This window comes from Bufo bufo, chromosome 2 (assembly GCF_905171765.1).
Source record: "Bufo bufo chromosome 2, aBufBuf1.1, whole genome shotgun sequence".
NCBI classification, from domain to species: Eukaryota; Metazoa; Chordata; class Amphibia; order Anura; family Bufonidae; genus Bufo; species Bufo bufo.
The window spans coordinates 152,166,329-152,310,507 of record NC_053390.1 but is presented as its reverse complement, the minus strand read 5'-3'; positions in this window follow the sequence as shown (position 1 = coordinate 152,310,507).

Here is a 144,179-nt window from a genome sequence, read left to right as displayed (position 1 = left end):
GAATGCAGTGAAACCTAAGCACAGAGATGCCAATTACCTTGCAGGTCTACTGCTGTTCAGTAGCTCCTAATTACTTACATGGGCTAGCTGAGCAGATAATCACTGGGAAAAATGTTCATTCCCAATAATGGCCTGCTCATCAGTGAAGGCAATGGCCACAATCACCCTCCACTGCATGGGAATAAGCAATAGCTATTGCAATCTCTTATCCCCATAGAGAGTCATTGTGATCGATTTACTAAGAATACTAATCAGAAGCCCAATTCACACTTACAGTGGAATCCAGACATTTTCTGGAGTTTACCCGGAGGGGCTGTATGTATGAATGCACACATCCGCAATATCTGTCCTGGACTTTACCAAGACTTTTTCTCCCCAGAGCCCTAGTACTAACTCTGGGTTATTTCTGAGTGAGTGCATCTGTGAAAACAGCAGTAAATGTTCCAGAAAATCACTGTGGCCATGCCTAAAGTTACCGCCCCATGTCTAGACACCTGGAACATTTCCTCTGTAGTGAGAACGCACCTGACATGGAACACCTCAGGGGTGATAGCTCCATGTGTGAAAGGCCAACTCTGGTAAATCTCCGGACCTGATAATCTGGAAATAGTCCGGAGTTTAGGTGTGGAAACAGCAACAGTCTTAATACGAATACGAATCACAGTCTTAATAGTATACAAATTTACTACTCTGGGACATGAACTTTTGTAAATTTGAAGTATCATATATCCCATTTGTGCTCCAAAAATTTGTCCATTGGACAAAATTTTGTCTGTGGATCAAAAAATTTGTCTGTGCCAAAATAAAAGTGTCTGTGCCCCTGAAAAACTGTCTAGTTTAAGTTGACATTACCTATGTTTAGCATAGTCTCACCTCAAAACTGGAGCATTTTTGGAACATGGTGCTGCATTTAGGCTATGCATTTTTTGTAGTGAACCCACACCCCTTTCCCATGAAGCCACGCCCTGCTATCGAGTGAGGCGTAAAATGTTTAGCAAAGAGTCAAAAACATTTAATGAATGAAATGCAAGGCATACACAACAGTTTTGTGGCACAAAATGTGCCAAATAACTGGCACATTTTAAATATTAAATCTGCCCCATTGCTGTCTAAAAATTGTGATTTAGGTGTCTGCATCAGTGATGTTTTCACCCAAAGAATGAACATGTGGAAAACACAAAAAAGAAAAATATGGTAGTGTACATGACCGTATAAAGGGATCCGCATCCGTTCTGCAATTTTGTGGAATGGGTGCGGACCTATTCATTTCAATGGGGCCGCAAAAGATGCGGACAGCACACCGCATCCATTGTTCCGCTACACCGCAAAAAATATAGAGCATGTCCTATTCTTCTTGCGAGCAAGAATGGGCATTCTCTATATATCACCGGCCATGTGCGGTGCCATATAGAGTTCCAAAATGCGGAAAGCACACAGCCGGTATCCGTGTTTTGTGGATCCACAATTTGCAGACCGCAAAACACTTATGGTCGTGTGATTGTTGCCTAATGGGCAGTGGGTGTGGACCCACTGTGCCAAATAACCAGTTTGACTTTGGGATAAACCTAAGTTGTCCTGGTGTTGTCCTGAAAGTTCCCTGGTATTCACCCTTTAACCCCTGTACAAGGATCTGGACTTCACCTCAGGGAATAAAACCAGATAGCTACCTTCTGGAGTAGTCCTGGTGTAGTTGACGGCTAACCCACAGGGTCGGAGACACAGATGCAAAATAACAAGAGCGAAGCACAGTTCAAAGTCGGGGCAGGCTAAGTAATTTGTATTCCAAATAGCAATTCCTAGGTTGGAGAGGCAGAGTACATGCGCAGTCCAGGTCACAGTTCCAAGATCAGGGCAGGCGGCAAGGAGCATTGGTAGACAGGCAGGGAAGGGTACACAGATATTTAGACAAAAGATCACCTTTGCGGGTTAATAGAGACTAGAAAACCTCAATGCTCAGAAAAGGGAGATGGAACAACAGCTCAGCTAGATAGGAAGTCTGATCAGCTGGACAGGGAGCAAAATGGAATTATCAACATCACGATGTGCTGAAAGGAAGTTCCCGGAGCGCTAGTCCCAATACACACAGACACACTGGAGCGACGCATCTGCCCGAGACAGCAGGACAGCAGCGGACATGGGCCACCAGCCTAACAGGTCGTTTGCATGAGACCACCTGTTATTCAAAGTGTATAGCAATGTGTGCAATTATATAATAAGCTAAGTGATAGTACACATCCATACATCTCTCCCATCTTCACAGTAGATTAGCCATTACAGATAGATTTTTTTCCCTGCTTGTCAAGAAAGAAGCAGAGTCTCTAAAGTAGATTTGCAGGATAGCAGAGCAACCAGACCGCTACTTACTGGGATGGTCCCAAAACATTTGGCAGCTGAACTAAATGGAAACAGACATAAGAACATAATCAGACAGCATTGATAATTTGCCTGGAACCTATGCAGAACTGATGCATGGTGCACACAGACAGATCGGGACATAAAGATGACATTGATGCACTGCCTAGAACCCATGTGGAACTAATTTATGGCGTACACAGACAGATCTGGACATACAAAGGCATAGTAACATAAAACATACTGAGACATTGTAACATAGGACAGCTGAGGCAAAGCAACATAGAAACGTAAATAGCCTGGAACCCATGCGGAATGGGGGGCATGGTTTTTCCAGACAGACTAGGACATGAAGATATTGATTAATAACCAGGCTGACCACACAGTCTGGGTACAGTCCCAAACACATTGGTCAGGAGTAAGCACCCTTACACAGCATTCCTAGAGAAGACTGAACTCCTAGGCATTCAGAACACAGGTCTAAATAGCAGGGTGATGAGAGCACCTGACCACCTGGTAATAAAAGACTCAGGGGAGAATTAACTCTACAAGACACAGGGAGCAGACAGTGCCCAGGACACAATTCACACACTATAAAAGGCCGCAGCTGGTCACCACCCAAGCAACCAGCATACATGGGTTACAACCCGCAGCCAGTACGCAAAAGCGGAGGCAGCCAGCCTAAACAGTACCACAGATTAACAGCTGCTGGGGGGAGGGGCACATAGTAAAAAAATTGATCTAAATGTTTTTTTATGCTGTAAATATTGCAAATTACTGTAAAACTGCTTGTAACATCATTTCTGGACTTTCAGTTAGAAAATGGTTCATAGATGACTCCTTTGAACGCTTGCTAAAAAAAGAGGGAAATCACCAAACTGTGTGCTGTACATATACAGGGCAGTCTGAAAAGATTATGGAGAAACATTATTCATATGATAGTAAGGAGTCAATATTAACTTACTGAAAATGATTAATAGAAGAATATTGCAGGGAGACTGCAAGGAGAGTCCAGAGAGAACCAGGGAGACTTATTCTGCATCAGTTTTATTTACTTATTCCTACATCAGCCGTAAATATAATTCAATACAAATAAGATGGAAGCCTTTAATATTCCACTGCTAGTGTGCCAACCAATACCATCCAGTCTTTACCCCTTTGGGGGGGCAGATCTTAATGATAAACTTCCTCAGCAGATGGCAGAAGAATTGCTCCCACCTGTAGGGCAGGAGAGTGCTGAGGTTGGAGAAGTGGGTATGCCAGAGCTGATTAACCACTTGCCAACCGCCGCACGACTTTCTACGTCGTGGTAGTAGGCTCTTATCTGTAACCTGACATATAAAAGTGTTGGGTTACATTGCGATCTGCCGGCGGCCGTGCTGCCGAAGATCACTGTGACTGCGCTGTCATTAGACAACTGAGGTCACAGGGAGATGTGCCGTGGCCAGCTGGAGCAGTCTGGTTGTTATACACACTTGTAGCACTCTGCTACAAGCGTGTATTACATTGAAGAAGTTGAATGCCGCCAGGGAGCGATTTTTCTTATGTAAGAGCGCCATCTGCTGGCTTTAAACTGAAATGTCAGCCTGCAGGCTGGGAATTAACCTCTTCCTGCCTTGACTGTGGCAGAAAGGGGTTAATTCACTTTAAAAAAAAAGGAAATAAATAAATAAATTAAATAATTAAAAAATGTAATTAAAAAATAAATAAAAATATGTAAAAGATATAGCAATAGTTACTAGTATGAGCAATAGTAATTAGAGTATGTACACACATACAAACATCCTGCCCTTTGTTTATTCACAAAAAAATAAAATAAAAAATATATATTTATTATATTAATATATATTTATTAGTTTTAGCAATAGTATAGTGGAATTTGTATGTGTAAAATATATAAACACTTTTTAAAAAAAAATCTAGTTATTTGCTATAGCTATATTTTGTATAGCAGGGACTTCCGTAGCTGTTTTACAGAGTTCCCTCATCACCTTGGACATAAAAGGGGTCCCTTGGTCGGTCAGAACCTCTTTAGGTAGTCCTACTCGGGAAAACATCTCCATTAACTCTTTAGCTATGAGTTTGGCCGAGGTATGTCGCTGTGGCACCGCCTCCGGGTACCGAGTGGCGTAGTCTAGAATGACTAAAATGTGTTGATGCCCTCTGGCGGATTTTGGTACTGGGCCTATGAGATCCATAGCTATTCGGTCAAACAGTACTTCAATAATCCGGAGAGGTACTAGGGGACTGCGGAAATGTTGCTGGGGACTAGTTATCTTGCAGGTTGGGCAAGACTTACAAAACTTTTCCACTTCTTTGAATATGCTGGGCAAGTAAAACCGCTGTAGAATACGATCCTGAGTTTTCTGCAGCCCCAGGTGACCCCCGAGAACATGTTGGTGGGCTAGATCTAACACAAGCTTGCGATAAGCCTTAGGGACCACCAACTGTTCAATAGGCTCACCCCGTGGTTGGTTTACCCAATACAACATATTCTGATGAACCACAAAACGGGGAAACACTGACTCTGCCCCAGGTTGTTGTGGTTCACCATCTACTATTAACACATTTTCCCTGGTGCGGAATAGGGTTGGGTTCCGATGTTGGGCGGTACCAAAATTATTCCCAGAGACATTGAGGTCTGCCAATTCAGGACCCGGCAGCAAGTCCTCCACGTCTCCCACCATCACACTTAGCAGGGTTGTCTCCCCCTCTTCCACCGAAGTGACGGTCACCCCTACCACTGGCCCTTTGGTCTCAGGTTCCCAGGGTTCTGGTCTCCCCCCTGAGCCGGGCCACTCTGCTAGGGTTACCCCTGTCTCATGGGTATCAGTCACTCTCATAGCAGGCCACAGTGCCAGGAAGTCTCTCCCTATTATGAGTTCATAATGTAGATTTGTGGCGACAGCCACCTCGTGGGTCCATCTACCGGCCACCGTAGTTAGAGACACCAGCGCGGAGGGATAGTCTTTTAAGTCTCCATGGATGCACATCACCCCGACCTTCTGGCCAGTATACTCAGTGGAACGCACCAGGGTAACCCTTACTAGGGTCACCAGACTCTGAGTCCAGCAGGGCCTCTGACGGAGTGTCTCCCACTTCCACCTGGCACAAGTGATCTAGAGACTCTGGGGTACCTGTTACACACAGCCTCCTGGCATATAGCGATTGACGGTAGCCATAGTTGGTGTCCATGTGCTAAACCCAATGGAGACAGTCAGCTCTTACATGGCCAGGCTCCTGACACCGCCAGCAGACTATCGGAGCCAGGGTACATCCCGGGCGGGTTTTATCATCTCAAATCTCCGGGCCTGGGGTGGAGATTTCCAGGGTTTGCCGACCCCCCCTCCTGACAGAATCCTCCTTTATATTCCTGGTAGCTTCCACCAGGTCAACCATCTCAAGGGCATTGCCAGGAGACACCTGGCAAAGCTCTCCAGAACATATCGGCTAACAGACATTCCAGCATAGCAGTGGGACTCAGCACGTTAGGCTGTAGCTATTTTTGCAAGAGATGAAGTAACTTATAATAATGGGGTCTTGCAGGCTCAGCCATGTTGAACCCCCAATGATGCACCAGCTGGGCCCGGACCAACACATTCACCCCCAGTCCTGCCAGAATCTCACCCTTGACTTTCTGGTAGGCGGCCGCTTGATCGTCCGGCAAGTCAAAATACACCCGCTGGGAATCGGATGCCAGGTACGGAGGGACGATCTCAGCCCACTGGTCAATGGGTAGTTTTTCGGTGATGGCCACTTTCTCGTACATCGCCAGGTAGGTTTCGATGGTGTCTGCGGGGGTTATCTTAGGAATCTCGGCACAGACTGCTTTCTGGGCATCTTGGACGCTCGGGTTGCTCCTGCTGTCTGCAAAGCCATCATGTGTTGTAGCAGCAACTGGTTAGTCTCCTGCTGCTGCTTATTAGCCTTGCATTGCTGCAGGTTTGTCTCTCGCTGCTGCAGATTAGCCTCCATGAGGGCCTTCACAACAGCCTCCATTTTGTCGTGGGGCACTGGTTGCAATACAGCTGGTTTAATGTACGAAATACAACCGTGCTGGAAAAATGCAGAAACCAAAAATATCGGCGTTCACGCCAGCCTCACTGCTCTTGCCCGCATCCTCCACCAATTGTGGGGTTTCGCTCTAGTATACAGGATTAGTGGACGCAGTATAGAGGCAACAACAAGTTCTTTGGATCAAACAGTTCAGTGTTTTATTCACACTTTAGGCAAGTGACAAAGCAAGCAGTCATAATCAAGCAAAAAGTCACATTGTGCTGTTGGTGGTAATTCACACCATGCAGTAATTCTGCCTCAAAGAGTCCTTGACCATAGCAGCACCAATCTGTTTTCATGCCAAACAGGTAGCAAGCCTTCATCCAGACACAGGACTCCCAGATCCCAACACAGAGACCTGGCTTCTGAGCCCAGCTGCCTATTTAAAGACAGCCATGTGCTGCCAAAACCTAGACCGGCACTTAAAATCCAGTCCAGTATTTGACCCCACCTGGCTCTAATTCAGCCCAGCAGCACATGCTAGGAGGAAATACCTGTTTTCCCAGACCAAACCTCTCACTGTGTCACAATATATATCTAAAAAAAATGGAAAAAAGGCAGCACTGACGAAAAAGGTAGTAACAACGGAGCCTAGGTGAGAACAGGAAAGGCTGGGAAAAAAGTTTTTTCCCACTGTCTGCAGCAGCTAGCCTGGTAATTAAGAGAATTAGCAGCCAGCTGAGGAGCTCAGGTAAATGTGGGCTAAGCTCCTCAATCAGGGCTCCCTGTCTGGGGAAGGAGCAGGCTGGGCCAACCCCTGTGGGAGCCGAGACCCTCTAACCCTGTGTGGGGTAAGCACTGCTGTGTTTTGGGGAGCTGGGTGGTAGACCCAGTTCCCTATAGAGAGGAAAAATACTGTATAGTCAGTGGCCAGACAGCCTAGGATTTATGTTTATGATTTATGTTTGGTTTGCTGTAAAAGTGACAATAAAGCAGGTTGTGGCCAGTTTGCACCCAAATCTGCAGTGTTGGAGTAGCTTCTTGAGGTGTGCCAACCATCTAAGGTGAGAAGACGGCAATCCTGGAGAGCTAAGTGACCCCCAAGTTGTCACAATATATATATCTATAAGTAGAAGAAATCCACGGCACTCCTCTGTAAAACGTGAAAAAAAATTGTCCTTTATTTACACATGTCACAGAGCGACGTTTCGGTTCTCTCACAGAACCTTTCTCAAGCCAAGTGAATTACAAAGTGCAAAAATTTATACATCACATAATTAATTAATCACCAATTGATGCATGTTTAAAAGTGCACAACCCTCTGTCATTTCCAATCACAGTGTTGTCTTGCAGCCTGTTCAGACTAGACGTTAGGTCTATGTCAGCCAGATCGCCATTACAGCATGATTGAATCCTGTGATATATCTGTGTCAATGATTACATATAATAGTTACATACTTGTGCATCACTACATATGTACAATATTTCATGTGTTAACATAAAGTGCTAAGTGCTATTCATATTAAAAACGCTTGGCCACAACATATATACAGACTCACAAGGGCATATCGCAGGCTGAACACTCCACCCAGGGGTGTAGAATGGGCATATATGCGGCGCGCACCAGCTAGACATGCTAAAACCTGCGCGTCTTCCTGCTCGCAATGCGCATGCGCCACCGTCCCATGTGTCCGCTCACAGCCAGCGCCATCTTAAATAAGGGCAAACTAATGGGCAAATGAACTAAATTACATAATTAAAGGAGAACATCAGACTCCACAAATAGACTGAGTAGATCGCATACTGGTCATTACCTCCACTGCCATGGTGCACGTTGCAGCACCCCCTAGGTTGGTGGGATCACAGCGCGCACACCGCAGTGGACGGATCCAATTCTACATTTAACCCCTCGCGGGCATCCATCGCTACGCGAACTATTCAGTCAAATTTGCCCCAATAATAATACAATATGTTCAGCCATGGTATGTCCATGTAGTCCATCTTCTGTGACAGTTATCTTCACAACTACAAAACAATAATCATTACAGATATACTTTTTTTACCTAATAGTAATATAAATATCAGTATATAAAATATAGCTAATTCACTTGTCATAATAGCTGGAATATGTAAAAGGCATGGTAATGGAATGGAACACCCTAACTCATCATCCCCCCGGTCAATCTAAAATCAATATTTTGACTCTTTGGTTTTAATGAGTCCAGGAGAAAAATCCATCTCAACTCATTTTTCTTTAATAGAGATAATCTGTCTCCACCTCTTTTTGATATTTTAATATGGTCCAAAATCATGAATCTCAATTCACTTTCCTTATGGGTTTTTTCTGCAAAGTGTTCTGACAATGGTAAATCCGTTCTCTTGTTTCTAATGATCTGTCTATGGTTATTCAATCTGGTTTTCATATTACAAGTAGTCTCTCCTTCATACAGAATTTTACAAGGACACCATAATACATAGATTGGCAAGGATAAATCACATGTAAGATAATGTTTAATATCGAACCTCTCATTTGTTATAGGGTGTATAAAGACAGAGCCCTTATTCATTAACTTACAATTTACACATCCTGGAAAGGGAAAACACCCTGTACATCTGGGTCGAAGAAATGTCTGTCTCATGCCTCCACTCTCAGGTACCACAGAACTCACTACCCTGTCCCTAATGCTGCGAGATCTCTTGTACGCCATCATTGGTGGATCTCTAAAAGCAGCTGAAGGATAGCTGTGCTTCAAGATATCCCAATGCTTCCTAACTATGCATTCAATAGAGGGACTTAACTCATTGTATGTGGATACCAATGGCAACCTATCCTTTTTATGTTTTACATTTGGTTTCAAAAGTTCCTCTCTCGGTATTGCTTTGGCCCTCAGTGCATGTCTGGGCACTAGGTTCCTGGGGTAACCTTCTAGCTGTAAATTAATTTTCCATATTCTGTAATGCTCGATCTGCATGTTCTTCTACATCCACTATTCTCCTCACCCTTAACATTTGACTGTATGGTAAAGAGTTCACCATTTTCCTAGGGTGACCACTGGTGTAGTGTAACAATGTATTCCTGTCTGTTTGCTTGATGTTAAGATCTGTATGCAACTGGTCCTGGTCAATATACACCTGAGTATCTGAGAATTGTACTCTTTCTTTAGATGCTGTCACTGTGAATCAGATCTGATCATCAATGGAATTCAAGTACTGATGAAATTCCATTAATGTCTCCATAGATCCAGTCTAAATGAGGAAAATGTCGTCAATGTAGCTCCACCACGACAAAACTTGGTTGAAGTAGGGAAATACATAGACAAAACATTCCTCAAATGAATGTACATCGATATTTGCATAAGTGGGTGCGGCATTTGAGCCCATTGCAGAGCCCACCTTCTGTAAATAGAACTTGCCTTGAAATGAAAAATAATTGCCCGTTAAAGACATTTTCAAAAGATCCAAAATAAATTTCCTTGTTTCATTTGTATAGACTGAATTGTCCAATACTCTCTCAACTGCTAGTAAGCCCCTAGCATGACTGATGGAAGTATATAGTGATACAATGTCGAATGAGGCCAATATTGCCCCCTTGGGAATCCGTATAGCGTTCAGTTTGCTTATAAAATCACCAGTGTCTCTGATATATGACCTTGCCCCAACCGCATATTCTCTCAATACTCTATCCAAAAAATAGTAATATTAGAAAAAATTGAATTCTGGCCAGAAATAATTGGACGCCTCTTATGGTAGTACATATATCATGGGGGTCACTGGAGATGTTATTGTCAAAAATTCTTTAAGCTGTTTATTTATATTACATTCCTCAGCTTTTGTCAATAATCCCAAAATTTCTCTAGCGATATCAAATCTAGGATCACTATTCAATTGTTCAGAAGTACCTGGTGTATTCAACTGTCTGTAAACTTCTTGTATATATATGGAGGTGTCCATAACCACGATCCCACCTCCCTTGTCAGTGGGTTTAATGGTGAGATCGGGGTTATTTGACAAACCCTCCAAAGCCATCATTTCTCTAGAAGTAATATTGGGTTTAGACAATACACCTTGTTGTTCATGTTGTCTCAAGACCGTTATATCATTCTTAACTGCTCCAATAAAAGCTTCCATAGCATGTGAATTTACCATAGGAACAAAATCACTTTTCATATGCAGATCGAACTGTTTCAATGTTAATTGGGCACGCTGCGAAAGCAAAATTGCCCCACTCTGTGTTCAGTGGAGTTGCAGTCAAACCACACCCTCAGTCTAAAGCTCCTGAAGAAGCAGCTCAAGTCCAACTCCAACTGAAACCAGCCCATCCTATCTTGCGGACAGAAGGAAAGGCCCTTATTCAACACTTTTACTTCATATTCATCTAATACATGAGAGAAAATATTTACCACCACATTAGAACTAATTTTTTCTTGGTAGCATTCATTATTTTGGAGATGTTGGATCTCAAAATTTTCTGGGATCTGGTTTTTCCTGGATCTTCCATGCCGATGGACCCCTCTCCTTGTGGGTCGTTTTTGTGTAAAGTTCTGGTCCTCTAAAAAAAAGTCTAGAAGTGGATGCACTGTTGTTGTCAGTTGTCTTCTTATCTTTCATAGCTCTGCTGTGATCTTTGTTTTTCTTAGGCATCTGGCATTTTGCTGGTAACTTGTCAGCTATCCGTGTATTCTCCCATGTGTATACATGGCCCGATGTATAATCGTATTTATCTCTGTGCCATTTTAACACAGGCACCCGCCGCAACATAGAATGAGTGCTGCCCCATTTCCACGTTTTTATATATATATATATATATATATATATATATTAGCCTAATAAGTTTCTGAGTGTGTTAGCCCTTCAGGGAAAATGTATTTGTTCATTTTTCTGTTAATTGAATTTCCATTAGTTCCAGAATTTTACTGCAAGCACAGTTATGGTCAAATGACACTTAGCTTGACTGTCCCTATCATTCTCTTCGTGTAAAGTCAACATGTTCCATTCCCCCAGCATGATGCAGAGAATTCCTTTATAAACAGTATGCTTTACTCGATTTGAATCAATACATGATTTGCTGGATAGTTATTTGTGAGTGGTATAAGTATTTTTACCATTTTAAATAAATAGAAGAAAGAAAATGCAGAAAAACATAGCACTTGAACTCTCATGTCTTATGACTGAGATACAGAGTTTTTTTTTAAGTTCAGCTTTGCCATAAAGGACAATAGAAGCAAAATTATGTAACATTGATATATATTTTTAAAATATCTTTAACCATTAGCTACTATGTTCCATGCTATTACGTTGCTGCAAGTAGATAGTTAATACTCAGAACTTTGTCTGCGCTATATTTGCGGGTACCGGCTGTGTTACACAGCCAGCATCCCACCCTAATGGCCAAGATTATATATAACTCATATAGTCATTGACTTAGATGTCGCAGTCGATGTTTACCGCAAAATCTAAGCAGTCAAAGAGATGCAATTGTAATGTGCTGAGAGGCTGCTATGGTAACCAGGGACAACAGGTTGCCATGCCAGAAGCCTGTTTAATCAAGACTTTGGCAGGGCACTTCCTCCTCCAATGACACATTCCCGTCCCCAACAGCCGTTGGGCACAGGGTCGCTCGTACTACCCCTCCTTCCTACCACATGTGTCAGGTCAAGCGTTGCTACATTGGCGAGTAGTTGCTGAAGTACACCAAGCAGAAAACATCCCACTGGCTGTCAACCCACCGACTCCAACTGGGCAAGGTGGTCAGTAACAATGGGCACAACATCCACCCTGAACCTGAGTGAAATAACACATGCTCCCTGCATGATGCATATCCTCAACCTAGGGGTGCAGCGCTTTCTAAACAAGTACACTGACTTGCACAAGGTGCTGGCAAAGTCCAGAAGACTGTCCAAGCACTTCAACCACTCTTACATAGTGAGGAATGCTCTCCTGGACCTGCAGCAACAGAACTGCCAGCCGCTACATCGTTTAATCTGTGACGTGCCAACTCGCTGGATTTCGACTTTGGACATGCTCCAGCATCTGTATGAGCAGCGGAAAGCCGTGAATGTTTTTGTTACGCACTAGACAGCTTCAGCAGCAGGGAGCATGTGTTGCTTCGAGGTCAATGTGGTGGCAGCTCATCTGAGATGCTTGTCGGGTGCTGAAGGTCTTCAAAGTAGCCACAAAATTGGTCAGCAGGGACAACTGCGGCTTTAACTACATCATCCTTCTCATATTCATCTACTGACACATGCAGCATGGGAACACGGCAGAAGAAAATCAGCTGACGCATCTTGCTGTCTGCCCTATAGCTGTTGGAGACAAACAAAGGGAATCTGCCATGGAGGAGGGTGATGACAAAGATGAGGATGAGGAAGACGAGGAGCTGCCACTGCAAGAGGAGAAGTGAGAGGTGAAGGAACAAGAAGACGATGATGAGGATGGCACCAGCCAAGACCCCCTGTCTCAGTGGAGGGCGGGGCCGAAAGAAGTGGCTTCTCAGGAACGCTGGCCAGAATGGCCACCTGTATGCTGGCTTGTTTAGGCAGTGACAGGAGTATTGTTAACATCAAGCAGTCTGATGACTACTGGATAGCCATGCTTTTAGACCCTTGCTACCTAGCAGTGATGAGCGGCAGGGGCACTATTCAAATTCATGATATTTTGCGAATATTTGGATGAATATTTGTCATATATTCACGAATTTGCGAATTCATGATCTCCAGTCATTATTTTCCTGATTGCGAAAATCGGCAATCGGAAAATCCGCGATACAAAAATTTGCGATCAACAGTACTCCTAAAGTCAAAGATATTGCAGCCTTCTCATTGGCTTACAAGCAAGAAGCAGTGAGGGATCATGGGAACTGATGAAAAAATCTAGAATATTCGCGATTACTAAGATATAGCACTATATTCTAGATATTCGCAAATTCTCAAAGTGGCAATATTCGCGAGAAAAATTTCCGATTAGAGCATTCTCGATCAACACTACTACCTAGGCAAAATGGGGGAATGTTTTCATCTCACAGAAATGGAGGATAAATTATGTTACTACCAGGAAACACTGTGTATGCACCTTGCTGCAGCTTATGGCGAGCAGACACCTGCCGCAAGCATGTCTGAAAGGGAAGCCCCCTCCAGCCCCTGCAGAGTCACCCTCGTCCTGCTGCCACGAGCAGCAGAAGCCGCAGCAGCAGTAGCAGCCATTTCAGTCAGCAAGCCAACAGCTCCCGACTTATCACCCTGCCTAAACTATGGCCAGTTTCTGTTGCATACCCAGTTCCCTGATCCCATGGATTTCTGGGCAGACAGACTGAAACAGGGGCCTGAACTTGCACAGCACACTCTCTATTTTCTTTCATGCCCTGCTTCCAGTGTCATCTTGGAGAGAGTTCTCAGCACTGCGGGGGATATGGTGACACACAAACCGACCAAGTTGTCCTCCACCATTGTCCAAAACATCAATTTTATCAAAGTGAACCAAGCATGCATCATTCTACTAATGCCTCTCAATCGTCAATTTATGTGTATTTACTTTCCACATGGTTGAAATGTAAAAATTATTTGGGAGGTTAAAGTGGTTGAAATTTAAAAAAAATTTTTTGGGGGGGATGTAAATTTCTTTATTGCTCAGCATAGATGCATGTGATCAACAGTGACATTTTTTCAAATCCAGGCAAAGCTGGAGCCTGCAGTGCAAAATGCCTGGGGGTAAGTTCCGTGTACTCACTTTACACATGGTTGAAATTTTAAAATTTTCTTGAAGGAGGGGTTAAATTCATTTAAGACGCAGCATAAATGTACTGTACAAGATTACGGCATCAATACCAGCGGTTTTTCAATGCCCAGGCAAAGCTGGGGCCTGCACCATGCCACTTAAATCTCAGTTTTCTTGTACTCACTTTCCACACGGTTAAAATTAAAAAATTTGTTTGTGGCGGGGGGAGGTTGAATTAGTTTAAGGCGCAGCATAAATGTCTGTGATTACTGCATCAATACAGAAATTTTCTCACAGTCCATAAAAAATAAACAAAAAGAGAGAACTTTTTCTAAAAGCAACTTCTGTTCAGCCTGAACCAATTTGGGTCCATGCCGAACCTTTTCAAAAATTCAGTCAACCGGACCTGAAATGAATCTCGACTGGCTCGCTCATCGCTAATATATATATATATATATATATATATATATATATATTATACACACATGAGTTTATTAAAATTTTACATTTTCCTTTCTCATGCAAATGGAATAAAATTGTTCATTGCAAAAAAAAATATTCAGACCAAGTACAGACTATAGCAGAAAAATATATAAATAAACCAAGCTGGAACAAACAAAATGCTCTAACTGTCTACACTTTAACCTCTTCAATATATCTTAAATGTGAGATGTCCCAAAACAGTCATAAAAATGCCAAACAACAAAAAGACAGTTTTCTAAAAATATATTTTCAAAATCTCATGCATTTATGCTAGCGGTTGCTGTGGTTATTGTTTGAATATAGATTATTTTTAAAAAGGTGAGTCACATAAATAGGCTATTGACATTTCCATTTGTGACAATAAGAAGAATTTAAGTTGAAATAGTTTTTATGTGATGGATCTCAAGGTCGAGGTCAGAAAAAATAGGCATAGTCTTTTTTCCATTGTTATTATTTTGGGAGGAGCTGGGAAATAATATAGAAACAAACTTAGAAATCTGTCTTATTTCATGAATATAAAATATTCATTTATTCTAGACTGTAGCACCTGTAGTGACATTTTCAAAAAGCAATGTTTCTTAAACAAATTGACCACTCCATGACTATAAAAATGGAAAAAAATAAATATAAGCATTCAGTAAAATTCCTAGCCATACATACATTGCAATGCATTAACATTTAGAGCAACAACTTGACAGTTGTTTTTAAAATAAGGGTATATATTTTCATGAATCAAATAGATATTTAACCCCTTCAGTACAGAGCCATTTTTCACCTTAAAGGGACACTGACAGGCCAAAACAGCATATATAGTTAGATATATCACATTACAGGTCTTATACAGTCTTTTAAAAGCATATAACTATCCCCCCTGTCCACCTTATAAAGAGCGAAATATAAAGTTTTATAACCTGCTTCTCCTGTCAGCAATCTGCCCAAGGGGCGGCGTTTCATGTGAAAATGCGCCCAGCCAGCCTTCCCAACTGCCGTTCTTAAGCCCCGCCCAGCTCATCATTATTCACTTCGCTGGGCGGCGGCTAGAACTCTCCCCAGTCCCGATCCTGCGCCTGCGCAATTCAATCCTCCGGGCATCGTTCATGCCCAATCTTCTGCGCCTGCGCCCCGCCGTGCCGTTAGATCGCGCCTGCGTACACACACCAGCCTGCATCTTCGAGGCAGCTGCAGCTGTTTTTGTGTCTCCATTTTCTGAAAGCCACATTTTTTTTAGCTTTTGCTTGATTGTGTCATGTAGGGCCTCATATTTTGCGGGATGAGGTGACGGGTTGATTTGTACTATTTTGCTTTATATTGGACATTTTTATTGCTTGGCATTATGCTTTTTATTTTATTTAAGGTGGCTTATCAGGATATCTGTCAGCCTCTGAGCCAATCAGGGCAAGGCTTCCTCCTTCCCAGTGTCATGTGATCCTTTATCTTCTTCTTCTTTCCCGTCATCTTTACCAAATTTTTGCGTGATTCCTCCGGTGTGAATCGCCAAAACTTCAAATTCATTTGGTGGACAAATTTTTATGAAATTTGCAACCAATCCGTTTTGTTTAGAATCGCTTTGCTCATCTCTATTATTTTCCTTACCAGCCAGTCAGCAAGGAATCAAATATTAGACATTGTGTGTGTGACATAATACTTACACTAAAGGGTTTAAAACCCTAGCAAACGACATTTCAACTTTATCTCCCTGCCTGCTGGCAATAAATGATTAAGTCACAGCTGAAGCCAACACAGTAAAAGACCCGTTATGAATGTTAAGAGCCAAGATGCCATTTCTAATGATCCTTAATATGCTTTGGTAAAATATTTGCAGATTTCAACAGTGACTTTACACTTTACTTTGTGTGTACTGTGCTGAGGCAGAGAGCTGGAGATGATACTGCAATTAAAGGAATGAATCAACACATACAATTACGTTGACATAAAATCATAAGAAAATGTGGAATAAGATAGTAATAAAACATTCAGGTTATATCTTGTTATTGAAAGTTAAAAGGAGATGTCCGATATAAATGAAACTCCAGGAGCAAGCAGGACTGTGTTAAAAATATGAAAGAAAACACTAATCTTTTAAAACACACTCCACTATAGCACCTCAGTAGTGATGTGCAGTTCTTGCACACATGACAGCTAAGGCCATTGATGGACTGCAACAGTATCATTTGCAGTCTGGCCGGGACCTCCTGGAACCTTGGCTCTGGAACAGGGTGCATTTTAAATAGTTTTTAATAGTTTATTTTTTTTTATTTTTTTTTAACATACAAATCTTCGTAAAGCATTAAAACGAAGTTTTGAGCAAAGTGACTTTGGATCTAGGATCTGAAGATTGCTTCGCTCATCCATAATCATAAACTTACTTTACCAGAAAAACTCAAAATGAATACTCACCATAATAACATAATAAAATAATGATAATAATCACAATATATATGAGTTCAGCCGTAAGCTCGAGTTCCACCAAAAGTTTCAAATATAAAGCAATTTACCCCGCCAGCCAGGCAGCCAGACTTAACAAGGTGCCGCAGGCCCCACCCAACCAAAGGCTAGTTCAACCATTGCATGCAAATTGAGATTGAAGATCCAATCCAATATCAGATGCATAGCATCTGAAAAATAAAGGCTGGACACTCCACCTTCCAAATCAGCATGATAAAAAGAAAGGCCCCACAGCATAAACTTAGACATTAACCTGGAAACAATCTCAGAAAATACAATACAAATCTCTAGAAATTGCATCAAAGGGGATCCATCCAGATACACCCAAAAATGAGAAAAATCGGAAGGACAAGAAGACAAATAAGGACCAGAGAAACTCACTGAACACACCGAACATGATAGTACCAAGCCCAAATAAATCCAAGTACCTTTATTCTTCTGGTCAGTCCTGAACTTGGGAAGAAATAACTTTACACAGTCATCAAACAAATGAACAGGGGAAAACAATAAGCCAGACTGATCAACCCGGGACATGGGAAGAAGTTCACTAATCTGCAAGGTCCCAAAGAACTTAAAAGGTATAAGCCATAGAAAACAAACAAGATTAATACAATGAAGAACGAATACAATGATGGATAAACCGACTGACAAGATTGTAAAAAATGGAAGGAGTAATAGGAATGACCATTCAAAGTCAAATTGCATGTCAGGACCAGAGTATGTGGATCTTCTGAATCAGCTGATAGTGGACTAGGAATTAGCCCAATATTGCTGACTCCAAGAGTCAGGACACCAGTGTTAACACCAGTCACTCATAAAGCAGCTAACTGCAGGAGCAGCTAACTGAAGGAGTGTGTACAGAGTCCAAAAGAGGCAGAGTAATGGAACAGATTATCTTTACTGGCTGAAGGTTGACAAAAGTCACTTGATACAAAGGCAAAACAAAGTTTAGAGTAATATGGTATACTGGGTCAGGCGAGCTCGTAGTCAGGTAGTGCAAGGTCAGAGGTCCAAACGAACTTACAGATGATGGCAGGCAGAATCGAAGTCGGCAATGCAGGGGTCTGGAGGCAGACAGGCAGGGAAGATCAGGGTTAATTGGCAAAAGTCACGTACACAGCAGGGAAGAGCAGCAGGAAGCTTCTTCAAAGGTTCACAGATATAACAGCCACGCTTGGGCGCTTCATGGTCAGTGAAGCCTCCCTACATACCAGTAACCCCGCATCTGGATGGGGGCAGTAATCAGGAAGCATGCTCTCTTCACCTATAACTAAGGGAGAGGTGCACGAACGTGCGCTATAGCGCACAAGACGAGACCTGGCAGTGAGGGCAGATGCAGAAGTATGCTGGAAGGTAGCAAACAAATTTGAAAAAGGATTCTGGAAGCAAATAGAGGTCCTCTTTTCAGCTCTTCTTTATTAAATATTTCTTAAAACCGACATAGTCACTGTCCCCACGGCATGGTCGCTGACGCGTTTCGGGTAGGTACCCTTAGTCGTAGCACCATTCTAGATGTGACCCCACATTATATAGGAGTCGGAGTGCGCCTCTTCAGAAATCCAAAGAGAAACCTCCGATCCCATAGGCTGCCACAACAGAGGCACACCTCTTCCCCAATTGCTCATACAATTGAAAACACACTGTGTGGATAATCCTGGGGCAAATTAACCCCTACTCTCCATGTTCTTAATTACTATAGGAATAAACCGCACAGTGTGAATACTTAGTCCTCTCCACTTATTAAAATAACATTCACTTGCATCGATATACAGGACTTGGCTCTGACCATATAGACTTTATTTGTGAAGTCACGAAATTTTTGTTGACACATAATTATTTTGTGTTTGATGGTGTGCATTACTTGCAGACCCGCGGAGTGTCAATGGGGGCCAAGTTCTCACCGTCCTTGGCCAACCTGACTATGTCCTATTGGGAAGAAAAATTTATATATAGTCAAGATAACCCCTTTGGGCCTGGTTTGGTCTGTTACGGCAGATACATCGACGACATACTTATGGTGTGGGCAGGCGGTGTGTCTGCCGTCCCAGACCTCCAGGCCTATCTAAACAACAATGACTACAATTTGCGATTCATTTGTTCAGCTCATGAGTCCCATACCAGCTTTTTGGATTTGACACTCCGCGGGTGTCCAGGAGAAATAGTGCACACCATCACATACAGAAAAGAAGTGTCTGGTAATTCAATTCTCCATGCAAAAAGTCACCATCCAATGCATACTATTAGAGCAATCCCCGTGGGAGAATTCATGCGCACAGCAAGAAATTGTAGTGATAGGGATAAGTTAGAGGAGGAGTTTGACAAGGTAGCTTTAAGACTAAAGGAAAGAAACTATCCAACCTGGATGACCAAAAGGGGTAGAACAGTAGCATCACTCAAAGACAGAGAGGAAATGTTATTTGGCAAGCCTAAGCATATGAGAACTGGAAAGGCTTCAATAGGCGGTGTGGGAGCTTGCGGGGAGAAAGAGCGGGACAGTATTCCCACCTTATCCTTGACGTATAGTAGTGAATTCAATGCAATTAGTGCATCCATAAAAAAATGTTTGCCTATACTGTTTGACGATAATATTTTATATCAAGCATTGAAAACAGGTTGCAGAATAGTCTCTAGAAGAGCTGCTACCCTGTCCTGCTCTTTGTCCCCGTCTCTCTACACCGCTAGCCGTACCAAAAAAGATGTTAAAAGTAGCTGGTTAGGTTATCAAGGCTTTACAAAATGTGGTAGCAACCGTTGTAAGACCTGCAACTATGTTCTACCCACACAAACTTTTGACAACTCAACACATACAGTCAAATTTCCCATTCGCAGTTATTTAAACTGCAATACGGAGGGTGTTGTCTATGTCGTCAGATGTACTCATTGCGATCTGATGTACATAGGCAGCACGGCACGCAAGCTTAAGAGCCGTATCCTTGAACACTTGAATTATATTAGCAACCCAAATATTCTCAACATCTCTAATATAGCGAGGCACTTTATTCAAAAACATGTTCGCAAAGTGACATTTTTTCAAGCATTTGCCATTGAAAGAGTTTTGGCACCCAAAAGGGGCGGTGACCATCGAAAGAAAATTCTTCTCAGAGAGGCATACTGGATCTTTAGACTAGGGTCTAGGATTCCAGCGGGTCTCAACCTGAGAAAAGAGCTTATGTATATCTACCACTGATTAATATTAATCCAAGTGGAAGTATGTATTTACCAATAGTTCAATGGGAAATTTTTGACGACTATAATGATTCATTCTTGTTGTAATACCCAGGATAAGTGGGATTTCAAATGTCGCATAGGATGGTGCATGCAGGCTGAACACTGCTCAGGACACTGATCACACAGAGCGGCTTATTTCTCTACAAAATGATCCATACATAATATGAATCGGCTTGATGAAAATAATGGGGATAAGATTGTACTAAACCAGGTGTGTTGTTCTTTCTTGTTGCTCCCCTTATATGGAGTAATTAAGCTCACAACACTGGCTATGTGGACTTGTTCATTTATAGCTAATATTTTGTATCACTCATTGCTACAATAATGTGTCTTTCCATATTGTTTGCTACTGTTTCAATTTTCAGTTGTGTATCTATTGTCGGCTTACAACTGATTGTAACATTCTGCAGTTGTCAGGCCATTCTGGTTGTTTATAATGTTATTTTAATAAGTGGAGAGGACTAAGTATTCACACTGTGCGGTTTATTCCTATAGTAATTAAGAACATGGAGAGTAGGGGTTAATTTGCCCCAGGATTATCCACACAGTGTGTTTTCAATTGTATGAGCAATTGGGGAAGAGGTGTGCCTCTGTTGTGGCAGCCTATGGGATCGGAGGTTTCTCTTTGGATTTCTGAAGAGGCGCACTCCGACTCCTATATAATGTGGGGTCACATCTAGAATGGTGCTACGACTAAGGGTACCTACCCGAAACGCGTCAGCGACCATGCCGTGGGGACAGTGACTATGTCGGTTTTAAGAAATATTTAATAAAGAAGAGCTGAAAAGAGGACCTCTATTTGCTTCCAGAATCCTTTTTCAAATTTGTTTGCTGCCTGCTACGGGAACACTCCCCTAGGGCCTCTGGAGCCGGGACTATATACCATACCAAGGTGAGCTGGACAAAAGTTTTTCTATGCTGGAAGGTGCCTGCCCCACCCGAGAGGTAGGCCAGAGCTGGGCCCATACTGACATTGCATTTCTAATAAGCTTTAGGCAATTGGTACACAATACAGAAATTATTGAGTGCACAATGGACTCTGATGCCCCACGTGGTCTTGGCGTCTCACGTAATGTGTGATCGGCGTCCCACGTGGTCTGAGACGAGCTGCGTCCCACGTGATTCAGGACCGTTGTAAGTGAATCCTGTAGTGAGGGATATGACGGCTGGAAAGATGATAGGGAAGCGCTTCCTAATGGTGGTCGGTGTCCTCTGTAAGCGGGTCTTTCAGACCACGTGGGACGCCGATCACACATCACGTGAGACGCCAAGACCACGTGGGGCGTCAGAGTCCATTGTGCACTCCGCCCACAAGCCGGATACAAGGAGAACCCACATACAGCACACAGACAAGGATCGGCAACACTGACGGGACGCCGCAAAGGCACCAAAGGTAACAGCAGGCAGAGCAAGGCTTCTGTGTGGGACGCCACCGGAGACCTGTACACTTGACCAGCCTGCCACATAACTTTTTTACAAACTCTCACCACATGCGATCTTATGCATTAATCTTTGCTATTTTAACGCATCAACCTATTTTGTATGCAGCAACCGCTATTGACATTATGCATTAATTTATGCACTATATATTGTCCCTGCTGCACCACAAAGAGTACCTCACACTGTGCACCACAACTACCACTCCAACACACTATACAGTGGATTATTCTCGGACATACAGGCACAGACCACTGACCACCAAACACGGCTGATGCACTAAGACTGTCTCTTCTTCCCCCCTTTCCGGAATACTATACATTTTTCCTGGACTACTATAAGACTATCCGAAATTCTGTACTATTTTGCAACATTTTTGTACTATTTTGTACTATTTTTATACGATTTTTATATGATTTTTATAAGATATATATATATATTTTTTTATTATTCAATTGTATACCCACTCTTATCGCTACCCCTGGCATTTTACCCCTAAATGCCATTTTAGGTTAATAAATTAGTTTTTGATACACTGATTCTCTCCGCCTCTCATTCTTCTTCCTTAACTGGATCCCAGATATTGAGTGTGCCGGTCCGTCCTTCAAACCTATCACTCTGTAACTCTGTCACTGGCTGGGTGAGCCAGTTAGACCTAGAGCACCTTGCATGATATTAAGATTGGTGAGCACCCACACAACCTATTCTCCTATTTTGGTCAATGGTGGGATCAAGCTTTCTCAAAGCGCCATCATTGGAAACTGTTTGGCCTTAGCTTAGGTAGTCTATTTCTTTAGCATAACATTCACGTTGTATTGTGCGAATTATTATGTTCTTGGACCTTTCCAGATTAGGAGTGGTAAAGGCGTGTTTGCAGTAATGCCAACCTTTGCAGGGCTTCTGGCTCACAGGTAGTGTCAACTTGTAAGACTGATCTATATGAACTACACAGGGTATAGCGCAAACAAGCAACATCCAGGTGTAGAACCTGTTGAAACGAGATTTGAGTTGGTGGTCCAAAGTCACTGTACATAGAACAGATACTTCAAGTCAGATTTCTTCATCGACATCTGGGTCTACCAATTCAAATGTGTCAGCTCTGGTACTGCAAGTTGTTGAACGATACAGAAATGCAGGACCCTTAAACCATGTTGTGTCCTTAAGGTGGCTTGTTGTGACGGATCTAGTTACGTGGTCCGCAGAATTATGGTGTTTAGGCATGTAGTGCCACTTTATAGCACAAGTGAGTCTCCTGATCCTCATAGACATAAAAGCGTCTGGTTTAGTTGCAAATATATTCTAGGACTACCTTGCTGTCCGTGTAAAACTCAACTTCCTCGATTTCCAGGTTCATTCCTGTTGTTATAAATTCAGCCAACTCAGCCAATTCAGCGCAAAGCTCCAGTCTGGGAATCGTGTGTTTGCGGAGTGGCGCCACTTTGGCCCGGCTCATGACAAATCACATGTGGCATTGTTCTTTGACATCAATGGTCTTTAGGTATGCTATGGCAGCAATTGCCTTGACTGAAGCATCGCAGAAGATATATAGTCTTTGCATCTTTACTTCAGTAGATGACACGTAAGCATAAGGTCATGCCACATGAAGGCTGGTCAAAGCTTCGAGATACTTCTTCCAACCTGTCCACAGGTCCTTTTTCTCCATGGGAAGCTGATCATCCCAAACAGACGTCTCTGTGGTAAAGTCTCTTAACATCATTTTACCTTGGATGGTAACAGGCGCTACAAATCCCAGAGGATCATATAAGATGTTTATGGTGGACAGGACTCTTCAGCATGTGAAGGGCTTTTTTTCTTGCTAATTTGGAAGGTGAATGTGTCTGCCTTGAAATGCCAGAGCAAACCGAGGCTCCGCTGCATGGGATGGGGGTCGCTGCTAAGGTCCAAGTCCTTTAGATCATTTAAATGGTCTTGGGGTGGGAAGGCCTCCATTAAATCACAGCTGTTGGAGGCGAATTTGTGCAACCTCAAATTAGATAAAGCGAGCATCTGTTGAGCCCTTTTCCTTAGACTGATTGCAGTCTTGTTTGTGAGTGTGGATTTCAGGCAGTCATCCACATAGAAATCTTTTTCCACAAAGGATCTGACATCTGACCCATACTTTGCTTCATCCTCCCGGGCTGAATGTCTGAGACCATAGATAGCGACTGCAGGGGAAGGACTGTTTTGGAAGATGTGCACTTTCATTCGGTGCTCTACAATGTCTTCATTGGGGTCGTTGTTGCAGTACCAGAAGAACCCTCAAGTAGTTTCTCTGTTCTTCCTTGACAAGGAAGCAGTGGAACATCTGTTGTATGTCGGCCATAAATGCTACGAAATCTCTGCGGAAGCGGAGGAGTAACTCTAAAAGTCTGCTGTTGAGGTCTGGACCAGACAGTAAGACATCGTTTAGCGAGGCGCCTTCGCACCTGGCGCTGGAGTCGAATACTACTCATATCTGCCCTGGTTTTTTAGGATGATACACTCTGAATATGGGTAAGTACCAACAGTCCTCGGAGTCTTGGAGCGTGGGTGCCATTTCTGCATGGTTGTTCTAGAATATTCTTTCCATGAAGGTAAAGAAATGTTCTCTCATCTCTGGTGTGCTCTGAAGTTTATGTTTGAGGGAGATGAATCGACTTTAGACAAGTTCTTTGTTGTTAGGTAAGCACTGTCTCCGGGATTTAAATGGTAAAGGTTTTAGCTTTTTGACGTGTCTTTTACTGTTCCTTGATCCATGATATCCATGGATAGCCTGTCTTCTATGGACATTACAACCCTGTTGACTTCTCTTGTCCTGTGAAAGACTGTGCACCCTAAGGGATCTTGCTCACAATCGCAGGCGTGGTCTTCACAGGAGGTATCTGCGAAAGGACAAGGCACAGGAGCGCTGTGTGGCAATTCTTTTATTAGGAAACTGCTGTGACATGACTGGAATAGGGAAGGCGGTGTCGCGGAATACTAGCCCTGGCAGATCTTCTTCTGCCTGAGCAACCTGTAACTCTATTAAGCCACTAAAGTCACTGAGTTCCCTGAGCTTCTAGTAACTCCTACACACTATTCTGGGAAAATTATCAATTCTTTTATAAAAAAGCTTCTATAGCTTCTATTGACCCATAACACTCATCAAGTCTTTCCTACACCATCTTTAGGCCTTTGCCCAGATCGTTTATGTTAATGTCTCTGATTCTTTTGGCGTGTTCAGCAGACTCGCTTCCAAGCCACTTTACCAAGGGATCTAACTCACTACAGAAAAGATCTAAGTCCCTTTTGGCGTTCTGGAAGGAGGCTCGCCATGCCCTGTAGTTCTCGAGGCGATCTGTGAACTTTATAAGTTCTTTGGTAACCAGCTCCCGTTTAGCAAAGAACTTAACGTAATCCATGGCGGCCTGGTCAGCGCCCATGCTTTCTGGTGTGTTGTTGTTATGCTGCATGTGTGGTGTTTCACCATACCTTTTACGGGTTTCTGGCTTAGGGAAGTCTGTATAATACCATTCTGACGCGAAGGTTGTCCCTTTAAGTTGAAGCGAAGGTTGTAGCTTCTGTTCTGTAGGGCTGTAGTTATGGCTGGCATCGATTTGTCGCATACTGTCCTGCTCGAGGTACTGTGGTTCAAAATAGGATCTTTGACACTCTGTGTAGGCTGGATGATATACTGGATCATAGTTGTCATCTGTCTTGGGATGCTGATGGACATATTCTGAGATGCGCTGTCCTGCATCTTATTGATATAGGTCTGGCCCAAGTACTTGGCTGTGTTTCTCGGATTCGGGAAAATCCAAGGCTTTTAGGAACTCTGTTTTGGCCACTGCGGCTGCCGCTTCTTTCTCTGCAGTGAGTTTTTCCAGTGATGCTTGCAGGCATGTCATCTCTTATTCCAGTAACGCCTTCTATTTATGCTTTGACGCTTGCAGGCATGCTCTCTCTTATTCCAGTAACACTCTCTCTTTTTCCTTTGACGCTCTGTCTTTCTTTAGTTGCATCTCTTGTGCAGCAAAGGAAAACCTTACTTTTGAAGCCTCAGCTTCTGCACAGGCTAGAGCAGCCTTTTCTTTTATTAAGGACTTGCTAGAGCAGCTTGCTCGTGACCTGGTCCTGTATGGTGATGCCTGGCTCGTGTGCCTTTCGCTGGCTGCTTAATGTCTCTGTGGGATTCAGTCTATGTAGAAACAGACTTCAGAGTGGTCTGGATCATGCTGCACTTGCTGGGAGCTGCACTGTCACTTCTTATGACTGTATGGCAACTTCTGCAATCTTGTACACAGGACTGCATGTGTGATGGCGCTCCGTATAGTCAGATTTACTATCGCTGGTGACTAGCATCTGTTTTACTGTTCTTTCTTCATACACGTTCACACAGTGTGCAGTCTGACATTCCTCATAAACCATTCCTGTCTTCCAAATAAGAGGACTGCTTTTTGTAGTCTGACTTGTTTATTGGTAAAACAGGATTGTTTGATTGGTAAAACTATAAGGATACAAATAGCAAGTATAAGTATAGATAGCATATACTGTAAAATTTGCATTAACGCTGAAAGCACATGGTAAAATGGCTGCCTGTACATAGGATTACATGTTTAGCTAATAGTAGTAACAGCTCCCTGAGTAACAATTACAACTAGCTGAACAGCTTTGCATAAAACAATATCCCTGAAACAAAGGTAGATCTCTCACCAGATATGCTTATGCAAGAATGGTGGAGTTTAAGAAGGAGATAAGCAAAAGGACAGCTCTGCTGATGTGTCCTGGAGACTGGAGGCTTCTCTTTTCCAGGATGCTTTTCACTCCCACAATGCAGTGCACCACCTACAATGTAGTAGTCTTTGTAACAGAAAAACAAAGTGTAATACAACTTAACACCGCTAGATGGTGCTATAACCACACTAACCACTTGAGAAATACCAATACTCTGGCAGAATGAACTAGAATCATTTTCTAACCCTGCTGGACAGAACAATGGTAAGAAAATGGTAAAAAAAAAACAAATAAATAATACACGCCTTATCGATTTGAGAATGAAGAGGATGCCATGGCCATCTTGATTGGAGATCTAGCGTAGAGGTGAGTATGTTGTTTTTTCCCTCCACCATTTCAGGGAAAATTGATTCATTACCATAAAAAATGCAAGGAAATAAGGCTTTGCAGTGAATCGAAACTGGCTGAACCCTAATTACCATGCAAGGAAATCTTTGTCGCTTAATGCCTCGTATGCCACTATCCAATCTGATCACAGCATACAAAAGGAAAGCCAAGGGGGGGATTCTCTTTGATCACATCACAGAAATGCCCTCTATACATTTAACATGTATGGGTGGATAGGCCTGTGTCCATTAAAGAACCCTAAGGCTGTATTTTTATGATATCTGTTGTTAAAGCATACCCAAGTTATTAATATGCAGGATAATGTACAGTACTCGCATATATGTATATATGCAAGGTCATTATTATATAAAATCATAAATAATTTATTAAATGGGTTCTCTGGGATTTTTATATAGCACACTGCGGGGGTGCCGGGTGTCAGATCTGATATTGATGACCTATCCTGAGGATATTATACAAAATCCAGATTGACGGGCAGCATATCCATACAAAAAAGCTTCTTTATTCACAGTGGGTCCATGAAAAGCATGTGTGCTAACGCACCAGTTAAAAATGCAACGTTTCGGCTACATGGTAACCTTTCTCAGGCATAACATGAAGTGAAATACAGGGGTTTAAATTGTGATCATACTCCCCCTCAACTAATTATTTCAATTAATTATGTTAATATAGATTTTAAAAAATCACTGCCTCCAAACAGACATAAACCAATGCCAGTGTATCTTATCCTATCCACTTACCAATAGGGACTAAAAATCAGACCACATGGCACACAGCCTTAGGCTTCACACCATGTTGCACATCTCGGCGTTCCCCTAACGTTAATGCGCATGTCTAAGTGCTTTCTCCACCCCTTTCGGACATGTGACCAGTTCCGATCACGTGACGCACCACGTGAGCGCAATTATGTCACGTGAGCACCCGTATACACCATTCCTAACCTGACACGCCTCCCTTCGCGTCAACACACTCCTTCCTGTAAAAGAAGCGTCCTGTATCCAAGGAAACGCCCCACCATGCGGCACAAACACAGACCGATTACATTAGTCATTGCGTTGTATAATAGTGAAATGAGAGCACAAGGGGATAGTGTTATTATAGGAAAAAGGTCAAAAGTGGAGACTTCTATGTTACCTTATCCCAGACATATTTCAATATAACTTCATTGATCATGATATAAATCGCCTATGGCGGTATCCCACCTGTCATAAAAAACAGAATCTCAATTAAACTAAAAATTAAATCAACTTCATCATACTGGCACAAGAGTTAGATTAAATTCAATATTTAATCCATGGGGTTGTAACGATCTCAAATTATAAATCAATCTTAATTCTTTCTTCCTCAATATCATATCTTTGTTCCCTCCTCTCCTCGGTGGACCCACAGAGTCAATCACCCTATATCTTAACTGATTAATCGAATGGCCTTTCTCAATAAAATGTTTAGCAACTGGTTAATCCAACATGTTTTTTCTGATCGTACTCTTATGTTTATTTATATTTTCTCTTATTTCCATAGTCGTCTCACCCACATATACTACACGGGCACTGTAACATGTACAGTACAGACCAAAAGTTTGGACACACCTTCTCATTCAAAGAGTTTTCTTTATTTTTATGACTATGAAGGCATCAAAACTATGAATTAACACATGTGGAAATATACATAACAAACAAGTGTGAAACAACTGATAATATGTCATATTCTAGGTTCTTCAAAGTAGCCACCTTTTGCTTTGATTACTGCTTTGCTCACTCTTGGCATTCTCTTGATGAGCTTCAAGAGGTAGTCCCCTGAAATGGTCTTCCAACAGTCTTGAAGGAGTTCCCAGAGATGCTTAGCACTTGTTGGCCCTTTTGCCTTCACTCTGCGGTCCAGCTCACCCCAAACCATCTCGATTGGGTTCAGGTCCGGTGACTGTGGAGGCCAGGTCATCTGGCGCAGCACCCCATCACTCTTCTTCATGGTCAAATAGCCCTTACTTTCAAAGTTTTCCCAATTTTTCGGCTGACTGACTGACCTTCATTTCTTAAAGTAATGATGGCCACTCGTTTTTCTTTACTTAGCTGCTTTTTTCTTGCCATAATACAAATTCTAACAGTCTATTCAGTAGGACTATCAGCTGTGCATCCACCTGACTTCTCCTCAACGCCACTGATGGACCCAACCCCATTTCTAAGGCAAGAAATCCCACTTATTAAACCTGACAGGGCACACCTGTGAAGTGAAAACCATTTCAGGGGACTACCTCTTGAAGCTCATCAAGAGAATGCCAAGAGTGTGCAAAGCAGTAATAAAAGCAAAAGGTGGCTACTTTGAAGAACCTAGAATATGACATTTTTTCAGTTGTTTCACACTTGTTTGTTTTGTATATAATTCCACATGTGTTAATTCATAGTTTTGATGCCTTCAGTGTGAATCTACAATTTTCATAGTCATGAAAATAAAGAAAACTCTTTGAATGAGAAGGTGTGTCCAAACTTTTGGTCTGTACTGTAAATGACATCACGTGACCTGAATGTATAATAGTTCTTAATTTTATTTACATACCATGTGTAAGGATGGTTGAAAGAGTCGCCTTTGATCATGTTACTGCAGTTACAACAACTCAAACAGGGGAAGTTCCCCATCTTCCTGGGGGCTAAGTACTTCTGTCTCTCTACCTGTTTACCCACAATATCCGCTTTAACCAGCCTATCATGCAAGTTGGTATTTCTCCTATATGCCATCAATGGAGGTATTCTAAACTCACCTATTGAGGGCAAGCCCTTCTGTAGAATACTCCAGTCTCTCTTCAAAATTTTGGATATGCAGGCGCTATGTTTACCAAACGTGGATACAAATGGGAACCTCCGTATATCCTGTTTGATTATTTGTTTAGTCTGCAGTGTGGTTTTTCTTTCAACATCCTTAATCTTGTGTTGAGGAAGGGTTGAGATGCATGCATATATATACATATAACAAACAACTGCATGCATGCATGCATGTATGATATATATACATGCATTAATGGTCACTTCATAGGATGATGTGCGCGGATGTGCCCAGCATCTGCGCACATCTGCCCTTAGTGGCCCACAGGGGCTCATGGTGGCCCCTGTGGGAAATATGTGGCCCCTGTGGGGAAAATGTGCCCCCTTTATGTCCCTTTCATATATATATATGTGCCCCCTTATATGTGTCCCATTATAGTTAGTATATATTTCCTGTATGACCGTGTATATATTGGCCCTGTATGGCAAGTGGGGACATATGTATGTCCCCTGTATGTGATGCCCCAGATATATGCGAGGGTGTGTGTATATATAGATATGTGTGTATGTATTTGCACATGTGTCTATGTATATACACTTATGTCAGCATGACAGTATGTATGTGGGCTTATTGCTGCCCACTCATACCCCCGGTTTTGTATGTGTATGTGTTTATAGATGTGCCCCAAGCATCTGTGGATATATATATGTAATATGTACTATGTATATATGCAATTCCAACTCTTATCAACAGAGTTGTTTAGAGAAAAACTTGTGCTGATAGCCTGTAGGATAACAGCTGATTACAGGGAGTGCAGAATTATTAGGCAAGTTGTATTTTTGAGGATTAATTTTATTATTGAACAACAACCATGTTCTCAATGAACTTAAAAAAAACTCATTAATATCAAAGCTGAATATTTTTGGAAGTAGTTTTTAGTTTGTTTTTAGTTTTAGCTATTTTAGGGGGATATCTGTGTGTGCAGGTGACTATTACTGTGCATAATTATTAGGCAACTTAACAAAAAACTAATATATACCCATTTCAATTATTTATTTTTACCAGTGAAACCAATATAACATCTCAACATTCACAAATATACATTTCTGACATTCAAAAACAAAAACAAATCAGTGACCAATATAGCCACCTTTCTTTGCAAGGACACTCAACAGCCTGCAATCCATGGATTCTGTCAGTGTTTTCATCTGTTCACCATCAACATTGCTTGCAGCAGCAACCACAGCCTCCCAGACACTGTTCAGAGAGGTGTACTGTTTTCCCTCCTTGTAAATCTCACATTTGATGATGGACCACAGGTTCTCAATGGGGTTCAGATCAGGTGAACAAGGAGGCCATGTCATTAGATTTTCTTCTTTTATACCCTTTCTTGCCAGCCACGCTGTGGAGTACTTGGACGCGTGTGATGGAGCATTGTCCTGCATGAAAATCATGTTTTTCTTGAAGGATGCAGACTTCTTCCTGTACCACTGCTTGAAGAAGGTGTCTTCCAGAAACTGGCAGTAGGACTGGGAGTTGAGCTTGACTCCATCCTCAACCCGAAAAGGCCCCACAAGCTCATCTTTGATGATACCAGCCCAAACCAGTACTCCACCTCCACCTTGCTGGTGTCTGAGTCGGACTGGAGCTCTCTGCCCTTTACCAATCCAGCCACGGGCCCATCCATCTGGCCTATCAAGACTCACTCTCATTTCATCAGTCCATAAAACCTTAGAAAAATCAGTCTTGAGATATTTCTTGGCCCAGTCTTGACGTTTCAGCTTGTGTGTCTTGTTCAGTGGTGGTCGTCTTTCAGCCTTTCTTACCTTGGCCATGTCTCTGAGTATTGCACACCTTGTGCTTTTGGGCACTCCAGTGATGTTGCAGCTCTGAAATATGGCCAAACTGGTGGCAAGTGGCATCTTGGCAGCTGCACGCTTGACTTTTCTCAGTTCATGGGCAGTTATTTTGCGCCTTGGTTTTTCCACACGCTTCTTGCGACCCTGTTGACTATTTTGAATGAAACGCTTGATTGTTCGATGATCACGCTTTAGAAGCTTTGCAATTTTAAGAGTGCTGCATCCCTCTGCAAGATATCTCACTATTTTTGACTTTTCTGAGCCTGTCAAGTCCTTCTTTTGACCCATTTTGCCAAAGGAAAGGAAGTTGCCTAATAATTATGCACACCTAATATAGGGTGTTGATGTCATTTATATATAACTATCTGTGTAATGTGTGGTTATTAGCGATAGTTAGTTTAGTAAGGCGCATGCAGCTAGCTTAGTGATTAGCGTAAGGTAAAGGCAAAGTATTGTATTATTGTTATATAAAGGTATAAATGGGCAGAGTTATCAATAGACAGCTCCTCCCATTTATGAATATTAATTATTGATATTTGCATAAATATTGGTGACTAATATTCCCCCTTTGCATCTTGTTGCACGAGCTCCGCAACAACCTCCGAGGATAACCTCTAACAATAAATTTATGACACATTTCATCAACTCGAGTATCAAAAATACGATCATCTGAGACCACTCTCCTAACTCTAAGGAGTTCGCTCCAAGGGAGTGATTCTAACATTCGTCGTAAATGTGCACTGTCATACCTCAACAGATTATTCCTATCTGTAGGTTTTTGGAACAAATCTGTTTTAATTTCACCATCCTCCACAAAAATCCTCACATCCAAAAACTGTAATTCATTAGTGGATGCAGTCATAGTAAATTGTAGGCCTGGGATAGCACTATTTAGATGTTGATAAAAATAGCTCCACTTCGACATTTGTACCTGCCCAAATCAAAAAAATTTCATCGATACAGCGCCACCAGCACAGGGTCCTCGCCATGAATTCTGACTGCTACACCAGCCTGTCCTCCACTCCCGCCATATAGATGTTAGCATAAGTTGGGGCCACATGTGACTCCATCGCGGTTCCGCACTTCTGTTGGTAAAAGGAGTCCCCAAACAGGAAATAATTCCTCCTGAGGACCACCTCTAGGAGCTGGAGGACAAACCGTGCACCAGTCAGAGAGAACCCAGTGCCGTCTAGCGCCACACCGACTGCCCTCAATCCATCCTCATGTTCAATAGATGTTTATAAATAAATAACATCAAAAGAAACTTGTTCTGGTAACACTATACCTCTCAATTTCAACAAAAAATTACTTGTGTCCCTAATATATGAAGGTACTTAAATGGCATATTTTCGGAGTAACCTGTCAAGGAATATTGCTATGGTGCTGAAGACAGATCCCCTCCCAGAGACAATTGGTTTCCCCGGGGGATCCTTATGCCCCTTATGGATCTTATGGACCCAATTCCCTTTTCATCCAAAGATTTCTCTACAATCCCTGTTATAAGACCCATAATCTCAGGCTTGGGATCCGTCCTCAGCACTAGTGATGGACGAACATCGGCCAGGATGATTTGCGATCAAATGTTCGCGAACCGCCAGTTCGCGGCGGGCCCCATTCACTTTAATGGCAGGCGAACCTGAAAAACCTTCAGGTCATATTTGCAGCAGCAAACACTGACTAGAAGTACACAAATAGTCCCACAACATGGACAGTGATATACCAGAGGGGGATCATTGGCAAAAATTCCCACAAAAAATATGTATTTTAATCAGGGGCCATTGTTATGCGTCTTAAAGGAAACTCTCAAAAATGTTCCCTGCTGGAGCCTAGAAATTTTTTATTTCCTATCGGTTTGATGTATACAAATGTGCAGCACTCCACGTTTTTGAATCCTGCAGAGTCCATTAAAAAATGCATACGTTAACGTAAAAAAAAATTCTACCATGGAACTGTAAGGTGAACAGACACCACTGTACGGCATCAGTCTGAGGCATCTGTTAACGCATACATTTTTGGTATACATTAAATGGATGGCAAAAATATGATGAGAACCCAGCCCTAGTGTAAGCACCAGTACAAAGCGGAGCAGCGTGGCGGAGAGGGGAGGCCGCCATGTACTGACAGAGCTCTACCTGGTCCTGGTTGTCAGGGATGAGGACTGTGCTTCCCAAGGATCATTTTCTACTGGGAAATACAGGGCACAGTATAATACACTAGAATCTATAATATTAAGATATTAGCTCTACCCTCAAATAATAATACAATTAGGTGGTCATTTATTATATAGAAATACATTTATATTAGGTGTATTTCTGACACAGATTGTGGCGCAAATGTTCTTAGCACGGCAATCTGCATACTTTTCCCGCTCATGCCAGGTCTAAAAAAGGATCGCGATGGCAGGGAAAGGTATACAGGTATAGCCATCCAGTTATTGGATACCAGCACCATACATCGACCGGATAACACCGCCATACAGTGACCGGATAAAAGGGTATAAGAGGGCACAGTACAGGGAATGACTAAGGCCTCTTAACAGGGTGTGGTAAGAGGGAGGGCACAGTACGAAATGGGGGGCACAGTCACATGACCCTGTGACATTATAAGGTCCTTATGGTGAATGCGGTTCATACGCCACCATAACGAAAGGCAGAGGAGTGAGACAGGGGTGTGATTATGTGGCTAGAGATAAAAAATGTAACTATCGGCCAGTACAGGCCCCAAAAATTAGGCAATAGGCATTCACCTGACAGCAAAGAACTTTGGATTCTATGGCTGGAGGTACATTAGGCGGTCACAGGATAAATATGCAAGTGTCGGTCAGTATAGGCCCCAAAAATTAGGCATTCACCTGACATAAAAGGCCTTTTATGCTGCTGTATATACATAAGCAAGGACCATTCTTTGTTCTGTGTGGTGGCAGATATGGGTGGGCTGACATGAGGAAATTCAATTACACGTGGTCATCACAGGTGTTGAATTTCTCCGAAATCCATGCCTTATTCATTCTTAAAAATGTGAGGTAGTCCACACTGTCGTGAGCTAGGCGAGTGCGCTTATCGGTCACGATCCCCCCTGCTGCGCTAAACGTCCTTTTGGACAGGAAACTCAACGAGGGGCAAGCCAAGAGTTCCATGGCAAATTCCACCAGCTCTGACCACAGGTCAAGTCTGCACATCCAGTAGTCAAGGGGTTCCTCGTTTCTCAGAGCATCCACATCGGCCGTTAACCCGATGTAGTTGGACACCTGTCGGTCTAGGTGTTCCCTGAGGCTGGATCCAGAGGGCGGCTGTTGATGGGTTGCCAGCAAGAATGATCCAAAGTGACCAACACATCTTTAAACCACCCTCTTTTTGCAGGCGCGTTAGGATTGGTACCCACACCTGTTTCACTGTGGGTGGAAATTCCTCTGCCAGTGCTAACAACGGCAGAATACAGCATCTCTCACAGCAAGGCCTGGAAATGCTGCATTCTGAAAGCCCTCTGTGATGCTGGTAACATGTCCGCCATTTTGTACCGGGGGTCTGAATAGGTTGCCACCCAGTACAGGTCCTTGACCTTAATGCTTTTTATACAGGGGTCCCTCTTCAAACACTGGAGCATGAAGGCCCCCATTTGCACTAAATTGGAAGCGTTGGAGCGCACTGGCCCCTGCTCATCGCCCAGGAGAATGTCATCCTCAGTCTCCTCCCCCCAGCCACGGACAACACCAGGGATCCCCGAAAAGTTTAAAGCCTGCTCTTCTTGCTCCTCCTCCTCCTCCCCCCAGCCACCATCCTCCTCTGACTCCTCTTCAGACTTCTGCTGACTTGTTGCAGATGGAGTAGTCCCCCCATGGAATTTATTCAGCATTGCGACTTCCTCATCTTCCTGCTCCTGCTCTTTGACGACTTGATCAATGAAACGACGCAATGCATGCTCCAGAAAGAAGGCATAAGTTACGATGTCACTGATGGTGCCCTGGCTGCGACTGACCAGTTTGGTGATCTTATCAAATGGCTGCAGAAGTCTGCATGAGTTGTGTATGAGCAGCCACTGGCGCAGTGAAAAGAAACCAGCTCCCCAGAACCTGTCCTGCCGCAGAGTTCATACAGGTAGTCGTTAACAGCATGTTTCTGCTGGAGCAGCCTATCAAGCATATACAAGGTGACGTTCCAGTGCATTGGGCAGTCACAAATCAGACGTCTGACGGGCAAGTAGTGTCGCTGCTGAACGTCAGCAAGGCGAGCCATGGCCGTGTAAGACCTTCTAAAATGGCCAGAGATTTACCCGGCCTTCTGCAAGACATCCTGGACCCCGAGATATTTGGCAACAAATTGCTGCACGACTAAGTTCAGGACGTGTGCCATTTTGCCCTGTTTCAGCGCGCTCAGCAGATTGGCACTGTTGTCGCACACCACTTTACCAACTGTTAAATTGAGCGTGGTTAGCCTCTGATCGGCCTGTGGCTTCCAGGCACAACAGCCAACGTCTCACCTGGCACGTCGAACAGGTTCTGGGGAGCTTGGGGGGTGCAGCGGAAGAGGTGGTAGCAATGGAAAAGAAGGAGTCAGCCGAGGAGGAGACGGAGGATGGAGTAGGAGGAGGAGAAGAAGAAAGAGAGAAGAATAGGCAGACCTGCATGCAATCCATGGCGGTAACACCAAATCCACACGGGTGCCATGCTTGATGACCATCAGAAGGTTTACCCAGTGGGTAGTAAAAGTTATGTACCTTCCCTGTCCGTGTTTGCTAGACCACATGTCTGTGGTCAGATGTATCTTGGGACCGAAACTGTGTGCCAGAGATTATATTAATTTACCGCTGAATGTGACCATATTGCTGCGGAATGCCCTTCTGGGAGAAATATTATCGTTCAGGGACCTTCCATTGTGGTGTGGCAGTGGCCACAAATTTTCTAAAGGCCTCAGAGTTCACCAATTTATATGGCAGTAGTTGGCGGGCTAGCAGTTCCGACAATCCAGTGGTCAGCCGTTGGGCAAGAGGATTATCCGGAGTCATAATTTTTTTACGCGCTAACATTTGGGCCACAGAAGCCTGCCTTGACTTATGTGTTGACTTATGCATGACAGCACAGGCTGCAGATGGCAACACTATTGTCAGCAGCTGACACGTTATAAAAACCCCACTCTGCGGAGCCATGTGCCGGCATCCTGGGAGAGGAAGATGTGACCGTGCATGGTGTATGGCTCGCTCCAGATACATTTGCAGTCGGCTTTTTGCCTCCTGTGCACTGCGAGTTCTGCCTGCTTCTCCTCGTTCTTCTCCCTATCTGCTGTTCCGTCTCTCCCTCTGAACTCCCCTCCTCTTCCTCTCTTGTGGGCACCCACGTGACATCCATCGACACATCATCATTGTCACTTTCACCACCAATGACATTAGAGATCTCAGAGTAGGCAGCAACAGCGGGGACCACCCTCCTTGGGCTGATCTGGGTACTGTCATCAGACAACTGGGTGGCAGCCGTTGCTACCTCCTCTTCCTCATCCGATGCTAAGAATGGCTGTGCCTCAGTAAGGTCTTTTAATGGATGGGAAAATAATTCCTCTGACTCGAGTGGAGAGGCTATGGTGGTGGTGGTGTTGTCTTTGCCAGTGCACACAGCAGAGAGTGAGGAGGGTGCAGATACAGAGGATGAGGAGGGTGCAAAAGCGGAAGGCTGAGTGAGCCACTCAACCAACTCTGGTGCTTCCTTTGACACAATCGCACACACCTTCTCCAACTTCCCACTTAGACTCCGGCGTGGTGCACCTGCCCGACCCCTATCATCCCTGCGGAATGGCCTGCCTCTTCCTCCGCCTGTCATTTTTAAAATGACCCCTTGCCAAAGTCCCTAGAGAAGAGCAGTATTTGTGGAAGATGGTATATGGCAGGCCTCAATCAGTTGTTAGTTGAAGCTGGTATATCACCCTCAAGCAGTAATTTTGTGAACGCAGGTATATGGAAAACCTCTATCACTATTTTGTGGAAGCTGATATATAGCAGGCCTCAATCAGTTGTTAGTTGAAGCTGGTATATCACCCTAAAGCAGTAATTTTGTGGACGCAGGTATATGGAAATTCTCAGTCACTATATTGTGGAAGCTGATAGATCGCAGCCCTCAATCAGTATTTTCTGGAAGCATACAAATGCACTATAATATACTTTCTATGTTAGAAAGTATATTATAAGTATATCACACCCCTCTGTGCATCACACCTATCGATAGCACAATGTTACCAGTCCTTAAAAGGACTTTTGTGGCCCTATTAGCTAGTGTTTGGTGTCCCTAAGTTCCTAACCGCCTGTCCCTGTTCCAAAATGCAACCACTCCCTACACTAGCAAAACACATAATGTAAAATGGCTGCCAGATTGGATTCTGTTATAGGGTTGGGGATGTGTCCATGTGCTGAAACGTCTCAATTGACTGTCCTGTCCCACCTGATGGATGTTTAATGGGTCAAAGTTCGGCACAATGCAAAAGAATATGGCGCGCGCAGACATCGCCATATGTTCGCATGTTCGGCAGATCGCGAACATGCAAAGTTCGCCGCCAACTGACCGCCGAGCGAACCGCAAGGCCATCACTACTCAGCACCTCATACACCTCAACATCCTCTAACTATCTAAGCACTTTATTTGTATACTTTATAGTGCAGGGATGGCCAACCTGAGGCTCTTCAGATGTTGCAAAACTACAACTCCCAGCATACCCAGACTGCCAACAGCTATCAGCCTACAGCCTTTGTCGGCCGGTTTAATAGTTATATTCTTATTACTCTCTAGATTCCTAAAGGCCTCATTCTCTCGCCTGGTCATATTATATGAGCTACTTCTCAATTCATTTTCTTTCACTATTTTATTTGTTTAGTAACAATTTCAATGTAAAACTCTATAGTGTGGTTATTCTGAGGAGGAGAAAAAGAACTTTTTTTCTTCAGATATTTCTGAATATTTCATCAGCAAAATACCCCTTCAGATGTAATCGTCTAAAGAATCTCTGAAGGTCAAGTTCTATTTCAAACCAGTCGCTGTTAGCAACCGGACTAAAAGAGAGTCCACGACTCAAAACTTTGATCTCCTCAGATGTTAATTCCACTGAGGATATATTAGCTACAAAATAGTTTATTTCTGTGTGTTCTGTCTCGTTGTACGCTTTGAGTCTCCTTCTTCCGTGATTGCTGTCCTTGTGGAGGTACATTTCTTCTGGGGCCTACGATGTTTCCTTCCGCCCCTCCTGTATTTCCTCCTTTTCTTTGCTTGTCTAAAAAAACTTATTGGGCCGATTCATCAGTAGATTCGGAATCAGAGGTGGTAAATCCAAAGTGGCCCTGCTCAAATTTTCTACCTTTTTTTCTCCTGGGTTTCCCATAAGTTTGAATGCTCTGCCAATTGTACAGCTTCCCAGACTGATAATCCTCTAGGTCACGGTGCCATTTATCTCTTTTTGCTCTCTCCACCTCTACTCTGTGGCGTTGTACATATTGTGCAATCTTCTCTTTATGGGTCGTGAACTCATCAGCCCCTAATAGATCTTGCATCTGGGTTGTCAGAGTTAGGAGGATTTTCTTAATATTCTCTACCTCCTTCTGTAAATATTCAATGTTAAGCAACATAATTTCAAAAGAATATTTATTGCTGACCAACTCAAACTTTTTGCAAAAGTCACTGTTATTAGTAAACAGATTAGGATGTAAATGAGATCTCAATCCCCCTGGTATTCTCTGCATTTTATAGTAATACCGTAAAGTATTCAAATGTAACTCAATAGTGGTTAGTCTCTTAGACTCTTGTTCATATTTCCTTTTTAGGAGATCAATGGAAGGTGTGCTCAAAAAAGATACATCACTTTTTTCCTCATTAATAAGTCTATGTATGTCCTCTTCAGTGTACAAACACATATTCATGCCCAAAGTGTCTTTAGTCTTACCCAGTCCTGGGATATCCTCCATTCTCATCAGAAGAGAGGTTCCCCTGTGCACGCTCACCAGGTCCAAAAGTAGAGTATCTTGAGGATAGGTCATCAATATTAAAAGCCCAGAGAACTCCTTCTAAAGGGGTATCCATGATTATTGTAAAAAATTTAAATCAGAATCTAGTACATGACAACTTCTTTCTAACAAAGCTAGAACCAGCCCTGTACCTCTACATGGATCCAGAGATCTCCATATTCATTGCTTCAATTGTTCCCCTAGCTACAGGGGCGTAGCTAAAGGCTTATGGGCCCTGGTGCAAGAATTCATTTTGGGCCCCCCTTCCCTCAGTGCTTTGGGGCCAGGGGCAGGGAAGCACATAGCCTTTGTTGTACCTGAGGCAAAAATTGAAACGGAACCCCCCCTCATGCCAAATTCTTAACCTAACCCCTTCCCTCCAGCCAGAGTTGAGACCTGCATGCACTTTCTATAATACCAGTGTCTTCTTATGCACCACAAGGATCTTTGGGCCCCCTCAGACTCCTGGGCCCGGTAGCAAATGCTACCTCTGCACCCCCTATAGCTACGCCCCTGCCTAGCTATATTTCAGGCTACTTTCACACTAGCTGCACGGACCTCCGGACGGCTGTTCTGTCGGGTGAACAGCCTGCCGGATCCATCATGCCGCTATTGACTATGTGCCCCCGGACCTCCATTCCGTCCCCATTGACTATAATGAGGGTGGGGGTGGAGTTCCGGAGGAGACACGGCAGTGCACGGCAAGAGGCTGCCGGAGTAAAACTTTGACATGTCCGACATTTATTCCGGCAGCCTCTAGCCGTGCCTCCGCCGGAACTCTGCACCGCCCCCATTATAGTCAATGGGGACGGAGCGGCAGTCCGGGGGCATTTGGTCACTAGCGGCAGGACGGATCCGGCAGGCTGTTCACCGGATGGAACAGCCTGCCGGAGGTCCGTGCCGCTAGTGTGAAAGTAGCCTTAGGGAGTGTGTCCTTTCTCAGAGTGTATATTCTGTCTGGTGGTAGAATCTGATTGGTTGCTATGGGCAACTAAGCCAGATCTACTTAACACCACTTTGATACCCCCAATATCTTTTGATCCTTAAAATGGTATTCCGGTAATATTGATGACCTATACTCAAGATAGGTGATCAATATCCGACGATGGAGGTCTGACTCTGTGCAACCTCACCATACAGGTGCTTGGTGGGGCCTCAGTGTTTGTACGAGCGCTGCTTCCTATTCAATGTTTTCCTGCACATGTCTACATTGTAGTGGTGGTGCAGGGTAATTGCAGCTTTTTGTCACCTTCATCAGAGGACAGGTCATCAATTGCATGAAACTGGTTTCCAAGGGATTAATAAATAAAAGCATATATTATTTCCACAGGCAATTCAGCCTACAAAACAATGCAAAGTTATCCAAAAAAGAGCAATTCAGCTCATTAAGAAATTTCTTGGCCACTAGATGGCAAAATATAAGTTAAATGTTTATGCAAGTATGAGTAATCATAAAGAGGTAGCCAGGGAGTAAATTTGCTTTGCAAGGTTAAAATAAATGTTTTGCCAATAGGAGGAAAATGTAGCGTTTCTACATTCATCCAGTTTGCACACATTGCTCAGGGTTACAAATGTAACAAAGTAAATTAGGTTTAGACATTTAAATAATGCATAATAACATTTTAGATCCTGTTGGCATTAATAATAAAACACATTAGTGTGAAATTTTCAATTGAAATAATGTTTTATTTACGGTGTTCTCGATAACGATACATTTTACTCTACACTAGCAAACACCCGAATATCTTTACTTCTCAATATTCTGCTTTAAATATATCTGCCACATAAATTTCATACACTTTATTTTAATTTTAATAATTCCTTGTATTGAGTAACATGTATTTTAATTTCATAAGAAAACATATTGGGGAAAAATTATGAAAACTGGTGCAAAGGAAAACTGGATTAGTTGCCCACAGCAACAAATCAGATTCCATCTTTTATTTTTCAGAGCACGTTTGGAAAATGAAAGAATCAATTTGATTGGTTGCTATGGGCAACTAAAGACCCCTTTACACTGATCGACAATTTTAGCTAAGGAAACACTCAGTCCTGGTAATCGCCTGCTTGTCAGAGAAGGAGAACACTGCATTTACATGCAGCCATCTCCTCCACAGAATAGGGTGCAATCGCTAATGTCAATGCTCGTCCCCATACAGAATCATTGTTTACCAGCAGAAGAGTGTTGTTTAGTTGACACGATCTGATGCCGGCAAATGATGATTTAGGTGACCACATGAACGATCCAATTACCCAATGAACGGGTTCGTTCCTATGAACACTTGTTAGAGATGATCTGCTTTGGCAGTGTAAAGGTGCCTTAAGCCAGTTTCCCTTTGCACCAGTTTTGATATATCTCCCCCTTGTTTTCTGATAGAAAAGATCAGGGTAACAGGCAAAGTTCAGGTCAGACAGCAGACAGGCAGACTCAGGAGTCAGGCAGATCACTGTCCACAGACAGACAAATGGATTATAGCTCCTTCACAGGACCCAGCAGACTACAAAGATCAGACATAACCTATTGTTCAGCACCAGGGGAGCAACAAACACAGGTATAAAGGAGGGCAGCAGTTGCCATGAACAGCCATTGCAACAGAAATTATACCGTTTTCTAATAAACATACATTTAAAGAGGTTATTCCATGATTATTGTAACAAATGAATATCAGACATTATATGACGATTCTTTTCTAACAAAACAAGAACCAGACCTGTACCTTACAGGGATCAAGTGGTCACCACATTCAAGGTTCAGCCTCAGATTGCTGTCACAGATTTCACCCAAATTGTTCCTCATTTGCATAAAGGCTATATACAACTTTGGGGGCATTTTTTTTATCAGTGTGGTGTACTCATTTTTTATCGAAAAATCTTTTTTTCAATTCTTTTTTATAAAAGAAATTCAGAGCCATTTTCTTTGTACATAGCTGAGTTTCTATAGTATCTGAATTTTCTCCTCTCCTCCTTCCCCACAGTGTAACCCATAATATGCCAGTAAAAAAATGCCCCTTCTTAGTGCCCCCAGCAGATGCCCCTATAGTGCTCCTCTCCCCATAATGTGCCAGTAAAAAATGCCCCTTCTTAGTGCCATCAGATGCCTCAATAGTGCTCCACTCCCCCATAGTGCCCCCAAATAATGCACCATAGTGCCGATCTCCCCTATAGTGCCTCCCATAATATGCCAGTAAAAAATGCCCCCTTAGTGCCATCAGATGTCACAGTGCCCCACATAATGTGCCAATAAGAAAAAAGGCCCCTTTAGAGCCCCCACTTCCCCATGTTGCCCCCAAATAATGGCCTATAGTGCCTCCAGATGCTCCATAGTGCCACTCTCCTCTATAGTGCCCCCTATAATGTGCCAATATAAAAAAAAGCCCCTTTAGAGCCCCCAGATGCCCCCATAGTGCTCCTCTCCCCCATGGTGCCCCCCATAATGTGCCAGTAAGAAATGCCCCCATAGTGCCCCCCCAAAATGGGCAAAAAAAATGCCCCCAGAGTGCCACCCCCAAAAAAATGGGGCTGTAAGAAATGCCAGATGCCCCCATAGTGCAAGCTCCCCACCCCCCTCAAAAAAAACAAAAAAAAAAACCCACTAATACTTACCTTCATCAGCAGTGATGCGATGCAGGCCTCTTCCGGCCTGTGTCCCTGCTGTGTGCTACCCGGCTCATGCGGCGCAATGATAATGACGTCATCGCGCCGCCCGAGTCGGCCTCTGATAGGCCGCAGGCATTAGTGCCTGCGGCCTATCAGAAGAACAGGGAAGGAAGACGCCTCTCCCTCCCCTGCCCCGCCGGGCCGCCGTTGCACAGTTATCTGTATCACTTTGCCGAGGACGGCGATACAAATGAATATGGAGACCCACTGGACCCCCCCTGTAGGTGTGCCACTGCTTGTAGTAACATGCATATGGAGTCTGCTGTGGTAGTGAAACAATACTGTGAGTCAATATGACACGCACATGACAGGCGTCGCTCTTAGAATCACTGCACACTTCACTTATTTGGGCAGTTATGGGGCCAAAACTGACCAAATAACTCAAGTGTGAACTTTACAAGTCAATGTTAGCACCAGGTATAAAAAAAACATGCAAAGGCCATGTTTCTACTAGAGTGTGAAAGAACGCACTCCTTTTAGACCGTCGTCAGCTGATTTCACATAAATGTCTACAGAACCTGTTCTATTAAACGCTTATACAAGTAGATCCCCCCCGACAGAGTGCCCTTCCTCTGATCCTTCAGAACAATAACCCAAAAAAAACAGATCCTGCCTGTTGAGCATCCGTCATCATTCGGTCAGTAATCCATCAGTATTGCTAAAGCCCCAAAAAAACAGGAGTGGATCCAAAACATAGATGACAATGGAATATTTGCATGTCTTCTGTGTTTTGTACCCACTCCTGCTTTTGGCAGCATGAGGAGACCACAGAGTGGTGATTTGGCAGCAGCATGAGGAGACCACAGAGTGGTGATTTGGCAGCAGCATGAGGAGACCACAGAGTTGCACAATGACAGAGTGTGGAGGTGGCAGCAGCAGCATGAGGAGGCCACAGACTAGCAAGGTGACATAATGTGGAGGTGGCAGCAGCAGAATGAGGAGACCACAGAGTGGCACAATGACATAGTGTGGAGGTGGCAGCAGCAGAATGAGGAGACCACAGAGGGACCCAGAGACAGAGTTGTGAGTTGGCAGCAGCATGAGGAGACCACAGAGTGGCAAGGTGACATAGTTTGGAGGTGGCAGGAGCAGCATGAGGAGACCACAGAGTTACCCAGAGACAGAGTTGTGAGTTGGCAGCAGCATGAGGAGACCACAGAGTGGTAAGGGGACATGATGTGGAGGTGGCAACAGCAGCATGAGACGACCTGAGTGGTGAGGTGACAGCTGCATCAGGAGACCACAGAGTGACCTGGGGACAGAGTGGGGAGGTGGGTGGCAATAACAGTACTGCTAAACGATCTGCTGGACTACTGGGAAGCCAAACTAGATTTGTGGTCGCAACTAGCAGAGTTTGCCCTGGAAAAGCTGTCCTGCCCGCCCAGTAGTGTGGCATCAGAGCAGATGTTTAGTGCAGTGGGGGCCATACTTACCCCAAGGAGTACTCGCCTGTCCACCCAAAATGTGGAGAGACTGACCATTTTCAAGATGAATCAGGAGTGGATCAGCAAGGATTTCCACCCATAAAATGCCTGATGCATCTGATTAGATAATCCATGCCGCCTCACCCAAACCTTGAAAAAAGAGACCGGTTTCTTCTGGCTACCTGCCTAAGCTACTACTCTGATACTGCCACCTGCCTGATGCCACACATCAAATGCCAAGAGCTCCTTCTTTCACCCACCTTCGTCAGCGGGTAATGTAATTGCCACCCACCGCCCCACTCTGTCACCGGGGCACTTTGTGGTTTCCTGATGCTGCTGCTGCCATCTCCACACTATGTCACCTTGCCACTCTGTGGTATCCTGCTACTGCCATCTCCCCGCTATGTCACCTTGCCACTCTGTGGTATCCTGATGCTGCTGCTGCCATCTCCACACTATGTCACCTTGCCACTCTGTGGTATCCTGATGCTGCTGCTACCATATTCACACTATGTCACCTTGCCACTCTGTGGTATCCTGATCCTGCTGCTGCCATCTCCACACTATGTCACCTTGCCACTCTGTGATATCCTGATGCTGCTGCTGCCATATCCACACTATGTCACCTTGTCACTCTGTGGTATCCTGCTGCTGCTGCCATCTCCACACTACATCACATTCACAAACTATGGTATCCTGATGCTGCTGCCATATCCACACTATGTCACCTTGCCACTGTGTGGTATCTTGCTGCTGCCATATACACACTATGTCACCTTGCGACTCTTTGGTATCCTGATACTGCTGATGCCATATCCACACCATGTACCTTTCCACTCTGTGGTATCCTCCTGATGCTGCTGTTGTCGTCACCTGCAGACTCTGTCATTGTGCCACTCAGTGGCCTTCTCCTGATGCTGCTGCTGTCGCCACCTCCAGACTCTGTCATTGTGCCACTTGGTGGCCTCCTCATACTGCTACCACCTTCAGACTCTATCATTGTGCCACTTGGTGGCCTCCTCATACTGCTGCCACCTCAAGATTCTGTCATTGTGCCACTCAGTGGCCTTCTCCTGATGCTGCCAAATCCACTGAACTTCTTTTAACTACAAACAACGCAATCTCTCTTTTGAGGACCAAGCAAACAATAACCTATAGAATTGTTTTTATACTTTACATATTACATGTTTATATTAAGTATTATATCACCCTGAGCCTTCTATTCTCTAGGGTGAATGTACTTTTGCATCCTTCCATTGTAACTGAGATCTTTCATACATCATATTAATATGGTTGCCTTTTTTAATTCTAAACACAGAAGACGTGCAAATATTCCATTCACGTTACATTTCTCTTTTAGATCCACTCCTGTTTTTTTTTGGGCATTAGCAATACTGATGGATTATTGAGCAAATGCTGACCGAGTGAAGGCGTATTCTCCACAGACAGGATCCGTTTTTTGTAGGTTATTGTTCTGACGGATCAGAGGAAAGGCAAATTAATTAGTGAAGTCAACACAAACTTACTGCTGACACCCTCTCAACTCTGTCAGGAGGGCTCTACTTGTATAAGTGTTTAATAGAACAGGTTCTGTTGACATCTATGTGAAATCAGCTGACGACGGTGTAAAAGGAGTGCGCTTCTTCTTGTCACTAACATCGACCTGTAAGGCTGAGTTCATACTTGAGTTATTTGGTCAGTTTTGGCCCCGTGACTGCCCAAATAAGTGAAGGGTGCAGTGAGTCTAAGAGCGATGTCTGTCATCTACATGTCATACGGACAGTATTATTTCACTACCAAAGCAGACTCCCTATGCGTGTTAGTGCAACGCACAGTGTTCTTCACCACTATAAAGGCTTTCTGCAGCCAGGAAATAGCTGTTTTTTAACGTAATTCGCCGCAAAATAATTTGTATGAAACCGATTTTTTTCCCAAAAAATTTGGCGAACCAGCAAATCTAATTTTTTTAAAATTCTCTCATATCTAGTTACTATGTTACTGGAAACTGGACAGATCCGTGAATCAGCATTGATTTTTCAAGGATTATATGCCACTTTTTCTTGAAGCTTACCTGTCATTTTAGGTGACTTTTCAAAATAAATTCTACAGGCTCCATGTCTAACTCCCAGAGCTAGTGGGTGGAGATTAGCTACTATAATGTCTTCCATACACAGCACACAGAAACTAGAGGAGTTTCTCCTCCTCTATCTCTCATATACAGAAAAGTAGGAGCAGCATGGAAGACATTCTAGAGAAGTGCTGAGCAGAGTAAATATGAATCCAATACCTGTATATACTATATATACTAAATATACTGGATATACTAAATCACTTACAATAAGCTGCAGCATCATGCCTGTGTCTCTCCCTCTCTGCTTTTCTCTCACTTAACTACTCCTTACCCCTGTACTCTCCATAGACCTCCATGTTCTGCAAGAAATGTTATCCTTTAGAGAGTTGAAAGTCAGACTCGTCTTCTAAGATGGATTTAGCAGTAAATCCAGAGTTAGCGAGCACTTTAAGAGGGAATCGGGAACAGAAAGTAAGCATGATAAATGGGAAAATCTTTTCACATTTTGAGCCATTACCAAATCCTGTGGAAGCATGTTCTATAAGTTTGCTGTTTGGTAGGTAAATTACTGCTTTCAAACTGATAAAACTGAACTTCTTTTAACTACAAACAACGCAATCTCTCTTTTGAGGACCAAGCAAACAATAACATATAGCATTGTTTTTATACTTTACATACTACATGTTTATATTAAGTATTATATCACCCTGAGCCTTCTATTCTCTAGGGTGAATGTACTTTTGCATCCTTCCATTGTAACTGAGATCTTTCATACATCATATTAATATGGTTGCCTTTTTTAATTCTATCCAGCTATGTGATATATTTTTATTGGGGAAAAAACATTAACAAACATAGCCACGTTATCTATTGTTGAGTCAAAAAACTGTAAAAAAAAAATGCTCATAATATTTCAAGTTGAACACAGCAGTGAGCCTATATAACTGGATTTCTGAGAGATCTTTCATAACCCAGTTGGAAACTGGTTAATTGGGTTTCATTTTTTTGAGTTTGACAAACAGATAATTTCCATGCCATATTGTTTATTGTATTACAAATGACTCATGTTCTTTTCATCTGCAGAGTTCTACAGCTCCATTATCTCTCAAGATGTTCAGAATTATTTTGTAATTAATAAGTAACATTCTTCTGATCCATATTTATTATACTTATCTTGGTAGGTTTGTGCTAATAATTAGTTTCACATTGCTATTTTTACGGGATGAATAAATTTTTTCATATACATTAGGACTGTTGCAAGGTATGTTCTCAAGAAAAGAATGCAGAAAAAGCATTACAATAGAACACAAGACATTAAATAGCATGTTCAGTCAGTGCTCTTAGTGTGATATAAACTTTTATATAAGAAACAAAAAGTTTGACAGTGGTTGTGGAACCACTGTGCCAAACAACAAAATTGGCATAGTGCTAAACCTAGGGGTGCTATCCTGGCAGTTCGATGGTTTTCACCCTTTAGCCCCCTACAAGTATCTGGTCTTCGCTGCAGGGAATACACCAGGCCACTACATCTTGGAGTAGGCTCCAAGTGGTTTTCTGCTGACCCACAGCAGTCAGAAACACCAGAGCAAAGCACTAAGGAATCAGGTAAAACTCCTAGTAGTCACAGGCAGGGATCAGGGCAAGCAGAGTTTGTGCAAATCCATGAAATAGCCGATAGCAGATAGCACAGGGTCAACATGCTGAACAGGCAGCAGTGGTTCAGAATTCAGGTACCAGGCAGAAGTAGGATTAGAGCACCTTTGCCGGCTCTAGCAAGATAGTGAAACATTTTGCTCAGGGAACGGTTGGGACAAACAGCACAGAAAATAGCACATCATATACAGGTGAAACTCGAAAAATTTGAATATCGTGCAAAAGTCCATTTATTTCAGTAATGCAAATTAAAAGGAATTGCATTAATGCAGCTTAAAATTTGAATTTTATGAAAAGGTTCAATATTCTAGGGTCAAAGTGTCACGCACTAGTCAGCTAATTAATCCATACCCCCTGAGCAAAGGGTACCTCAAAATTGTGACTTTGGGGTTTCATAAGCTATAAGCCATAATCATCCAAATTATAACAAATAAAGGCTTGAAATATCTCGCTTTGCATGTAATGAGTCTATCTCATATGTTAGTTTCACCTTTTAAGTTGCATTACTGAAATAAATTAACTTTGCACAATATTCTAATTTTTTGAGTTTCACCTGTATAGTAGAACTTATTAGGAAATTATGTGGGGGATACAGTCAGCACAACCCTATATGCAGGTGCACATCGCTATGGCGAAATACATATACAAAGAAAAAGACACAAATGCAATAGCACTCTGCAACCAGCACTCCGCCCTGCCTCCATGCTGGATGTTGAATGAGGCATTGGTGTACATTTTGGCCAAAGCGTAATAATCCACTCACCACGTCAAGGTCGCCTCTATGAGTGGTCCCTAACACTAGTTCCTACCTGTTTATGGGCCATGACAGCCACACAAAGTCCAGGGAGCGCAGGTACAGCATGGACGCCAGGCACACTCTGCTTTTAACCCCGTCCGGTGCCGTTACAGCTTTCATCGGATCCAGGGATGCAAGTACCAACATGCATGCTCCAGGAGAAGTATATAGTGGGCTCAGCATGCATGTTGGTACTTGCATCCCTGGATCCGATGAAAGCTGTAACGGCACCGGACGGGGTTAAAAGCAGAGTGTGCCTGGCATTCATGCTGTACCTGCGCTCCCTGGACTTTGTGTGGCTGTCATGGCCCATAAACAAGTAGGAACTAGTGTTAGGGACCACTCATAGAGGCGACCTTGACGTGGTGAGTGGCTTATTACGCTTTGGCCAAAATGTACACCAATGCCTCATTCAACATCCAGCATGGAGGCAGGGCGGAGTTCTGGTTGCAGAGTGCTATTGCATTTGTGTCTTTTTATTAGGAAATTAGTCACAGAGCAAAAGGGGAATTAACCCTTGCCATACTGCAGAGTGAGGTGAGGTTTATTGAATAGTATACCTAATACAAACACCGAAAACCAACACCTGGGCATGCTGCTGGAGGGCTGGAACTGTGACAGACACAGCGTGAGTGGAGAGGCACCAGTGGCAGCCACAAACCACCATTGTAACTGGATACTTACAGGAATTTCTTCAATAAGTCAGGAGCATAAATATTCACAGCAGGCTCCCAATATTTCTGTCTTTGTCCAAAGAGCTTCCAGTCCATGACATAAAAAGTCTTGCCTCTGATATTCTTAATTTATACTCTTAACTGGCAGGAACAGATGTGAAAACACTGGACTTAGGTTAAAGGTTCAGTAAAAGAGGTTTGAAGAGGTACATGTGGAGGGAGTTAGGAATACCAAGAGATGGAGGCAAACGGAGCTTGTAACAGACTGGGTTAATCCAACTGAGAACTTGAAAAGGTCCCAGGAACCAAGACACTTATAAGATGGAAACTTCAGATAAATATGTCTAGATGACAACCAGACCCTATCTCCAGGATAAAACTGGGGAGGGACTCTGTGTCTCTTTTCTGCAGATCTCTTAATGGTTGCAAATGCCAGAGTCAGGGAAGCCTTGGTCTCCTGCCAGATCTTAAAAAAATTCCTGGGGACCGCATCCGCAGCTGGCACATCAGAGGATAAATTATTGGGTGTGGGAAGACAGGGATGCTGTCCATAAACAATAAAGAACAGAGACTTGTCAATAGACTCATTGGAATGGTTATTGTGACAGAACTTGGCCCACAGGAACGGAGGCACCTAGCCATCTTGTTTAGAGGAAACAAAGAATCACATATAGTTTGCCTAGTTGATTCTTTCCACCTGTCCATTGGACTGTAGGTGGTAGGAACAGAATAAATCCAGGTTGATCTCCAAGAGCCTACAGAGCACTCTCCAGAACTGTAGATGAATTGTAACACTCTATCCGAAACAATAATGGAAATGGAGGATGAGCCATTTGTACAGAAGAGGGTAGTCCAGGCAGACAAATGATATGTGTAATTTTTGAGAAACAGTCCACAACCACCCAAATCAAAGTGCATCCATAGGAGGGAGGAAGACCAGTTATGAAATCCATCTGGATTAGTATCATTTGAGGGCAAAGTAACTCAGCTGGCCTCTGCCTGGAAGGTTTGTTCTAGGTGCAGTTCACATAGGTGGAGACAAAACCCCACACATAGGTGGAGAGCAGGCCATCAATAGTTACTAGAGATAAGCTGAAAGGTTTTACAAATCCCTGGATGACCATCCATCTTAGACTTATGTCCCCAGATGAGAACACATTTTCATCTGGCCAGAGGAACATACGTTTTCCCTGGATGGATGTCCTAGATCTGTACGGGGGTAATGAAAACAATGTGAGTCAAGTCTATGATGTAATGAGACCTCTCCTCCTAGTCAGCCAGGTGAAATGAGCGAGTTAGAGCATCAGCCTAGTATTCTTCTAAGCCAGACGAAACTGCTAAACCAGGTCAAACCAGGTCAACAGCTCCCTGTCATCAATCAAGTAGTTGCATTCAGTAGGGGAGAAGGCCTTAAAAAAGAAATTGCAAGTGTAAGACTTCACAGAATCCCCTCTTTGGGTAAGAACGGTCCCAGGACCTATGGAGGATTCATCCAACTGTTTAGCAACATCCACACAACAAAAAACATATGCTGAAGGGAAGGCTTGCTTAAGAGTCTGGAATTCAGACTCGGCTTCTGAGGAAAATTTCTTAGTATCTATGCCTTTCTAAGTGAAATCAGAGATAGGAGCGGTCAAGAAATGTGGTATAAACTGTAATAGTTGTCAAACCTGAGGAATTACTGAATACTGTTGCTCACAGGACAGTAGGATAGGGCCACTCCAAAACCACTGTCAACTTCTCAGGCTCCATAGAAATGCCCTTGTCCAAAATAATGTAGCCCAGGAAGGGTAAGGGTGTTTTCTCACACATTTTTTAAATTTAGCATACAGCTTGTTTTCGTGTAAATGCTGGAGGACTGTGCAGACATGTCTGTGATGTGTGGACAATTCAGGGGAGAAGACCAGAATGTAATCCAGGTAGATCACAAAACGAACACATAAAAAAAATTCTGGAAGACAGTGGAAGCATTACATAGGCCAAAGGGCTAAAATGCTCTGGAGTCCAGCCTTATGGGGACAGTACATACACAGGTCATTGATGTGCTTGTGCAGACACTTCTCTTTATATAGCCTGGCCCGATTTACTTGCCTGGGTTTCTCCACAGGAGTCGGAGCTGGAGGAGTTAAGGATCTCTAGAAGGATGATGCCAGTCTAGCAGTTCTCCACTCATATGGTAGTCCCTTGGCATGCTCCCTCAACCATAGGTCTATGCTGGTAGCAAGGGAGATCAGGTCATCTAATGCATCCGGTGCATCACAACCCGCCAGTTCATCCTTGATACAACAAGCCAGACTCTCTCAAAACGCCACCGCCGGGGCCTCAATGTATCAGACCAGTTTCAAAGCCAGGGTGCAAAGCAGAATAGCATATTCACTGACCATGAGGTTTCCCTGGCGAATGTATATCAGTGCTGAAGCTGCAGAAGATTAGTGATGTTCGAGCACCATAGTATTCAAGGGTTCAGGTGTTCGGGCAGAAAACACATTGCTATATTCGTGTGCTTGGCCGAGCACCCGAGTATAATGGAAGTCAATGGGAGACAGCCAGGCACCCTCTGCTCTGAAGAGGGGAGGGTGCCTGGTCCATTGGAAAAGATCAGAAAGTGACAGAAACACCACCGAAATGGATCGGGAACAGCATGGGGACAATGTCTAGATGCATCTTGGATTCCCAGGTCGCTGCTGGGAACCATGTTGTCTGAGTTGTAAGCCACTTTTACAGACTGACAAAAATACGCACAAAACCCCCCAAAAATCAATTTCACAGGATAAATTTTTAGGAAACATTCTTTTCTGTATATTCAATTGTATATAAAGTGCAAGTGCTGCAGAAAAATTACAATCAAGAGGCACTCAGAAACAGCCTGTATATCACATAAAGGAGGGCCTCATTCACATTGTTGTACAATTGTTCAGGTACTGGGACTCCTACACTCATAAAGCATAAGCACTGAGTGAAAGGGCTGCCAAAAATTACAAGGAACCGGCACTCCAAAACACTCTTTGTTACACATAAAGGAGGGCATCATACACACCCTTGAAAAATTATGATTGATGGCCTGCTGGTGACCCTCAAAAACATTTGGAGCAAGGGCCTGCGGATCTGACCATCTAAAACCTTAGGGGAGAGGGCCTGCTGCCACATTGGTGACTCTAGATAACCCCTGGGCGATTGCACGTCCCTGTGACGTCCATGATCCATTTGGATATCTTCCCTATCAACTTTCAATGTTCTTTTCTGTGCCTACCATGGTGATCACGGGTAACGGGGAATCAGGGTTCGATGCCGGAGAGGGAAAGGGATACTACATCCAAGGGAGGTCAATGGCTGAAATCTGATTGGCTGTTGTTGCCTTGCCCCTTTTTTTTCCTAATTGTGAACCACCCAGAGAGGGTGGGTCAAGTTATTGAAGCAGAAGCATCCAAGGACGGCAGCAGGCGCGTGGCAATTACCCACTCCCGATTCGGGGAGGTAGTGATGATAAATAACAATACAGGACTCTTAAGATGCCCTGTTATTGGAATGAGTACTAAAAAATTACAGGGAATGTCACTGCGGTATTTTGGATGACGAAACGTTATACAGTAGAGACCCTGCTGCCGCTTTGTTGACTCTAGATAACTTCTGCCTGATCCCACGTATTTGTGACGTCCACAATCCATTTTGATATCTTCCCTATCAACTTTCGATGTTCTTTTATGCGCCTAACATGGTGACCACCGGTAACGGGGAATCAGTGTTTGATTTCGGAGAGGGAGCCTGATAAATAGCTACGTCTACTACTTCTTTTCTTTTTTTTTTTCTTTTTTTATTCCTTTCGTAATACAAACTTAAAATTCAATTTGACAATACAAAATCAAAGTTCATCAATATACACTCTGCAAAAACAGTCATCATAATAAATTATAAATCACTATAAACAGAGACAGTACCAAAGTAAATAATCTATTCTATTTTGGTAGACTCCCCTCTAAGCTCTATATTGCTTATACTCAGACCTCTCATTGTCTATTCAGATTATCCCCCACCTTAGATCAGCCACCCCCCAATCCCCCCACCCCATGATGGTTGTCTCGGTGAGCACCGTAAACAGTCCCCCCTAAGGGGTATACATTATTTTTTCATCTCTCTCTTTCCTCCCCCCACCCCCCATCAGTGACTATTCATACTTCTTATTGCATATTCCTCAAACCTCTCGATCTTTACCAAAAGGTTTTTCCACTCAATAATATAGGGCGCTCTTTTAGACCTCTTTTAGCGCCATAAGACCTCTTATCCATATCCTTTTTTTATTTTCTTCTTGATGATGGTATACTGCCCAGGACAGCCACTTCCGGTTTCAATGAGAGGGAAACTAGGGACTCTGCACTTAGGAGATCAAAAGGATTGCATCTTTGAACAGCTCCATATCATATGCATATAATCGGCAGCCTCTTCTCTACATTACCAGTTTGATTTTCGTTCTTTGTAGATCTTACTTAGCAGTAATGGAGTCATATATATTCTATGAATAATATAAAAATAAATTATCCTAAAGTTACTAGAAATCGTTGCCCATTTTATATTTTTATATATATTCCCCCATTCTAATGTGTTTAATCCTATATTCTTTGCCCATTTTTCCTCACTATTAAACTTTACTATTTTTCCCAGCCCCTTCCTTATTACCCTATACATTTGAGAAATAGTGACCCTAGTTGTCGTACGTTGATAACAAAAATCTCTAAATTCATGTTTTGTTGTGATAAAATATTCCCTATTTTGTGTAACTTCAAAAGCGTGTTTTAGTTGGGGATACAAAAACCCACTAATTGAGTCTAAATTTATTCCCGGGCATAACTCTTTTAGTGCTCTTATTTCCCCATTCTTAACTAACTGTTATACATAAATGATGCCATATTTTTCCCAATACTTGTGTTCTGCAATTAATTGAAATTCTCTCATATTACTATTACACCACAAAGGTGGAAAATGTGAAGTGTTCAAGATTCCTAGTATTCTTTTGATTTTTCCCCAAGCCAAATCAACCATTCGACATATTGGACACTTTTTCCCTTTATTTTTTATAAATCCTGTCTCCAATATGCTAAATATATTATATTTTGGGCCCTTAAAGTCCCTTTCTAGATATTCTTTTATATTATTCCCCATGTACTTTAACTACTGGACTTGAGAGGCCAAATAATATCCCGGAAAAAAGGGAACCGATAACCCTCCATCCTCTTCCGCTAACCAAAGATATTTTGGTTTTAGTCTTACCCTTTTTCTTCCCCAGATTAAGTCAATCAGCAGCCATTCCAGGTGGTTGAAAAAACAGTTCTCTATCCAAACTGGACAAACTGCCAAGATATACAAAATCTGGGGAAGTAACACTATTTTTATTAATGCAATTCTATCCGCTTGTCCTATCGATAACTTCTGACAAACACTTATTTTACTTTTACATCTAGTCAGCAAGGGAGAAACATTTAATTCCACAAAGTCTAGAATACTGGCACTCATCTTTACACTCATCTTTATACATAATATATGTATTGTCTTTTAGATCCTGCACATTATAACCCCTCTATACTCACCATATCACAATTCCGTCTCTTATCCAGACTCATTTCTCCCATATGGTGCCTCTTGGAGGGGGCGTAAACATCAGCCGACAAGCCGCCAGTCAGCCTCCGGTAGGTGGATGAATGTACTCTCATAGGCCAGCCCATAATCAATGACATCGCAAACGGAAGTGATATAATCCAGCCGAGCCAGCACACGCTCACACTCTGCCCAAACCCCTGAAGACGCCGGAGCACGGCGAAACATGTCGGGGGGCAGCGTGGTTTGTTAGTTTTAATTCAGCAAAGACACTCAGCCAATACATATACAGGGAGTGCAGAATTATTAGGCAAATGAGTATTTTGACCACATCATCCTCTTTATGCATGTTGTCTTACTCCAAGCTGTATAGGCTCGAAAGCCTACTACCAATTAAGCATATTAGGTGATGTGCATCTCTGTAATGAGAAGGGGTGTGGTCTAATGACATCAACACCCTATATTAGGTGTGCATAATTATTAGGCAACTTCCTTTCCTTTGGCAAAATGGGTCAAAAGAAGGACATGACAGGCTCAGAAAAGTCAAAAATAGTGAGATATCTTGCAGAGGGATGCAGCACTCTTAAAATTGCAAAGCTTCTGAAGCGTGATCATCGAACAATCAAGCGTTTCATTCAAAATAGTCAACAGGGTCGCAAGAAGCGTGTGGAAAAACCAAGGCGCAAAATAACTGCCCATGAACTGAGAAAAGTCAAGCGTGCAGCTGCCAAGATGCCACTTGCCACCAGTTTGGCCATATTTCAGAGCTGCAACATCACTGGAGTGCCCAAAAGCACAAGGTGTGCAATACTCAGAGACATGGCCAAGGTAAGAAAGGCTGAAAGACGACCACCACTGAACAAGACACACAAGCTGAAACGTCAAGACTGGGCCAAGAAATATCTCAAGACTGATTTTTCTAAGGTTTTATGGACTGATGAAATGAGAGTGAGTCTTGATGGGCCAGATGGATGGGCCCGTGGCTGGATTGGTAAAGGGCAGAGAGCTCCAGTCCGACTCAGACGCCAGCAAGGTGGAGGTGGAGTACTGGTTTGGGCTGGTATCATCAAGAATGAGCTTGTGGGGCCTTTTCGGGTTGAGGATGGAGTCAAGCTCAACTCCCAGTCCTACTGCCAGTTTCTGGAAGACACCTTCATCAAGCAGTGGTACAGGAAGAAGTCTGCATCCTTCAAGAAAAACATGATTTTCATGCAGGACAATGCTCCATCACACGCGTCCAAGTACTCCACAGCGTGGCTGGCAAGAAAGGGTATAAAAGAAGAAAATCTAATGACATGGCCTCCTTGTTCACCTGATCTGAACCCCATTGAGAACCTGTGGTCCATCATCAAATGTGAGATTTACAAGGAGGGAAAACAGTACACCTCTCTGAACAGTGTCTGGGAGGCTGTGGTTGCTGCTGCACGCAATGTTGATGGTGAACAGATCAAAACACTGACAGAATCCATGGATGGCAGGCTTTTGAGTGTCCTTGCAAAGAAAGGTGGCTATATTGGTCACTGATTTGTTTTTGTTTTGTTTTTGAATGTCAGAAATGTATATTTGTGAATGTTGAGATGTTATATTGGTTTCACTGGTAAAAATAAATAATTGAAATGGGTATATATTTGTTTTTTGTTAAGTTGCCTAATAATTATGCACAGTAATAGTCACCTGCACACACAGATATCCCCCTAAAATAGCTAAAACTAAAACCAAACTAAAAACTACTTCCAAAAATATTCAGCTTTGATATTAATGAGTTTTTTGGGTTCATTGAGAACATGGTTGTTGTTCAATAATAAAATTAATCCTCAAAAATACAACTTGCCTAATAATTCTGCACTCCCTGTAGGAATGATTACCACGTTGTGCTTGTATTAATACTGGCAGCGCGCAGCCAGTCAAGCCAATAAGTCCTACTTCAGACAAGCCTCTTCACCCAGGAGGCTAGTACTAGGACAATATATAAGACTAAGTGACTACTGACAATTTAAAATTTATATAGGTAATGTTTAAGATTAACTATTAAAGGTTAAGTTTTAGGATTTAGGAGGTGTAGGATAATAGGTGTAAGGTAGTCCTAGGGACATTTGTTTGATAGACTGATAAGTCCACACTTTTCCTGACTTGTCCAAATCAGTAGTGTCAGTCTGGGAGACAAAAAGTGGACATACAATTCCAAAGAATTTCTTCTCCCCGCACGTCAGGCAGAGCCGCAGACCAGCACGGATCACAATCTGTCATACTTGCATATCCACACCCAACAGTTACACATTCCTTATAGACACTCAAAAGGCTCAAAGGACACCACACAGGGGGCAGTCTCATCCTGGTTAGTTACATAGAGTTAGTCAGTGAAAATCCCACAGACAGTCAAAGGTGTTAGAGGATGTTAATTTTCCAGGAGGATTCCAATCTGTCAATATTTAAGGGTCGTCCCTCAGGGCACTTTCTCTCACATCTGTTGCGATCCATGGGGCACCAGCCCAGTCCAGACCCTTAAAGGACTCAGAGGGAAACGTGTCCAAACCGCCAGGTGTAGGAGTTACCGCCCACCAATCAGAGACAGACAGCCACACAGAGCATCACAGGTGGTACCACTGTTGCGGGTGTGAGACAGTCCCACTAACTTATGCACCCCTAGTGTACTACACAGAATGAAAAAGGTTTCATTCACCAGGGAAAATGTCATAGTATTCGGGCAAAGCTTGTTCACGTATTCCATGTACTTCAAACAGGCGCCACGATCAGAACTTCATAGTTCTTTAAGTTAGGTAATGTCTCCACACAAAGCACCAATATCAGTGCTAAACTGAACAGATGCAGGGATTAGGGAATACAGGGACACCCATTCCCAGAGCAGTCACCACCACCTTGCCAGACGCCACATATGATGAGAGGTAAAAACTCAAGCGGTTGTGACGCCTCTATCATCAGATACGGACGTCGGACACTCCGTTCCACTCTGTGCTGCTCTGCTCCACCATGTTATTTTACACAAATCTCCCTAACATGTGTTGGGACTAAGTTCAAAAAATATTTACAATTGGCCACTCGGACCATCAGTGTCCCTTGGTTTACACATGTTACTAATTCTAAAAAATAGCTTTTATTACTTGTCCTTAAAATATTTGCTTAGAACTCTATATTATCTTATGATTAAAATTGTCAGCGTAGCCTGCCTGCCTATTATTGTGCTCACAGTCGGGTCAGTGATTATCGAGTTCGTCCACTAGGTGGCTCTGTACATTTACAATAGCTTATTGCATATGTGCTTTATTGTGCAGACGTCTCTCTGTTTGTCTATTGCACGCTGTTATTCCCACAGCGTCTGACTACTGTGCCACCTTCTTGAACTAACCGCCTATCCTAATATCTTTCTTGATACATAATTTTAGGCTAGGCTACCACTGGCTAAAATACTAAGTTCGCTATCTGCCCCCCGACATGTTTCGCCAACCAGGCGTCTTCAGGGGTTCGGGCACAGAACTGAATGTTGGGGGCTCTGCTCCACCACACTCAGCTGCGCATCTCCCAAGCATTCCTTATTTCTCGGAGGATGTCCGCAGGATAAAAAGGGCACCTCAGAACTTCCTTCCCCCCTCCTATCCGTTGTGATCATGGTCGAGGTGGGGAAATTCGCAAAAACAGGGCTGAGGCAGTGCAGTTTCTAGGTAAAATTTCTCTCAGGGCGAGGGTCAAAAAAACCCCCCCCCCCCCCCCCTCAAAACTGCTCGATGAAATAAGTGTCTCCCCATTGTAAAAAATGTGTCACCACATTGCACGGACGGTCACAGTGACGCACCCAGTGACCCACAGACTCAGGCTCTCACTCACAGCAGGCTTCTTTCTCAGCACTGCTCAGGGCGGGCGGTAACAGGCAGGCTCTGCGGGCGGCGGTGCTCACCTCACTCACTGTACGTCACGCGGCGCGTGATGTACAGTGAGTAAGCGCCGCCGCCCGCAGAGCCTGCCTGTGGGGGGACATTATTTTTGATAAGGATCACTATGGACATTATTTAGAATGGAGGCTGCTGTGGGTGTCATTATAACTGTATAATGTCTGATAGGCCTAGTCCTGAGTTATATTACCCTGCCCTGTATAATAATGTACCCTGATACCCCTTAGTTATATTACCCCAGCGGGTTAATATAACTAAGGGGTATCAGGGATGGGTACATTATTATACAGGGCATGGGCAGGGTAATATAACTCAGCTCAGAACTAGGCCTATCAGACATTATACAGTTATAATGAGTAATGACACCCACAGCAGCCTCCATTCTAAATAATGTCTATAGTGATCCTTATTAAACTTAACACAGTGACAGTGGCCCTCGCCCCCATTGTAATTAATGCTCCCCCCCCCACAGACCATCACTCGCCTTACAGCAGGCTTCTTTTCAGCATCAGCATTGCTCAGGGCGGGCGGTAACAGGCAGGCAGTGCGGCGCTCACTCACTCACTGTACGTCACGCGCCTGCGCCGCCTAGTGGGAGGAGCAGGCGCGTGATGTCAGTAAGTGCCGCCCGCACGTACCGGAGCTGAGTGACTGGACTCGGTAGTACGTACAGGCACTGTCTGAAGAGTGAGAGGACTCGGCACTCGGGCGCAGGGCAGGCGAGAAATGGGCCCTGGGCTGAGGCAGAAGCAGCGGGTCAGCAGGAACACGAAGAGCACCAGCACAGAATCTGAGCTGAAGCAACAGGCAGCCAGAAGAGGGACGCCGACATGAGGCAGGGCTGGAGCAGCGAGGTCAGGTCAGCGTTTAGCGTTCACATCGCGTCGCCAAGATCCGGGAGCCGGGTAAGGAGGAGGGTGGGAAGGGCCGCGGCACGCCTACGCACTTACGTCATGCCGCTTGTGACCTGTACGGCTAATACTTCAAAGCAAGGCAGCATGAGTTGCGGGCCTGCTGACCCTGTAAAAGATTTGAGTTGCGGGCCAGCAGGTGAGCTGACCCAGTAAAAGATTTTAGGTGCGGGGCCTGCTGGTGAGCTTACCCTGTAAAACATTATATGCGAGGGCCTGCAGTTGAGCTGACCCTCTAAAATATTAGGGGCGAAGGCCTGCTGCTGAGCTGACGCTCTAAAACATTATATGCGAGTGCCTGCTGGTGAGCTGATGCTCTAAAACATTATATGCAAGGGACTGCAGGTGAGCTGACCCTGTAAAACATTATATGCGAGGGCCTGCTGCTGAGCTGACCCTCTAAAACATTAGGGGTGAGGGCCTGCTGGTGAGCTGACCAGTAAAACATTATATGCAAGGGCCTGCTGCTGAGCTGACCCTCTAAAACATTAGGGGCGTGAGCCTGCTGGTGAGCTGATGCTCTAAAACATTATAAGCTAGTGCCTGCTGGTGAGCCGATGCTCTAAAACAATATATGTGAGGGCCTGCAGTTGAGCTGATGCTCTAAAACATTATATGCGAATGCCTGCTGGTGAGCTGATCCTCTAAAACATTATATGCAAGTTCCTGCTGGTGAGCTGACGCTCTAAAACATTATATGCAAGTGCCTGCTGATGAGCTGACGCTCTAAAACATTATATGCGAGGGCCTGCTGCTGAGCTGACCCTCTAAAACATTAGGGGTGAGGGCCTGCTGGCGAGCTGACGCTCTAAAACATTATATGTGAGTGCATGCTGTTCAGCTGATCCCATAAAAAAAAAATTGAATTGAGGGCCTGCAGTTGAGCTGACCCTATTAAAAAAATTAGAGACCCTCCTAGACCCTGATGGACGTATTGCCCACAATCCTGGGTGTGGGTAGCACATGTGCCATCCCAGGGTACGACTCACTCCCAGCCTCCACAACATTCACCCAGTGTGCCGTCAGGGAGATGTAGCATCCCTGGCCACCAGCACTTGTCCATGTGTCTGTGGTTAAGTGGACCTTCCCAGTAACTGCGTTGGTCAGGGCATGGGTGATGTTCTGGGACACATGCTGGTGTAAGGCGGGCATGGCACACCGTAAAAAATAGTGGTGGCTGAGGACTGCGTACCGAGGGACGGCTGCCAACATCAGGCTGCGGAAGGCCTCAGTGTCCACAAGCCTAAATGGCAACATTTCAAGGGCCAGAAATTTCGAAAGTTGCGCATTTAGTACTATGGCCTGTGGGTGGGTGGGTGGATATTTGCGCTTGCGTTCAAATGACTGTGTTATGGACATTTGGACGCTGTGCTGGGACAGGGAAGTGGATGTTGTTGCTGTTGGTTCATGCAAAGGTGCAGGGCGAGGGGCATTCATGCCTGCGCCTTCGACAGGGGATTGGCCAGCAGTGCGTAACACAGGGGAAGAGGAGGTGTGACCCGCAGACCCAGATTGTGGACCTAGGTGTTCGGCCAACTTATTAGGCCATGTGGCGGATCATGCTGGTGGTGGTGAGGTTGCTAGTATTCATGCCCCGGCTCATTTTGGTACGGCACAGGTTGAAAACTACCACTCTTTTGTCGTCTGCACTTTCCTTAAAAAAGCGCTATATTGTGGAACACCTGTTGGCAAGGTAGATTTACGCATAGGGGTGCTCGGTGTAACGGTTGCCGGCCTGTTTGGTGTGGGCCGACTGCGGATCCCTCCTCCTCTGTACTGCTGTCCTCGCACGGCTTTTCACCTTCCCATGTTGGATCAGTGACGTCATCGTCAACCACCTCCTCTTCCAGTCCCTGACTCTGCTCATGCTCCTTAGTTGACCTAACCACAACCTCAGTGATAGGTAACTGTGTCTCATCATCATCCACCTCGTGAACGAATGATTGCCGTTCACCACCGTCATCTTCTTGAGACTGTGAAGGCTCAAGAGGTTGGGAATCAGGGCACAATATCTCAGGTCCCTCTTCAAGCGTGCTGGCCGTGAGGGCCAAATGTAATAGTGGCGCTGGAAAGAGCTCCTTGGAATACCCGAGTGTGGGATCACTCGTTTGGCAAGCCTCTCAATGGTGGGAGGAAGGATGATCAGAGAGAGGATTCGGTTGACCAGACTCTTGGCTACAGAGACTGGACTTGGTAGAAGAGAGGGTGGTGCTTAACCAACTGGAAGCATTATCTTCAGCAATCCAACCCACCAACTGTTCGCACTGGTCTAACTTGGACAGTTTTGTCCTGCGCCGCCCAGCTAAGTTGTACATGAAGCTGGGTACGGTGGATGTTTTTTTTTTCTATGGTGGACTGGCAGCAGGCACAGTTTCATTGCACCCAGGGCCACGGCCTCTGCATGCACCATCAGCATCACGCCCACTTCCCCATCCATTAGTCCTTGCCTTCTTCATATTAATGGTTTTGTCATTAGCTGTGGCGCAGATTGTTTTACAGTCCGCTAAAGACACTGTTTTCTGATGCAGGACAGTATATGTCACAGAAAAACACAGAATATGTACACTATATTAGGCCAAGATTATTGGAGTTTGCCCTAAAGAAACTGTTTTCGGATGGAGTACTGTATATGTCACAGAACCACACAGAATATGGACACTAGATTAGGCCCAGATTTTTGGAATTTGCAATACAAACTCAGTTTTCAGATGCAGGACAGTATATGTCACAGAAACCCACAGAATATGGACACTAGATTAGGCCCAGATTATTGGAATTTGCCCTAAAGAAACCGTTTTCTGATGGAGTACTGTATATGAATAAAAAAGTGGCTGGCACTCACTATATGGTTCACATCAACAGCAATTTATTAGCCTCTCACTGTGAACCATATAGTGAGTGCCAGCCACTTTTTTATTCATTTTTTCTTGCTCTTGACTGATTGGGTGATCAGTTTTCTGGCTAGAGCACCTTGGCCATACAGAGGAAGGGGGTGAGCTATCCACAACAATTTTGGGAGTACTGTATATGTTACAGAAAACCACACACTATGGACATTAGATTAGGCCCAGAATATTAAAATTTACATTAAAGAAACAGTTTTCGGATGGAGTACTGTATATGTCACGGATGTGTGGATTATGGGGAAAAAATGATTGTTTTTACTAATATTCTTCCTATCTCTGCCCCTGACACACAGAAGGTATTGCTGCACAGATGTCACAAGTCACTGCAGACACCTTCTATATAGCAAAAGAATCGCTATTTCGCGAAGTATAAGAAAAAAAATCGAGTACTACTTTGCACAATTAAATTGCTGCCACCACCACACACAATAGTCCTTTTGGGTCTTTGAAACGTTATTCACTGGAATATATTGCAATCATAATCTCCCTACACTATCTGTCCCTTCCTAAGCGCAGCTCTCCCTGACTCGCAATGAGCCGAACCTGTGTGATCGGGTGCTATATAGCACCCGATGACTCGTTCCGGACAGCCAATGACTGTAATGCCAGCAGCCAACATGGCTACTGGCATTACAGTGATGGCAATACTTACCTGCATGTTTATAGGCTGCTTAGCAGCCGCGAAACGTGCAGGAAGGAGACTCGAGCGTGCCACTCGAGCACATGTGGTACTCGGCCGAGTACCGCCATGTGCCGAGCATAGCGATTTTTTTAAAAGATTTTATTCGATCTGTATTTATTTGTGGCGAATCACGTAAAAAAAAAACTGCTATTTCCTGGCTGCAGAGAGCCTGTAAAGTGGTGTAGAACACAGTGCCTTGCAGTAATAGGAATAGGGAGTCTGTTGTGGTAGTGAAACAATTCTGTTAGTCAGTATGACACACACATGACAGGCGTCACTCTTAGAATCACTGCACACTTCACTTATTTGGGCAGTTATGGTGCCAAATCTGACCAAATAACTCAAGAGTTAACTCAGCCTTACAGGTCGATGTTAGCATCAAAAAGAAGCGCACTCCTTTTACACCGTTGTCAGCTGATTCCACGTAGATGTCTACAGAACCTGTTCTATTAAACGCTTATGCAAGTAGAGCCCCCCGACAGAGTGGAGAGGGTGTCAGCAGTAAGTTTGTGTTAAAGTCACTGATTAGTTTGCCCATCCCCTGATCCGTCAGAACAATAACCAGTGGAGTGCCTAGGGTGTTCGGCACCTGGGGCGGGTCCTTTTTCTGCCCCCCCCCCCCCCCCCAATACTTTAAAAAAATTATGCCCCCTCACAGTAGTATTGCCGTCATTGAACAACCTTCACAGAAGTTTTGTACAAATGTGTGCCCCCTTACAGTAGTTATGCCCACATAGTGCGCATGTAGAGAGATCAGAAATAATATGCGGCACTCACCGGAATCTTCACAAGGTAATGTTCTTTATTAGTCCTTCATACAGGACAGAAAGATAGGGTACTGGGGCGGACAGGTTCCTGCAGGTGAATGGCGGCTACGGCCGTTTCGCGCTATGGATTGCGCTTCTTCTGGCCGCACTAATCGTCAGGGCGCAGCATTGCGCCATATATACGCGACGCTCCACAGCCGGCATCATGTGCAGCAGCTGTGCGCCGCCAGTAAATGACGAAAAACTATATGACAAAAGGGAACAAGACAAATCACACAGACAAATGTAAGAAACTAATATAAAAACAGACAGACACAGGTTGGATGGATCGCATTGGCACGGCAGCTATACCATATGCAGCAATCATAAATGTAGATAATAATATTATACGGTGCAGCGTTAGGAGGAAAACTGGGCAAAGGGGAGTTAATCCCTTAAAGGGACCTGAGGTTCATTTTGGAAAAGCTGGCTCACACCTGCAAACAGACTTTTGACATCCCGCTCTTAAAGGAACACGGACATGTCGTTCCTATCGTTCAGTCCTGCCGCTCCAGTGGCTTGAGTGGAAAGAATCCACCTTGCTTCCCTCTGCAGGAGCAGCCGGTGACGATCCCCTCCCCTAGGAATGGATCGGACCTGCTCCACTCCCGCAAAGGAAAGACAACGCGGACGGCCACCATGTGCGGCCCTGATATGTTCAATCAGGCGGGGACATCCTCTACCTGAACGAATGGAACTGACATGTTCCCGTATTCGCTCAAAGAGCGGGCGAATCGTTTTACCGATGTAATATCTATTACATGGACAGAAAACGACGTACACAACGTAGGGCGTCCGGCATGTTATGAAATCCCGTACCACATGCTGAACCCCTCCTATTTGTAACCACTTGCCACAATTATTTAGTGCGCAAAAGGAGCAATGCCCACATCTATGGTTGCCTGCGGGTTTTTTGCCGGTGAGCCATGTCTCCGCCTGTGGTGTGCGGAATACGCTGTTCACCAATTTATCTTTGAGAGTTGCGCACTTTCTGAACGTGACCAGTGGTCGCTGACTGGAGAGGTTGCTTAGAGCCGGGTCCCCCTTGAGGAGATCCCAGTTCTCATATATCACCCGTTTGATGATATCTGCAGCAGGGCTGTACTTGAATGCAAAAGCAAAACGGGGTCGCTCAATGCCTTTGTCCTTCTCGACCAGCAATGTGTTACGGTCCAGTGTGGCAGCTTTACGAAGGGCTGCTGAAACTATTCCCGGTGGGTAACCCCGATCCACGAGACGTTTACTGAGCTCGTCGGCTTGCCTGTGGAACCCAGAGTCGGTGTCATTAATCCTCCTCAAACGGACAAATTGTCCATATGGGACGGCTTTTTTCACCGATGGTGGGTGGAAATTGGTCTGGTGAAGTAGCGAGTTAGTCGCCGTGGGCTTGCGGAAGCCTGTGGTATGTAATACACCATCTCTCACTGTGATACGCACATCCAGGAAGTCAAGCGATTCACCCCCAAAATTGAGGGTAAACCGCATGTTCATCCTGTTGTGCGCATTGAGATACTCCACAAATCTGTGGCATGACTCCTCGCCACCCGACCAGACCATGAAAACGTCATCCACATAGCGTAGAAATAAATGCATGAACCGTAGAAAGGGGTTACCCACCGAGAATATGTAGGTCTCCTCAAATACCGCCAGGTACAGGTTCGCAAACGTGCACGACACAGGCGTGCCCATTGCGGTACCTAGTACCTGGCGGTACCACTGACCGTCGAACTGGAACACATTGCTGGTGAGAACCAGATCCAGTGCCTCCATAATAAAGCTATTAAACAGGGCCTCTTTGTTACTCCTACTCAGTACTGTGTCAACAGCACGGAGCCCTAATTTATGGGGGATCCTAGTATATAGACTCTCGACGTCCAAGGACACCAGGCAGAACTCCCTCCGCCACTCAAAATGTTGGAGTGTTCGGAGGAAGTCCCCGGTGTCCTTGAGATACGTCGGAGTCCCCACAAGGAGTGGCCTGAGGAGCCAGTCCACATAGCCCGATAGTGGCTCCGTCACTGACCCAATCCCGGCCACTATGGGGCGACCAGGGGGCTGGGTCAGTGACTTGTGGATTTTAGGTACAAAGTACCAGACGGGGACTTTGGGGGGGGTGGGGATGAGCCGTTTGGCCATGCCCTTGGGTAAGAAACCGGCCCCTATGTACTTCTCAACAAATGCCTGAAGTCTGGCAAGAATTCCCTGTATGGGGTCTCCCTTCAATTTGAGGTAAACTGTGCCGTCTCCCAATTGCCTCCCCGCCTCCTCCCTATAGTACTCCCTGGTCATCAGAACCACATTCCCTCCCTTGTCGGCCGGCTTGATAACAATGTTATCCTGTTGTTTCAACCACAAAAGGGCTCGATACTCTTCCCCAGTAACATTCGGGGGTGCTGCTGGGTAAATCAGCGCACGTATCTCTCTTAACACCCTTTTGTGGAACAGGTCTACTGCTGAGCCGGCCGGCATGGGAGGAAGGAAGGTGGAACTGATGCCACCGGTATATTTGTCAATCTTACTACTACCACCACTACTGACTGGCGTGTCTGACTCCATATTGGCTAGGAACTGGATGACCTGTATCTCCTCCTCACTGTAGCGACCCTTAAGGTGGAAGTCAGCTCCTGTAATTGTCGCCGGGATTTCTCCCGGCAATGGTGCAGCATTGCTCGGGGGGATCTCGGCAAACATTTTTTTCAAAAACAGTTTGCGGATAGACAAAAACAAGTCGATCTCAAAGTCCGCAGGGCTGAACTGCTCAGCTAGGCTGAATCCCAACCCTCGATTGAGGAGGGGGATGCAGCCCGGGGGCAGTTCTAAGCCGGTGAGGTTCACCACTATGTCGGCAGAAATAGTGTTCGTGGGTTCTCCTATTGCCGCCACGTAACCTGGCGTCTCCGCCTCGTCGATTTGCGTATTTCTTTCGATTTTTCTTGAGCGTCTGCCACGCCCCCTTCTCGTTCTCTTTCTAAAGGGGCACAATTGCTTGGTGAATGGGTTTCATTGCCTTCTGACGGACTAGAGTCCGAGTCGGTAGCCCAGAAGTTGTTACGTCCTCGCCGTGGGGTGCGCTTGGGGCGTATTCTCTTTTTACCCCAGTCGAAAACTCGATCAAGTTCATAGTCATTTTTGTCTCTAATAAATTTGTCTCTCTTCTTCTCCTTAACCTCCACTTGAGTTGCCAAAAGCTTTTTATTCATTCGTTTTTCAAAATTTGCAAATTGAGACTCCATCAGCCTCTTCTGTAACTCCTCTCTTGCTCTGTTTAATTCCTCTGTCACTGCTGCATACTCCTTCTCATCTCGGGTTAATACAAGACCCATGATCTGCATAGAGAATTGCTGGTGTGCGTCCTTCCACGCACTTACGAAAGCGGGGTCGTCTTCATATTGGACAATTTCTTTGAACATACGCAAGCCCCTTGGGACCCGTTCACAGTCCTGATAAGATTTCAGGGACTTGATTGTCCAGAATAACCGCACCTCTTTATCTGCCAGCTGGAAGATTTTTAACTCCAAAGCCTTGGTGCTGATAGTGTGCGTGTAGTCTCCCTCGTCACAAACTGCAAAGAAAGTGTCCGCCCCCTCTCTTCCCTGTGTTAAGCTGCATGCGTTATCTTGCGTGGCCAGGGAGGCTGGTGTCTGAGAATCTTCTGCGTGCTCAGCCATGTGGATACAATTGATCAAGCCGTACAATCAGGAAAAAGAAAAAGAACGAAGCGGCACTGCAAGAGTCAGGCAAGTGAAGCCGGTACTCTGACTGGCTCAGATAGCGGCACCGCAGCAAAACATACACTCCGTCTGTGGTGCTCAGCATTGGATAAAGGTCATATCGATTGTGCGCATGTAGAGAGATCAGAAATAATATGCGGCACTCACCGGAATCTTCACAAGGTAATGTTCTTTATTAGTCCTTCGTACAGGACAGAAAGATAGGGTACTGGGGCGGACAGGTTCCTGCAGGTGAATGGCGGCTACGGCCGTTTCGCGCTATGGATTGCGCTTCTTCTGGCCGCACTAATCGTCAGGGCGCAGCATTGCGCCATATATACGCGGCGCTCCACAGCCGGCATCATGTGCAGCAGCTGTGTGCCGCCAGTAAATGACGAAAAACTATATGACAAAAGGGAACAAGACAAATCACACAGACAAATGTAAGAAACTAATATAAAAACAGACAGACACAGGTTGGATGGATCGCATTGGCACGGCAGCTATACCATATGCAGCAATCATAAATGTAGATAATAATATTATACGGTGCAGCGTTAGGAGGAAAACTGGGCAAAGGGGAGTTAATCCCTTAAAGGGACCTGAGGTTCATTTTGGAAAAGCTGGCTCACACCTGCAAACAGACTTTTGACATCCCGCTCTTAAAGGAACACGGACATGTCGTTCCTATCGTTCAGTCCTGCCGCTCCAGTGGCTTGAGTGGAAAGAATCCACCTTGCTTCCCTCTGCAGGAGCAGCCGGTGACGATCCCCTCCCCTGGGAATGGATCGGACCTGCTCCACTCCCGCAAAGGAAAGACAACGCGGACGGCCACCATGTGCGGCCCTGATATGTTCAATCAGGCGGGGACATCCTCTACCTGAACGAATGGAACTGACATGTTCCCGTATTCGCTCAAAGAGCGGGCGAATCGTTTTACCGATGTAATATCTATTACATGGACAGAAAACGACGTACACAACGTAGGGCGTCCGGCATGTTATGAAATCCCGTACCACATGCTGAACCCCTCCTATTTGTAACCACTTGCCACAATTATTTAGTGCGCAAAAGGAGCAATGCCCACATCTATGGTTGCCTGCGGGTTTTTTGCCGGTGAGCCATGTCTCCGCCTGTGGTGTGCGGAATACGCTGTTCACCAATTTATCTTTGAGAGTTGCGCACTTTCTGAACGTGACCAGTGGTCGCTGACTGGAGAGGTTGCTTAGAGCCGGGTCCCCCTTGAGGAGATCCCAGTTCTCATATATCACCCGTTTGATGATATCTGCAGCAGGGCTGTACTTGAATGCAAAAGCAAAACGGGGTCGCTCAATGCCTTTGTCCTTCTCGACCAGCAATGTGTTACGGTCCAGTGTGGCAGCTTTACGAAGGGCTGCTGAAACTATTCCCGGTGGGTAACCCCGATCCACGAGACGTTTACTGAGCTCGTCGGCTTGCCTGTGGAACCCAGAGTCGGTGTCATTAATCCTCCTCAAACGGACAAATTGTCCATATGGGACGGCTTTTTTCACCGATGGTGGGTGGAAATTGGTCTGGTGAAGTAGCGAGTTAGTCGCCGTGGGCTTGCGGAAGCCCGTGGTATGTAATACACCATCTCTCACTGTGATACGCACATCCAGGAAGTCAAGCGATTCACCCCCAAAATTGAGGGTAAACCGCATGTTCATCCTGTTGTGCGCATTGAGATACTCCACAAATCTGTGGCATGACTCCTCGCCACCCGACCAGACCATGAAAACGTCATCCACATAGGGTAGAAATAAATGCATGAACCGTAGAAAGGGGTTACCCACCGAGAATATGTAGGTCTCCTCAAATACCGCCAGGTACAGGTTCGCAAACGTGCACGACACAGGCGTGCCCATTGCGGTACCTAGTACCTGGCGGTACCACTGACCGTCGAACTGGAACACATTGCTGGTGAGAACCAGATCCAGTGCCTCCATAATAAAGCTATTAAACAGGGCCTCTTTGTTACTCCTACTCAGTACTGTGTCAACAGCACGGAGCCCTAATTTATGGGGGATCCTAGTATATAGACTCTCGACGTCCAAGGACACCAGGCAGAACTCCCTCCGCCACTCAAAATGTTGGAGTGTTCGGAGGAAGTCCCCGGTGTCCTTGAGATACGTCGGAGTCCCCACAAGGAGTGGCCTGAGGAGCCAGTCCACATAGCCCGATAGTGGCTCCGTCACTGACCCAATCCCGGCCACTATGGGGCGACCAGGGGGCTGGGTCAGTGACTTGTGGATTTTAGGTACAAAGTACCAGACGGAGACATACTTGGAAAACCTTACATACAGCGCTACAGAACATACAGGGTAATAGAGCACCACATACCTATTACATCCAGTGACTTCTCTTCCCTGATGTAGATATTATATTTCCTCTTCTTCTCCTATTAGGCCAGACCACCATGATGACTTCTTTCAGCCGGACCTCGTCTCTGCAGTGTTTAACAAACAGACATCTTATTTTCTTACTTTTCCATCATCCTCCCACCTTCTCAACACCCCATCCTGCCACCCCCAATACAGTGTCCACTGTGCTCCCCAACAGTTTACTGCAGAAACAGCCCCCCTTTAGACTTCTATGCCAGACCCCATATAAGACCCCCGTTTTAAACCCTCACATCAGACCCCTATTAGACCTCCATGTAAGACCCCAACCCAATATCAGACCTCAGATAAGACTTCCATTAGACCTCCAGACCCCATATCAGATCTCCAGACCCACATATCAGACCTCAGACCAGACCCCCATATCAAACCCCCGAAAGACCTCCAGACCCCCATATCTGACCCCCATTAGACCTCCAGACCCCCGTCAGACCTCCAGACCCCCCCAGTAAGACCTCCAGACCCCCCAAATAAGACCTCCAGACCCCCATTAGACCTCTCCAGACCCCCATTAGACCTCCAGATATAAGATCTCAGATCAGACTAAAATAATACTTGCCTCTCCTGCCGCCACTCTCCTTGTCCTGGCTGTCTCCTTTTCTCAGGGCCAGCGCTGAAGTCACCTGACCTCCTGCAGCGTCAGGTCAGAGTGCGCTCTGTGCATCCTGATGCTGCAGGCATCCAGGACACAGCAGCGCGGGCCCTGAGAAGAGAGAGCAGGAGGAGGGGTAAGTACTGTTCAGTGCTCACAGCGCTTCTCTCCCCCTCCTCCTGCAGACTAGTGAGCGCATCCATTATGGACTGCATCTTATGAAGGGAAAAGCAATGAGCGCTTCCATCTGTATTGATGGAAGCGCTAATTGCTTCTGGCACCCCCCTGCGAGCCGGCACCCGGGGTGGACTCCCCCCCCCCCCAGGCACGCCACTGACAATAACCCCAAAAAAACAGATCCTGTCTATTTAACATCCGCCTTCACTCGGTCAGCATTTTGTCAGTAATCCATCAGTATTGCTAAAGCCCAAAAAACTGGAGTGGATCCAAAACAGAGATGACACGTGAATAGACTATTTGCATGTCTTCTGTGTTTTGTACCCACTCCTGCTTTTGGCCACCAAATTAATACCCAATTCTGATGGGACCATACAAGCCTTACAGCTACTAAATAGACAGGACTCATTGTGCGTCTAATTTTCCTTTCTTCTGACAGATCAGAAGAACAGTCAAATAAATGATTATGTCAATCAGGCAAAATAGTGGCCCAATCATGAAGTGGGGAGGGTGGGAACAGCATGAGAAGTCTACAGAGTGGCCCAATGACATAGTGGTGAGGTGGCAGCAGCATGAGGAGACCACAGAGTGGCCCAATGACATAGTGGTAATGTGGCAGAAGCATGAGGAGACCACAGAGTGGGGATGTGGCAGCAGCATGAGGAGACCACAGAGTGGTGAAGTGTCAGCAGCATGAGGAAACCACAGAGTGGCTCAGAGACATAGTGTTGAGGTGGCAGCAGCATGAGGAGACCACAGAGTGGTGAAGTGGCAGCAGCATGAGGAGACTACAGAGTGGCTCAGAGACATAGTGTTGAGAAGGCAACAGCATGATGAGACCACAGAGTGGTGAAGTGGCAGCAGCATGAGGAGACCACAGAATGGTGATGTGGCAGCAGCATGAAGAGACCACAGAGTGGTAAAGTGGAAGCAGCATGAGGAGATCACAGAGTGGTGATGTGGTAGCAGCATTAGAAGACCACAGAGTGGCCCAGAGGCATAGTGTTGAGGTGGCAGCAGCATGAGGAGACCACAGAGTGCTGAAGTGGCAGCAGCATGAGGAGACCACAGAGTGGTGACATAGTGGTGAGGTGGCAGCAGCATGAAGAGACAACAGAGTGTTGAAGCGGCAGCAGCATGAGGAGACCACAGAGTGGCACAGAGACATAGTGTTGAGGTAGCAGCCGCATGAAGAGACCACAGAGTGATAAAGTGTCAGCAGCATGAGGAGACCACAGAGTGGCTCAGAGACACAGTGTTGAGGTGGCAGCAGCATGAGTAGACCACAGGGTGGTGAAGTTGCAGCAGCATGAGGAAACCACAGAGTGACCCAGTGACATAGTGGTGAGGTTGCAGCAGCATGAGGAAACCACAGAGTGGTGAATTGGCAGCAGCATGAGGAGACCACAGAGTGGCCCAGTGACATAGTTGTCATGTGGCAGCAGCATGAGGAGACCACAGAGTAGCCCAGCGACATAGTGTTGAGGTGGCAGCAGCATGAGGAGACTACAGAGTGGCCCAGTGACATAGTGGTGATGTGGCAGCAGCATGAGGAGACCACAGAGTGGTGAAGTGGAAGCAGCTTGAGGAGATCACAGAGAGGCCCAGTGACATAGTGGTGAGGTGGCAGCAGCATGAGGAGACCATAGAGTGGCCCAATTACATAGTTGTGGCAGCAGCATGAGTAGACCACAGAGTAGTCCAGAGACATAGTGTTGAGGTGGCAGCAGCATGAGGAGACCACAGAGTGGTGAGGTGGCAGAGGCATGAGGAGAACACAGAGTACTAGCTGGCACCCGGGGCGAACTCCCCCCCCCCCCCCTAGGCACGCCACTGACAATAACCCCCAAAAAAAGGATCCTGTCTATTGAGCATCCGCCTCCACTCAGTCAGCATTTTGTCAGTAATCCATCAGTATTGCTAAAGCCAAAAAAACTGTGGATCCAAAACAGAGATGACAAGTGAATAGAATATTTGCATGTCTTCTGTGTTTTGTACCCACTCCTGCTTTTGGCTACCAAATTAATACCCAATTCTGATGGGACCATACAGGCCTTACAGCTACTACATAGACAGGACCCATTGTGCATCAAATTTTTCCTTTCTTCTGACAGATCAGAAAAACTGTCAAATAAATGATGATATCAACCAGGCAAAATAGTGGCCCAATCATGAAGTGGGAGGGTGGGAACAGCATGAGAAGACCACACAGTGGCCCAATGGCATAGTGGTGATGTGGCAGAAGCATGAGGAGACTACAGAGTGGGGATGTAGCAGCAGCATGAGGAGACCACAGAGCGGTGAAGTGCCAGCAGCATGAGGAGACCACAGAGTGGCTCAGAGACATGGTGTTGATTTGGCAGCAGCATGAGGAGACCACAGAGTGGTGAAGTGGAAGCAGCATGAGGAGACCACAGAGTGGCTCAGAGACATAGTGTTGAGAAGGCAGCAGCATGTGGAGACCACAGAATGGTGAAGTGGCAGCAGCATGAGGAGACTACAGAGTGGCCAAGTGACATAGTAGTGAGGTGGCAGCAGCATGAGGAGACAACAGAGTGGTGATGTGGCAGCAGCATGAGGAGACCACAGAGTGGTAAAGTGGAAGCAGCAAGAGGAGATCACAGAGTGGTGATGTGGTAACAGCATTAGAAGACCACAGAGTGGCCCAGAGGCATAGTGTTGAGGTGGCAGCAGCATGAGGAGACCACAGAGTGGTGAAGTGGCAGCAGCATGGGGAGACCACAGAGTGGTGAAGTTGCAGCAGCATGAGGAGACCACAGAGTGGCCCAGTGACATAGTGGTGAGGTGGTAGCAGCATGAGGAAACCACAAAGTGGTGAAGTGGTGGCAGCATGAGGAGACCACAGAGTGGCCCAGTGACATAGTGGTCATGTGGCAGCAGCATGAGGAGACCACAGAGTTGCCCAGCAACATAGTGTTGAGGTGGCAGCAGCATGAGACCACAGAGTGGCCCAGTGACATAGTGGTGATGTGGCAGCAGCATGAGACCACAGAGTGGTGAAGTGGAAGCAGCTTGAGGAGACCACAGAGTAGCCCAGTGACATAGTGGTGAGGTGGTAGCAGCATGAGAAAACCACAAAGTGGTGAAGTGGTGGCAGCATGAGGAGACCACAGAGTGGCCCAGTGACATAGTGGTCATGTGGCAGCAGCATGAGGAGACCACAGAGTGGCCCAGTTACATAGTGGTGAGGTGGCAGCAGCATGAGGAGACCACAGAGTAGTCCAGAGACATAATGTTGAGGTGGCAGCAGCATGAGGAGACCACAGAGTGGAGAGGTGGCAGAGGCATGAGGAGACCACAGAGTGGCTTAGTGACAGAGTGGGTAGGTGGGGGGGCAATACCAGTACCAGCTGAAGATGGTGGCTGACAGTAGGAGCACCTGGCAGCAGGTGTGGCATCAGGCGGGTTGCGTCATCAGACTAGTAGCTGAAGCAGGTAGCCAGAAGAAACAGGTCTCTTTTGTCAAAGTGTTGGTGTGGCACCATGGATGATCTAGTCTGATGCATCAGGCATTGGTGTTTAAAAATTCTGGCTGATCCACGCCTGATTTATTTTCACAAAGGTCAGTTTCTCTACATTTTGGTAAGTATGGCCCCCGCTGCACTAAATACCCCCTCAAATCCAGCAAATGACCATGTTCACCACCTCCTCCAGTGGCCTAACAAAAAATTGCCACACTGCACGCTGACTGCCTGCTACCGCTGCCTCCGTAAACCCCTGCACCGCTACTTTCCGGGCCAGTAGGCTCCTGCAAAGCGGGTGTTCTACCCCGGGCACGTTTGGCTCCTGACCTCCCACTGCTGCCACCCTGCTGACTCACAGCCACGCTGCCACCCTGCTGGCTCAGCTGCTGCCTCACACGCAACCTGCCACCCTCTTAACCTGATGATCAAGCCCCTTCTTCACCCGGCTCCCAAGTGTGATCAGCTAAATCATCATCATCCACTACTGTCTGCATGTCACTGATGTCCCTCTCAATGGTCTCAGGGCCAGGAGCCTGACCGCTCGCAAAACACCTGCTCCCACGCGACTCTCCTCATCACTACTTGCTCACCTACTGGAGGAAGCGGCAGTTGTCTCCTCCAGATCTTGGCTGGGCATTAGCTGCTGACTGTCATCTAGTAGCTCGTCCTCGCTGAAAAGTGGAGCCGAGCCTATGGCATATAATACTTCTCACGCTGAGGGAACTGAAAATGACAGAGGAAGGTTCAGGACAGGTGGGGGCACAGTGCCTGCTTCCGGGCAGAGAAACCCACCAACTTTTGCCTGGGGGTGTCTGATGTCCCTTGCAACGAACTCGAAGACCGAGTCAACCATTCAAGCACCGCTGGGTTGCTGGTCAAGACACGACCGCTAGAGGACACCGGGAGCTCAAGCCTGCGACTCCTGCTCCACCCCCCCTTCTTCTGCTGCCTGCGACAGAAACATTTTGGCCACTGCCTGTGACGGGGTCCCCTTTCACCTGTCTGTCTGACATACTGTACGATAAAAAAATTAAATTAAAATTAAAATAATTCCTCCCCCCAAAAAGGCGGTAGTACAATGTTACTTCACCACTGAACGGCAATTAAGACATATTTATACAGTATATATATATTTTTTCTGATTAATAAACTCCCCCGCCCCCCCCAAAAAAAAAAAAAAAAACTATTCACCGAAGAACGGCAATTAAGACGTATTTTTTTTCCTATTTCTACACCCCAAAAAAAACCCGTAATAATCACAATTCACCGTGGAACGGCTAATGGGACGTACGTATCTTTCCTATTAATACACCACATAAATGGCTGTAGTACAATGTAACTTCACCTCTGAATGCCAATTATGACATATATTTACTCCTTTTTTTTTCCTATTTCTACACCACAAAAAAAAAAAACATCTTAGTTCACCAAGATGGAACAACCTCCCACACCAAATATTGATTTGATTTAGATCTCTCTTTTGTTCATTGGCCTTACATTTTGTTAATTGATAAAAATAAACTATTAACTATTAACACTTCAATTTTTTAAAGCATTATTACTTTGAAGCATTTTTTCCATACCTGCCTAATCTTTTTGCACATTACTGTATATATTGTAGATTTACACACATGTACATAAATGCACTTACCAGTAGCAATGCTGCTTCTATAAATAAAATCTATGGCCTCCTGGAATAGCTCTAGTTTTGTTGTGGCATTTTGTTATGTAATATAATAAAAGCTGACACCTAAAGATGAATTGCAAACATAAAAATATGACTAATGGAAAATAAGAATAACAAAAATAGGCTTAGAAGTAGGAAGCCGACAGCCAAACGGATAGCATAAAAATAAGTGTACAGGATAGCTAAGTAATGATGTCTGGATGGCGCAGTGCAACAATTAATGTAAATAGGGCAGAAGTTTTATTATATACATCAGTGTTCAGTAACATATACAAATAGATTCTGTGCAGGAAGATCAAAATGATCAATAAAGGTTAGACATTAAGCAGAAAACTATTTTAAATGTCACACAAAGACGTCTGGCTAAAGGTATACTTAGAAGTAAAGAACAAACCCAAAATGTTAATGGCCTGGTAGATTTATCATTGATGGTAAAATAAACATTTTTTATGTTCTTTGTGCAGGAGCACACTCTACAGGTAGACCTACCTACCACTTAAATAATATTTAGAAAGGAGAACTATATTTGTATGTGCGTGTATAATACATGTTTTCTCATCTAAATCTAATAGTCCAACATGGTTATACGTATACATCAATAGAAAAATGTAAATTATTGGATTTCCTTTAAAATGTATCTACAATTATTATTTTTTTTTAATGCTGAATCTTCCCACACACACAGTTTTCTTTTTCATATTTGGGGTATGGTCATATGCAGCAATGTTTATTACAAAACACAACAGTGCACACTTACTAAAGTAAGGCTCGGATGTGCACCCATTCACTTCAATGGAGCCCCAAAAGATGCGGACAGCACTCAGTTCTGCCACTCCCTCCGCAAAAGAAATAGATGTCCTATTCTTGTCTGTATAATAAACAAGGATAGGACTGGTCTATCAAGGGCCATACTTGCCGTTCGGCAAAATGCGGAATGCACATGGCCGGTATCCGTGTTTTGCGGATCCGTGAATTGCATGTGTATCTGTGTGTATGAGGCCTAAATGTGACAAATTTATGAATCGGTGAAAGCCTCTAAATAAATTTGTGCTGTCCATGTGTCAGAAACTGATATGTACACTGGCTAGATGCTGACGTAGATTTCAGTTATTTATGCCAGTTTTCTGGAATAAATTATTGCACATGTGTCATAGAAACATAGAAACATAGAATGTGTCGGCAGATAAGAACCATTTGGCCCATCTAGTCTGCCCAATATACTAAATACTGTGGATAGCCCCTGGCTTTATCTTATATGAAGGATGGCCTTATGCCTATCCCATGCATGCTTAAACTCCTCCACTGTATTTGCAGCTGCCACTTCTGCAGGAAGGCTATTCCATGCATCCACTACTCTCTCAGTAAAGTAATACTTCCTGATATTACTTTTAAACCTTTGCCCCTCTAATTTAAAACTATGTCCTCTTGTAGCAGTTTTTCTTCTTTTAAATATTCTTTCCTCTTTTACCTTGTTGATTCCCTTTATGTATTTAAAAGTTTCTATCATATCCCCTCTGTCTCGTCTTTCTTCCAAGCTATACATGTTAAGGTCCTTTAATCTTTCCTGGTAAGTTTTATCCTGCAATCCATGTACCAGTTTAGTAGCTCTTCTCTGAACTCTCTCCAACGTATCAATATCCTTCTGGAGATATGGTCTCCAGTACTGAGCACAATACTCCAAATGAGGTCTCACTAGTGCTCTGTAGAGCGGCATGACCACCTCCCTCTTTCTACTGGTAATTCCTCTTGCTATACACCCAAGCATTTTGCTAGCATTTCCTGCTGCTCTGTGACATTGTCTGCCTACCTTTAAGTCTTCTGAAATAATGATCCCTAAATCCCTTTCCTCAGATACTGAGGTTAGGACTGTATCACTGATTTTATATTCTGCTCTTGGGTTTTTACGTCCCAGGTGCATTTTCTTGCACTTATCAACATTAAATTTTAGTTGCCAGATTTTTGACCATTCCTCTAGTTTTCCTAAGTCCTTTTCCATTTGGTGTATTCCTCCAGGAACATCAACCCTGTTACAAATCTTTGTGTCATCAGCAAAAAGACACACCTTACCATTGAGGCCTTCTGCAATTTCGCTGATAAAGATATTAAACAATATGGGTCCCAGAACAGATCCCTGAGGTACCCCACTGGTAACAAGACCTTGGTCTGAATATACTCCATTGACTACAACCCTCTGTTGCCTGTCCCTCAGCCACTGCCTAATCCATTCAACAATATGGGAGTCCAAGCCCAATGACTGCACTTTATTGATAAGCTTTCTATGTGGGACAGTATCAAAAGCCTTACTAAAGTCTAGATAAGCGATGTCTACTGCACCTCCTCCATCTATTATTTTAGTCACCCAATCAAAAAAATCAATAAGATTAGTTTGACATGATCTCCCTGAAGTAAACCCATGCTGTTTTTCATCTTTCAATCCATGGGATTTTAGATGGTCCACAATCCTCTCCTTAAGTATGGTTTCCATTAATTTCCCCACTATTGATGTCAGGCTTACTGGCCTATAGTTGCCCGATTCCTCCCTACTACCTTTCTTGTGAATGGGCACAACATTTGCTAATTTCCAATCTTCTGGGTCGACTCCTGTTGCCAGTGATTGGTTAAATAAATCTGTTAATGGTTTTGCTAGTTCACCGCTGAGCTCTTTTAATAGCTTTGGGTGTATCCCATCAGGCCCCTGTGACTTATTTGTATTAATTTTAGACAGTTGACTTAGAACCTCTTCCTCTGTAAAGACACATGCGTCCAAAGATTCATTAGTCTTCTTTCCCAACTGAGGTCCTTCTCCTTCATTTTACTTTGTAAAAACTGAACAGAAGTATTCATTGAGGCAGTCAGCTAGTTCTTTATCTTCTTCCATATACCTTCCTTCTTTAGTTTTTAATTTGGTAATTCCTTGTTTTAGTTTCCTTTTTTCATTTATGTATCTGAAGAATGCCTTATCGCCTTTTTTCCCTGACTGAGCTAATTTCTCTTCTGCCTGTGCTTTAGAGGCTCTTATAACTTGTTTGGCCTCTCTCTGCCTAATCTTATAAATTTGTCTGTCATCCTCGTTTTTTTTATTTTTATAATTCCTAAATGCTATCTTTTTGTTTTTAATGATTTTGGCCACTTCTGCTGAGTACCACAGTGGTCTCTTCCTTTTTTTGCTTTTACTGACAAGCCTAATGCAATCTTTTGTTGCCTTCAATAGTGCCACTTTTAAGTAGTCCCATTTCTCCTGGACTCCAATAAAACTGTTCCAGTCTGATAGGGACTCGTATACCACTAATCTAATTTTAGAAAAGTCAGTTTTTCTAAAATCTAAAACTTTTGTTTTTGTGTGGTGTGACTCAGTCACTGTACTTATAGTAAACCACACTGACTGGTGATCACTCGATCCCAAGCTTTCCCCTACGGTAATATCAGATACCAAATTCCCATTTGTGAATACTAAATCTAAAATGGCCTCCTTCCGGGTTGGCTCCTCCACTACTTGCTGTAGAGATAATCCCAGTAGGGAATTTAGAATATCTGTACTCTTGGCAGAACTAGCTATTTTGGTTTTCCAGTTTACATCTGGAAGATTGAAGTCTCCCATAATGATAACTTCCCCCTTCAATGTCATTTTAGCTATTTCCTCAACTAGGAGATCATCTAATTCTTTGACTTGGGTAGGTGGTCTATATATAACACCTACACGAGTTACCTTATGATTATCAAGCTGCAAGGTAACCCAAACTGACTCTAAATTGTTCTCGCTAACTTGTATCAAATTAGATTTTATGCTATCTTTCACATACAGGGCCACCCCTCCCCCCTTCTTGCCTTCTCTGTCTTTCCTGTATAGAGAGAACCCTGGTATTGATATATCCCAGTCATTACTCCCCTTGAACCACGTCTCAGTAACAGCCACTACATCTATATTCTCAGATGCCATTATAGCCTCAAGCTCATTGATCTTATTCCCTAGACTGCGAGCATTTGTAGACAAGACTCTGAGCTTGTCATTTCTTAACCTTTGTGCTACTGGCCTCTTCTGGCATTGTTCCGGGGGGCAGTCGGACTGCTGGATTATCACTCTTTTGCCCCCCTTTCCTAGTTTAAATGCTTCTTAGCAAATACTTGGAACTGTTCACCGAGGACATTCGTTCCCTTGAGAGAAAGATGCAAACCATCTGGTGTCAGACGAAAAGTGTAGCAATGAAGTGAAGTGAAAATACAGACAGGAGGACGGACGGGTGGAGCTGTTGCTAATGAGCTGCAGCACTTGTATGCAGTCCCACAACAGACTGCCTTCTTCGCCCTCTCTGTAATACTGGCATAAATAACTGAAATCTACATCAGCATCTAGCCAGCGTACATATCAGTTTCTGACACATGGACATGACCCTGGCCCCTCACATTGCTCATTTCCCACACGCAGTTGATATTAGTTTTTATGTAACCTTTGAAGTGTTCCATCCCAGCTGTGTTATTAGGACGAGTTTTGTGTGTGCTAGTAAAGCAGTGGCCATTTTATTTCCTCTAATGCATGCTCCCTAGAGAAAACAAGCCATTATAAATAATAAAAGATATTTGGGAAAGTGTTTATAATAGAATAAAATGTAGGTATTTTCAGTAATTTTACTTAATTCATTCCCAGAGAACCTCATTAACCACCTCCCGACCGCCTAACACACGGATGCGTCCGGAAGGTGGTTGATTCATTCCTCCTGGACGCATCCGTGCGTCATCTCGCGAGACGCGAGATTTCGGTCAGAGCCGGCCCGCGCATGCGCATCGCGGGCCGGCAAAAGTTAAAGTACAATTTCGTCACCAGCCTGCCAGCAACGATCATTGGCTGGCAGGCTGGCGATTTTCAAAAAAATGAATCACAAGCCGTATAACAGATCATATTAGTAAATATGATCTGTTATATGGCTTGTCTGCTCCTCTGCTGGTCCTTTTCGTCGGTTGGATCCAGCAGAGGAGCAGACTAAACTGTGAGTAGCACCAACAGTACACTGTAGCCCCAGATCACCCCCCTGCACCCCAATTAACCCTTTGATCACCCCTTTGATCGCCCCCTGTCAATCACTAGTGAAAGGAAAAAAGTGATCAGTGTAAACTGTCACTTTTTTTTTTCACTGGTATTGACTGTTAGGTTTTAGGGATAGTTTAGGGATCAGTTAGCGCCCAGCCCACCGCACCGCAGTCACTTATTCGCTGTTTAGCGTATCGCTAATCAGCATTTGTGCTTTTATAGTATCTGTAAGTGATCAAAACTGATCACGGTCAGATCTATAATTGTATTAGTGTCACCTTAGCTCGCCCTCCACCCAAAACGCAGTGTTTGCCCGATCAGGCCTGATGGGTCGCCCACACGTGCGTTCACTCACGCCCGCCCCGCCGCAGTGACAAAAAATATATATTTTTTGATCACTGCACATTCACTTTACACGCGCTGCGGCGATAAAAAAAATCTGTTTTGATATTTTTGATCAACCGCAGCGGCCTCCGGTACTTCGCTAGCCTCCCCTTTGTAAGACAGGCTTGCTTTTTTTCTTGGGTAGTCTCAGGGAATACCCCTAAATTTAGTAGTCCAAATGTCAAACAGGGGGTATTCTTCTGAAGAGGCCTACAGGATTCTGACCCAGTCGGATGAGGAGTGGGAACCCTCATCTGACGAATCTAGCGGGTCAGAATATGAACCTGTAGAAAGCAGTGGCTCTCTGACCCAAAGTTCGGACGAGGAGGCTGAGGTCCCTGATAGCACCAGGCGTACCCGGCCCCGTGTCGCTAGACCACAGGTTGCGCAGGATCTGCTTCAAGAGCAGCAGAGTGGGGCTGTCGCTGCCGGATCACGTGGTGAGGCATACACCAGCAGCGCAGCCCTCCCTGGACCTAGTACCAGCACTGCCGTACAACATGGTGAAGTAGCGAGCACCAGAAGGGCAGTTGAAGCTGGTACGGTGGCGCGTGCAGTAGTTACCCCATCGCAGCCACCGCACAGACAGGCCCGTAGAGCCCCTAGAATCCCTGAGGTGCTGGCAAACCCTGATTGGCAGTCACCAACTTCAGCCTCACCATTAGTTCCCCCTTTCACCGCCCAGTCTGGAGTTCGGGTTGAGACGGCTCAGATCGGTTCGGCCCTGGGATTTTTTGAGCTGTTCTTGACTGCGGAGCTCTTAGACTTAGTTGTGGCAGAAACAAATCGGTATGCCACACAATTTATAACCGCAAACCCGGGAAGCTTTTAGGCTGCAAAATAGTGTCACACATGTGGTATCGCCGTACTCAGGAGAAGTTGGGGAATGTGTTTTGGGGTGTAATTTACATATACCCATGCTGGGTGAGAGAAATATCTTGGTCAAATGCCAACTTTGTATAAAAAAAAATGGGAAAAGTTGTCTTTTGCCAAGATATTTCTCTCACCCAGCATGGGTATATGTAAAATGACACCCCAAAACACATTGCCCAACTTCTCCTGAATACGGAGATACCACATGTGTGACACTTATTTGCAGCCTAGGTGGGCAAAGGGGCCCACATTCCAAAGAGCACCTTTCGGATTTCACCGGCCATTTTTTACAGAATTTGATTTCAAACTCCTTACCACACATTTGGGCCCCTAGAATGCCAGGGCAGTATAACTACCCCACAAGTGACCCCATTTTGGAAAGAAGACACCCCAAGGTATTCCGTGAGGGGCATGGCGAGTTCCTAGAATTTTTTATTTTTTGTCACAAGTTAGTGGAATATGATGATTTTATTATTTTTTTTTTCTTACAAAGTCTCATATTCCACTAACTTGTGACAAAAAATTAAAACTTCCATGAACTCACTATGCCCATCAGCGAATACCTTGGGGTGTCTTCTTTCCAAAATGGGGTCACTTGTGGGGTAGTTATACTGCCCTGGAATTCTAGGGGCCCAAATGTGTGGTAAGGAGTTTGAAATCAAATTCTGTAAAAAATGGCTGGTGAAATCCGAAAGGTGCTCTTTGGAATGTGGGCCCCTTTGCCCACCTAGGCGGCAAAAAAGTGTCACACATCTGGTATCTCCGTATTCAGGAGAAGTTGGGGAATGTGTTTTGGGGTGTCATTTTACATCTACCCATGCTGGGTGAGAGAAATATCTTGGCAAAAGACAACTTTTCCCATTTGTTTATACAAAGTTGTCTTTTGCCAAGATATTTCTCTCTCCCAGCATGGGTATATGTAAAATGACACCCCAAAACACATTCCCCAACTTCTCCTGAATACGGAGATACCAGATGTGTGACACTTTTTTGCAGCCTAGGTGGGCAAAGGGGCCCACATTCCAAAGAGCACCTTTCGGATTTCACCGGCCATTTTTTACAGAATTTGATTTCAAACTCATTACCACACATTTGGGCCCCTAGAATGCCAGGGCAGTATAACTACCCAACAAGTGACCCCATTTTGGAAAGAAGACACCCCAAGGTATTCCGTGAGGGGCATGGCGAGTTCCTAGAATTTTTTATTTTTTGTCACAAGTTAGTGGAAAATGATGATTTTTTTTTTTTTTTTTCTTACAAAGTCTCATATTCCACTAACTTGTGACAAAAAATAAAAACTTCCATGAACTCACTATGCCCATCAGCGAATACCTTGGGGTGTCTTCTTTCCAAAATTGGGTCACTTGTGGGGTAGTTATACTGCCCTGGCATTCTAGGGGCCCAAATGTGTTGTAAGGAGTTTGAAATCAAATTCTATAAAAAATGGCCGGTGAAATCCAAAAGGTGCTCTTTGGAATGTGGGCCCCTTTGCCCACCTAGGCTGCAAAAAAGTGTCACACATCTGGTATCTCCGTATTCAGGAGAAGTTGGGGAATGTGTTTTGGGGTGTCATTTTACATATACCCATGCTGGGTGAGAGAAATATCTTGGCAAAAGACAACTTTTCCCATTTTTTTTATACAAAGTTGTCTTTTGCCAAGATATTTCTCTCACCCAGCATGGGTATATGTAAAATGACACCCCAAAACACATTTCCCAACTTCTCCTGAATACGGAGATACCAGATGTGTGACACTTTTTTGCCGCCTAGGTGGGCAAAGGGGCCCACATTCCAAAGAGCACCTTTCGGATTTCACCGGCCATTTTTTACAGAATTTGATTTCAAACTCCTTACCACACATTTGGGCCCCTAGAATGCCAGGGCAGTATAACTACCCCACAAGTGACCCCATTTTGGAAAGAAGACACCCCAAGGTATTCGCTGATGGGCATAGTGAGTTCATGGAAGTTTTTATTTTTTGTCACAAGTTAGTGGAATATGAGACTTTGTAAGAAAAAAAAAAATCATCATTTTCCGCTAACTTGTGACAAAAAATAAAAAGTTCTATGAACTCACTATGCCCATCAGCGAATACCTTAGGGTGTCTACTTTCGGAAATGGTGTCATTTGTGGGGTGTTTGTACTGTCTGGCCATTGTAGAACCTCAGGAAACATGACAGGTGCTCAGAAAGTCAGAGCTGCTTCAAAAAGCGGAAATTCACATTTTTGTACCATAGTTTGTAAACGCTATAACTTTTACCCAAACCATTTTTTTTTTCCCCAAACATTTTTTTTTTACCAAAGACATGTAGAACAATAAATTTAGAGCAAAATTTATATATGGATGTCGTTTTTTTTGCAAAATGTTACAACTAAAAATGAAAAATGTCATTTTTTTGCAATAAAATCGTAAAATTTCGATTAATAACAAAAAAAGTAAAAATGTCAGCAGCAATGAAATACCACCAAATGAAAGCTCTATTAGTGAGAAGAAAAGGAGGTAAAATTCATTTGGGTGGTAAGTTGCATGACCGAGCAATAAACGGTGAAAGTAGTGTAGGTCAGAAGTGTAAAAAGTGGCCTGGTCTTTCAGGGTGTTTAAGCTATGGGGGCTGAGGTGGTTAAAGTGGCTCTAGCGCTTGAAACCATGGCAAGTACTGATGCAGTCCACCAATTAGTGGTAACTGTGGTGTGGTATTCACAGCTTGGCCATAAATGTGTAGCTTCCTAATACAACTAACGCTTATAGATGTGGCATCAGACTCAGACAGGGAAAGGTACATGGTATTTTTCCATGGAGGTCAAAATTATATGGGCCAGGATAGCATTAAAATGGATCTTAAAGGGCATCTATCAACAGATTTACACCTACTGTATGAAACCAGCTGACCAATTACATGTGCGCTTGGCAGTTGAAGGCATCTGTGTTGGTCCCATGTTCATATGTGCCCGCATTGCCGAGAAAGGTGATGTTTAAATATATGAAAATGAGGCTCTAAGGGCAATGGGGACATTGCCACTGCACCTAGAGGCTCAGCTCTCTCTGCAACTGCCGCATACTCTCCACTTTGGACCTGTCAATTAAAGTGGAGAAGATGCGTCATTTGCAGAGAGAGCAGAGCCTCTAGGTGTAACAGAAATGCCCCCGTTGCTCCTAGAGGCTAATTTGCATATATCAAAACATGTTTTTTTCTCAGCAATACAGGCACATATAAACATGGGACCAACACAGATGCCTTCAGCTGCCAGGCACACATGTAACGGGTCAGCCAGTGTCATAGGTCACATAGTGACTGTGTTTTCTGCATGCATTGTGAAACATTTATATTCCCTGTAAAGTTGCAGTAAGTTCACATTATCATATGACAGCGCAGACTCTCTGAGGGTAGTGAAGATTTGAAAATGTTATTTGGAAATAATGCATCATAGGAAACGTTAATAAGAGATTGATGCATTTATATTCCCTGTAAAGTTACAGTAAGTTCACATTATCATATGACAGCGCAGACTCTCTGAGGGTAGTGAAGATTTGAAAATGTTATTTGGAAATAATGCATCATAGGAAACGTTAATAAGAGATTGATGCATTTCCTTTCTGCTACTATCATCGTTGCCTATGTTACAAAACTGACATAGTGATATTGTGTCTGTTACAGAGAGGACTCTTATCAATTGAGTGCAACAATAACATTTCATTGCTTAGCAAATATTAGGGCCTTAAAGGGGTTTTCTGTCAGGATAGGTCATCAATATCTGATCAGTGAGGGTCTAATTCCTGGCATTCCTGTGGATCATCTGTGTGAAGAGGCTGTGGTGCTCTTGTGAGCGCAGTGGCCTCCTCACAGCTTACGAAGCATGGTGATGTACATTGTATAGTGACTGGGCTTGGTACTACAGCCCAGGCCTATTCCTAGAAATAGGCCATGTGACCACTGCACATAATGTTACTTGCCTAGGGAGAGGCAATGGCACTCACAAGAGTACCACAGCACAACCTCTTCAAGCAGCTGATGGGGTGCCAGGTGTCAGACGCCCACCAATCTTATGTTCATCTGATATCAATGACTTATCCTGAGGATGTCATCAATATTGAAATCCTGAAAAACCCCCTTAAAGAGACTCTGTCAGCCGGATCAATGCTACCCTACCAGGCACATAGCCTGGTAGGGTTGATGACGCTGAAAAAATGTTACCTTTCTTTGTGCTGTCGGTGGTCCAGTGTGTCACGGCGGACGGGATCTCAGATACACAGATAAACCAACAAACCAGTTTCTAGACGAGAAGCAGGGGAAGGGTCACCTCCTAGCAAATCCCTGACTTCTCTCCCTACCCAGCTAAGCCCACATTCAGACCTTGATGGTAGGAATAATGTGTCCTCGTGCCTGGGCTAAAATACCCTAGAATCCCTGAGATGGTGAAAAGGGGAATAGGAGCAGCCTGCTCCCTAAGAACCTGGAGGGGACAGATGACACACAAACAACCTAGACAGCAAACAACAAAAACAGAAACCAAACTTATCTTATCTGAGCTTGAACAGACAATCCTTCCTTCCTTGCTTCCAAGGCCAGACTGATTTCTATAACCCGCACAGAACATTGGGATTGAGTGAGATTTAAACCAATAACCCCACCCAGTGCACCTGAAGGGAGGCGGATCCAGCACGGCTCCAAAACAAAACAAAAAACTAAACACGTGCTGCTATTCTGGCCGACCTCCGCACATAGTCAGAGCAGGGCATGACAAGTGGTGGAGAAAAGTTTACTTTTAAAAATATGCAAATTAAGTATTTGAGCACCAGGAGGTGATCTTATGCAGTTCGACCACTTCTCCAGCAATGCCCCTGGTGCTCCATAATGATGCCCCTCAGCTGTAGTTCACACTCCCTGCCTTTAGATTGACAGCACTAGAACCTCTGTTCTAGCGCTGAAATCCCGTGCCCAGTCACAGCACGGGTGCGCAGGAGCAGGATCTCATCGCTAGACCAAAGGGTCTATCACTGTCAATCTAAAGGCAGGGATCGTGGACTACAGCAGAGGGACATCATTATCAGTGCTTGAGTGGCAGACTTGTGTTAATTGAGGTCTATTTAATTAGACCTAGAAAATGCCTTTGAAACATCATAGCTAGTGTTGAGTGAGCACCAAAGTGCTCATGTGCTCCGGCTGAAAACATCAGTATGCTCTACCAATCACAATGGAAGTCAATGGGAGAACACCAGGCACACCCGGCTCAGAAGAGAAGAGAGTGTCTGGTTCATAAAAAAAGGTTAGAAATTGATGGAAACCCCATCAAAATGGTTTGGAAACAGCATTAAGAGGATAGCTGGATGCGTCTTAGACTCTTATTATGTACGACATACACTAGACAACCACACAAAGGCTATATGCCAAAAGCCAAGTATGTGCAAGTCGTCAATCTACCCATGAGACAGATAACAGCCAGCATACCTTACAATTGCAGCCTTGTGCACTATGAGATATTCCAAACCAGCTCTCATCTGACTGAGAACCAGTAAACCTTAAAGTTATTTTGCATCTGTTGGATGGCTTGAGTGGACCTGCACACCTAGATCAATATCATTTGGGCGACAAAAAGTTTTCTGATTGTCCTAACATAATATTCAATAACCTTTCTATACAGTTTTGTCATGTAAAAACTAATTTGCATAAACATGGTGTTCTGGGAAAGACATTTAAATGAGCAGAATCTGCCTTGTTTTTCAGCTGTCATAAGACTATGAAAACCAATAGATGGCGCTATTGAGTTATGAACAGCACCATCTTTTGGTTTTACAGTCTTATGACAACAGACTAATAGTTTTGTCAGAAGACTATAAAATCAATAGATGGCGCTGTTCATAACTCAATAGTGCCATCTATTCGTTTCCTAGTCTTCTGACAAGAATATTAGACTATGAGTCTTATGACAAGCTTATTAGTGTAGCTTTTTGCATGGAAAATTAGCAATAAAAATTAGCGATTAGAATATTTGCTAAGATATCAACACTGAGTTATTACCCAACTTTCTAAGTGTCAGATTTTATCACTGAGTTATTACCCAGCTTTCCCATTGTCAGATATCATCACTGAGTTATTACCCAACTTTCCCAGTGTCATATTTTATCACTGAGTTATTACCCAGCTTTCCTAGTGTCAGATTGTATCTATGAGTTATTACCCAGCTTTCCCAGTGTCTGATTTTATCACTGAGTTATTACCCAGCTTTCCCAGTGTCAGATATCATCCTAGTGTAGATCGCGAATATTCTAATAGCAAATTTGTATTGCGAATTTTCCATGCAAAAGGCTACACTAATAAGCTTGTCATAAGACTCAGTCTAATATTCTTGTCAGAAGACTATGAAACCAATAGATGGCGCTGTTCATAACTCAATAGCGCCATCTATTTCATGAGTTATGAACAGCGCCATCTATTGATTTTATAGTCTTCTGACAAAACTATTAGTCTGTTGTCATAAGACTGTAAAACCAAAAGATGGTGCTGTTCATAACTCAATAGCGCCATCTATTTCATAGGCAACAAGGCAGATTCTGCTCATTTGCATGTCTTTCCCATAAGCTCAATGAGTTTTTACATGACAAAACTGTATAGAAAGGTTATTGAATATTATGTTAGGACAATCAGAAAATGTTTTGTCTCCCTAATGATATTGATCTAGGTGCGCAGGTCCACCCAAGCCATCCATCAGATCTGAAATAACTTTGAGGCTTACTGGCTCTCAGTCAGATGAGAGCTGGTTTGGAATGTCTCATAATGCACAAGGCTGCCATTGTAAGGTATGCTGACCACATCTATCATCTATCTCATGGATAGATTGATTGATTGATTGCTTGATTGCATATACCTGGCTTTTGGCATATAGCCTTTGTGTGGTTGTCTATTGTATGTTGTAGATAAAAGGAGTCCAAGACGCATCCAGCCATCTTCTTAATGCTGTTTCCAAACCATTTTGATGGGGTTTCCATCAATTTCTAACCTTTTTTTGTGAACCAGACACTCTCTCTTCTTCAGAGCAGGGGGTGCCTGATTTGATGCTTGGGTTTCCCATTGACTTTCATTGTATTAAATTGTACTCGAGCAACCAAAGTATTTGGCCGAGCACTCGGATCTGCCGAGCATAGCGATGCTCGAGCCGAACAGCAGTTCAGCCGAGCATGCTCGCTCATCACTAATCATAGCTCAAAAATGAAATTAACACCTCCCATGGATTTATAATATGTTCTTTACTGTACCAGCCGAATATTAGCGATAGAAAACACTCCATATGTGATAATTTACTCATAGTAATATGATAGCTTCTGCCCTATGCCTGAGACAAAACAAACTTTAGAAAACAAATATGAAATTCTATATGCGTGACCATGCTAAGCATCTCCAACTTTCCTTATCAAAGGCAACAATATGCAAAACTTAGAGGAAGCATATTACTTCACAGAGGAGATTTTAGAAAGTGCCCCTACCTACTTTTAAAATAATAGGCATGTTTGTTTTAAAATCCTAAGTCTCATTCTGTCACAGCAAGGAAAATTGGGATTGCACTGGGTTACACAGTTCTACCACTGTAACCTGCTGCGCAGAGATATGAAAGCAGGATTAAGAAAAGCATTGTTTTTATTAATTTAACAAGTTCCATTGTAAGATAAAATGCACACAGGAAAATTGCTGGACTCCAGACGGTAAACTGTGCAGATTACATAGGAATAACAGCGCTTTTCAAATAACCTTATGTTTTTCATATGAATGAGGAGAGATGACCTTTGAGATGAAATGAACGAAATAAGAGAGTCACAAAGTTAACATGGATTTTTATATAAGTATTGATGTCAGATCAATTTGCTAACTGAGTTATATGAAGCACTAAAGTACTTTATAATTCTTACAATTTCAATCATGATTGATGGGGAAAACTTCAAGGAAACAAACAATACTCCCCATGACTAGTGATAAAGTTACAGCCAAAGGAAATAAATTGGGTTTTCTAAAATGGAGGGGTGGGGTGTTCATTCACATACAGAGACATTGCAAATACTCAAAATTTATATTCACAGCCAATGGTGGCGCCCTATATTTGCACAGGTACACTGTTGTAATGACAGCAGTCAAAAGGGCATCTCCACGCAGCTCTCATGGTTTGAAGCATACAGGGCCAGTATCAAGTTCTAAATACTAATTGTTCTGAAAATTGTCGGGTTTAACCTCCAGATCCACCCAATGATTGAAGTGGTCTGATGGTCACAGGAATTGCTATGAGGAACAGAGCAAGGAGCAGCTTCTGAACCATGATGTCTGAAGAGGTCCATAGAGTCCTCAGTCACATAAGAAAGCACCAGTATTATGAATTAGGGTACCGGTTACAGATTGTAAGGCCAAAAACTTCAAATTACCCTTCAGCTACAGTTAGATTACAAAGTTTACATTTCCATTAAGAACAACTGGTCACCAAAATTAAGCCCTGTTTGAATAATAGCATTGATGCCTTCATAGACCTGGGATGGGGTGTAGTAGAAGAGTTATTACATTGGACAGCTGAACCCTGTCAGTCAGATTTCCCTACAATATGTGAGTGAAGTTCAAAGAGCTGTCTACGTAGTGAGTACTAAGTAACAAAATTTTAATAAGTTCTCCATGCCATGCGGGATGTTCAAACCACATCAAACATTTTGGTAAGGCAAGGGCTACACGGCGACATATGTCATGCAACAAGTCGCGCAACAAAAAGGGTGCAACTACGCTGCGACATGTGTTGTGCAACATTTTTGTTTCATCAATGTTACACAACATTTTTTGTAATGATAATTTTGTTAATGGTGTCGCGCTGCAACATGCTGTGACGCAACAGTTACACAAAAATCTAAAACTTGGATGGATTTTTTGCTACTGTTGTATTGCAGTCGCACCATGTCTCAAGTCGCAGTTCAACACCTTTGACTATCATATAAAAAAATGTTGTGCGAATTTTCGGAGGCAAGAAGTCACACAACACATGTACTCTTGCCTAAATCTAATGAAAATGGAAATCCAGCACTCCAAAAAATGCCTTAGGGTGGGTTCACATCTGTGTTCTGGATTCCGTTATGGCTTTCCGTTATGAAAAATGTTTATAACGGAAAATAACAGAATGCATAATACGGAAGAACAGATCTGTTATGCTGCCTATAGACTTGTATTATGACGAAATGCAAAACAGAAGCCTTTAAAAGGCTGCCTTGGTTAATTATAGCAAACAATAGGATTCCACCTTTCATTTCCCAAAGGAAATCTGAAAAATGAAAGGTGGGATCGAATTGGTTGCTATGGACAACTAAGTCAATTTTCCGTAGAACCAGTTTTGAAACTTCTCCTGTTACTGTTCAAAAACTTAGTGTGCTGGTTTGGGCATGTGTGAGGAGAAGGATTAATAATAATCCACCATTTTGATATTCAAAAGAGAGAAAGAGCACAAGTGAGAGACTGAGGCCAGCAGCAGCCATTTCAGTCAAATTAGAGCCAAAGCTCCACAGTGGCTCCTCAGATACAGGCTGTATCTGTATCTGAGGAGCCACTCTGGAGCTTTGGCTGTAATCTGACTAAAATGGCTGCTGCTGGCCTCAGCCAATGCTGCGCTGCCTGAGTGCCTCTATCACGCTCACACAGGCCACTGCCCTGCCCTGCCGTTCAGAATGAACATCGGCCCTTGACTCACCCTGGGTCCGGGGCTGCTGACCCAAACGCCCCTATTATAATCCGCAACTGGACATCAGGGCAGCCAGGTGCCAGTGCTAGGTGAGCTAGGGATCACCACTCCTCCCTCTCCCTAGTGAAAGGGTACTCTCTTTTCCTCCCCTCTGTGCCGCATGTCTGTTACCTGCCATATCAGATGTGATAGCTCCACTTGGCTGCAGCTCTGGTACCTGAAGGATGCGCTCATGCTTGGATGTCGAGAGATTCTTCTCACACAGCTCCTGTATGCTTCTCCCAGACTCACACTAAGATGGAGGCAGCCTCACTTCCTTTTAAGCTTGTAAGTCCACCTCTGAGCATCTCTTAATACAGAAATACAGTCTGTTAGCTGTGCTTAGGAGACAGCGGCATCTTGTGGCCAAACAGAAGAATATCAGTTCAAATCATTTAACTTCCTTTACACAAATACAATGTTCAGACAATGAGAACTGTTTCCTCATCTCACATGGTTCTACCCTCCCACTGAGACGATGGATGTTGCAGCCGTGCCATCATCATCATCATCATTCTCTTGCTCCTCCATCTCCGACTACTCCTCTTTCAGTGGCAGCTCCTCCTTCTCCTCCATGGCAGATTCCCTTTGTGTATCCCCAACAGCTATAGGGCAGAAAGCTAGATGCGTTAGCTGTTCTTCTGCCTTTGTCCCCTGCTGCATGAGCATCAACGTCTGTAAGATAAATATAAAAGAGGGATGACATCATTCGTGCCACAGTTGTCCCTGCTGACAAACTTTGTAGTCTCTTCAAAGGGCTTTAGCACCCAACAGACGTCTTGGATGAGCTGTCACTGCCTGACCTTGAAGCAACACATGCTCCCTGCTGCTCAGGCTGTCTGGTGTATGACAACGGCTTTCACAGCTTTCTGTTGCTCGTACAGATGCTGAAACAAAGTCAAATTCCAGCAAATTCCAGCAAAGTCAAATTCCAGCGAGTTGGCACGTCTCGGATTAAGTGGTGTAGTGGCAGGCTATTCTGTTGCTGCAGGTCCAGGAAAGCATTCCTCACTACAAAAGAGTGGCTAAAGTGCTTGGACAGTCTACTGGACTTTGCCAGCACCTTGCACAAGTCATACTTACTTAGAAAGTGCTGCACCACTAGCTTGATGACATGCACCATGCAGGGAGCATGTGTTATTTTGCCCACGTTTAGGGAAGCCACAATGTTGTGCCCATTGTCGCTGACCACCTTGCCCAGTTGGAGTCAGCGGGGTGACAGCCCGCGGGATGTCTGCTGCTTGAAGTACTATAGCAACTGCTCACCAGTGTGGTTACTCTCGCCCAGGCAAATCAGCTATAACACGGTGTGGCAATGCTTGACTTTTACACATATAATAGGAAAGAGGGGTAGTGTGAGCAACCTTGTGCCTTGCTGCTGCTGTCTTGGACAGGCGAGTGCCATGGAGGCAGAAAAGTGCCTGGTGTGGGAGCCAGGTCTATACAATCATGGTGGGTCAAAAGGACCTGGCCTCATTGCTGGGGTGTTGCTTTCCAGCTGCCAGAAAAAACAATGACCCAGTGGGCAATGAAAGACATGTAAAAGCTGCTCCAGGTGTCCACTGTGGTGTGAACCTTGGTGCACATTGAGAATCGCAGGGAGCGGCCCACATTGTCTGCCACATGAAAGTACAAGGCAGGGATGGCTTTTTGGAAGAAATAATGCTAGCTAGGTATCTTCCAGCGAGGATGAGCGAATGCCATTAGCTCCCTAAAGGCAGCAGACTCGACTAAATGGTATAGAAGTAACTCCAATGCCAGCAACTTAGGCAGGTGAAAATTAAGCTTGCGCATTATTGGATTGCTGGGCGCATAGAGTTGTTTTCTTGCCATGCATTCCATTAGCGATGGATGACAATAGAGCAAAAGAGGAGAAGGAGTCTGAACGGGATGTCATCTCTTCAATCATATCTCAGTGGGACCTCCATTTATGTCGGGAAGTAATAATTCAATTAAGAATTATTAATTATGGTCATAAAAATAATTAACCATAAAAAAATAAAATTTATAAAATTTGTCATAAATTCTTAAAATCATATCCTGGTGAATTGTAGACAACCTAATTGATACAATTCACATCTGAGTCCGACTATTTCCTCAGATAAATAAGTTATTTTTGACGTGAGATGACGTTAATGATAAACATGTAGTTCTGCATTGTGTTTATATATAAGTAAATAAACACTGATACATGCAAATGAATATATATAGCGTTAATATAAAGCATTACAAGCTTAACAATACATGTGAGTGGAAATAACTTGTCACATTATACACAAGCTATTATTAGGTTAGGATATCAAAGTAGGAACATAAGTTATATATATTACTTCTGTTCAGAGAAAACCTTGTGATATCAAGATGGGCATGTCTATTCCTAGACATCAATATAGAATGCTAAATACATTCTACCCCCCTCTAACCAACTACACATCACATGACTTCAAGATGGGCAAATCCATTCAAGGATATAACTTAGAAGAGATAACTGTATCCTTCCGCCCATCCTGGACTATTTTCACAAATATGACTTTGATAAGGCTATTAAGACAAATAACAGGGATCTAGGATCTTTGCTTGACCATATCTTAAATGGGAAGGACTTGAAACAAGTCTTTCCTGCGGGAATCCATCACTTAGCTTGGTGAAGAATGTTCTATCAATATATATATATAAGCAATCATTTAATGCTTTGCTAGATTATGAGTCTTGATTCTTCTGTAGGTAGAATGAAGTCTCACAATATATTTATGGATCCAGAAAGCCTCCCTTTGTCTAAGGAGGAGCGTCCGGTTTCCTCCTCTCCTTGGTTGGTCAATTTGCTCCAAGATTTGAAAACGCAATTGAGAAATCTGGTGTTTCTTTTCGATAAAGTGGTGAGGTATAGGTAGGAAGGTATGGCCTAGTCTGATTGTGGATTTATGTTTGCTTATCCGGTCCCTGATATGTTGTGTAGTTTCGCCGACGTATCCGAGGCCACATGGACATTTTATTAAGTAAACAACAAAGCTTGATTCGCAGGTGTAAAATCCTCTGATTGCCAAGGCTTTTCCGGTGCGTGGATGTGTGGCGTATTCGCCTTTAATGACGCTGGAGCAATGTGCACAGTGTAAGCACGGATATGTACCTTATCTTTTACTGCGTAGGAAGGTTTGTTTTGGAAGTCTTGTAAAGCTACCTACATCTACTTTAATCAGTTTGTCCTTAATGTTAGGTGGTCTTTTATAACAAGTCAATGGATATTGTTGAAACTCTTTAATATCCGGATAAGCCTTGGAAAGTAGTGACCAATTCTTTTTGAGGGCCTGCTGTATTTTGGGCATAAGGGGATGGTACGTGGTTACACAAGCTATCCTATTAGAGTTGTCCTGTTTTGTTTCCGGTAACGTGGGTGGGTTTTTAAGATCCAAGAGAGTTTTATTTAGGATTGCGTTCGGGTAGCCTCTTTGCATAAACCTGTCGGTCATGTTCTCAAATCTAGTATTTTTAGTAGCGGTATCTGTGACGATCCGATTTACCCGTGTGTATTGGGACCGTGGTAATGATTTTTTTGTGGCTCTAGGATGGCAACTATTGTAAAGGAGAAGGCTATTGCGGTCCGTTGGTTTATGGTATAGATCTATGCTGAGAGATCCTGGTTGATCAATTTTGATCAGGGTATCAAGGAAACGGATTTCCTTTTGGCTAATGTGTGAGGTAAATCCCAGTTCGCTATGAATGTGGTTAAGGTCCTTGATAAAACTGTCTATGGTGGAAGTAGGGCCCTTCCAGATGCAGAAAATCACGTCTATGAAACGAAGCCATATGTGGGCGTGTTGTTGGAACAGGGGATGTGTGTAGACGTGATCTTCCTCAAAGCTAATCATAAAGGCATTTGCATAAGGCGGGGCCACGTTGGACCCCATGGCGGTACAAAGGGTTAACTTATGTAAGTCTGAATAAAACATATTCTATACATTTGACCTTAGAAGCTTTAATTCAAAGCTATAGGGATTAATTCTGACACTTGTAGCAATTAGAGACAGACCTCTAGGCGTCTCTCAGAATTTTTCGCACACTCTTGATTTATGGACCGTAATTGTATAAATGGGCCTTGTTTTCTCACAGAGATATCAGTACCTCCTGTCATACCAAAGATGTGATTAATTGTTACAAAACACACATCTTTACAGACACTCTTTTAGAGACGAATATTCTCCTAATGAGAAATATATATAATATATTGGATACATGTTGTCTTTATAACATATGACAATATAATATAAAGTAATATATATGTGTCCTACTGATTGTCTTATGGTAAGGACTAAGGCTCATTAAATGAATACATGAATATTATATATATTTTGCTTTATTAATAAATACCTAATTGTATAGGTAATTATCACCAGCTGCATAGAGCTTATATTTATCTCCCCTCCTAAATTTATAAGTATACAAGGAGGCCTCTTCTCAGACTGGTACATTCATGAGAAGAATAACACTAAAGAGCAGAAACCTTTGTGCGACCTTACTTTGGCCTACTCAAGACATACAAAATTGAAACTATAGTCAAGCATGGCTCTTAAAGGCAATGAACATCCATCTTTACTAGAATAATTGGATATCAATGCATATACTTATGAAAAGGCGCAACAGGGAGAAGCGGAAAGGGATGTTGACAATTTGAAAGACACTGTACTGCTCGTTGATGTGGCCTGCCTGGTGCAAGGGGGACCAAAAGAAGGATGGAACTCCTGCTGCGGTGGCTTGCTGCCACCTCTGTTTGCCCATGGGATGGGGTGATGCCGCTTCATGTGGTTCGGTAGAGCTGTGGTGCCTATGTTTGTGTTTGCCTGCCCAAGTCTTAATTTGCTCTTGCACAGCTTGCTCAAGGCAATGCTTTTGCCTTCCAGCAGCATGGAGAAAAAATTCCAGATGGGAGATACTCACACAGTAGAGATAGAAGCAGCCAAGCTGGGCTTACCTCTGGAATGTTTTCAGCCTAACCCACCCACCAGGTGGTACTTGGCCTCTGCTCTTTATTGCTGCCTCCATTACCCTCCGCCTTTGATGTTGCCTCCTCCTGATCCGGCTCCCAGGTCCTGTCCTGCACGTCATTGCAGTCCTCACCCTTCATGCTGTTTCTATCAGACTGTTGGATATCACGGTGGGTTCTTTGGCCCTTCTACCCTGTTCTTCATTTGCCCCAACAGCCACTGTCGCTGTCCCCAACACCAAAACCATAGATACGGGTGCCAATATTCCCACCACCAACACGGCTATACCTGGGGTTTGAAGCTTTCTCCTCCACCTCCTCCTCATGGCAGTACAAACACTGACTGCTCTCACACAAGTCAGAAAGAAAATGATCTATTGTTTAATAGTGTAGGGTGCGAATATTCGAATCGTGAGTATATTAATCGCGAATATCTGCACTTCGAGAATTTGCGAATATTTAGAATATAGTGATTCTAGTTTTTTTTTCATCAGTAACCTCCCTTCTTGCTTGTGGGCCAATGAAAAGGCTGCAATGTCTTTGTCTGAGCTTAGCAACATGCCTAGTCCCAAGTTCTGAGAGAGACAGCAGTGTCATTGCTGTGCTCTGTGCTTTCCACACTATATTAGATAGATAGTTACATAGCTGATATATATAATACAGATAGTTTGTCATTGAAGTTCTCTCTGATTCAGAAATTGAGGAGCTGATGTCTCCCTTCCGACAAACAAAGTGGTACCTCACATCCCAACTAAAGGGAAACCTGGATAGACTATGTGTTGGTGGGAGTTGAGAGGGGAGCGATCCCGGGAGATACCCTGTCCACTTAACCGCTGAAGTGAACCATTTCTTTGATTAGGAGGAAATTGATGGAAACAGAAGCACCTGGGAGGGATGGGGGGAGGGGGGTTTCAGTTCTGGGTTGGAAAGAGGGGGAGAATTTAAAGTTTTCACTGGTTGGACATTTTCTTCATTGTTCTATGTCACGAAAAGAAATAAATGAGCAAGACACTTAATCTTTACAATTCTCTATTGTGGAAATCACGATGTTATGCACTTACAGTGATTATTCTTTTTGTACAAAGTGTTATGCACTATCTGTACCATAAAAAGTGAATATTGCCACCACTATTGCTGCTACTATTTTAACCAGCTGTGATAATCAATTTATATATTTTAGGATAGTAATACATTTTTATATATACCAATTCAATCTACTGTTCTCATTGCTATCAAGAGTGCCCCACTGTTATTCACTATTTATTATCTCCTTTTTCAGATTGGGTGTCATCTGTTAGTGGGTGCACCTCGTGTTGTTCCCTAGTCACTCTTGTGCGACATATCCCTGTTATTTATTATCTTTACCATGTCTTGCTTAAAATAAAAAAGATTTGGAAAAAAATTAATAATAATAATAATAATAATAATAATAATACAGATAGTTAGTGGGAGATAGTCAGTGTAGGTTAATTCCTGATTGCAGTGCAGTGTGTTAGGTAGTGTGATAGGTTCTGCTGTCCATACATACATGCAGACCTGCTAAAATGTGAAGTTTCAGGTATTGCGCCAAAATATTTGTATAATTAGTGCCGATTAGTGCAATTGTGAATATATTGGAGCACTCTAACTGCAAATAAAGTCATTTTTAATGTTCTGCCATGGCAACCATTTTCTCCAGTCTCAGGAAACTTCTAGCAGCTTGGAAAATGTAGCTATAGTGACCCACGCTTGTATTTTGCGCGCATTATGCGAATATTACATTGCCGATTTTTCGCAATCAAGAAAATAGTCTTGAATTCACGAATATATGATGAATATTCTACCAAATATTCATGAAATTCGAATATAGCCCCTGCCACTCATCACTATTGTTTAAATCACATTTTTATGTTTAACATATTTTTAAAGAATTTGTGATGATATTTTAAATTTTCCATGTCAATATCAATATTTAAACATAAAATCCTACACTAGGCACTAGGCCTAATAATAGGAGCCACTTCTTGGTCTGTACAGATCACTTTACTGCAGTTACCTGCTTATCTGTAACTCTAATCTGTCCCATAGAAGTCAGTGACGTCCAGACCAATGTGTCTATGGTCAATGGGGCTGCTGCAAAGCAAATTTCTTAATGCTTTCTAAATGCTATTAAGAACAGCTAAGTCAAGATGGCCTCCCCATAATCATGTTTAGGACATAGAATAAACAAATCTGCAATCAGAAAATAAAAACAGATGTTGCTATCTGGTTTTAACTGGCAGATAACATTTTTGGTGACACATTTCCTTTAAAGATTCTGCATTAGGGCCCAGGAGCACCATGTTACACCTTTGCAATCAAGCTTGTATAACTTCTGACATCAGGCCCAGGTAAGAACATTTATGGGAGGTAAGAATTTGCTTCTATCACTTATCAGCTAAGAATTGCATTTCAGTGTTTTGATACACAAAACACCAACAACCATTAGGATTTATTAATTGGATACTCTGTCACATATATATCAAAGGGGATTTGATCAACTAAAGAAAGTGACTTTTTAAAATTACCTTTATTGTATTAGAAAAGGTATAGGTATATATATATACCATTATAATGTGCAAAAAGACATGCAAATACTTGAATTTCTTACAGGGGAGTTGTAACCCCCATGAAGACATTCATAGTGACAGGATAGAAGAAAGAGTTTAGAGGAGGAGACCAAGGTCTTATAGAGAGGGCAAGGGTAGACAAATCTCACCCTAGTTGCCCTACAGACTACTTAGCCCAGGGCGACCCCCTGATAGTGGAGGTTCCCTGTCCCCAAACCTAATACTATCCAGTCACTGTTAGACCCTACAAGGGGAAGATAATTAAATAAAGAGTGGCAACGGTTATCCCAAAGAATGGGTGCCGCTGAAGCTCTCCAGATAGAGAAACGAGACCCTGACGCGTTTCACCTAGAACTTTCTACGCTCATCAGGGGGTGATCTCAATACAATCATAGATATACAAATATGATACTGAGTATGATACTTAGCTCCAAGCAGGATACGAATGGTTTTGTTGACCACCAGAAATAGGGCTGTCCTACTGTAGGTACCTGGAGAGGATGTATATATTCAATCAGTATAGAGCCAGCATCATTTAGAAAAGATATCTATTCATATGAAGCCAAGGTACATCCAATCAAAAAGAAAGGCCTACTTACATGTGGACAAATGATAAAGTCCCAAAACCAAATCGCTTGAGCCATAATATGCCTGGCCGTTGTTGCGCTATTTATTCGAATTGGTGCGCTTTCCCAGAGTTGACGTCCGGACGCCGGAAACCTACTTCCGGTATTCGGACCTCACTCTGAAGCGCATGCCTTCTTTTCTGGGTAGCTTCCGGTGACGTGAAACGCACCGTGGACGCATGTAGTTCCAGTGTGTCAAACCCAGGAACCGGAAGTTCTTATAAGTCACTTCCGGATTCATGATGGAACGCACACTGACACGCAGATTGCCTTCAAGAGTGCCGAGGATAGCATAGCAATAATATAATCATTATTAGAACATGGGCTTATTGACGAGGTAAGGATCGCCAATAAACTCCATGTTTTGGAATTCGCAACTGAAAAAGGCCAGGAAAGTAATGGGACAAGCACTGACAAATGTCTCCCATGGTTATCATGGATGATTGCAAAGAGATAACATTCACTTGGGTCATCTCCCTCGTCACAATAAAAGAAAGGGGGAGGACACCAAATTATGAAAGATATGGCAAACTGATATTTGTTCGCCAGTTACAGGATGCTTCACGCATCTATAAAGCCAGTTAAAGGGCCACATAAAAAATTACTGAAGGGAGATGTATATTAAATGGACCAGAGATTCAGATAAAACATGTGAAGTTTAATCTTTCATTGAGCCCAAGGGGGGACTGGGACTGGAATCGATCCATGCTGTTTCTTTTTTGAGGATCTTCTTGTCCCAGTCGCCCCTCCTTTCAGGAAGGGGGACCACCTCTAACACAGAAAAGCGTGCAGAACCTACATCACCCATATGGTAGTTATTAAAATGATGAGCTACAGGCGTGTCTTTTGATTTCTTTATATCATTAATGTGTTCGCAGATCCTTCTTTGAAGTTCTCTTTTAGTTTTGCCTATATAGTCCATAGGACATGTACATTGACAGATGTATACTATACCTTTCGTTTTACAGTTCGTAAAGTCCCGTATAGAAAAGGGACGTTGTGTGACGGAACAAGTTACTGTCTTTGAGGTGTTAATAAAATTACAGGCTTTGCAGGATCCGCATTTAAAGACGCCCAGGGGCTTTCGGTCTAGCCAGGTACCCTCTCTTTTAGGACCCTCATAGTGACTATGAACTAGTCGATCCCATAAGCTCCTGCCTTTCCGGTAGGTAACTTGGGGATATTCCTTAATCACCTGTGCTAGATCCAGGTCTATCATGAGTATTGGCCAGTACGTTCTCAGAATAGATACTACCTCTCTGTTACCAGAGTCAAAGGTGGAAATCAGATGTATCAGACCCACGTCTGTCTTGTCCCTGGACTTTGGTATCAGAAGGTCCTCCCTCTTCCTAGACTCTGCAAACTTAAAAGACTCACTCAGGAGGTTCAGTGGGCAACCTCTCTGTGTCAGTCTATTTTTTTATTTTTTAGATTCCGAATAAAAATTACCCCCCGAGTAACACAAAAGCCCCATGACATATGAAACCATAAAAAAAGTAAAATTTTATTATTAACTGAATTTATTAGGGGGTGAGATAAGAATTGTTTCCTCCAACAGTTGGGCAGGTACAGTTCAAAGGGATGACCATCTTATATGTCTCACGTGATCAAAAATGATCACCACAATCATTTTTAACAGTTCCCTTATAAAATTTACAATACTTTCTCTTTGGAAAATGCTTCTCAGTGATACATTTATATAAACCTTTTCATCTTTGTCATTTGAAGGAACGTTTTCCTACTTAATTCATTATTAACAGAGGTTCAGCAATGATAGACTATTGAACCGGCACTGCTTAACATAAATCAAACTGGGCCCAGTGATCAGGTATTACTCTTATTTAATAGGCAGTGTAGTAAGTGTTGCGGTATGTTTGTAAAGCTTTTACTTCACATGATAAATGGTTGATTTCTGCAGTTTGAGAATTTTCTTTCTAGCATAGTTAGCATTTCATTTGCCAATGCTGCCATCTGCTGCTTCATCTCAGTATCTTCAGTTACATGGCTAAACCTATTTTCAAGACGCATGTATACTTTCTAGTGTCAGCATCTGACTGGCCCACCAGAGCACGAGATCATTCAGTGGGCCTAGCCTAGGCTACAATAATGGGCCGTAAGATTTCAAAAAAAGACAACCTCATTTGCAGTTCGGGTCCATTTCTTCTGGGTGGATTTAAAGATGCTTTGTAAACTCTCCTGACATCTTTGTTTTAGCAACTACTACATCCCCCTGTAATAACAATTTTGGAGCGTCTATTTTTAAGACTCTATAATGTGCCATTCCTTTATTATTCCTGCTAGAATTTGTAATTAAGGTCTACATGGGTGTTACCAGTTGGGAGGGTGTCTCTGCTCAGTCTGACCTTATTCAATCAGTGCTGCCGCACTGTGCAGATGCAGCAGGTCCAGGAGGACAGGAGTGGTGGTGGTGATGATAGGAGGAGTAGTAGTCATGGTAGCAATACTCACTCTGGTGCTCCCTGGGCCATGCAGTGATGGGAGGGGGGTAAACTTTCTTCACCTCAGGGCACACCTGGTTTTGGAGTCTCCTTCTTGGTGATAGGTGGGGTACCCTTGGTGTCAGTGGGTTTTGGGGTGCAAGGCAAGACTCTCTCGAGGTACTAGCAAATCAGGAAGTGTGGCGTGACAATGCAGGTAGGTGATACAACATAGTGATGAAGCCGGTTTTTGGGGCAACAAGCCCACTGTACTTTACTGAGGCAATTTGGTACTTGCAAATGTAAGTTCAGTCTCTCTCAATATGAGGGCATAGGCCATAAAATGAGTACCTCTTTGAGTTTGGCCAAGGGGTACAAAGTCTCTCTCACAATAAATTATCATTCTCAATATGACGTTACAATGCCTGACTGCAGGGTGTAGTCTTTTAATAGATGGCCATTCTGTCTCAGAAATATGGCAGAGGCTTCTCTCCAACAATATGCAGTGAAGTCCATAGCCTAACAAATATGCGTTACCTTTACTTCACATTTTTGTCCATGCACTGTCCCTTGTAATGACCCTCAACCTTCTGCAAAATTCAATGCTTCCTTTACCCAGAGGCTAGTGCTGGTTTCAGCTGTTTGTATGGCTGTTCTCAGCTTGCAGGACTGGTGTATTCCTGTCGGCTGTTTCTCTCACGAGCACCACCTACACACTTTAGCTACTCACAGAGAGAGAGTCTTAAAAATAGATGCTCCAGAATTGCTATTATACAGGAAATGCAAAAAGTTGATAAAACAGACATGTCAGCAGAGGTTACAGGTCCTCTTTATGTATATCCTATTAGAATGCATTCACGTGTTGCCGTTCTTCCATGACTGCAGCCAAATTACTATAAATTGCTTGCATTTTGCCATAATTTTGCAATCATCACAGCAAAACCCATGTGAATGCAAGGAAATTTAGCTGTGTCCATGTTCTGCATAGATGGATGGTAGGTCCTCAGAATCATTCTATTCCTCTTGTGAGCCCAAGGAACTCCATTCATACACAGCCTTACATGTACAGAACCTTATTTGTCCAGGTTTGATTGTGCTAGTATTACAAGCAATTATCATAAAATTCACATCCACTGACATCCAGTGACATCAAGAAAGTCAAAGATGAGACTATCTAGTTAACAACGTACTACTTTTACCTGCTCATCAGTCAGGGTACCACTAATGGCAAATGAATAACATGGATTGTGACAATGGCAACTGTCACGGTGGCATATATTAGGTGACAAGTGAACAGTCAGTTCTTGATGTTTAGGTGCTGGAGAGAAGAAGTATAATGATCTGAATGCCAGGTGTTTTTAGTTGTTCCTGGTATGCAGTGGTTAGTACCTACTAAAAATGGTCCAAGGAAGGACAACTGATGAACCATTGTCATTGGAAGGGGTGCCCAAAGTTCATTGGTCCGATCCCACAAAAGAGCTACTGTAGCACAAATTGCTAAAAGAGTTTATGCTGGCTAAGATAAAAAGTCAGAAAACAGTATCGTTAATTTCTAACGATAATTTGTTTTCCCTTAGTCCTAACAGCAGCACAGATGGGGTTAACTGCCCCTGTGGACTGGTAGGACCGGCGGAATTTTAATGAGTCCAAAGAACCAATAAACGATCTTCAGCTCCCTGAAAGGGAGGAGATCACCCCCCAGCCCACCGTGTTTTTAACAAGCATAATGTATTTAGGGTGGGATATTTGTGTGCTGCTGTTAGGACTAAGGGAAAACAAATTATCGTTAGAAATTAACGATTCCCTTACGTCCTACCAGCAGCACAGATGGGGAGATAGCAAGAAGAATCCCCTAGGGAGGGTCCTCATGCCTGGCAGAACTAAGAACAGTCTGCCCAAAAGCCGAAAACTCTGCCATCCTAGCATCTATCCTATAATGGGAGATGAAGGTTGACTCAGAGCTCCAGGAGGCCGCCTTACAGATCAACTCTAAGGGGAGGAGTCTTCTCTCCGCAACCGAGGTGGAGACCGCCCTAGTAGAATGGGCTCTCACAAACTCAGGAGGATCTAAGGATTGGGAGACGAAAGCTTCCATAATGGCCTCCTTAATCCAGCGACTAATGGTAGCTTTAGACGCTTTATGGCCTTTAGACTTACCGGCAAACAGGATAATAAGATTCTCATCTATCCTGAACTCTCTAGATCTATCCACATAGATCTGGAGGCATCTTGAAATATCCAGCGGGTCTCTAGCTGGAGTATCAGAGGAGGAGGCTGTAAACAAAACTGGTAAAGAGATTACCTGATTGATTACCTGAAAGTAGGCACCTTAGGCCTGAAGTAGGGTAAAAACTTCAGGAGTACTCTATCCTGTAGGAAAATAATGTACGGGTGAATTGCAGAGAAAGCCTGCAATTCAGAAATTCTTTTGGCTGAAGCTATAGCCATAAGAAAGACCATCTTTAAAGTCAAAAATTTGAAATTTACCTCCTCCAAGGGCTCGAAGGGGGGAGATGCTAGCCCCCTGAGCACTACTGAAAGATCCCACTGGGGGATAGGTTTCAGTATAGTAGGCTTTAGTCTTTCAGCTCCCTTCAGGAAGCGTTTAATGAGTGGATCCCGAGAATGTGGCCTGTTGAGACAGGCCGAGATGGCATAAACCTGTACCTTCAAGGTAGCTGGAGATAGGCCTCTATCTAATCCATCTTGAAGAAATTTAAGTATCGCAGGAAGGGGCGGATCTGCGGACGCCACCTGTCTGGAATCACACCATGCCACGAAGATTCTCATGATCCTGGAGTAGGCCTTCTTTGTAGACTTTGCTCGGGAATGCGACAAAGTTCTCAGGACTGACTCGGAAAGCCCTTCTATGTTGGGAAGGGACTGATCAACCTCCAGGCTGTCAGGTTGAACCTGTGCAGATCTGGGCAGAGGTGAGTGTCCCACGACACCAGGGTCTGCTCCGGGGGGAGTCTCCAGTATTGTCCCCGACTCATCTGAATGAGCTGGGTAAACCAGGATCTTCTGGGCCAAAACGGTATGATGGCTATTACCGAGGCCTGATCCTGACGGATTTTCATCAATACCCTCGGTATCATGGAAAACGGAGGGAAGATGTAAGCCAGCCTGAACCTCCACGGTATTGACAGGGCATCTATCGCCAGGGGGTTGTCTTCCCTGTAGAGGGAACAGAACCTCAGCACCTTGGCGTTGAACCTGGTTGCCATGAGATCCACTTCTGGCATACCCCATCTGTGAACTAGCTGCCTGAAGATCTCCGGATGCAGAGACCACTCCATGGTCGGTAATCCTCGACTTAAGCGGTCCGCTATCATATTGAGGGAGCCTCGAATATGAACGGCAGATAGATGGGAAAGGTTCGTCTCTGCCCACCGAAGAATCACCCCGATCTCTGACAGAAGGGGCAATGATCTTGTACCTCCCTGTTTGTTTATATAGAGAACTGCAGTCATATTGTCTGACTGGACTTTCACTGCTTTGCCCCGGATCTGAGGGACAAAGTGAAGGAGGGCTAGCCAGATAGCTCGCATCTCACGAAGATTGGAAGAAAGACGCCGCTCCAGAGGAGACCAAGATCCCTGTATTGGGGATCCGTCCAGGTGAGCGCCCCAGCCTACAAGGGACGCGTCTGTAGTCAATATGACCCAAGCTGGTTTGGTCATAGACTTCCCTGGTGGTAGCTGAAACCACCATCTGAGGGAATTCCGGGTTTGACCGGACAGGGAGCACAGGGAATCTAGCCCCGCAGGGCTGCCGTTCCATAGGTGTAAGACCTCCGACTGAAGAGGACGGAGGTGCCATAGCGCCCAAGGGACTGCATCCGCAGCCGCTGACATGAGCCCCAGCATCTTCATGAGAGTCCGGATAGAGACTCGACGAGGGACATAAAGGACCTTTGCTAGGTCCTGAATCCGCGCTCTCCTTTCTGGAGTCAACCGGAGGGACATCTCCATAGAGTCGACCACGAATCCTAAGTAATGGATTGAAGTCGATGGGCTCACATTCGACTTCTGCCAGTTGATAATCCAGCCTAGGCGGAAGAGAAAAGAGATTGCGACCTGAAGATGGTGGGTAAGGATCGGAACTGAAGAGGCTATGAAAAGCCAATCGTCCAGATAAGGAATAATAGTCAGTCCTTGAAGTCTCAAAGCTGCCACCACCGACACCACCACCTTGGTGAAGATAAGGGGGGCAGAAGAGATTCCGAAGGGAAGCGCGGCGAACTGAAAGTGCCTGCGAACCCCTGAAATCTGGACCGCGATCCTGAGGAGTTTCCGGGACGCGGGATGGATCGGAATGTGAAGATACGCATCCTTGAGGTCCAGAGTAGCCATGACGTCCCCAGGGTTGAGGATATGGCTGACTGACCTTATGGTTTCCATGTGAAACCTTGTTTTCCTTATAAATCGATTGAGAAATCTCAAGTCGATGATCATCCGGAGATCTCCCGTCTTTTTGGGAACCAGGAACACTGGTGAATAAATCCCTAGGCCCCTCTCCCCTGCCGGCACCTCCTCTAGGGCTCCCTTGGAAATATAGTCCTGAATGTAAGCTTCTAGGACCACTATTTTGGCAGACCCGAAGTTTCGTGTGGCGATGAATCTCTCTGGGGGGAGAGAGATAAGATCTACCCGGTACCCGAGGGAAACTATGTCCTAGACCCAGGGGTCTGCAATCAACCGGCTCCAAGAGTCTTTGAAATGGGTAAGACGACCCCCCACGGGAATCTGGGGGAGGGGTACGGGAAAATCTAGGGGAGATACTGCAGGGGCAGCAGGGCTTATCCAAGAGCCTCGAAGAGGCCCATAGTCAGGAGGGTTTTGCCTCCCTGGTGGGTTTACGGGAGCGTCTCGAATATTTACGAGATGGTCCCCCCCAATCTCTGTGCCTAGACTGCTGCCCTGGACGACCTCCGCCTTACTTCTCCTGCCTGGGGCGTCCCCGAAAGGGCTGCTGGGGGAGGCTCTTCCCCTTTTTATCGGAGAGCCCCTCCATTATCTTGTCCAATTCGGACCCGAATAGCCTATCCGGTTCGAAGGGGAGCCCACAAAGATTGAACTTGGACGCGTTATCAGCGATCCAAGGTTTCAACCAGAGTGGTCTGCGGGCATCCGAAACTAGGGCCATAGTTTTGGCGGCCAGCTTCAGCTGCATCTGGGTAGAATCGACCAGAAAGTCCATGGCCAGATTGGCCGACTTGAAGGCTGCCAGGATATCATCCCTTGATACGCTCTGATCAACGTCCGTCTGGATTCGGTTAAGCTTAGAGCGTAAATAGGTGGCTACCTCCGTGGCCGCAATAGAAGTTGATGCGGAGGCAGCAGCCGCCACGTAACTCCTCCTAAGGGTGCACTCTGCCCTCCGGTCTAGAGGGTCCTGCAGACTAGACCCATCGTCTTCAGGAACTAGAGTGCGCCGGGACAACTTGGCAATAGCCATGTCCACCTTGGGAACGGAACCCCACGATTCCACCAAGGGTTTAGCCATCGGGTACATCAGTTTGAATTTTCTAGTGAGAACTGGACCTTTCTCAGGCTTTCTCCATTCCGTGCGCATCACGGAGAGAAGGGTCTCATCCGCTCTAAAGACACGCTGTGTCCGTCCGGCGGGATCGGAGGACTCCCCCATGTCAACATCATGGTCCCCCGACCTGATGGACTTGAGTAACTTCTGCGTCTTTTCTGGAGGGAAAAAACAAGAAGTAGATTCTTCTTCCTCAGAAGAAGAAGACCCCGGAGAACAGGGGGTAGGTCTTTCGACCGGTGCGACCACCTCCATGGGAGTCTGAGAGGGTCCTGGTAGCCTCTCATTCAGCAGCTGCACCACTCCCTTAATGGAGTCATTCACGTATGTCTTCGTCCACTGAAACATTTCTTGCATCGTGGGTTCCGTGGATGCTGTGCGACAACTCTCACATCTAGAGTACGGACAGCTGTCGTCTAAGGGGGTGTTACATTCGTAACACGCCAGATGCTTCCTCTTGGCCCCAGCTTTACGCTGATCCGGATCCTTAAATGTCTGCCCCACCTAATCCTGGATCCCAGGGTGACATGGGGAGAAAGTTTTAATAAAAGTAGTGAGGTTTAAACCCTCACGGCATCGCTATGGAAAAACCGGAAGTGACGTAGCGCACCTAGTGCGCGTCACTTCCGGAGATGGCGGCGCCCATAGTGCCGCCACATGCGGCGAGAGAAGGACGGGATACCGCAGCACTCGAGTGGAAGAAGAGGGGAGGGGACACCCCCCTCCCCGACAGTACCCCAGCGGCACCCGACGGCCATAGCGCCGCTCACATGCGGCGAGGGAGGACGGGATACCACAGCTGGTTCAAAGAAGAGGGGAGGGGACACCCCTCACCCCGAAGGTACCCCAGATAGAAACGCCGACCAGCCTATAATAAAGGCAATGAGAGGCCATGGAGGGCAAACTTTAGATCTAACAAAAAAATAGAGCCCCTAGCACTCTTCAGCTCCCAGAGGGGGAGCGACACCGCCAGTCCACCTGTCCAGAGGACAGAAAAAAACACGGTGGGCTGGGGGGTGATCTCCTCCCTTTCAGGGAGCTGAAGATCGTTTATGGGTTCTTTGGGCTCATTAAAATTCCGCCGGTCCTACCAGTCCACAGGGGCAGTTAACCCCATCTGTGCTGCTGGTAGGACGTAAGGGAAATGTCAGTGCACCTATATTATGGTATACATTGTGCCAAAACGTGGAGGAATTTGGTGCATTTAGGTTAGCCCACCAAGAGGCGTGGCTTAGATGAAAATGGGTGTGACATCATTGGAAAGGGAAGTGGCTTCATATGCAACATTTTGCACCACAATTCTGGTGTAAAATTCTGTCTGAAACTACGCCAACCAATACATATATTGTAAACTGGGACCCTTTCAGGTAGTCTTTTAGTCAGGCAATATAGGCACAGACTGGCAGAGATATAGTTTCCTTGTCCGGGATTTATTGGTCACAACCAGCAATTTATACAGGCTTGCTTCAGCAACAAGTAAAAGTTCATGAAAAATAAATGTCCTTACGTTCAGGTATCCACAAGGTGTGACACAGGTTTCTCACCCGCTTTGGGCTCATCTTTTCAGTGGGTCTTACTCTCAGACCTGCATACACACTGCTCAGTGGAAGTTTGCCTTTTCTAATTAGTTTGGCACCTGGTTGATAGTGTTGAGCACGAATATTCGAAAATCAAATTTTTATCGCGAATCTGAACACATGATTCCCCCTGCTTCTTGCTTGTGGGCAAATGAGTCATTGGCCCACAAGCAACTTAAGCAGGGAGGAATCATGACTTCAGATGGAAAAAAATGACGAATATGCTAAAAAAAATGTATATATAGCACTATATTCAATATAGTGCTATATATTTGTTTTTAGAATATTCTGCATTTTTTTCCATCTTAAGTCATGCTTCCTCCCTGCTTAAGTTGCTTGTGGGCCAATGACTCATTTGCCCACAAGCAAGAAGCAGGGGGGAATCATGTGTTCAGATGGAAAAAATGCCGAATATTCGATATAACGAATATATAGCATTATATGACGAATATTCTACAAAATATTTGCGAAATATCACGAATTTGAATATGACCCCTGTTGCTCATCACTACTGAGGCAGGGAACACTCGGAGTATGAGTGTGACATTCCCACCCAAGTTTTTCAGCCACAACTAAATCCCAGACCCAAAATCCAGCTCTAACATGTGGACTTGAAGCCTCAATGATACATACTTGCCATCAATTACCTTAACCCTTGAATGTACAATATATATATATATATATATATATATATATATTTATATACAAAATGATTTGCTGTTACTTATATATATATATATACTGACCAAAAATATAAACGCAACACTTTCGGTTTTGCTCCCATTTTGCATGAGCTGAACTCAAAGATCTGAAACATTTTCTACATACACAAAAGACCCATTACTCTCAAATATTGTTCACAAATCTGTCTAAATCTGTGTTAGTGAGCACTTCTCCTTTGCCAAGATAATCCATCCCACCTCACAGGTGTGGCATATCAAGGTGCTGATTAGACAGCATGAATATTGCACAGGTGTGCCTTAGACTGCCCACAATAAAAGACCACTCTGAAATGTGCACAGTTTTGCCTTACTGGGGGGGAGGGGGGTCAGAAAACCAGTCAGTATCTGGTGTGGCCACCATTTGCCTCACGCAGTGCAACACAACCTCCGTCGCATAGAGTTGATCAGGTTGTTGATTGTGGCCTGTGGACTGTTGGTCTACTCCTCTTTAATAGCTGTGCGAAGTTGGAGAATATTGGCAGGAACTGGAACACGCTGTCATATACGCCTATCCAGAGTATCCCAAACATGCTCAATGAGTGACATGTCCGGTGAGTTTGCTGGCCATGCAAGAACTGGGATGTTTTCAGCTTCCAGGAATTGTGTACAGATCCTTGCAATATGGGGCAGTGCATTATCATGCTGCAACATGAGGTGATGGTCGTGGATGAATGGCACAACAATGGGCCTCAAGATCTCGTCACGGTATCTCTGTGCATTCAATATGCCATCAATAAAATGCACCTGTGTTCGTTGTCCATAACATACGCCTGCCCATACCATAACCCCACCGCCACCATGGGCCACTCGATCCACAACATTGACGTCAGCAAACCGCTCACCCACATGACGCCACACACGCTGTCTGCCATCTGCCCTGAACAGTGAAAACCGTGACTCATCCGTGAACAGAACGCCTCTCCAACGTGCCAGACGCCATTGAATGTGAGCATTTGCCCACTCAAGTCGGTTACGACGATGAACTGCAGTCAGGTCCAGACCCCGATGAGGACGACGAGCATGCAGATGAGCTTCTATGAGACGGTTTCTGATTGTTTGTGCAGAAATTCTTTGGTTATGCAAACCGATTGTTGCTGCAGCTGTCCGGGTGGCTGGTCTCAGACGATCATGGAGGTGAACATGCTGGATGTGAAGGTCCTGGGCTGGTGTGGTTACACGTGGTCTCCGGTTGTGAGGCCGGTTGTAGGTACTGCCAAATTCTCTAAAACACCTTTGGAGACGGCTTATGGTAGAGAAATGAACATTCATTGCACGGGCAACAGCTCTGGTAGACATTCCTGCAGTCAGCATGGCAAATATTTCAGATCTTTGAGTTCAGCTCATGCAAAATGGGAGCAAAACCGAAAGTGTTGAGTTTATATTTTTGCTCAGTGTGTATATATATATATATATATATATACAGTACAGACCAAAAGTTTGGACACACCTTCTCATTCAAAGAGTTTTCTTTATTTTCATGACTATGAAGGCATCAAAACTATGAATTAACACATGTGGAATTATATACATAACAAACAAGTGCGAAACAACTGAAAATATGTCATATTCTAGGTTCTTCAAAGTAGCCACCTTTTGCTTTGATTACTGCTTTGCACACTCTTGGCATTCTCTTGATGAGCTTCAAGAGGTAGTCCCCTGAAATGGTTTTCACTTCACAGGTGTGCCCTGTCAGGTTTAATAAGTGGGATTTCTTGCCTTATAAATGGGGTTGGGACCATAAGTTGCATTGAGGAGAAGTCAGGTGGATACACAGCTGATAGTCCTACTGAATAGACTGTTAGAATTTGTATTATGGCAAGAAAAAAGCAGCTAAGTAAAGAAAAACAAGTGGCCATCATTACTTTAAGAAATGAAGGTCAGTCAGTCAGCCGAAAAATTGGGAAAACTTTGAAAGTAAGGGCTATTTGACCATGAAGGAGAGTGATGGGGTGCTGCGCCAGATGACCTGGCCTCCATAGTCACCGGACCTGAACCCAATCGAGATGGTTTGGGGTGAGCTGGACCGCAGAGTGAAGGCAAAAGGGCCAACAAGTGCTAAGCGTCTCTGGGAACTCCTTCAAGACTGTTGGAAGACCATTTCAGGGGACTACCTCTTGAAGCTCATCAAGAGAATGCCAAGAGTGTGCAAAGCAGTAATCAAAGCAAAAGGTGGCTACTTTGAAGAACCTAGAATATGACATATTTTCAGTTGTTTCACACTTGTTTGTTATGTATATAATTCCACATGTGTTAATTCATAGTTTTGATGCCTTCATAGTCATGAAAATAAAGAAAACTCTTTGAATGAGAAGGTGTGTCCAAACTTTTGGTCTGTACTGTATGTAAATATATATATATATATATATATCATAAACCATTTAAGAATAGTATTTTCCTGGCGTAAAAATGTAAATACTGGAATTATTGTTAAGCTGCTCTTATGAAAAATAACATATATTTTGCTAAGTGTGCAATATGTAAATACATGTGACTTAATTCATGAATCAGGACATATGGAGAGACAGCAGGACCTGTCATTGTCATTGCCTCAGGGCACACAAGAATAAAGGGCTGACACAAAACTGTCATTTATACAACAGGGACCAAGGAAATGCCCTTCAACACGGCACTGTGATACTCTCATAGAAAGTACATTTCTCTTTCTATTTATCTCTGTCAGCGTTATACTATATTATATTGTATCAGAACCAGAGATACACAAACTCCCATTGGAGTGTTTAAAAAGTTATATAGATTTGTCTAAAAGTTCTGTTCTCAAGGAATCAATCACTTGGAGTAAAGGCTTTTACAACTCAGCACTGAAGCAATACTGTTTAAAAAAGTTTTATGCTACATGCTTGCGTTCCTGGTAGGGTTAATGGTACGGCCACACGGTTAGGTTTCCTAATGCAGTTTTGGAATCCATAATCAGGAGTGGCTCATAAAATAGAGAGAAATTATAAAGGACAGATACAACTTCTCCTTATTTTTTAATTCACTCCTGGATTTGGCTTCCAAAACTGCACATGTGGCTGTACCCCAAGCCTGCTCCATTATACATGTAGTAATATCTGCAGGCAACACAGAGAAGAGGAAGCTGAACAGATTTATATCTAGTTTTCAGTAAAATTTGTAGCTTATTGATTAAAATATGACTTCTCTCTGTGCTTAGGGGTCCTAATCCCAGAATGAGCAAAGAATTAAAGAACATCTGTCAGCATGATGAATCCTATTAAATCATACTGCCTGTTAGGGTTTATCATGCTGAATTAAACAATCCCTTAATGGTTGAAATCAGTGGCTCCATTGTGGAGATATATGCACTTTAATTTATATGCTAATTAGGTATTCAGAGCACCGAATGGCAGGCCTAGCCCCTTGGAGCACTGCTTCACCACCATCTTTCCCTCTTAGCTGCTCTCTACACCCCCTGGATTGACAGAGACAGGCATCCTCACTGTTTTCCTGCCTGACCCTGTAATCCCACACATGCGCTGGTGAATTCTGAGCCAGCACATGTGTAATACCCCAGAGTTGTGGGTATTACTATTTTGTACTTGTTCACTGTATTGTACATATTTCTTATGCAATGTGAATATAAAGACATGTTATGCACTTGGTTCACCAGCAGATGGAGTATGGTTGGCAATGTTAGGTAACTGGAATTTCATTCCACCCCATTTCAGTAGAAGTGGGATAGGCCGATTTCCTGCCAAGGGTGGGGCTGAAATAGGGTGAGTCAGTCTAGAGTTGGAGTTAGGCAGAGAGGGGATGTGTGAGGGCACGCTCCTGCCTGGGAGTGAGGAAGTGGTTCCTAGAGCACCCACTCCCCAGAACTGAAGTAGGACTAAAGTAGAGTCTTGGAATCAGAGACAGCATGCTACATCCAGCTTCTGCTGACCCTGCTGTGAGGTGAGGGAAAATGGGCTGAAAGACACCCTCATCACCAAACAACTACTACTAGGCCAGTATCTAAGTAAGAGCTGAATCAACCTAACTAAGAGCTGAATCAACCAACCCCTCTCTGCCTAACCATACTTCCTCAGCTGGTGCCCGAACAGAATTGCGCTAGAGCCTGCTGCTATCATTTGTACTTTCAAGTTCTGCATTGCACTTAGTAAAAAGGACTTTGTGATGTTCAAGTCTGGCCTCATTCTTCAGTGCTACACTGCAATGAACCAAGGGAGTGATGGCCTTATGTAGGACACTGTGACACAGCTATACTACAAAAGGGTTACTACCACTCCCATCCTCTACACTGGCTCCCATGGGGACTCGCTGCACATGCACACTGCGGATCTCAGTATTGGGGAGCACTTTAGCCAATACGGAGATCCAAATTGCGAATATACCAATTCAACATTCACTGTCACATTACGAGGTCGGGTAGAAAAACTGTGAGGATGCCTGGCCTAGTCACTCAAGGTGGGGTGGCCAAGGGGGTGGTGAAGTTATGCTGTGGCCCCTCCTTGATGCGCTTAACTTCTAATTAGCATTTTAATTATATTTCCTACAGTGGGGGCCACTGATTTCAATTACTAAGGGATTTTTTTTACAGGGAATTTGTTATCACAATCTTGGACTATTATCTGCAGTAATACATGAGTAGTACTGTAGCTATGGAGCACATGTTACTTGCAGCCACCACTTTACTGTCAAACCTACCCTGTGGGCCGGCCCCACGTCTCCCTGTCTTCCCCCAGCTGGGCCAGCAGCCAGGTCCTTTCTGCCTTCTCACGCAGATCGCAGACTGTTGGTCAACCTAACCCCTACACCCATAGGGTGCACTTGTGTGCCTACTCCAATTCTTAAGGCCAATGTACATGCATCCCAATCTTCACCAGCCAATTAATGGCAACCTGTGAAGATTTAGGGCACCTTCCCCGGTAGGGAGGTACCTGAGCAATAAGGTACCTAGCTTGCTAGTTCCTTGCAAAGGTGTTGTTACTGTTGTCTGCCCATGTACTGACCTCTGTCCATTTCTTAACACTGACCCTCTGCTGCCTGATTTACCATACTGACCCTATGCTGCCTGCCCTGACCTGTGTTCTGTTTCATGTATTTGCGTGAACTTTGTCTTCTCTGACCTGGGCCTGTTACTGTCTGTGAGTTTTGCCTGTCCCCTCAGTACTACACACTGGTATCTCTTGCCCCTTATGTCAGCAGCCAATCACATAGAGACCATTCCAAGAGGCAACAGCATAGTGTGTTCCCTGCAGCAAAGTCCAGATCCCTGTATAGGGATTAAAAAGTTTATACAAGCGACACCCAGGCAAAACGCATTTAGGTTTAGCCCTAACACAAATTCAGTGGTTGGCACAGTGGTTCCACACCCGCTGCCATAACAATGCAGAATATAAAAGTGAGTTGTCAGTCCCTCCCTCAAAACGTACTCACTCCAATTTCACCTCCCTTTCTACTCCCTAATGCCTCATTCACACGTCAGTGTTTGGTCAGTGATTTCCATCAGTGATTTTGAGCCAAAACCAGGTGCGGCTCTAAACACAGAACATGTGCAGATCTTTCCCTTATACCTTAAGTCTGTGGAGGCTCCAACCCTGGTTTTGGCTCACAATCACTGATGGAAATCACTGACCAAAACACTGATGTGTGAATGAGGCTTAAGACTGTTGATCACAGTGATTAAGGAAAAAGCTGCTGGTGACACAGCTGCTAGAGTTTGACCCCCTTGGGTCCCAAAATGTGTGGGCACTCCAGGTGTTGTGGGTGGAAACACTGCAGTTGCACCAAATTTGTCCTCCTCACTGAGAAACACAAGATTCTGGCAGCGCAAAAAAATCTTCTCTGAAAGCCCGGGACTGAATAGGGCTTCTTTCACACTAGCGTTTTCAATTCCGCTCTTGAAATATATATAGGATCTCAATAGCAGAAGAAAACGCTTCAGTTTTGTCCCCATTCATTGTCAATGGGGACAAAACTGAACTGAACGAAACAGAATGCACCAAAATGCATTCCGTTCAGTTTGGTTGCATCCCCAGCGTTTTTCTGTCCGCGATGTGGTTGCGGAGCAAGACAGATCCGTCCTGACACACAATGTAAGTCAATGGGGACAGATCAGTTTTCTCTGACACAATAGGAAATGGATCCGTCCCCTATTGACTTTCAATGGTGTTCAAGACGGATCCGTCATGGCTATAGAAGACACAATACAACCTGATCCTTTCATGACGGATGCATGCGGTTGTATTATTGTAATGGAAGCGTTTTTGCAGATCCATGATGGATCCGCAAAAAACACTAATATGAAAGTAGCCTAAGGTGGGAAGGTTAAGATTTCCTGGTTCCCTAGGGAACCTCGAATGCAATGCAGAGCTATCCTTTGCAAAGTATATGTATACACATCAAGGAGACATCATAGATTAGTGATATCATGGCTTGGGCAGAAAATGACATCACTACATGATTGCTGAGGGGAGTCCACTGTGACAGTATGACAGGCATTTACTCATATACAGTCATGGCCAAAAGTTTTGAGAATGACACAAATATTCGTTTTCACAAAGTTTGCTGCTAAACTTCTTTTAGATCTTTGTTTCAGTTGTTTCTGTGATGTAGTGAAATATAATTACACGCACTTCATACGTTTCAAAGGCTTTTATCGACAATTGGAAAATACAAATGTGATAGCACTCTACATCCAGCATTCTGCCCTGCCTTCATGCTAGATGAGGCATTGGTGTACATTTTGGCCAAAGCGTAATAAGCCACTCACCACGTCAAGGTCGCCTCTAATGAGTGGTCCCTAACACTAGTTCCTACCTGTTCATGGGCCATGACAGCCACACAAAGTCCAGGGAATGCAGGTCAGCATACACGCCAAGCACACTCTGCTTTTAACCCCGTCCGGTGCCATTACAGCTTTCATCGGATCCAGGGATGCAAGTACCAACATGCACGCTGAGCCAACCATATACTTCTCCTGGAGCCAAATGGCCACTGGTAGGTTCTATATAAGCAGGCTCAGTTTTATACTGACTTTAAAACCAGCCTCCAGGACAGATTGACTGGTCAGGTGTGCATGACTCAAAGGAGATCGCCACGCCTCCAATATATACTACAAAGAAAAAATGTGGGGGATTGAGTCAGCACAACCTGTATGTAGGTGCACATCACTATGGCGAAATACATATACAAACGAAAAATACAAATGTGATAGCACTCTACATCCAGCATTCTGCCCTGCCTTCATGCTGGATGAGGCATTGGTGTACATTTTGGCCAAAGCGTAATAAGCCACTCACCACGTCAAGGTCGCCTCTAATGAGTGGTCCCTAACACTAGTTCCTACCTGTTCATGGACCATGACAGCCACACAAAGTCCAGGTAATGCAGGTCAGCATACACGCCAAGCACACTCTGCTTTTAACCCCGTCCGGTGCCATTTCAGCTTTCATCGGATCCAGGGATGCAAGTACCAACATGCACGCTGAGCCAACCATATACTTCTCCTGGAGCCAAATGGCCACTGGTAGGTTCTATATAAGCAGGCTCAGTTTTATACTGACTTTAAAACCAGCCTCCAGGACAGATTGACTGGTCAGGTGTGCATGACTCCAAGGAGATCGCCACGCCTCCAATATATACTACAAAGAAAAAATGTGGGGGATTGAGTCAGCACAACCTGTATGTAGGTGCACATCGCTATGGCGAAATACATATACAAACGGAAAATACAAGTGTGATAGCACTCTACATCCAGCATTCTGCCCTGCCTTCATGCTGGATGAGGCATTGGTGTACATTTTGGCCAAAGCGTAATAAGCCACTCACCACGTCAAGGTCGCCTCTAATGAGTGGTCCCTAACACTAGTTTCTACCTGTTCATGGGCCATGACAGCCACACAAAGTCCAGGGAATGCAGGTCAGCATACACGCCAAGCACACTCTGCTTTTAACCCCGTCCGGTGCCATTACAGCTTTCATCGGATCCAGGGATTGACCACAAGTTCTCAATGGGATTAAGATCTGGGGAGTTTCCAGGCCATGGACCCAAAATGTCAACGTTTTGGTCCCCGAGCCACTTAGTTATCACTTTTGCCTTATGGCACGGTGCTCCATCGTGCTGGAAAATGCATTGTTCTTCACCAAACTGTTGTTGGATTGTTGGAAGAAGTTGCTGTTGGAGGGTGTTTTGGTACCATTCTTTATTCATGGCTGTGTTTTTGGGCAAAATTGTGAGTGAGCCCACTCCCTTGGATGAGAAGCAACCCCACACATGAATGGTCTCAGGATGCTTTACTGTTGGCATGACACAGGACTGATGGTAGCGCTCACCTTTTCTTCTCCGGACAAGCCTTTTTCCAGATGCCCCAAACAATCGGAAAGAGGCTTCATCAGAGAATATCGGCGATATAGTGATATCATCCATTTGCCCAATCTGTTTCATGATAGGAAAATTTTCATAAACCGGACGGTTCGGTCGCGCAGGACCTTCATCTGCGGTTTTATCTGTTCAGACGGGTGTATGAGCTTGTGGGGCGCTGGATGCGTCGCATCCAGCGCCCCACAAGCTCATACACCCGTCTGAACAGATAAAACCGCAGATGAAGGTCCTGCGCGACCGAAACGTCCGGTTTATGAAAATGTTCCTATCATGAAACAGATTGGGCAAATGGATGATATCACTATATGATACAAAGAATAAATCGCCTGAATTGCAAATACCAAAAATTGCGTGCCTCAATTTTACTTTCATGTATATTGGCTGCTTGCAGCCCTTGACCGGCACCAGAATATTAGTAGTGTGCGGTTCTCAATCTTCTTCAAAATCATCAGAGAATATGACTTTGCCCCAGTCCTCAGCAGTCCATTCTCCATACTTTCTGCAGAAGATGAATCTGTCCCTGATGTTTTTTTTGAAGAGAAGTGGCTTGTTTGCTGCCCTTCTTGACACCAGGCCATCTTCCAAAAGTCTTCGCCTCACTGTGCGTGCAGATGCGCTCACACCTGCCTGCTGCCATTCCTGAGCAAGCTCTGCACTGGTGGCACTCCGATCCCGCAGCTGAATCCTCTTTAGGAGACGATCCTGGCACTTGCTGGACTTTCTTGGACGCCCTGAAGCCTTCTTAACAAGAATTGAACCTCTTTCCTTGAAGTTCTTGATGATCCTATAAATTGTTGATTGAGGTGCAATCTTAGTAGCCACAATATCCTTGCCTGTGAAGCCATTTTTATGCAATGCAATGATGGCTGCACGCGTTTCTTTGCAGGTCACCATGGTTAACAATGGAAGAACTATGATTTCAAGCATTACCCTCCTTTTAACATGTCAAGTCTGCCATTTTAACCCAATCAGCCTGACATAATGATCTCCAGCCTTGTGCTCGTCAACATTCTCACCTGAGTTAACAAGACGATTACTGAAATGATCTCAGCAGGTCCTTTAATGACAGCAATGAAATGCAGTGGAAAGGTTTTTTTGGGATTAAGTTAATTTTCATGGCAAAGAAGGACTATGCAATTCATCTGATCACTCTTCATAACATTCTGTAGTATATGCAAATTGCTATTATAAAAACTTAAGCAGCAACTTTTCCCATTTCCAATATTTATGTAATTCTCAAAACTTTTGGCCACGACTGTATAGTACAGATTATATTAATGGTGATATATGGTTCTATTCATGTGTGGTTTCCTTTCTGGTGATGTGTCAGCAACAGTTGTCACCAGTGATGGTTAAATATTAGACTGTTGTTAGGGAAATGTCCCTTCACCTATAATTGTTGGAATCCAATTAAAAGGGAAACTGACACAGTCATTGGATAGAGCTGAATCATATTTCTCTTTAATTCAAAGACAAGCTCACAATAATATAGGTTTGAAACAGAAAAAAAGACCATCGCATGACAAAACTGACATTTGCGGTTATAAGATATACAGTAGATCATAAGATCATACATAGGTTTCCATTTCCCTGCACTTCCTGAGACACAGACTGATAGCTCGGCTAGAGAGGAAACTGTGGGGGAAGGGGGGGGGGTGCACATATGAGCTGACCTTTTCATGCCTTGTTTTAGATTACCCTGTAAGCTCCATTCAAGACACTGACCTCCATCTCCCACAAATCCTCCATTTTGAGATATCTTCAGTTCTGCAGCTGGCACAGGACAGAAGATTTTCTCAAAAGTCTCTATAATCTCTTCTCTTGGTACATACTTTGTTTGTGCACATAAACAGTAGCCTAAGCATTACATATGCTATGAGGTTTACTATGGCGACTTTGACAATCATTTGAAAAATTCCCATGAACCACCCTCACAAAGTTTTGAACCAGTTGGCAGGGTTGAGGAAGGAAAAGGTGCCTCCCCACCATGAGTATTTGTCTGCACCATTTTCCAGTAACCATTTGTCTCTCATGGCTTTAACCTTTTCTATTCCAGCTTTTACCTGTAGGTTACCTTGGGGATCTATATAATGGCAACAAGCAGGTCCTACAACCTGACACATACCTCCTTCCTTTGCTGTCAGGTAGTCTAAAACCAAGGTGTGTTGCTTGGTAACAATGATTATCTGGTTCTGGACAATGTTAGAGGTGTTCAGGGGCGGGCTGGGTCGGGGGGCAGGGAGGGAAATGGCCCCCAGGCCGCCCTAAAAAAAACGACTGCTGGGCTGTCTTTAACAAATATTTTTTTTATTATTTTTTTTATTTCTGGTGGCGGCGGGCAGTAGGAGATGAGCGCTTCCACTGTGGAAGCGCTTATCTCAATATTCATCTGTATCGCCGTCCTCAGGACAGCGATACAGATGGCTGTGCTGTGGGACAGGGGAGGGAGAGGCGTGTCCCTCCCCTGTTCTTCTGATAGGCCGCAGGCACTAATGCCTGCAAGCCTATCAGAGGCCGGCTCAGGCAGCACGATGACGTCATTATCATCGCGCCGCCTGAGCCGGGCAGCACACAGCGCAGGACACAGACCGGAAGAGACCTGCATCGCATCGCTGCTGATGGAGGTAAGTATAAGTGTGTTTTTTTTTTTTTCTTTGCAGGGGGAGCTGTCACTATGGGGGGGAGCTGTCACTATGGCTATGAGGGGGAGCTGGCACTATGGGGGAGCTGGCACTATGGGGGGGAGAACTGGCACTATGGGGAAGCTGGCACTATGGGGGGAGAACTGGCACTATGGGGGAGCTGGCACTATTGGGGGGGCTGGCACTATTGGGGGGGCTGTCACTATGGGGGGGGCTGTCACTATGTGGGGGAGCTGTCACTATGGCTATGGGGGGGGATCTGGCACTATGGTGGGGCTGCCACAATAGGGGGGGCTGGCACTATGGGGGAGCTGGCACTATGGGGGGGAGAACTGGCACTATGGGGGAGCTGGCACTATGGGGGAGCTGGCACTATTGGGGGGGCTGGCACTATGGGGGGGCTGGCACTATGGGGGAGCTGGCACTATGGTGGGGCTGGCACTATGGGGGAGCTGGCACTATGGGGGAAGCTGGCACTATGGGGGGAGCTGGCACTATGGGGGGGCTGGCACTATGGGGGAGCTGGCACTATAGGGGAAGCTGGCACTATGGGGGGAGATGGCACTATGGGAGGAGCTGGCACTATGGGGGCATTTCTTACTGGCACATTATGGGGGGCACCATGGGGGAGAGGAGCACTATGGGGGTATCTGGGGGCTCTAAAGGGGCTTTTTGTAATTATTGGCACATTATGGGGGGCACTATAGGGGAGAGTGGCACTATGGGGCATCTGGTGTCACTATAGGGCATTATTTGGGGGCACTATGGGGAAGTGGGGGCTCTAAAGGGGCCTTTTTTATTGGCACATTATGGGGGGCACTATGGCATTTGGTGGCACTAAGGGGGCATTTTTTACTGGCACATTATGGGAGGCACTCTAGGGGAGAGCGGCACTATGGGGCATTATTTGGGGGCACTATGGGGGAGTGGAGCACTATTGGGGCATATGGTGGCACAAAGAAGGGGCATTTTTTACTGGCACATTGTGGGGGAGAGGAGCACTATAGGGGCATCTGCTGGGGGCAGAACAACAAGTAAATATATATATATTTTTTTTTATCCCTCAGGGCGGTGGGGGGGCTCATCTCCATATATCCATATTCATTTGTATCGCCATCCTCAGGACAGCGATACAGATGGCTGTGCTGCGGCGGGGAATGGGAGGGAGAGGCATGTCCCCTCCCTGTTCTTCTGATAAGCCGCAGGCACTAATGCCTGCGGCCTATCAGAGGCCAGCTCAGGTGGCGCGATGATGTCATTATCATCGCGCCGCCTGAGCCGGGCAGCACACAGCGGGGGACACAGGCCGGAAGAGACCTGCATCGCATCGCTGCTGATGAAGGTAAGTATTAGTGGGGTTTTTTTGTAGTTTTTTTGGGGGGGAGCTGGAACTATGGGGGCATCTGGAATTTCTTACAGCCCCATTTTTTTGGGGGTGGCACTCTGGGGGCATTTATTTCTTGCCCCTTTTGGGGAGGGCACAATGTTGGCATTTCTTACTGGCACATTATGGGGGGGCACCATGGGGGAAAGGAGTACTATGGGGGCATCTGGGGGCTCTAAAGGGGCTTTTTTTTTTATTGGCACATTATGTGGGGCATTATAGGGGAGAGCGGCACTATGGGGCATCTAGTGGCACTATAGGGGCATTATTTGGGGGCACTATGGGGAAGTGGGGGCTCTAAAGGGGTCTTTTTTATTGGCACATTATGGGGGGCATTATGGCATCTGGTGGCACTAAGGGGGCATTTTTTATTGCCACATTATGGGAGGCACTTTAGGGGAGAGCGACACTATGGGACATTATTTGGGGGCACTATGGGGGAGTGAAGCACTAATGGCGCATCTGGTGGCACTAAGAAGGGGCATTTTTTACTGGCACATTATGGGGGGGAGGAGCACTATAGGGGCATCTGCTGGGGGCACTAAGGAGGAGCATTTTTTTACTGGCATATTATGGGGGACACTATGGGGAAGGGGGAGAGGAGAACTATAAGGGCATTTACTGGGGCACTATACAGGGGTATTTTATACTGGCATATTTTATGGGGACATTAGCTCAACTGCGAGCACTAAGCGGGGGTATTTCATGTACTGTCATATTATAAGGAGAATTATTACTACTAGGGGGTATTATGGGGAGCTTTACTACTACTGGGGGGCTATGAGGAACATGATTACTATAACAATAACAAATACAGGTGCACTCTGCGGTCTTACTAACCCTCATACTGGTGTAAAATTAAGAGATTAGCCAACATATCCTACTTGGAAGACATGTCTGAGCCCAAGCACCGTGCCAAGGTTTGTCAAGTAGCTCGGTACCTAACGCTAAACCTACCTGTGTTGTATGGGCAATACCAGGAGCCAGTGGGCAAATTACAGGAGCGCAAGGTCCAACTCACAGCAATCTCCCAGTAACCTCCAGCATGTGACTATGTATACAATGGGAGGAGGGAGAGAGCTCTGAGCCCCACCCAAGACTGGGCCTCACATGTGCACCAGAATGCTGCCTGTGGATGGAAATAATGAAATAAAGGCACATTCAGACTAGGAGTTTTTACACATCCAAAAAATTCAATATACAAACTACATATTGTCGTGGTATTAGAAAGCAGGAAGTGCTCAACCCCATATGCAGTGGTGCATCTATACCGGGGGGGCAGATCCTACACTTGTGGTCTACTGCTAATGGCAATCCCCAGCAAAAATGCATACAATGAAGGATGCCTGTAGCGGACCACAAGTACACATCCTCCATTGTATGCATTTTTGCTGGAGATTGCCATTAGCAGCAGACCACAAATGCAGGATCTGCCCCCCCTGTATAGATGCACCACTGCATATAGGGTTGAGCACTTCCTGCTTTTTAATACCACGCCAATCTGTAGTATGAACATGATTACTAGTATGGGCACTATAGGGGCATTATTACTACTATTACTACTAAGTGTGCTCTGGCAGAGAATTATTTCTATTTGTGGGATTTTGGGGAGGACTGTTACTTTGGGGGGCACCCTGGCACAGTATCAGCTTAGTACAATTATTTTTGGGGGACATTATCTTTATACTATTAGTGTCTGGGCTCAGTTATGTTTTAGAGCACTGTGTGCCAATAAGTGTTGAAGGGGGCACTATCTGTGTGGTAGTAGTATTTCCAGGGGGACTGTTTCTGCAGTATAGTATTGGGGGTGGCAGGAAAGGGTGTTCAGAAGATGCGAAGATGATTGATATGTGGGAAACTAATGTCTGTTTGTCAATCTCTGCAGAGACGGGAGATGGCTGAAAAATCATCATGGTGGTCTGTTCTGAATGGAGAAGATGAGGAAAGAGAATGTCTACAACAAAGGTGACATCACTGGATGTAAGAGGTATGTGGCGCTATGTAGGAGAGGAGATGCTCTGGTTCCTCCCCCTGCCATTTGCAGAAGGAGGATTCAGAGCTGGGTGAGGACAGCCAAGGTGGGCAGAAGGCCACGGGCAGGTGGCAGATGGTGGTGGGAACCACAGGCCTTGAGCAGAATCTGGGGAGGGAGGAGAGTGGAGGAGCTTCCTGGCTGTAGCCTGCTGTTGTTTATTGTATAATGTGAAGTAGGCAGTGCAGCCAGGACAGCCCTCCCCTCTCCGTATGATGTGTAGAGACAGGCATCAACAATAGAATTTCAGCTGTACAGTGTATGTAGGAGGGGCTTTTAATAATGGGCGGGGCTACAGGGCTTTTAGAAATGGCCAGGCAAAAGAATCGGCATAGCACGCTACGCACGCCGCATTTTTAAATATGAAGAGGGCGTTGGAAAATGCGCGGGCAAAAAAAATTGGCACAGCGCGCTACACATGCCACATTTTTTGCATTTCGGACCCCCCCTAGACAAAATTCCTGGGTGCTCCCCTTGCTGCGATATACCTTCTTCCACAAATACTGCTCTTCTCTAAGGACAGGCAGAGGGTCATTTAGAAAATGACAGACAGGGGAAGAGGCAGACCGTTCCGCAGGGGTGGTAGGGGTCGGGCAAGTGCACCAGGCCGGAGCTAAGTTGGAAGTTGGAGAAGGCGCGTGTGATTACTTCAAAGGACGCACCAGAGTTGGTTGAGTGGCTCACTCAGCCTTCCGCTTCTGCACCCTTCTCATCCTCTGTATCTGCACCCTCCTCACTTTCTGCTGTGTGCATCCCCAAAGACACCACCACCACCACCATATCCCCTCCACTCGAGTCAGAGGAATTATTTTTCCATTCATTCCCAGACCTTACCGATGCACAGCCATTCTTGGCATCGGATGAGGAAGAGGAGGCAGCAACGGCCGCCACCCAGCGGTCTGACGGCAGTAGCCAGATCAGCCCAAGGAGGGTGGACCCCGCTGTTGCTGCCTACTCCGAGATCTCTAATGTCAGTGGTGGTGAAGGTGACGATGATGACATGTTGATGGATGTCACGTGGGTGCCCACAAGAGAGGAAGAGGAGGGGAGTTCAGAGGGAGAGACGGAGCATCAGAAAGGGAGGAGAAGGAGGAGAAGCAGGCAAAACTCGCAGTGCATAGGAGGCAAAAAGCAGACTGCAAATGTATCTGGAGCGAGCCATCCATCATGCGCGGTCACATCTTGCGCTCCCAGGACGCTGGCACATGACTCCGCAGTGTGGGCTTTTTTTGACGAGTCAGCTGCTGACAATAGTGTTGCCATCTGCAGCCTGTGCTCTCAACGCATAAGTCGTGGCAAGCCCAACACTCACCTAGGGACGACTGCCTTAAGAAGGCACCTGGCTTCCCATCACCAAGCCCAGTGGGAGCAACGCCGTCAGAACCCACAAAGCCACACTCCCGATGCTCCACGTTCTGCATCTTCTCCTTCTCCTTCTTCTCCAATTTGTCCTCCACCAGAAGGCAGGCTTCCATGGCCCAAATGTTCGAGTGTACCATCACTCCTCCTCTACTCCTGGTTAGTAGTTGCTTGTCCCATGTTTATTACTTTCTAGATGCTATATTCTATGCAGGATTTTGTACGCAAGGTCCAAACCAGGTACTGGCTACATGCACATTGAGTATACCTTGTGGAGACTCTGTGCTGAGGTGATAATTATGAGTATTAAATGAGCATGGTGATAGGATGGGACATGAGGTCAAGCTATGGGATACTTGAGCCATCAATACTTGCATATGTGTCTGTTACACAATATTTGTACTATAATTGCAGCTTATAATATCTTACCTGACTGTGCATAACATACCATAGGAGTTACTGTCATTGGAGGGATGGTGGACGTATACTTGTCACAGTATTGTCCTGTACTGCTACCACTATATGGATTATTGCTTGAATATGTGTTTATTTCTGCCTTTTAAACAAAGATTGAATTTACATTATATGTGTGTATTACGTTTGGTGATTTATTTTATTTATTTTTTTCCAAATGTTCAAGTGTAAAGAGTTGATGACACCGAATAATCCTCTTGCCCAACGGCTGACCGCTGGCTTGTCGGAACTGCTAGCCCGCCAACTACTGCCATATAAACTGGTGGACTCAGAGGCCTTTAGAAAATTTGTGGCCATTGGCACACCGCAATGGAAAGTCCCCGGAAGGAAATATTTCTCCTAGAAGGGCATCCCAGAGCTATATGGCCACGTTCAGCGGCATGTGAATATATCTCTGGCACACAGTGTCGGTGCTAAGATACATCTGACCACAGACACGTGGTCTAGCAAACACGGGCAGGGAAAGTACATAACTTTTACTGCCCACTGGGTGAACCTTCTGACAGCTATCAAGCATGTAACCCGTGGCACCCGTGTGGATTTGGTGTTACCACCACGGATTGCATGCAGTCCGGCCTCTTCTGCTCCTCCTACTCCATCCTCTGTCTCCTTCTCGGCTGACTCCTTCTTTTCCACAGCTACCGCCTCTTCCTCTTCCGCTGCACCCCCCAAGCTCCCCAGAATCTATTCGATGTGCCAAGTGAGACGTTGCCATGCTGTGCTGCGGCTGTTGTTCCTGAAAGCCAAGAGCCACACCGGTCCTGCACTCCTTTCAGCTCTTCAGTCACAGGCCGATCAGTGGCTTACCCCGCTCAATTTGACAGTTGGTAAAGTAGTGTGCGACAACGGTGCCAATCTGCTGAGCGCTCTGAAACAGGGCAAAATGACACACGTGCCGTGCATGGCACACGTCCTGATTTTAGTCGTGCAGCGATTCGTTGCCAAATACCCCAGGGTCCAGGACTTTTCAGGGTACCCTGGTGTTTGGGGGGAGGAGACCGAGGACGATATTCTCCTGGGCGATGAGCAGGATCCAGGGCACTCCACCGCTTCTAATTTAGTGCAAATGGGGGCCTTCATGCTCCAGTGTTTGAAGAGGGACCCCCGTATAAAAAGCATAAAGGTCAAGGACCTGTATTGGGTGGCAACGTACTTAGAGCCCCAGTACAAACACAAAATGGCGGACATGTTACCAGCATCACAGAGGGCTGGCAGAATGCAGCATTTCCAGGCCTTGCTGCGAGAGATGCTGTATTCTGCTGTTGCAGGGCGCTTGCAGAGGAATTTCCACCCACAGCGAAACAGGTGCGGGTATCAATCTTACCGCCCCTGCAAAAAGAGGGAGATTTGAAGATGTGTTGGTCACTTCGGATATAAGATCATTCTTGCAGCCAACCCATCAACAGCCGCCCTCCGGATCCAGCCTCAGGGAACGCCTAGACCGACAGTTGTCCGACTATTACTGAGAAGCGAGGAACCTCTTGACTACTGAGTGTGCAGGCTTGACCTGTGGCCAGAGCTGGCAAAATTTGCCATGGAACTCTTGGCTTGCCCCTCGTCGAGTGACCTGTCTGAAAGGACGTTCAGCGCAGCAGGGGGGATCGTGACCAATAAGCACACTCGCCTAGCTCACGACAGTGTGGACTACATCACATTTTTAAAAATGAATCAGGCATGCCTAATTTTTGGGTTACATATTGTTGTGGTAAATATTAATAGTTGCAATCAGCTCGCATCAAAGTTTGTGTAAGGAAAAAGGTGAGTCCCCCTTCCCTCAACCCCAGTCAGAGAGCCACACATCTGTTACCATCTTGATTGAAAATCCTGAGAGACTCCTCCCGCCCTTCTCAGTCTCCTCACCTTTATTTACTAACAAAAGGTATAAAAGGGGCTGGCCAAGACAAGGATACAGGAAGTGATAACATGCAGGAAGTGATGTCAAAGGACAGGGTGGGGCAATCAATGTGGCTAGGACAATGCACACGCCCCATCCCTGTCAGCATTCAACACTGCTCAAAGGTGATCAGTGTCTAATAAAGATCATTCTACTGGTTCCCATAGGTTTGAAATTATCTGCGAGACATTGCTACAGCTATTGTCAGTATACCGTACTAGTATACCGACAAGGCAGATATGCATGTCTTAAAAGCAGACATTTCTCCAAGACACAGGGAGACAGATGACAAACTATAAAAACACACACACATCCTAAAGTAAAATGTCCGCATAATAAAATTTCCACAACAATATTTATCCGGTGACCGCCTATTGCACCTCCAGCCACAGAATCCAAAGTTCTGTGCTGTCAGGTGAATGCCTATTGCCTATTTTTTGGGGCCTGTACTGGCCGACAGTTACATTTTTATCCTGTGACCGCCTAATGTACCTCCAGCCACAGAATCCAAAGTTCTTTGCTGTCAGGTGAATGCCTTTTGCCTAATTTTTGGGGCCTGTACTGGCCGACAGTTACATTTTTATCCTGTGACCGCCTAATGTACCTCCAGCCACAGAATCCAAAGTTCTTTGCTGTCAGGTGAATGCCTTTTGCCTAATTTTTGGGGCCTGTACTGGCCGACAGTTACATATTTATCCTGTGACCGCCTAATGTACCTCCAGCCACAGAATCCAAAGTTCTTTGCTGTCAGGTGAATGCCTTTTGCCTAATTTTTGGGGCCTGTACTAGCTGACAGTTAAATTTTGTATCTCTAGCCAAATAATTACTCTCCTGTCTCACTCCTCTGCCTCTTATTATGGTGGTGTATGAGCCGCATTCACGATAAGGACCTTCTAATGTCACAGGGTCATGTGACTGTGCCCCCCACCCTGTACTCTGCCCCTCACCCCATACTGTGCCCCCTTATACCCTGCATTGTGCCTTCTTACCACACCCTGTGCAGTGCCCCTAATCATTCCCTGTACTGTGCCGTCTTATACCCTTTTATCCGGTCACTGTACAGAGGTGTTATCCGGTCAATGTATGGTGGTGCTATCCAATAACTGGATGGCCATAACTGTATCCCTTTCCCTGCCCACTCCATCCTTTTTTAGACCTGGCATGAGTGGAAAAAATATGCAGATTGCGGTGCTAAGGACCTTTGCGCCACAATCTGTGTCAGAAGTACGTCTAACATAGACGTACAGTTCTGCCCATAATTATTCATACCCCTGGCAAATTTTGACTTATAGTTACTTTTATTCAACCAGCAAGTAATTTTTTGACGGGAAATGACATAGGTGTCTCCCAGAAGATAATAAGAGGATGTACAAGAGGCATTATTGTGGGGGAAAAAAACATTTCTCAGCTTTTATTTACATTTGAGCAAAAAGTGTCCAGTCCAAAATTATTCATACCCTTCTCAATAATCAATAGAAAAGCCTTTATTGGCTATTACAGCAATCAAACGCTTCATATAATTGCAGACCAGCTTTTTGCATGTCTCCACAGGTATTTTTGCCCATTCATCTTTAGCAATGAGCTCCAAATCTTTCAGGTTGGAGGCTCTTCTTGCCATCACCCTGATCTTTAACTCCCTCCACAGATTCTCAATTGGACTCAAGTCTGGACTCTGGCTGGGCCACTCCAAAACGTTAATGTTGTTGTCTGCTATCCATTTCTTCACCACTTTTGCTGTGTGTTTTGGGTCATTGTCATGCTGAAATGTCCACAGGTGCCCAAGGCCAAGTTTCTCTGCAGACTGCCTGATGTTGTCGTTGAGAATCCTCAAGTATTGCTCTTTTTTCATGGTGCCGTTTACTGTGATTAGGTTCCCTGGTCCATTGGCTGAAAAACACCCCCAAAGCATTAGGTTCCCACCACCATGTTTGACAGTGAGGATGGTGTTCTTTGGGTTGAAGGCTTTTCCTTTTTTACGCCAAATGAAGGAAACATCATTGTGACCAAACAATTCAATTTTTGTTTCATCTGACCATAACACAGAAGACCAGAAGTCTTCTTCTTTGTCCAGATGAGCTTTTGCAAAGGCCAAGCGAGCTTTTGTGTGCCTTATTACTTGCTGGTTGAATAAAAGTGACTTTAAGTCAAAATTTGCCAGGGGTATGAATAATTATGGGCAGCACTGTATTTCTATATAATAAATGACCACGTAATTGTATTATTATTCAGGGGTAGGGCTAATATCTTTGGGAAGCACATCCTTTGGAAGCACAGTCTTCATCCCTGACCACCAGGTCCAGGTAGCGCTCTGTACATGGCGGCCTCCCTCTCCGCCACGCTGCTCCGCTGTGTACTGGTGCTTATTCTGACTCTAGGGCTGGGTTCACATCCTATTTTTGCCATCCATTTAATGCATACCAAAAATGTATGCGTTAACAGTAGTGTTGAGCGTGAATATTCGTATTACAAAGTTTTATCGTGAATATCGTCACTTCGAGAATTCGTGAATATTTAGATTATAGTGCTATATATTCATAGTAACGAATATTCGTTTTTTCTTTATTTATTTTTTTAACACAGTACACATCAGGTGATTATCCCTCCCTTCTTCTAGCTTGTGGGCCAATGAGAAGGCTTTGTCACAGCTTAGCAACATCCCTTGCAACCAACAGAAAAGTTACCTACCCCTTCACTATATAAATTAAGACACTCCCCAGCAGGCATTTTGTGGAGTTTCATGTGAGAGAGAGAGAGGAGCTTGAATACTGTGCTGTTCTTTTTCAGATTACATTCCAAATCGCATATAAATATTCCAGATAGTTAGTGTTAGATAGTAATAGGGAATTGTGTAGCTGAATAGCTGATAGGGTCCAGTGCAGGGTGTAGTGTAGGTTATAGAGATAGCTGAAATATATAATCCATATAGTTAGTGTTAGATAGTATAGATTATAGTGTGTGGCAGGAAAATAAATGTGCAATGTGCATGTGAGAGAGATTTCTCTGCTGTCCATACATATATGCTACAGAAATAGTGCTGTGATGTCACAACACAATACTAAGTTTAACAATCAGTATTATGTTGTCAGACTTTATTAAAGGTGAAGTTGTATGTATTGCGCTAAAATATTCGAGTCGATAGTTGCGATTTGCGCGATCTCGAATACTTTGAAAAACTCTATCTGCATATAAACCTATTGTTATGACATGCATGGAATTTTAATCTAAAACAGTGCTGTAATGTACAATTACTTACCGTGATCAGGAGTTCTTCCTCACTATTCCGAAAGTTGCTGCCAACCATTTTAATCACTTATGTAGCTAATAGTGCGTTCGTACGTGCGCACATGAGCATAATAGCACAATCGAAAAGAATATCAAGAAATCACGAGTATTTGGCGAATATTCGCCTAAACATTCATGATATATTGCAAATTCGAATATTGCCCCTGCCGCTCATCACTAGTTAACAGATGCCTCAGACTGATGCCGTACAGTGGTGTCCGTTCACCATACAGTTCCATGGTAGAAAAAATTTTTACGTTAACGTATGCATTTTTTTAATGGACTCTGCAGGATACAAAAACGTGGAGTGCTACACATTTGTATACATCAAACCGATAGGCAATACATTTTTTCGAGGCTCCAGCAGGGCACATTTTTGAGAGTTTCCATTTAAGACACATAAAAATCGCCCCCGATTAAAATATATATTTTTTGTGGGAATTTTTGCCATTAATCCCCCTCTGGTACGTCACTGTCCATGTTGTGGGACTATTTGTGTACTTCTAGTAAGTGTTTGCTGGCTGCAAATATGACCTGAAGGTTTTTCAGGTCCACCTGCCATTAAAGTGAATGGGGCCCATCACGAACGCGCGGTTTGCAAACATTTGATCGCGAACGCGCGTTCGCGAATCATCCCGTCCGATGTTCGTCCATCACTATTCAGGAACACCGTACCTGCATTCAGTTCACTAACCAGTTTCTTGGCGGTATTCTTTGCCTTTGCTACTGGGAAGGCTTTCGGCCATCCTGAAAAGAGATCAACACACACAAGAACAAACTCATACACACCTACCTTAGGTAGCTGTATATAGTCTATCTGCAATCTTTGAAATGGGTAAAATGGCCACGGGGTGTGCTTGCTTGGAGTCTTCACCATTTGACCGGGATTATTCAATGCACAAATCATGCACCCTTGTGCAAACCGAGCTGCTACTGTGGAAAACCCTAGTGCAATGTAACCAGCATTTACAACACTTACCATAGCACCTTTAGACCGATGGGTAGGCCCATGGGCCTCCTGTTTCATAGCAGGATGGATTCAGGGCCGGTGCAAGGATTTTTGCCAACACAATCGAAGCTACATTTTGGCCTGGCTGTGTGAGTGTCACTGTCTGATGTCTCACAGACTCACTCACATACAGTTACTCACCACCAACAGCTCCGCCTCCAGTCTCCAGACCTCCGCTCCCCAGTCTACACCAGTTGCTGCTGCCTGCCGGGCCCGGCGGGGCAAGTCCGCAAGTCATGTATTTAAAAAAGAATAAATAAATAAAAATAATAATAATAAAATTTCCGCTCTGGCGCCGCCCCTTCCCCCCCCTTCTCTGCGCCCTCAAGCAGCCGCTTGGTCTGCCTTATTATAGAGCTGGCCCTGGATACATTGGACAAGGTAAACAAGTCCTTTCTTTGTTTCTCCAGATTCCTTGTTCATCAACCGTGGCCCCTTGATTTGTCCAAAGTTCTTTTTCCTCAGGAGGGGCTTGATCATTCATTTTCTGGAGCATACTTACAGACACGTCTTCAGGCTTCAGGATTTTCACCGGGGTGGGGACAGTCTTTACGGGCTGTAGTTTGGCCGCTTTGTCAGCTCGATCGTTACCTTTTGCCTCCACCGTGGTAACAACAGAGAGTTCATAAGTTCTAGTACAGAGTCTTTATTCTTTATAGGCTGGCCTGCAGATGTTAGGAAGTCAAATTTTTTTGCTGCTGGTGGCAGTGACATTACCTGCGCTACATCTCCTGTATAACGTTAGCGCATCCGAAATATCAGTGACATTCAGGGTAATTTTTTTAGTCGCTGGTGACAGCGACATTATCTGCACTACATCTCCTGTGCAATGTGTGCGCAGCCTAAAAATATCTGTGACATCCAGTGTACTTTTTCTGTAGATGGTGTCCGCTGCGGACAGTTACATTACCTGCGCTACATCTCCTGTATAATGTTTGCGTATCCAAAATATCAGTGACATTCAGTCACATTTTTTTTCTGCTGGTGGCAGCGACATTACCTGCGCTACATCTCCTGTATAACATTTGCCCATCCTAAATATCAGTGACATTAATTCAGTGTAATTTTTTTATTAGCCGCTGTTGACAGGGACATTACTTGCGCTATACTTCCTGTATAATATTTGTGCATCCTAAATATCAGTGACAGTCATTCAGTGTAATTTTTTATAAGCCGTGGTGACAGCGACATTACTTGCGCTATACCTCCTGTTTAACGTGTACGCATCCTAAAAATATCTGTGACATTCATTCAGTGTAATTTTTTATTAGGCGGTGGTGACAGCGACATTACTTGCTCTATACCTCCTGTTTAACATGTGCACATCCTAAATATCTGTGACATTTATTCAGGGTAAATTTTTTATTAGGCGGTGGTGACAGGGACATTACTTGCGCTATACCTCCTGTATAATGTTTGTGCATCCTAAATATCAGTGACAGTCATTCAGTGTAATTTTTTATAAGCCGTGGTGACAGCGACATTACTTGCGCTATACCTCCTGTTTAACGTGTGCGCATCCTAAATATCAGTGACATTCATTCAGTGTAATCTTTTATTAGGCGGTGGTGACAGCGACATTACTTGTGCTATACCTCCTGTTTAACGTGTGCGCATCCTAAAAATATCTGTGACATTCTGTGTACTTTATTTGCGCATACACTTACAAAATCTGCGCTACTGTACGAGTGACATACTTGCAAGCATATACACCATTTAATATGCACAAGGCGAGCAGTAAGGGACGTATGCAAGTATGTCACACGTACAGTAGCGCAGGCTTTGTAAGTGTATGTGCAAATAAAGTACAGTACATAGAATGTCACAGATATTTTTAGGATCCTAAAAATATCTGTGACATTCTGTGTACTTTATTTGCGCATACACTTACAAAACCTGCGCAACTGTACGTGTGACATACTTGAAAGCATATACACCATTTAATATGCGCAAGGCGAGCAGTAAGGGATGGGGAAGTGGCCGTGCTGCTGATGATGCACGCAGAGACCGTGGCCCTGGGCACGATGAAACTGTGCCTTTTTGCCAGAGCACAAGAAAAACACTCATCCATGATACCTAGTTTCATGTCCCAGTTTGCAGGGCGGCGCAGGACAACACTCTCAAAGTCAGACCAGTGCGACCAAGTGGTCGGTTGGATTGCAGCAGATAATGCTTCTAGTCAGTTAAGCACCACCCTGTCTTCCACAAAGTCCAGTCTCAGTAGCCAAGAGTCTGTTCAACAGAATCCTTACCCTGATACTCCTTCCTCCCACCATGGAGAGTCTTGGCAAACAAGAGATCCCACACTTGGATATTCCGAGGAGCTGTTTTCATCGCCATTCCTTAATTTGGACCTCTCGCCAAGCCCGCTTGAAGAGGGACATGAGGAGATCTTGTGCCCTGATTCCCAAACTCTGGAGCATCCACAGTCAGAAGAAGATGATGATGGGGAACGGCAATTAGTGTTTCACGAGGTGGATGATGATAAGGAGACACAGTTGCCAATAAGTCAACCGCAATTAGTGTCTCAAGAGGTTGATGATGAGGACGAGACACAGTTGTCAATAACTGAGGTTGTTGTTAGGTCAACAAGTTAGGAGGATGACCAGAGTGAGGAAGTGGAAGAGGAGGTGCTAGACGATGAAGTCACTGACCCAACCTAGGAAGGTGGCAAGCCGAGCAAGGACAGCAGTACAGAGGGGGAGGGATCTGCAGCACTGCAACAGGATGGAAGAGGCAGTGGGGTGGCAAAAGGGAGAAGGCGGGCCACACCAAACAGGCCCGCAACTGTTCCTCAGAGCACCCCCTTGCGGCAATCTCCCTTGCCTAGGGGTTGGTGTTCCGCCGTCTCGCGCTTTTTTGAAGAAAGTGCGAACGATAAAAGAATTGTCATTTGCAACCTGTGCCATACCAAAATGAGCAGGGGCGTGAACACTATCAACCTCACCACCACCAGCATGATCCGCCACATGGCATCAAAGCACCCTAATAGGTTGGCCGAACGCCTGGGTCCACAACCAGTGTCTGCGGGTCACACCACTGCCTCCTCTTCCCCTGTGTTACATGCTGGCCAATCCCCTGTCCAAGACGCAGGCCCGGATGCCTCCCGCTATGCACCTGAACATTCACAACCCCCATCGGCTAGCAAATCCACTTCTGTGTCCCAGCGCAGCTTACAGATGTCTGTACCCCAGGCCTTTGAATGAAAGCGCAAATAGCCAGCCACCCACCCACAGACCATAGCACTAAATGTGCATGTTTGCAAATTGCTGGCCCTGGAAATGTTGCCATTTAGGCTTGTGGACACTGAGGCTTTCTGCAGCCTGATGGCGGTGGCTGTCCCGCGGTACTCTGTCCTCAGCCGCCAATAATTTTCACGGTGTGCAATCCCAGCTGTACACCAGCATGTGTCCCGTAACATCACCCGTGCCCTGACCAACGCAGTTATTGGGAAGGTCCACTTAACGACTGACACATGGACAAGTGCTTTTGGCCAGGGACGCTACATTTCCCTGATGTCACACTGGGTAAACGTTGTTGAGGCTGGGAGCGAGTCATACCCTGGGATGGCACAGGTGCTACCGATGCCAAGGATAGTGGGCCCTACTGTACTTCCATCAGGGTATCCGCCGCCACCTACATTAGTGGCTGCAACCTCCCCTTCTCCTCCTCCGCCTCCTCCTCCACTTCCAACTCTAAATTATCATCTTGCAGCACCAGTCAGCCATCAGTCAGTAGCTGGAAGCAGTGTAGCACTGCAGTGGGGAAGCGGCAAGAGGCCACTCTTAAACTGATCTGCTTAGGTGACAAACAGCACACCGCTGCAGAGCTGTGGCAGCGGATAAGGGACCAGACTGAGCTGTGGCTCTTGCCAGTCAACCTACAACCAGGTATGGCTGTGTCTGATAATGGGCGTAACTTGGTGGCGGCTTTGAATCTCGGCAAGCTCGTATACATACCATGCCTAGCCGACGTGTTCAACCTAGTGGTTCAGCGGTTTCTGAAAACCTACCCCAATTTGCCTGAGCTACTGGTGAAGGTGCGCCACGTGTGTGCCCATTTCCGCAAGTCATCGACTGCTTCCATCGGTCTGACAACTCTGCAGCAGCGCTTGCAATTGCCAGCTTACCAACCGTTATGCAACGTGAGCATGCGCTGGAACTCGACGTTCCACATGTTGGCCAGGCTTTGTGAGCAGCAGAGAGCAGTAGTGGAATACCAGCTGCAACATGGTCGTCACCTTTCCAGTCAGCTTCCGTTCTTCTCAAGCGAGGATTGGGCATTGATGTCTGACCTCTGTGAGGTTTTACGCAACTTTGAGGAATCAACACAGATGTGAGCGTCGATAACGCTATTATCAGCGTAACCATCCCACTTCTGGGTCTACTCAAATGCTCGCTGCTCACAATTAAGGTGGACACTTTGCATGTGGAAGAGGTGGAAATGGGGGAAGAAAGTACACAGGGTGATAGCCAGACCACCCTCAGTTTGTCTTCTCAGCGCGAATTGGATAAGGAGGAGGAGGAAGAGGAGCAGGAGACGGTTCCCTCCGCTACAGAGGGTAGTACCCATGGAAGTTTTATTCCATCTGTTCAGTGTGGATGGGTAGAAGAGGAGGAATAGGATGAGGAGATTGAGAGTCATCTTCCTGATGAGGACAGCGAAGTCTTGTCTGTTGGGACTCTGGCACACATGGCTGTCTTTATGTTAGGCTGCCTTTCCCGTGACCCTCTTGTTGTACCCATTTTAGCCAACACCGATTACTGGTTGTTCACCCTTCTCGACCCCCGCTTCAAAGAGAACTTTTCATCTTTCATTCCTGTGGTGGAGAGGACAAGCAAAATGGTGCAATACCAGAAGGTCCTTGTGGAAAAATTGCTCCAAAACTTTCCAGCTGACAACGCTGGCTGCAGAGTATGTAGTTCCTTGGCCAACCGAGGAGGGGAGACGAGCGGAACACACAGCAGTTCCAACAGAGGCAGGGCAACACTCTCCAAGGCCTGGGACCGTTTTATACCTACTGTAACAAGGAGGGAAAAATTTTGGAAGATGGGGAAGGAGTACGTAGCAGACCGTGTCAGCATCCTCAGTGATCCCTGTGTGCCTTACAGCTATTGTGTGTCCAAGCTGGACACGTGGCACGAACTGGCACTCTACTCCTTGGAGGTACTGGCCTTCCCCGCCGCCAGCGTTTTGTCAGAGAGTGTATTTAGTGCTGCTGGGGGCATAATAACTGATAAGCCCATTCTCCTGTCAACTGAAAATGCTGACTCTTATAAAAATGAACAAGGCCTGGATCGCCCCTGACTTCTCTACTCCACCAGAGGAAAGTGGCTGAACATAAAAGCACTCTAAATGTGGCTTTTATGGTGTATTGAATACACTGGTCAGCTCGGCAGCAGGCCCTCGCCCACAAAATTTTTTAGATGGTCAGCTCGGCAGCAGGCCCTCGCCCACAAAAATTTTTAGATGGTCAGCTCGGCAGCAGACACTCACGCCTAATGTTTTAGATGGTCAGATTAGCAGCAGGCCCTCGCTCCTAATGTTTTAGAGGTTCACCAGCAGGGCCTTGCTCCTAATGTTCACCAGCAGGCCATTAATCATAATTTTTCAAGGGTGTGTATGATGCCCTCCTTTATGTGTAATAAAGGGTGTATTGGAGTGTCGTTTCCTTGTAATTTTTGCTAGCCCTTTCCCTTAGTGCATAGGCTTTATGAGTGTAGGAGTCCCACTACCTGAACAATTGTACCACAATGTTAATGAGGCCCTCCTTTATGTGATATACAGGTTGTATCGAAGTGCCTCTTCCTTGTAATTTTTGGCAGCACTTGCACTTTATATACAGGAAAGAATGTTTCCTAACAATTTTTCCTCTAAAATCTATTTTTTCTTTGGTTTTGTGCGTATTATTGTTAGTCTGTAAAAGTGGCGCACTACAAGGAACAACATCGTTCCCAGCAGCGACCTGGGAGTCCAAGATGCATCCAGACATCCTCCCCTTGTTGTTCCCGAACCATTTCCATGGTGTTTCCATCAATTTCTGACCTTTTCCTATGAACCAGACACCCTCCCCTCTTCAGAGCATGGGGTGCCTGGTTTAATGGTCGGGTACTCCCATTGAGTTCCATTGTGCTCTGGTTCTCGGTAGCGCACCCGAGCATCCCGAGGTGTTCTACTCGAGCACCCGAGACTTTGGTGCTCAACCAACACTATTGACGTCTTGATGTGCACCATGATAGCCTTTGAGAGTGGTGGACAGGGGCACACTGGTCATAGATTCTACAGGGAAATTTCTAGATGGGTTGGTGCCCAGGGGGCCACTCAAGCCCTCCTTATGGCCGCTGGCTGATTACATAATGATCTGATGCTCTCAGCATTAGTCCTCAGTATGGAGATACAGTGTAATACTGCAGTGGGGGTGGCAGTATTTATTTGCTGCACTGTGGTATTTGGTTCTGCTGGAACAGTATTTTGTGCTGCACTGCTGGGACGGTATTTTGTGCTGCAATATGGTATTGTTGGCCCTGCCTATTCCTGTTATCCCTGCCTACTTGTATTGCTCTGCCCTCTGTCAGTTTGAAGCTACCTATAACATGTGGCTTCTTTTAGGTTTTTTCCAGGGCCACTAAAGAAATAAGAAAAAACAAACAGTAGGTGGCACTATAGAGATACATTTGATTGAATAACTCAGTGGCTATGCTAAATGTTTAAATACATGCAGTTACAAAAGTACTCAGAACTAGGTGCTGGTTTGGAAACTGTAGGATATTTTTCATTGGGCAACCCCTTTAAAGGATAAAAACTTAAAATGTACAATGGTTAATAATTAAGTACAATTAACACAAATCATGTTCATTACCCACTTAATTTCTCTCACATTTTCCCTCCTCCTGAACATAATTTGCTAATTGTCTCTATAACGTTTTTCCTCATTGACTACCTCTGGTCAGCTCCCCTGAACTAGGGTCTCCGGGCCATTCATCAACTGAGGTGTACCCTTCTGGACCTTATATCTTCATTACGGATCTCATGTAGGTCATTCCTTGGGGGAGGAGGAGGAGGCATAGGTGAGCTATCTCTCGGAGGACCTGCAGATGAGAAAGTGTCCTAGTCTTTATTAAACACGTACCTAAAGCAATGTACTCCCTTCTTGATTAAGACCAATAGAACGCATAGCCACATACTCCTCTTTCCCTGACTTCTGTACCACGTCTACTATGTGACTTTTAACTATAGCTGTCTTATCATTTCAGCACTTCCACTCTGCAAGCAATATATCAGTATAATTAGGATCATCTGCACCCCTGTAGCTGGATTTCTCTTATCCATACCCCTAGTTACTATAATACCTGGAACGGCCTGCTAGATTTAATAATGCAGATGTGAAACTAGCCATAGAAGACAAAGAGATATTCATTCCTACTGGTATTCTTCATAAATTGAAATTGCATACACGGCTGTCACAGTGGACCTTCTGAGTGTAGTGTCCCACTAGGTAAATGTGGGCACTACACAAGGGTCAATTGGGCCACGTTGTTCTCCACCTCCTGTGGGGCAGTGGCAGTGTATTTCACAGTACATTTTAATGCATTTTTAATATGTGTATTTTTCCTGTGATATGTGTAGCAGGCCTATTAGGGTGTAGTTCAGCATCCTAGGCACTAGAGGGAGCTAGGAAACCCCTAGTATATATACTTAGATCCAGACAGGGAGGAGTCAGTCTGTGTGGTCAGGAGTCTGTGTAGAGACAGAAGGGAGTGTGCATCTTAGCCAGAGAGAAGCTGAGGGCCACATCCTGACATGCAGCTAGACAGCCCAGGCTTGTAGTTGAAACCAGGAGGCTAGTGAGTGTGGATCAGCCTGCCTGAGGATAGTGAGCCAGAGTTAGCTCAGAAGAGTTGCCTCCTGAGAAAAGCCAAGTTCCCACAAGCAAAGCAGAGCCAGTATTCCAGCTTGACAAGTAAGCTGAAGGGCAGAAGGAATTATACTTAAAGCAAGGATATATACGAGAGGAAGTTTTCTACCAAGGATAAAGCCAGCTTTAGGGCATCCGGGCCTTGGGATCAAGACAGACAGGAGTTCTAAGGAACAGTGTACAGTATTTCTGAGGAGAAGGTACAGCCTGATCTGTGAGTGTTGTTTAACCCTCTGAGTATCTTGCAAAGAACATTGTTGCCTGCCATTGAGTAAAAGCCTGCTTGTGATGTGATACTGCTATGTGGAACTGAGCCTATAAAAGACTGTATAAAGTTAACTGCTTCCAGTAAAGAAAGTTTGGTTCACCACAACAACGTGTTCCTCACTTATTACTACTACCAATCGGTGTGCCACCGTTACAGGCACTGGCGTCACGAACCTTAAAGGGACCTTGCCCTAGGCACATTAAACACCTGCAACACCCAGGGCACCTCATCTACCATCAGGCCTGGTCCCTATATACAGAGAGTGCCCCAGAGGACTTCTATGCCAGCCTCTCCATCACTGCTCTACGCCTGCCGAGGGTCATCCTAGAAACTGTGAGTAACCCATAGCAACCCTCGTTTTCCTAAGAAACCGTGACTTCACATCGCAATACCCTGCAGGGCTGCGTACTGCATGAGCGAGAAGCCTGTGGTGTGGGTGTGGAATGATGGGAAGTGAGCTCTGGACAACTGCTGCAACCACAGACCACTTCTATGGTATACTGCAAGATAGAGATGGATCCATAGATTCAGAATGCCCTTGATAGATCAGTTGTCCAGGTGTGGACAAATTTAGCAAGAACACAGTTGTTTGCTTATTAAAATTAACTTTATTGCTTAAAGGCTATGTACACCTTTGGAGAAAATATTTTTGGGGGTCTTTATTGAAAATATTGAGCCGTACAGTCAAAAAGAGTTAACTGTTTTTCTAGGTGTGTGAATTGTACTTTTTATTTTCACTTTGTGCCAGTCTATCTAATAAACCTTATCTGTGATTTACAAAGAAGCCATAAACACTTATTTAAGCCACATTCTTATCTGTAATTTAAGAATTGAGCTATAATGAGTGTTTATAATGTCAGAGAGTAGAGATAAGGACCCTGTCAGATTAGTTGGCTGACAGAAGAGAGAGAAAATTCAGATCCCTCTATTAGAGCATCTCAGCTTTGTATGGAAAAAAGGGCTACATATTTGTAATAAAGACACATTTGAGGCTACTTTCACACTCGCGTTTTGGTTTCCGTTTGTGAGATCCGTTTCAGGGCTCTCACAAGCGGCCCAAAACGGATCAGTTCAGCCCCAATGCATTCTGAATGGATAAGGATCCGTTCAGAATGCATCAGTTTGCCTCCGTTCAGCCTCCATTCCACTCTGGAGGGGGACATCAAAATGCTGCTTGCAGCGTTTTGATGTCCGCCTGACGATGCGGAGCCAAACGGATCCGTCCTGACTTACAATGTAAGTCAATGGGGACGGATCCGTTTTCACTGACACAATATGGAGCAATTGAAAACGGATCCGCCTCCCATTGGCTTTAAGTGTAAGGCCGAATGCACGCGGCCGTGTTCCGTGGCCGAGAGCAGTTCGTGTTATGCCGGGCTGGATTCCTGTTCAGAGCAGGAATGCACGGCGTCATTGGTTGCTATGATGCCGTGCGCTTCATGCCGCCACTGCTGCAGCGGCGGCATGAAGCGCACAGCGTCATAGCAACCAATGACGCCGTGCGCTCCTGCTCTGAACAGAAATCCAGCCCGGCATACCACGGACCCCTCTAGACCGCGGTACACGGCCGTGTGCATTCGGCCTTAGTCAAAACGGATCTGTTTGCATTATCATGAACAAAAAAAATAAATATATATATATATATTTTTTTTTTGTTGTTGTTGTTGTTCATGGTAATGCAAACTGATCTGTTCTGAACGGACACAATCGTTTGCATTATAGGTGCGGATCCGTCTGTGCAGATACCAGACGGATCCGCACCTAACACAGGTGTGAATGTAGCCTTAAAAATAATTTTAGCTCATGAGTACAATGCAATAATGAAAAACATTTGCCCCAAAGGTGTAAATAGTCTTTAACCTCTTAAGGACTGAGCTCATTTTCACCTAAAGGACTAGGACATTTTTTGCAAATCTGACCAGTGTCACTTTATGTGTGAATAACTTTAAAACACTTTTACTTATCCAGGCCATTCTGAGATAGTTTTTTTTGTCACATATTGTACTTCATGACAATGGTTACCAAAAATTTTGAAAAATTTGCTAATTTCAAAATTTCTATTTCTCTACTCTTATAGTAAATAGTAATACCTCAAAAAATTGTTATTATTTTACATTCCCCATATGTCTACTTCATGTTTGGATCCTTTTGTGAATGCCATTTTATTTTTTGGGAACGTTAGAAGGCTTAGAAGTTTAGAAGCAAATCTTGAAATTTTTCAGAAAATTTCTAAAACCCACTCTTTCAGGACCAGTTCAGGTCTGAAGTCACTTTGTGAGGCTTACATAATAGAAACCACTCAAAAAATGCGCCATTTTACAAACTACACCCCTCAAGATATTCAAAACTGATTTTACAAACCTTGTTAACCCTTTAGGCGTTCCACAAGAATTAATGGAAAATAGAGATACAATTTCACTTTTTTGGCAGATTTTCCATTTGAATCCATTTTTTCCAGTTACAAAGCAAGGGTTAACAGCCAAACAAAACTCAATATTTATGGCCCTGATTATGCAGTTTACAGAAACAGCCCATATGCTGTACAGGCACACGGCAGGGCGCAGAAGGAAAGGAATGCCATACGGTTTTTGGAAGGCAGATTTTGCTGGA